The 124,792-nt window shown below is 39.3% G+C and overlaps 3 protein-coding genes across 5 annotated transcripts; all 3 read left to right on the top strand.

The window, feature by feature from the left end:
• The first annotated feature begins 7,112 nt into the window (after positions 1–7,112).
• Positions 7,113–21,806, top strand: LOC121635904 (T-cell surface antigen CD2-like). 3 transcript variants are annotated; one of them, XM_041979311.1, is made up of 9 exons: positions 7,113–7,288; positions 11,230–11,311; positions 15,511–15,786; positions 15,924–15,997; positions 16,306–16,495; positions 18,206–18,271; positions 18,366–18,443; positions 19,089–19,342; positions 19,518–21,806. In XM_041979311.1, the coding sequence occupies exons 2-9, from the start codon at positions 11,239–11,241 to the stop codon at positions 19,590–19,592; spliced, it is 1,086 nt and encodes a 361-aa protein (XP_041835245.1). In that variant the 5' UTR covers positions 7,113–7,288; positions 11,230–11,238; the 3' UTR covers positions 19,593–21,806. The 3 variants fall into 3 exon arrangements, with proteins under 3 accessions (XP_041835245.1, XP_041835244.1, XP_041835246.1); XM_041979310.1 differs by lacking the exon at positions 7,113–7,288 and adding an exon at positions 10,331–10,573; XM_041979312.1 differs by lacking the exon at positions 7,113–7,288 and adding an exon at positions 10,333–10,573 and having other exon boundaries at positions 16,306–16,486.
• A 14,091-nt stretch (positions 21,807–35,897) lies between these two features.
• On the top strand, positions 35,898–44,386 carry LOC121635873. The gene is made up of 8 exons (XM_041979240.1): positions 35,898–35,953; positions 39,448–39,738; positions 40,055–40,128; positions 41,567–41,750; positions 41,900–42,307; positions 42,611–42,667; positions 42,851–42,928; positions 43,265–44,386. The coding sequence occupies exons 2-8, from the start codon at positions 39,525–39,527 to the stop codon at positions 43,297–43,299; spliced, it is 1,050 nt and encodes a 349-aa protein (XP_041835174.1). The 5' UTR covers positions 35,898–35,953; positions 39,448–39,524; the 3' UTR covers positions 43,300–44,386.
• Positions 44,387–53,766: 9,380 nt separating this feature from the next.
• Positions 53,767–120,817, top strand: ptgfrnb (prostaglandin F2 receptor inhibitor b). Its single transcript, XM_041978921.1, has 15 exons — positions 53,767–54,129; positions 57,802–57,914; positions 58,234–58,492; positions 66,653–67,060; positions 70,919–71,344; positions 83,395–83,541; positions 83,642–83,802; positions 83,987–84,107; positions 84,876–85,095; positions 85,183–85,370; positions 92,059–92,166; positions 116,112–116,298; positions 116,401–116,519; positions 116,654–116,704; positions 117,396–120,817. Exons 1-15 carry the CDS (start codon positions 54,084–54,086, stop codon positions 117,506–117,508), a joined length of 2,667 nt encoding a protein of 888 aa, XP_041834855.1. The 5' UTR covers positions 53,767–54,083; the 3' UTR covers positions 117,509–120,817.
• Positions 120,818–124,792: the final 3,975 nt, after the last annotated feature.

Raw genomic sequence — 124,792 nt, 5'->3', positions numbered from 1 at the left:
ACCACGGCAGCACTCAGTATAGACCCCAATCTAAATCTCTAAAGCACAGCATCCATCATCTGTGCTTTTGATCTCATGTCAAAGATGTAACACATTCAACAGTATCCACATGTCAGAGCTCCTAAAATAACCACACCTCATCTGACCCACTAATATAAACCAAACACATCCAACCTATTAAAAATAAAACCACAAATCCAACAGTCATGTTAAGATAACTTGGATAGCTTCTAAACAAGGGCTATTTGCTGATGCACCACAATGCTGAAAGCAAACAAACTATTTTCCTTTTGTAACATGAATCTATTCCAAAATTACATAAAGCAAATGCTGCTGGGCATCCCAAAATAAAGCCACTCAAAGCTACAGCTCCTCATCAGTGTTTGTTCTCCGTGTGTAATAACCCTTTAAATCCAGCTCTGAAGGACAGCATTCCCTGGAGATACCAGCTATGATCACTTGAATTTGGAATGCCCTTGGAGAGTCATGCATCTAAAAATAACACAAAGACAGTCCAATGTTTGTTTTTTTTTTGTCATCCTTGTTATTCCTCTGAAATGGAAATCCAAATCAACTGGGAACTATTATCTGATATTTACATATGCTTGTTGTCTGTGTCAGTTTTCTATAAGAGTGTACGTGTGTTAGTGGACAGTATGTATGACAACAGATAAACAAGCACCAAAGATTAAAGTTTAAATATTTTTTTAAGGAATCTTAACAAATTTCTAACTTGAAAATAAAATTAAAAACAATGATAAAAGTTTGGATACAATGCAAGGCCATTACTTAGGAACACCCTCTTTAAAGATTGTGTGATGTTTGCCTCCATAGTTTTCTGTGATGTAAATGAACCTTCTTACCCTTCCCCTTTTATGATACCTTTATGATACCTTCTACCATCGTGCTTAAGAGTAGGACAGTAAAGTTGCATTGCTTTCCTCAGTGAGGCTTTCCCTAACATCTGATTCAGCCTCCATCTTGCATCCTGTTTCTTCTCTGAACTCTATCAAGTTGGTAAAAATCAGTCCAATGTTGACTCTTGTCTTAACTCATGCCCTGTCACTTTCTCTATTTCTTCTCTTCAATAATTCCCTCTTTCGTTTCTCTGATGAATCAGCCATGGTGCATGTTCAAAATGTGTTGATATCCAGTTGCTGACGTGTGACGAAGCACGAAAACGAAACTCAGCTGTAACGTGATTCTCTGCAATGATAACAGGTCAAAACGCATATTTTTGATGTCAGAAGGTTACACAGTGCTACTTTAAAGCCTTTGCACACTAAGCCATTATGTATTTTCTTAATCCAAAACAAAATCCACAACATCCCTGTATTCACTTTTTTATGCCATAAAGCACATTGTGCTGAAAAATAAATTAACCAGTTTGTCACTGTCATTTTGGAAAGCTATTTTTGCATGTAGGGTGGCTCTGAGAGTTTGGAGTTTGTGTGTGTTTGAGAGAGAGAAAGAGTAGCTGTGGATTTTTATTTGCTCTTTTCTATTTCTTTTTTCATTTGCAAACAGTATTTTTGTGTGCATTTTATTATGTAAAGGACTTTGAGATACTTGTGTATGAAAAGTGCTGTGATGGCCGCCTAGGCAGCCACACACATTAAACCCGGTCTTGCAACCTTTTTTCTTTATTTAAGTTAATTCAATACACACTTTATTTGTATTACTTACCATTTCTTTTATATTTCACATTTGTATTAGCAGGCTTGGCTGGGGTGGTAAACTAATTGGGTGCACACTTTTAGTTGACTCATTCTTGTCACCTTGTTAATTTGGTTTATTTTCAGTTAATATTCATTTTCTTTGATTTACCAGTTCCTGGGGAAGTTGCTGTGTGGGAGGCCCAAGCCTGCTAAGAGAGTCCCAGCTGAGTTGGATCTCCTTTGACCAGGCTGCAGCCTAATTGGACTCATCCATCTCACAACAAGATAGTGGGAGAGGGGTTTAGATATTATATTGTTTTGTATTACTTTGTTTATTCTTTATGCAGAATTATGATTATTTAGATTTCTGTTTCCCTAATGAGTTAAGAGTCTAAATTGTTTAAGTTCTGTCGGGAATTAGTTAAGTTTATTAAGTTAGTTGAAGATAGTTGTGTTTTTCCCTCCTGTATCAAAATGGTTTGATCAGCCAGTGTATATAGTTTCCCTTGTGTGTCACTTTGTTAGGTTAGTTAGTTTTCAGTTCTTTATGTTGTTTTTCTGTTTAGTTGACCTCTTTTATGGGCCCAGAACTTTTACTTTGGAATTTGTATTTTATTTTTTTATTGATAAGGACTCTGCGGATCGGATGGAGTTTGGTAGATCGTTCCACCACCGGGGCACAACAGAGGAAAAGAATCTATCTACTGTTGTGGCGCCACCTTGTGGTGGGAGCACTGGGCGTTTTTCACTGGCAGAGTGTAACTGTGGAGAGGGAGTGTAGCTCTGGATTAAGGTGTGGAGGTAAACCGGAGCTGTTTGGGTTATTGTTTTGTAAGCCAGAAGCAGAGCTTTGAATCTGATGCGCTGCAACTGGAAGCTAGTAAAGAGCGATTAGCAGCGGAGTGACATGAGCTCTTTTGGGCTGGTTGAAGACCAGACATGCTGCTGCGTTCTGGATCATCTGCAGAGGTTTAACTGAGCATGCAGGCAGGCCAGCCAGTAAGGAGTTGCAGTAGTCAATGCGTGAAATGACCAAAGCCTGGACAAGGAGCTGGGCCATGTGTTCAGCCAGGTAGGGTCTGATCCTCCTGATGTTGTAGAGATCAAATCAGCAAGATCGCGCAACCGAGGCAACATGGTCCTTAAAGGTCAGCTGATTTTATTCCTGGTAGAAGACGTAGGCACAAGCATGATAGAGTCAAGATGCACGCTTATCTGTGGCAGTGAGGAAGGATTGGCTGGAAAGACAATAAGCTCGGTCTTGGACAGATTTAGCTGAAGGTGGCGATCCTTCATTCATGCGGCGATATCAGCAAGGCATGCTGATATTCACATTGAGACTGTTGTGTCACCAGGTGTGAAAGGAAAGGCTGTCATCTACATAGCAGTGGTAGGAGAAGCCATGAGAGCTAATGATTGCACCGAGTGAGGAGGTGTATAATGAAAAATAAGAGGGCCAAGCACCGAGCCCTGAGGCACCCCTGTTGTCAGCCCATGTGATCTGTGATTTTCATGTGATGCTGCAATAGATCAGTGTCCAACCAGTCCATAGTCTGCTATAACTTTCTAAACATCTTTTGCTTCCTGTTGTGTATAGTAAAACTAGTTTTACAGAGCATTTTTTATAGTATATGGAAAAAAAACATTGAATTTGATAAACCAGTTTAGACATCCAAATGTTAAAGGAATAGGGCATTTTGTGTGAGTAGTTTGTCTTTTTATGAAAGATTGTCAACATCATGAACTAGATCTGTGTGCTCTTCTATTAGTTTTTAGTACTTGACTATAAGGAACAAGTAGAAAATGTTCAACTTGCACCCTGCTTGCAGCTGTGACTACCTCTCTTTGTTCAAAGTTCATTTGGTGAATGAATCAAAGTATAATTACACAGTGTCAGTGAATTAGTAACTCTGTTCCTGGTGTAAAGTCCAAAGAGGATTACATGAAGTATGTTGCAGATAGTCCAGGCTACTAAACGCATAGCTGAAGGCTCTTATCAGTGGCCTTCAGTAGAGCACAGTGGGCATTCTTTCCATTGATGCAGAACTGTCTTCACACTAAACCTATAAAAAGATTCCCTTTTCACAAAGGCAACTTTAAAAGTATAACAAGCTGGACTGAATTGTGACAAGACACTCATGTCACTGATATGTTGCAGTGTTTTTTTTCCATTATTTAATGTTAATGAAGTTGTGCATGGTGCATGGAATCCTGTTGAATTAGTGACTTCACTCTGTGGCAGACTATTAGAGAACATGTGGACTCAATTTCCGTCCCTCTCAATCACTCACTGAACTGTAAAGCCTCATACAGCCAGTGTGACGGGAATTTGGATTTACCATGATCTTGATTAGCTTTTGAGCTGAGCGAGAGAATCTTGGTGGTGGCTTTAGCTTTAATTCTTTGTAGTAGCTGTGTCTTGTGCTGCCATAAAGCTCTGGTGAAACAATTAAAAAATGATCTCTCCTCAAATCTCCGCTGCTTAAAAGAGAGCAGATGGGCTTTTGATCGGCCACACTAAAATCTGCTGTCAAGACAGCAAATAATCATCATGTTAGAACTGAACCATTGCAGTTTCAAAGTTGTCTAGGTCAAGGGCAGCCCCTCTACTCATCACATTCACCAGCTGATCCAGGAGCAAGAACCATCGGGTATGACGCAACCCTCATCACGCATCTGATTTGCTGTAGTTATTTAGAGCAGTCTGATATGATGATGAAGTAATCCAAAGGGCTCCGATTGGGCGCTAAAGGCAGTATAAAAGAAAATGATTGGATGCTGGGGTGTCCGAAGGGCTTCAACTGGTGTACATACAAGTTGGATCAGAGCAATGGAAACATATCTCATCTATTTATAAAGGCCCATTTAACAGAAAAGGGTCATGTGTGGCCCTCAGTGGAACACAGCAGGTCTGCCACAATCTACTCCATCTGGACTAAAAACCAAATGCCTTACTTCTGCACATAATCACAGAAAAGCCATTTTACTATCCTACTAGATTTACTATCATTTCATCTAAACAGCCATAGTTCTGCAGACAGTGTCAGATAATTTATTCTAAAAATAACAGTCATACATTTAACAACTTAAAATAACACTTTCCAGTTAATTTATTTATTCACTCAACTTAGGTTCTGTAAGGAAAAAGAAAAACTGGCACAAAGTCGCATCTCAAGCCAAAAGTCCAAGATTTCTGATTGAAATCAGAAACTATTAAAGGCTGATTTATGACATTACTTCCCCATAAACACTGCAGAACCTCTGCAGTGCTGTGACACTTCTGCATCACACTGAATGTGTTGTTGATAGGATAGAAAACCCTAATTACTCATTATGAAGGCCAATGTCAGAAATTATTTCAACATGTACACAGTAAAACACTGCCACCTTGTGGACAACTTATGTACTGCGCAGCCTGATTAAACATGACGCGATGCAGGTAATGAAGTGAGAAAATATTTAATTGGGCAGTATATTGGTTATAACTCTTTCACATATAACTTATTAATGCTTGAAGAATTAGAGGAAACAACCACAACTCTATTACAGAAATTCCCTTTGGCCAAAATTGTTGAAGGTGTTTTTTAACATGGTCTGGGCTAACTCCTGCGACAGACACCCACCTCAAACCACAAATGCTTAAAATAAACTAGTTCATTTCTGCAATCGCCTGCAATTTTTAGATATCTAGAGGCACCAGAACAAAACAAATATACAGTCCACTTGGGCAAAGAAAAGCTTTACATCACAATCGAAGACTTATTTTTGGCTAATCTCAACAGAACTTGAGCCACACATCTGTGAAGTTGAAATCTACCCTTCTATCATGACTGATCACAAAATGATGAAACTAAAACTTAACATTCTAGAGAACAGAAGGAATTTAAACAACTCTCATCTTAATGATAACGAGCTGATGTCAAATATGGACAGTCTTATTAAAAAGTTCTGGCAGAATGCTTTTGTAAGAAAAGAATATGGAAAGCACTCTGAACTTAGAAAACTATTTTTTTTAAAAAAAGGTTTTGGTGAAATAATCTAGAATCAACCAATTAATTAAAGACATATCTGAGCTTACCTCAGTTCAGAACCTAAACAATGAAGTCCAGAGAGGGCTAAGGGAGCTTTTATTTGCTCTTGGACAAATGGTTAGAGGAAGGAGAAAGAAATACTAAATACTTTTTTTAGTTTAGAAAAAAAGGAATGCTGATATAAGCAGTATAACCAAATAGAAAATAAATGACACATTTTGCAAAGACAATAACCTCATAACGAAATACTTTAAAGACTTTTATGCAAAACTTTATCAACTTTCTAACCCCTACCAAAAACTCTAACATTTTAGAAACAATTAAAGAACCAAAAGCAGCAAAAATGATTGCAGAAAATGTTTTTACAAACATCAAAGAGCAAAAAAAAAACTATAAATCATCCAGTAATGATGACTTAACCTCTGAATTTTATAAAAATGGTAAAATATTTAGGAATTACAATCTCCTAAGATGATAATCAATTAATGAATTACAATCTGAACATAACAATCTTTTTTCAAATCTTTTCAATGTGTTCATGTGTCTAATTTTTGGTCTAATTTTTTTTTTTTTAAACCCTGTCCTGTCCAGCATCCTAACATACAGAACGGTGGTCTGTGTGCCATATTTTGCTTGACAGATTTGCTCTATCAAGGGAGACATGATATATACATGGCTGCCTTTGATATTTTTATTATTTTTATTGTAATCTTATTTTCTTTGGTCTTTATATGTCAGTGCCAAACCTGACAGGGAGATAAAGGAAGAGGGGGGAAAAAGGAGAAAAGGACAGGATTAAAATGTGGAAATAACAGTTGTCTAGGCTGCCTAAAACACACCACAAAAAACAATTAAAACTACCACAGTACATAATGATGATATGAAAAAGTACAGTAGACATCAAACGTACCTGCAGAGAAACGTACACACAAACATCAGCAACATTTAGTCAGAAGCAGATGGAGAGACGAGCACGTTTGTGAGCATGCACGTGTGATTGTGCGTGTGAGGCCATGCAACAAGGAGGAAATGTGTGCTTGCAAAGGGGGCCGTGATCGCGCCGCACCCAGAAGCCTGAGGCCCCAAAGGCCCAGCAGGTCCACAGAGCACCAAGCCCAGGACAGCCAAAGCCGACAGAGCAGCGGCCCACTCAGACCAGAGCAGAGGGGCCCCCAGACTGGAGCACCCTGGCGCGACACAGGTCCAAGGGCCACCCATCACCCCCAGCAGAACCCCGCCCAGGAACCTGACAGAGCCTGACTGCCACAGGCAAAGCCACCGTGGGCCACGCCAACCCAGCACAAAGGCTAGTACACAAGTACAGACAAGCGTAGGTATCTATGCAGACAAGTATGTATTGAAAAACGGCTCTTGCATGTTCAAACATGATCGACCCATAGTGAAAGTTCGTCAGCTTCAAACAAAAGGAGCAGGTGAAGAACCAGGGCCGCAAACTTCGGAGTAAACGACCAATATCTGAGAGAGATCCTGGATGACGAAGAGTTTCCCATCAGGAGGAAATGCGGTTGAAAAGTAATTTCATTATCGTTCAGCTGGACCGCGACCTGGGCATCACTCCGTGGCTCTACTGACTTGTTGGTATGTGCTTTAATTTTCCTGTATTCTTACTAGATCATGTTCTATCCATAAAACTGCAATAAAAGATCATTTATTTTACAGTAAATTCACTACCAGTCTCTACTACACTGCTATCAACACAGATGTGTTTTTAGGACTTTTTCAGTTCACTTAGATAAATTTATTTAAAGCTCTAGTAGTAGAGATGTGACGTTCATGAACAAATCGATTCTTTTGAACGACTCTTTTAAATGAACGATGGGAACCGATTCACAGCTGTGAGTCGTTCATTTGTGAGCCATTCTTTTTATATACAATTTTTTTTTTTTTTGCTCAAATTATCTCGTATTCTATTGGCTGGAGGAGGATTGACAGACAGCTCTTTCAGCAACCCAAGAGAGAGGAAAAAATATCCAAGAGCAGAAGTTTTGAGAGCAGAGAATGTGTCTCAGTGTGAGGAAAACAGACAAAGTCTGAGAGCAGTTTGGAAAGGAAAAACAATATATTTGAAAGCAAGAGGGACTTTCTGAGTGTGATAGCAGAGTTTTAAGAGAGAGTAAGATGATATTTGAGCGTGAAAACCAGAAATCTTTCTCTCAAAGCAAACAATTAAAGATTAAAGATAGAAAAATACCTCCATATAGGTCTTGTTTAGTCTGAATTTTGAGAAAACTATAGCCAGGGCTTTCACAGTGGTTCTGGAAAGCAAGTTACAACACACATAATACATATCTGATTGAGGCCCCTATTTAGGTTTTGGTAAAGGTTTCAAGTAATTTAACAAAACACTTTCAAAGTGTTCCTGAATTTAAAGGGCCGCCTGATGACTAGGTTTGTTGGGCTTTCCTACAATTTGGCACATGTGATACAATCACTACATTTGACATCAGAACTTTCAATGGTTTGTTCATCATTCATTTAAACTCCAAGACTCCCATTTAAGCTAATATCATGTAGAAGGCTAAGTACCTGATGTGGGTACTCTGCCACCTGATCACATCACAAGTCATCTGAATCTGCGGACTTGTGCCTCATCAAAACTTTATTTTTAGTCAAGTACAACAGCTGCTTGCTTTCTTCAGTGGCTACTGCAGAGGAAAGACAAGTGGTAAAGGATAAATTTGATCAGTATTTTCCTGTCAACTCAGCTTGTTTTGGAACCAGTTCAGATCTCTATCACACATCTTTGCTTCTCAGAAATGATTAACCTTAAAATGGAAACATTTTCACCTAATGTAACCATAAATTAATCTGACAAATCAGTCATTTCACCCATCTTATGCGCCTACATGCTCGTAAATTTCACACAGGAAACACAGTAAGAAGCAGGGGGGCTTGGTGGTGAGAACATAAGAGGGAACGTCACTGATCTCAGGTGGAGGAAAAAACGATGTCAACCGATGAAATCATTACCAGGATGAAGGAAACGCAATCAACTTGCAACCTCAGGGACACAGTTACTTTCAAGTAGTGAATGCAAACACACTTTCAAAACTCTAAAAACACTCATTTTAATGTCTAACACCAACATATCAGCACCAAATTTAATTTGCTCTGAAAAAGGCAAAACAGACTCCAACAAGTGGAAAGTATTGCATACTTTAATAGTTTCTTCAGTGCTAAATCCGGTTTCTCCACAAGGTTGCTTTACAAACTCAGACTGAGTGTAGGTTGAAACTGCACCATGTCCTTGTTTTGACACCATGCCCGTCCAAAAGAATACAGTCACTCATCAAACTATAGCACCTCTTCATTGCTCCAGTCTAATCTTTATGCTTATTAGCAAACTGGAACCTGTTTTTCCTGATTCTGACAAGTAACAAGGCAACACAGCTGTTTAGTCCCAATCCTTTAGGTTCCCTTCAAAACATGCACATGAAAATGCTCTTCCTTTAATTAATAAACATAGCTGAGACGTTAATTTTCATTTACCATCTGATACATTTGAGGATCGCCGTTGAATAATAATAGTTGAATAAAACTACACCGCTGCTGTGTGGCTGGTTGAGCTGCCATGCAAGAGCCAATTCTCTTCAAGCCGCTGGTGGCTAAGTCCAAGTTAATCTAGCCATAGTAATCACAACACATTCTTATGCTGCAGGAGGGCACCTGCATGCGTGTCATTACCTGCACATCCTAACAAAACATTTTGTTGTTCTTTGTCTCTGAATGCTGTACTGTACCAAGAAAGAACACGTTTACAGAAGTAATACAAAAATAAAAGAAGATGTAAAAGAAAGTAACACGTTTAGAAAATAAATATTCTCTACGTTATCTGGTTTTTTTTGGTGGGTTTGTTTTTAGTTCCTCCATCTAATCATGCATTTGCAGTTACATGTTAGACCAGAAAGGAGAAGTGGTGCAATATCTCAGTGCCCTTGTCTTATTAAGAATTCTACGCAAAGTTTGTGTGTTTGTTTCCATTGAGCCAGCAGACTGTTGTATTATTACAATCGAGTTTGTATCTAACGGGTCATTTATAATGCACTCAAATTATCTGATCACCAAATTCAAAAAAGCACGGAGATCTTGTTAAAAAGAAGGTTGAAGAGGATTATTAGTTATGCAAAGTTCTAATCTTATTAAGGTTGGATTATCTAGTATACAAGATTCTCTAATTAAAAGTTGTATGTTCAATTTTGGCCAAGGGTCTTTATTTTATATTAAACTAAATGCATTTTTCTAGACTTTATATTAATTTCTATGTCTGTTATTCGATTCAGTTGTCCACTAAAATCTTTTAAATTAAAAAAAATATTGCTTTTGGGGGCAAATGTTATGTGATTAATCAAGATTTTTTTGTCATCCTGTATCTGGAAGTCCTTCAGGATTTTAGATTTCTCAATCTCCACCACTTGGGGAGGTGTTTCCGGCGCCTGGCCCAGATCTGCACACTATGCCGGCTACTTTGTTAGCTGTTAGATGCCGGATTGTTTTGAATATTTAGTGTTAGTTTTTAATGCACTTTAGCTTTAAGAACTAATCAGACTGAAATTGCTTAAAAGCTACTGCATGTTTTTGTAGGATGATTGCCACAGGATTGCTATAAATATAATATGCTGACTGTAGAATTTATTTCTACTTCTCTTTAAAATAATACTTCTACACAATGGAGCCACTTGGAGTTTCTGAGGAATTACAGGAAATGACACAGAAGCGAGCTGATCCTTTTTAGGCAATTCTGCATTCAGGCATAAACAAGGGCACACACCTGACATTTATACACAAGAAGTGACACACTTTGGCTCAGTAGTGGGAACGTAGTGATGGTGGTGTTTTGATGCTCGTCTCGTTGAACTGTCAGAGGTAAGATGTTAAATGGTCCGTTTGACCGGTTTAAACTTTCAGACAAGGCCATAAAAGTTTAGGTTGCTGCTCTTTTTTTTTTATTTATAAGGGTTTTCTTTGACTTTTACAATCAGGTCACTTTCTTTCCAAGCGAGAAAAAAGCTGCTGATGTGAGTTCAGGCTGAAATGGTTCTTTGTTTTTAAGCATTTGGCACAAACAAGTTAGTTACAAGAAAAATTTGTCTGAATGTTAGTTTTTGTATTGATCCTCCACTTATACAGTATATAGCCTGATCCAAACCTAAACAAATTAGATGTAAATTTATGTTTTAATGTCTCAAATGTAAGCTGGTGACCACTTTGCTTTATTTATTTATAGATTTTTGTAATTGGTTATATTTCTAAGGATTTTTAATTGAATATAACTGATTAAATGTATATTTAGAAACAAAGGCAACAACACGATAGCTATGTTCTAAATAGGACATTCACTCTGCTGGGCTTTGTTCTTCGACTTTGAAAGTAGATGGGGCCTCTTGGATCACTTCCTTTCAAAAGCATGAGCTCAAACACATGCACACACACAAGTGCACAGTGGCACACATGCACTCGCACATAAAAAAAAAGTGCTCTGACAGGAAATAACTTTGACAATGGAAAGTTCTTTTTTTCAGCTCAATGTGATGAGAACAGCGATGAAGATGGCTTCTCTCCTCATCATCACCATGTCTCTGCTCTGCTTCCACGTCATCAAAGGTACTGAAATGTTTATTAAAATTATTTTTTTGCTGTTTGGTTTGAACCTGTCACTGTTAGGATGTATTATGTTTTTTTTTTATACAAATAGATATGTATGAAATATGTGTTTGAGTGCTACATTATACCTAAACCCCACATGTAATAATGTTCGTTTACTCTAATTCAGTAATACTTTCATCAGCAAATGTTTGTCGTGTTACATTTGGGAAATATTACTTGTTAAATGTTAGTTGTAGGATTTTATATTTCCACAAATTTTCTGTTTTCGGTTGCAGTCAGAAAGGTGTCCAACAAAATAAGGGAATATGTATCCTAAATATATATCATGATGAGCAAAAAACACTGTAATAATCTTTTTTTTTCTTTCTAAATCTGACTTCAACAACAAAAAAATCTAATTTCTTAAGCAAGGAGATCCAGATTAGATTGAAGTTAAAAGTTAAATTTACAAAAAAAAGGGGAAGCAATAAAACAGCCATGTGGCTGGAGTTACTGTAAGGCTGGGCAGGAGCAAAGATGAGGATTCACTTCCCAGTGAGGTTTATTAACAAATTTTTTAAAAGTCTATGTTAATATTCACCTTCTCATATCTAGATTTTACTTGTTTTATTTGCATCCATTTACTGTAGCTGCTACTTTTACAGAAAGTGTGTGATTTCTGAGCCAAAAATATATCAGAATCAGATGAAAACAATCGTCCAGAAATGCTCACTGCCGACCAAAAGTCTTCCTGATGTGGTGGCGTTGGTCTGAAATGAGAGGCTGCAGAGGACAAACAGGAAGCAGTGCAACAGCAGTAAAGTGGAGGTGACCTGCAGATGCAGTAACTAGATTTCTACACAGGAAATAATGAAGAATTTTCAAAGACATACAGGGTTTTACTTTTAATAGCTTTTCAACTAGCCAAGATGAAAAGATTTTATAAAATATTTATGTACAAAGCTGCTTTCAAATGTAATTGTTTAATTTTTAACCTTAATTTTGTGCATTGTAATCATGCAGTTCAGCTACTTTTATTAACTAATAAAGGACTTTCTCTAAATTTTTAAATGTTATTGTTGAGAAGGCTATGTGAGGTTAGATTGTGGATAAATTGAACATTATAATTTAATTCTGTGTAATAATGGATTCCTTTGATAATAAAGAGTTTAAATTTAATGCATTGCAGTTAAAAAAGGCCATATTGTAAACTGACTAAAATGTTATATTTTTGAAATGTGCTATTATAGTTGTTTATCTCTGTTTTGAGTAAAGTAACGCTAATTGTTCTGGAACATTTATTTACTAACAAACCCTAAAAGAAATGATTCTGAGAAATAGATTTTTGTCTGTGAAGAGGCACGAAGGTCTGGGGTTACATTTCGGTACTTACCGCATAAAAGACTTACATCCTGAGAGGTAATATTATAGATGAAAGTAGACTCGACAGCCTCACTCAAAGCTTGTTATTATCTTAGAGAGATGAAGCTGTTGCTCGCCTTCGTCTTTTAGATGCTGTGAATTTCATCTTTCTGCTTTAAATTTTTTTAGATTGAGAATTAAGCTCTGCAGCAGGTTTTTAGATTAAAGCTTAAAGTAATATTTGACTGAGGTTTCTGTTTGCCTCCACTTTTTGTCTCATGCTTTTGGAGGTAGAGGAGCCCACTGACCAAAAATGAAGATATATTTACTGTTTTAAATAGAGAATAGTTATAACATACAGGAAATTCTTCATGCTGTACATAAAATTTATCAGGTTTATTTATCATCTATGAGAACAGACACAACAGGACGATATAATGGGCCAAATATTACAGAATTTTAACAATTATTAGAGTTATTCACATGATACACAACGTTATGTGTCTTTGTCAGGGGCGTCAGAATGGTGGGGGGTAAACTGTACTATCCAGGGCCCGCTGCAGGGTGGGGGCCTTGAAAATCCTGGAATCAATAGTAGTTTTGTGTTTCACTTTTAAAACTTCTAATTATTTAATATCAAAGCTGACATCAGTTTGCCTGAATGAAGATGCAGAGATCATGAATTCTGCATTAACAATAATGATGAATGTTCTTTCAGGATCCTTTCACCCCTCTAAAATTATGCAAAATGGTTTAGTCCACACTGGTTGGTTCAAGCTAGCTACATACAGATCACAGCCAGTAAGTTTAGTTTAGTTTATGGATCCCTATTACTCACCACCAAAGTGAAGACTAGTCCTCCTGCGGTCCAGATCTTTTTTTTTTTAAAGAAGATGAAGAGAAGGGCAGCAGCTTCTTTTTAATTTCTTAGAGAAGTGCGTTGAGTAGCAGCAGTGTAGGCAACACGTTAGGTTTCATTTTAAGGACAGCACAGATTAATTACGATCACAAATTCATCTGAGTTGTTTCCGACAATCTTTTGACTTTATGGACCTTACAATAAAAAACAGTTCCACTTCCTTTTTTAGTCATCGCTCAGCAATCAGTCATGTCATGTCGTATTTGGTATCAGCTTATTCCTTGTAATTTAAGGATTGTGAAGATGCCACTAGCATCACATTATCTGAACAACTGAATGCACCAGAGCCCAAAGTCTGTAATGGTGATAACAAATGGTCTACTATCATTTTTAAGAGGAGAATGTTCCAGGTTTGAGGCCATAATGACTGATGAATGAGTCAGTCTAATTCTTATAACTGTTGGTGCTCTTGAGTCCTTGAGTTAAACCTTGTAAAAATATCTGACCTGGAAAAAGGGCTGATTTAGTGTTTTTATTGTTCTTAGTATTATGTGTTTTAGGATGTGTTTATGTGTTGTATTCTAAGGCTTGTGGTTGTTTGTTTTGTCTGTTAAATGTGACAATGCACTTTGAGTTCCTTGCAACTGTTTTTTCTTCCTCCCAGTGTGGCTAAACTAAACTAAACTTATATTGCTGTATTACTTTCATTACTTATTCAGTGAAAGGGACACAAATCCGAAACTGTCCAGCCAGTTGTCCAGTTGTTATAAGATACAGAGTAGAAGAAGTTTACAGTCAGACAGAAGGTTCAGAACTAAACATGACTCATGTGTAGCCTAGAAAATGGTTACCTGCATAGCAATAATAAATATTTAACCTTTCAGCACCACTTTATCATTGTAACATCAGTATTAGCAAAGTTTACATCAGGTCCTCAGTTTCAGACACAGCAGCAGGTCCATCATCATCTTCAGTCTATCAAGTTATTTAGTTTACAAATAATCATCTGCAGCTGATTCAAATAAAAGAATCTTAGTAGAACAGGTTAGTGAATGTAGCAAGGAGGTTAAGGAGAAGAAAGCAGAGGAAGACAGTGAGAGGCGGAGTGATGCAGAGGAGTGTCTGCTAGATGAACCAGGAATATGACCAGAGTTAAAAAAATATATATATATTTATTATGTTTGCCTTATACCATGGGAAAAGTATGCATGAGAACTATTGGTCACATCTATGTAGGGGCTCACCAAAATGGTTTGTACATAGGGCTCCGAATTCCATGTTACACTTCTGGTCTTTGTCACTAGAGACTGCAGCCCAATAGACTTGCTGTGTTTGGAGCAAATGAGGAGAACCTGGAGTATGGTTAGACTCAGACCTGACTTTTAGCAGCCACATCTAAGCTGTCACTAAGAAGCTTTTTACCAGCTCAGAAACATCAGCAGAAGTAAAAGTTTAGTCTCCCAGAAAGACCAGGAGAAACTCCTCTATGCATCCATCTCCAGTAGGCTGGATTACTGTAATGGTCTTTTTAACAGGACTTCCTAAAAAGAGCATTAAACATCTGCAGCTCATCCAGATGCTGGTGCTGGAGTTTTAACCAAGAGATCTGAACACATCACACCAGTTTTGAAATCTTCACACTGGTTTCCAGTCAGTCACAGAATAGATTTTAAAACCCTTCTAATCGGAACGGTTTAGGCCCAGAATACATCTGTGATATGTTCAGAGAATATAAACGTTAAATTCCCTCCAAATGGCTCCAAACACACTGTTCAGCACATTTTCTTTCCTATGAGCCATTCTTATGTTCACCTGCCATTATCTCTTGTCCACATTTCCCATTTGTTGCATTCATCTTTTCCAGGTTTTTATATAAATGTTACCAAAAGACTGAGAAGTTATGATGAAGTACAAAAATGTTGGATTTTAAGACCAAATTCTAGATTTATCACCTTATTCTTTTTTATATTTTATTATCTTTCTTTCTGATCCAAAGGTTGTGACATAAACGCTGTGACTGGCGGAAGCATTATTGTGCCAGTGAAAGAAAAACTGGAGCCCACGGATACAGTGAAATGGATTTTCAACAAACATATCATCTTTCGTGAATCAGCAAGTGAAGTAATTGCTGGGAAAAAAAGTAGTGTTACTACAGATGGATACCTCAAACTAAAAGATGTGCAGAAGAAAGATGAGGGAGAATACAAATCAGAGATCAACGATGACAATGGAATATCAAAAGCTGTGAGCATCAAGCGTTTATGTGTGTTTGGTAAGTAAAGTTTTTATTTCTATTAGCTTACTGTGCTAAAGTTTGCTGTTTTGTTGAGTATTTGAATATTTAAAGTGTTTTTGAAAGATTTATTCAGCATGAGCTCATGTAATGTTGATCTAATCAAATATCCTCAGACCCTGTAAGAAAGCCTAAAGTAAACATGAACTGCAGGAACGAAACCGTCACATTAACCTGCATCTTTAATGAGGTGAGAGCATGTTTTAATTACTGCACCTTTCTGTATCATGTAATAAAAATACATCATTAGGTTGATTTGTGCTTTTTCTTAATTTTCTTTCTTTACTCATATTTTAGCAGAGATCTATGCAAACTCAACCCCATCATGAAAAGGCTGAGATGTCCTAAAAATGTCATTTCTTTTCTTAATAAAATGTTTTCTACTAAAAACTTGAATGTTTAGGCATTAATGAGGGGGTATCCCCAAAACCAAGATCCTCCTGACAAGCATTCCCATGGTTACCTTCTAATTAATCTGTATTTTCTTTTTTCTTGCAGAAAGAGGCTTCACATCAGTGGTATAAAAACGGCCTGCCCTTGAAAAATGAGAAAAAAACACTGACAGAAGAAGCCAAAAAGGTCCAGTCAGACAGTTTCTTCTGCAATGTGTCCAACAAAGTCAGCTCTGATGTCAGCGACAGCGTGAAAATTTCTTTAATAAAAGACTGCATCAAGCACAGTAAGTATGGTGGGTACCTCAATTATATATCTATGTTGTATTCGGCGTTGGAAGTAACGCGTTACTTTGTAATGTGTTACAGTAACAATATTACTTTTTTGGGTAAAGAAGTAAAGTAGTGCATTACACTTAAAATATCTGTAACAAAATGACTTTACTGGACTATAGTAACGTGTTTTCCTACGTTACTTGAGCCGTGTTTGCCTATGTGTAAAGTTCGGATCTGTTTATGCTGCTGCCTGTGTGTGCGCTCGCCTGGGCACGTTGCCATAGAGATCGATTTGCGTGACGTAGCTGATTGTGCGCCAACCAAGGAGAAAGAAAAAGTTGCTGGAGACGGAGTCAGGGGCTTTTGGTCAGTGGCGATATTCGCATTATTTTCAGTTTCAAGTGTTGCCAACTTGGCGATTTTATTATATTTAGTGACTTTTCAGACCCCTCAAGCAACTTTTCTTCAAAAAAAGTGACTAGCGTAGCGACAAATCTAGCGACTTTTTCTGGTGTTATTAGAGACTTCTGGAGACTGATGTAAATAAACGTAGATTACTTTTCTCAATGGCGAGTGGGAGCTGCGCAGACCAGTCCCTCACTCAGAAGAGACTTGGTCCTCAGACAATGACAGCAGTTCCCAGCTGCATTCAGAGCAGACGATCGATCACCTCTCCTCTATGACCAGGCTGAAAATAAAACGTGCAAAGCTGCAGCTGGAGTGTGGATGAAAACATTCAAAAATTTAAGTGTTACACTTAATAAAAAAACAAACAAACAAAAAAACAACTAAAAATCAAAGAAAATATTGACCTTTTTTTTTTTTTTTTTTGCATTTTTAAGTTGTCTTTCCATCAGTTTTTGCCTTTCCCATGACATTCCCCTCCATGGCAGCCTTCATTACAAACATAGCCTGCTTATTCACCTCTATTCGTGGTTTTTAGACGTAACAAGTAATGACCATATTAATCTTTTTTGCGGTTTTCAGACATAAAGACGTACAAACGTTGCCTGATTATGCAAATTAGACAATGACATCATTTAGCGACTTGTAGCGACTTTTAGGACAGCCAATAGCTACTTTTCTTACTGAAGAGTTGGCAACAGTGGTTCAGTCCAGTTTCAGTCCAAACTTGTGGCGAAAGATCCTGCCTGCCAGTCAGCGGAAGGAGTCGTTCAGCAGCCGACCCGCCTTAACAAGCAGCCGACCCGCCTAAACAAGCAGCCAACCCGCCTAAACAAACTAAGCATTTTTCAACATTTCCTGGAGAGCAGCAGCCGTTAACACAGACAGAAATGAACAAGCTAGTTGCAGGGTTCATTGTAGGAGACATGCGCCCCCTGTCGATTATTGAATCGCCCAGGTTTAGAAAAATACTAAATAAAATGATGATGAGACAAGTGTGGCCATTTCTTCCCACAGACAGGGACGTTGTTCTTATGGTTTTAAAGCCATTTTGTTTACAATGTCCACACGGTGAATTAAGAAATGGTAAAGCAATAAGTAGTGATGTTACTTTTCAAATGCAGTAACGAGTAAAGTAATTTCATTACAATTTACAGAAGTAATGAGTAACTAGTAACTAATTACTTTTTTAGAGTAACTACAGCAGAGGGGTTAAAAAGAGACACATTTATCAGGTGTCTATTTAAAAAAGAAAAAAATCTCAAAAGTGAATGACAGTGACAGATCTGAGAAATAATACAGATTTCTTATGTTTTCTTTTAAAGCTGGCTTCAGTTTTCCAGAAAAACTTTTTGGAATTAGCATCTGGATTTTCATTGGTGGTGGAGGAGGTATGCTTGGTCTGAATCAGGATGTTTATCTCATCACAAAATCAAAATAATTTTGTGATCTGTGTGTCTAATACCCCGTTATCATCCTCATCAGGTATTGTCCTTGTGCTGATTATTATTGTCATTTTTTGCTGCGTTCGAGCCAGACGGAAGAAACATATGCGTCTGATGGGTAAAGTATTTACTTTTTTCTTTATCTATGTTAACGCTTAAAAGCAGTTAGAGCTGGTTTCAACCATCCGAATACTGTAGCTCCTACTAGTCTCCAAGTTCCTGTTTAGGTCCACAAGCCCAAATCCAAAAAGTTGGAAGATTGCAATTTCATGATAATGTAAAACTGTCAAGACCTTACGTTATCTACAGCTCTTAATATCACCAAAACATTCGGAGAATTTGAAGACATCTATACATGTAAGCACACGGCTGAAAGTCTTGGTTACCAACTTCTTTGGGCCGGCTTCTTTGTCTTCGAAATCACTGGATGGGTTCAGGAGCGCTGCCAGAAACTACACAGACCACTGTGCCATGAAATACTCTGAAATACAGGAGCTGCTGTTGCTTTTCTCTGTTGATAATCATACTGTGTATTTAATTGTAAAGGAAAAGAGAGATTCATAGGTAATCCTCAATAACTAGTTGGAAAAGTTTAGAGGACCTAACAGCTTATTGTCTAACCGTGAATATTAACAGCAGTGTTAAATGAGCCACTTAAACCACCAGCACACAGCAACATTCTTTTCCTGTTACTAGATTTTATTTTCTTGGTCCAGATAAATGTGATTCGCCTAGTTTGACTCATTGTCATCGACTTTAACAGATGAACAGGAGCTTCGTTTGGAGTGGAGCAATCCAGATCAGAAACGCTTTCAACGCAGTCTTCCTACTCCACCGGAACAACACCCTCCCTACGAGCAGCGGCGGAGGCAGCAACAGCAGCAAGCCGACCACGCCTGCCATGCGGGCAAAGCTGGCCACACTGGCCCACGTCAAAGCCGTCCCAAACAGCAGCGCCCCACTGGCCCCGATCTCCCCACCAATCAGCCTCAGCCCAGCCCACGACGAGCTGCCCAGGTAAGATCATTTTGATTTCTCTTCATATACTAGCTCTTGATTTGTGCACATAAAGCAGTCATTCTGTTTTTAACATGACAGTGTTTGATGGAAAGAATCAAAAGATGGAAAAGTGTTGCAATGCAGACCAGATATGGATGCGGTTTGTGGTCTGATTGTTTTTACTTCCCTTTAGGTCCCCAAACCTGTTAATAACGCTGATGAAGAGCAGCCGCCCCCTCTTCCTCAACCCAGGAAGAAGCGTCCCTGAGCACTATGAGCGTGATACCGTTATGTTCAGACAGCATGAGCAGCTGTCACTTTTTTTTTTTTTCTCACATTTTTTTGTGTCAGTTCATTCAAACTCAGCCAGGAAACAAACTCGAACATTTAAAATCCTCAAAGCGAAATTAAAAATGCTCAAATCAAACTTTTCTGATTTATATCAAACTTTAACTTTGTAGTATTACATCATGTGTAAATTATGTTGTCTTCCTTTTACTTTGATGCCCTGATTTAACTTTTTTTAAGAATGACAAAACAATAATATCAACTTTTTATGTATATACATATAGCTAGTAGTCAGTTCTGTTTATACTTGACTAAGTTATGGATCAGCGAACACATGAAGGTTCTTTATAAAAATATATTTCTAAAAATAAGTAGACTTGGTATGATTGGGGGTTGCAACAATCGGCTGTTCTGAGTTTGCTTTCACACTGCTCTAAGTCAAACAAACTATTTTTAATTTCCCTCTTGGTTAAATAAAGTAAAGTTTCATTTCATGGTGTTGTCTTATTCCTGGATCTGGTTCACTTGAAGTCAACTGAAACCTTTTCACACCTTTACAAACAAACCAGACTTTTTGAGCATATACACTAGGATTCGGATCAGAAGGGCTGGTATATTGTCGCAACCCCCAACTGAACCAAGTCCACAATCAAGTCCACAATCATACTATCCAGTTGACTGTAAGGTGCAAAAATAACCTAGATGAGCTGTTTGTATTTAACCAAGTTAGATAGCAGAAATTGTTTTGTTGTCTGTAGCTGACTTTAGGTATTATGGCTTCTATACTTTTGGCACTGTCTTGTTTTTTTTTTTGTTTGTTTGTTTTTCTAAACCAAACCTGTAGACTTCCAAACAGTCAAACTTCTCTTTATTAAAAAAAAAAAAGAAAAAAAATATTTAAAAAATAAAATAAAATCTCCCCCTGTTGGCCATTTGAGAGATCTTATGTCCACATAGGCTTAATTTTCTCATCTAGCTTTTAAAACCAATGTCCATAAATAATCCTAAATCCATCCTAAATTTGCCCATTTAGGTTAAAGACTAAAGGAGGCAGCACAACAAACAGTGGCTTTCTGTGCGCCCTTTAAAACATGGCAGCTTCTTCTTCTTCATTGTTTCTTTTGCTAGTCGGATGTCGGCTATGCTGCTCAGCACTGTCCTTGTGGTTATCGGAGTTACTGCTTTGTTTGTTGCTTCTTTTGGGGACGCATCTGGAAGAACTCTGGAAACAGACCAAATTATAAAGGAAGCAGAAGACGGACTGATAGCTCTGTGTCCGGCTTTAGCGTAGAGCATGAATACACCTTAAAATAGCTTTTAAACATATAAAGTCTGACCCGAGGAAGAAGGGGTAGAAATTTCTATTTTCTTTTATTTGAAATTTTATTTTGAGCAGTTAGCAAAAAATACAAAAAACACTTTGCATATATGTGCTGTGTATTACTGTGTAAGAACTATTGTAGTGCAAATGGTTTCCACGTGGGGGCAAGTATCAGTTTGTATAGAACAGGGTTTTGAGCAAAGTTTTTGCCATAAAGTGATACAAAAGGTCTCAGAAATCTTAGGTATCAAATATGTTACCTGCGGCATTAAAAAGATAATATCCGATCTCTAGAGGTAGTGAAAGCACTTCAAGCAAATTGTAAAAATGACATCTATGTATCTAAGTTTAAGATAATTAATTGATGTATTACAAAATGACAATATTATGGTAATAAATTGCTGTTTATATGTAACCAAAGCAACCAGCTAAACCCCATCTGTGAGACTGACATGTTGTTTCAACAAACTAAGTTAAGACATCTTTCAGATGGAGAGTGCATATTTTATTAAATACGTATATATTACATACATATACTACATACATTAATATTTAACTGAGTTTTTATGGTAGCAGTGGCATATATGCCTTTCATGGTTGCACAGAAATACTTTTATTTAGCTTCAGATATCATTGTTTTCCAGATGATCATACTAAAACATGTCTTTATTTTCTATTCATTTACTTCTTTTTATGCAGACTGTAGACAATTTGTTTTGACACCATGCCAAAGAAAAAGCAGACATTAGAGTAGTTTAATAACAATGCAAAAACTTTTACTTGTTACTACTGTTACAAATGCATGTAATTTCAATGTGAAAATCTTGTGTAGTCTGTAAGCAGTGGAGTCTAAATAAATATAACTTAAAGCAACTTTTTGACTGCCTCATTTTCACTTCTGCAGCAATGCACAGCACAATACTGACAGATGATGTCTGTGTGTCGGTCACATATCCTGTGTATTTTTGCTGAAAATGTGTTTGTGGTTTTGTATGTGTGTGCGTTTGTTGTAGGAGCTCAGCACAAGATGACTATCTGATTGAGCGTGGGAGGTTTTCCTGCACTTGCAGCTTGACACCAACAGAAAATTAGATTTGCTGCTTTTTTTTTCTCATTTGACGCTCACATCTTAACAGTCAAACTTGGAGCATCAGGTATTAATATGTTGATCTTGATGTCCTGTGTGACTGCACACCCACACAATGGTACATTCACTTATTTTCATTCCTTTTTATCCATTATAAAATGCTTTTCCTTTGTTATACATAGTTATACTTGTAAAATTGAAAACAAAAGAAAATACTTCACATAATTTCATTTGTAGTTTGTTGTATTTCATTATGGTAACTGGCTTTTCGTGTGTTATGCTTTCAGTTTACCAACTTTTTTCTTTGAATAACTGACTTAAAAGCACAGTGTGTAAAAATGACTGACATCTAGTGGTAAAGCTGGGCATAGACTTCAAATACCAAATACAGGTGTGAATGGACGGTGGCCATCAGTGGCCAACATTCTTCCAAACATAAACATGTTTTATGTCTAGTAGTGGATCCAGTGGCCTTGGGTGCAGAGAAGACTGCACCACAGGTAACTACTTCTTCATTTTTGTGCCTTTTAAAGTGTACTTATCCCAAAAGGTGCTCTAACTCCAGTCCAACAAAGTACTGCAGTTTTAAAGCTCAAAGGATTCTCATTTCACACACCTAGTTTTTTGTCCATTCGGAGACACCATCATAAAAATGATGGCACAAATATGGTCACTGCCATGTATGTGGACCCACACAACAAGATACAAGTGGCTTATTCTAAGAGAAACATAACACTTATTTTAGTAAAGTGACTGGATACCAATAGAAACACAGTTGTTTTAATGATGGATGCTTTTTTTCTGTCTATGGCCTGTGACTTTGTTATGTGCTATCCTTCTAAGGGGCAGTTTTACATAACAGAAACCACATAAATTCAAGTTTATAAAATATTCTTTGTTTAAATTTGATGTGAGTTCCCAGCTTCCTATGAGTGGCAAATTAAACCTTTACAATAAGAGGATCTGAGGGGGTGGGTTGAGATTTTTTGGCATCTAGCACTCATGATTTGGGCCCACAACATTTTAATCCTGATGGAGGTGGTCTCTGGGGAGGTACAGGGATATCTGCAGTACCAGAGGTACATGCATTATGTACTGTGAGAGAAGGAAAACTTTGCCTGTATTTTTACTACTGCTAAAAATGAGGGTTCTCAGGCTGCAGTCCTTCAATATTGCAGAAACCCATAGTGTTCTGAGGATGAAAACTAGCCTCCCCTGGTGGCCTCTGCTTCAAACTGCAGGTACACAACCCAATGAAGCATCAATATTCTGCATATTCTCATTTTCATTTTAGTCTTGTACCTTATCTTAAAAGAGCAGAACATGATATGATCGCGTGGGTTCGGACTGTTCTCTGTCTGAATCTGAAACACTATTGTCAAGAAGTTTTTCTGCTTTTGATATATACCCATCCACCTCCTTCAGTGTGGTTGTTAACGTTCCTTTTAATCTTCTACAACATCATATCCAAACTGAACCGACAGGAAATTTACATAAAGCGTGAGAATGTTTTGAACTGAAAACAACCTAAATCGACTCATACTCATTTCCTTTGTATCCATTTGATGAAACCAACAAGCGGGTATGGTTGGGTTTAACTATGACTGCAGGGAATCTGGTGGTTATTCTCAGAAATACCGAAGCTTGACTAACAACACTGTGTTTGTTGACATAAAAAGTGCAAATATGGTTTTACACCATTAGTCTTGGAAAACATGATCAAATGGCCTTCCACTTAAACCATACACAGTGCTAAGAATACATGACCTAATAATGACTGAGTGAGAGGAGCAGCTAGATATGGCTGTGTTTCAGTGTTTGTGCTAGTTTGAACAGCTGCTGTGAGAACAGATGTTAAGATGTTGAGACCTTCATCCTGTACACAGAGATGGTTTTATTAAATAATAGTAACCCTGTAACGCAACTTAAAGGTACAGTGTATGACAATTACTGACATCTAGTTGTAAAGATGGGCATAGATATTACTTCGAATTCAAGTACAGTTGTGAATGAACAGTGGCTGTCAGTTGCCAAAATGCTTCCAGATATTAGGAATTAAAAGCGTTAATTTTTTTTATTGCAGGTTAACCCAGGTTTTTTTTTTTTTTTTTAACTTCTTGCTCACTGGCCACATGCAGAAATTCAAAAATGGGCAAAGAGGTGGAGCTGAGGGGGACTGTGAAGGTGGGGGTGGATGATTGACACCCATCAAACTCCAAGCTGCCAGTAGCTAACCGAGCTAATGAAATGAAATGAAATGAAAAGTACTTTATTAATCCCAAAGGGAAATTCAATATTGTAGTAGTAGTAATTTTTTTTTTTTTTTTTTTTTTTTTTTTTTTTTTTTAAACAATCACATTAATTAATTAAGGGCTTTGTTCTTCAGCCTGATAGCTGCTGGAAGGAAGGATCTTCTGTATCTCTCTGTCTTGCATCGGACTTGAACAAGCCTCCCACTGAACACACTCTGTTGTTTCGTCACGGCGTTGTGTAGAGGGTGTGAGGGATCTTCCATTATCTTCGTCAGCTTGTACAGAATTCTTTTTTTGATGATCAACTCCAGCGGCTCCAGAGTTACTCCAAGCACAGAACCAGCTTTCTTGATCAGTTTGTTAATTCTTTTCAAGTCTCTGGTTCTGATGCCGCTGCCCCAGCAGATTGCTGCAAAGCTGATTGCACTTTCAACAACAGACCTGTAGAACATTTGCAACATTTTGGTGCAGACGTTAAAAGATCTCAGCTTCCTTAAGAAGTAGAGTCTGCTCTGACCTTTCTTGTAAATGTACTCAGTGTTGCTTTTCCACTCAAGTCTGTTGTCCAGCTGAACTCCAAGGTACTTGTATTCCTCCACCACCTCCACCTCCTCTCCCATGATGGAAACACTTCTATGTGTGTTCTTGTTCCTCCTGAAGTCAACAATCATCTCCTTTGTTTTCTTGGTATTCAAGATGAGATGATTGTCACCGCACCATTTCACAAACTGACCGACCAGTTCTCTGTACTCTGCTTCTTGTCCATCACTAATACACCCAACAACTGCTGAGTCATCAGAGTATTTCTGCAGATGACAGAACTCAGAGTTGTACTGGAAGTCTGAGGTGTACAGCGTGAATAGAAATGGTGAAAGTACAGTCCCTTGTGGTGTTCCAGTGCTGCTGACCACCATCTCAGACACACAACCTTTCAGTCTCACAAACTGTGGTCTGTTTGTGAGGTATTCGTAAATCCAGGTGGTTGTGGAGGGATCCACCTGGAATTTCTGCAGCTTCTCACACAGCAGAGCAGGCTGAATCGTATTAAAAGCACTTGAGAAATCAAAGAACATGACCCTCAAAGTGCTGCCTGACTGGTCCAGATGAGAGTGGGCTCTCTGAAGCAGGTATATGATGGCATCTTCAACCCCAAGCCCATTACGGTATGCAAACTGTAATGGGTCCTGAAAGGTGTTCACCTGCTTGCTGAGGTGAGCCAGTAAGAGTCTCTCCAGGACTTTCATGACGTGAGATGTCAGGGCGACTGGTCTGTAGTCTTTTGGTTCAGCTGGTTGTGGTTTTTTAGGCACTGGAACAAGGCAGGATGTTTTCCACAGCACCGGGATTCTTCTCTGACTCAGGCTGGTGTTGAACAGGTGCTGGAGAATCGGACATAGCTGTTTTGAGCAGGTCTTGAGAACTCTGGGACTGACACCATCTGGACCTGCAGCCTTGTTCTGGTTCACTTTCACCAGTTGTTGCATGACTTGGTTACAGGAGACAGACAGAGTGGAGGTGGAGGCAGAGGAGGTTTCAGGAAGTCCTGATGTGGAGGGAGATGAGGTTGTGTCCAGGTCCTTGACTGAGCTGCAGGGTGACAGAGTGGAGGTGTGACAGGAAAGCTGTGGGCTCATGGAGGGTGTGTGGCTAGTTGGGGTTGAAGCAGGAGATGAGCTAAACCTATTGAAGAACATGTTCAGTTCATTCACTCTGTCCAGACCTCCATCAGTCTGATCCTCCTTTATCCCGAAGCCAGTGATCTTCTTCATTCCTGACCACACATCCCTCACATTGTTTTTCTGAAGCTTACTTTCCAACTTCTTCCTGTAGTCCTCCTTGCACTTCTTCATTTGTGTTTTAAGTTGTTTTTGTGTGGACTTCAATAACTCCCTGTCTCCATCCCTAAAAGCTTTCTTTTTGATGTTCAGCAGCTTTTTCAGGTCACTGGTGATCCAGGGTTTGTTATTGGGGAAGCACCTCACTGTTCTTGTTGGAACGGTGCTGTCCACACAGAAGTTAATATAATCTGTCACACACTCAGTCAAGGCGTTGATGTCATCTCCATGAGGTTCACATAGGACGTTCCAGTCTGTAGCCTCGAAGCATCCTCTCAGAGCATCTTCAGCTTCATTAGACCAGGTTCTAATAGCCTTTCTAATGACTGGTTGTTGCTGAACGATGGGCTTGTAGGAGGAGGAGAGAAGAACTAGGTTATGGTCTGATCTTCCTAAAGGTGGCAGGGCAAAGGAGCTGTATGCATTTTTAATATTTGCATAAAATAAGTCCAACGTTTTGTTTTCTCTGGTGGAGCAGCTGACAAACTGTTGGAAAGTTGGTAGAGTTGCAGAGAGGGAGATGTTGTTAAAATCTCCAGAGATCGCCACAAATGCGTTTGGATGTTGTGTTTGAAGCCTGGCCACTACAGAGTTAATGACATCACAGGCTGCGTCTGGAGCGGTACCAGGTACTATATATACCGCTACCAGAATAACGCATGTGAACTCTCTGGGTAAATAATACGGGCGGAGACTCACAGCTAGCAGTTCAATGTCTCTTGTGCAGATCTTCTCTTTAACAGTGACATGTTCAGGATGACACCAGCGCTGGTTTACCAGCACCGCAATTCCACCTCCCTTCAGCTTCCCGCTGAGTTGTTTATTGCGGTCTGCACGGACCGTCCTGAAGCCGTGTACAGACGCATTACAGTCTGGGATGTGTTCATGCAGCCATGTCTCGGTGAAGCACATAATGCTGCACTCTCTGTATTCTTTAAGAGACCTGGTTAGCACCTGAAGTTCATCAATTTTGTTAGCTAGCGATCTCACGTTTCCCATAACAACCGTTGGAAGAAACGGTTTGAATCGCCACCGTTTTTCTCTCTGCCTCGCTCCTGCCCTGCATCCTCTTCTCTTTCTTTTCAACTCCGTTGGGATTTGAAGTGTTGTTTCACTGATAATCTTGAGTTTGGAGAGTTTTATCAGTTGATCCCGATGGTAAACAAGTCTCGTTGCCATGGAGACTCACAATAACAAGTCTTGCAAAAACAGAAAAATATTCAGAAAAATCTCCCGTATAGCACAGCCTCTGACCAGCGTGAAAAATCAACCCGAACAGACACAGATTGACAGCTGATGTCTTAAAAAAGACGGCTATATTGCAAAAAATCACGAGTTAAAAACAGAGCTACTACAATTGCTGCTGCCACCTAGCGGCGCATTCTAGAACACTAATCCGGAGCTAACGGTAGCTAACCGGTAGCTCACCTGCTGATTTTTCTCTGCACTTTATTGTATGATCAGCAGAAATAATTCTCTCACACATACATTAAAGACATTACACAGACTGTAGAGAGTCATGTTGTATAACAAATATTTCTGTACAGTTCATATTGGCATTATTCCCCAGGGAATGAATGTAACACCTTCTAGTTGGGTCCTTAGGCAAGACCCTTAATGCCACTACCTAACCATTGTAAGTCGCTTTGGATAAAAGCGTCAGCTTAATGACTGTAATGTAATGTAATGTAATGTAATGTAATGTAATGTAATGTAATGTAGTGTAATGATATGCTGAGGAACAGAAACGAGTATGCATCATGCAACCCAGTTTTACTGGATCGTGCAGTCAGAGATGAGGCACAGCTCGCCACTGCCTCACCCAGGATTTTTGTGTATTTGAGTGGGAAATACTCAAATCTGGGAAATGAGGATCTGTGACAGCCCATTCAACCTCTGACACACAGCTAAGCAAAGCTTGAATGCTAGCCTGTCCCGAGCAGGCTAGTTCTGGTGCATAGGTTACCATAGTTACCTAAGCGGTTATTCAGATAAGCCACATTGATGGAATGCAACTGTCTCATAAATGAGCCGGACCTATCAAGATAAGCCAGGCTTTCCCTTAATCCAGCTGCGTGGAATACCCCTCTGATCTTTTGTTTGTTGGCTTAACTGTGTTAGGTGGTCATAGAAATGGTTTCTCTTAGCTGTTAGCTGAGATTCTAGACTTCTGTGGATACCACACATGTTTATAGTTACATTTACCTGACGTAACACCCTTAACTCCCGGTAGCGGAAGGTGTAGGTGCAAGAGGTGAAGCTAAACAGTCAAGCTAAGAATACAAAGTTAGAGAATTTATAGGCCAGAAATCTGGATAATGAAGCACTGAAGGTGCATGGATGGAGGTTATTGTGCATATTGTGAATATTTCTCTCTTCTCACCAGGGGCGGAGCTATGGGTGGGCCTGGATGGGCACTGGCAGATTCTGCAGGCCAGCTATTGCCTGCGCCACATCTCCATTAACTTCATCAGGAATGTAGATACAGCAGATGGTATTTCACCCTGAGGAAGGCGGCCTCTGCGGGCCACAAAGATTTAGAGGTGAGAGATGTTAAACTGTGTCTTGAGGCAGTCACATCCCCCAAACGGTACGGGTTGTACCCTCTGCTTGTGAGATAAGCAAAACATATGGCATCACAGTAGGTCATGGCTCGTGCATAAAGATCAGGTTGGCTGGATGACTTTGGTATGACTGAGCAAACATAGCAGTCGGTCTGGTTCTTCAAGGCGGCCAACATTTTGGCATACGCATACCAGAGGTTGACGTCCTGTAGCTCCAAGGGGTTATGGTCTTTCCACAGGTGTGCATGATGGTGCACATACCTCTTGATCATTGTTTCCGGTAGCGGTGCAGGGTAGAACCATCTGTAGATTGTTGGGCACAGCAAGAATAATGCAAAGGACAAGGTGGTGAGACATGCTACAGTCACAGCGCACGCGTAGGTCCAGCAGCAGTGACGCCTTCGTCTACGTCTCTGCTCCAGATCCTCCATTTGTGCTGGTTTCTGAGTTAAAGGTGCTGCTTAAGGTGAAATGGGATCCGTTGGTTTCTTCACTGGCGTTGATACGAATTATCACTAAAAGATAATCCCTATTTGTAGCCAGAGGCTGTGGGTTTTAATCACAGCCCTCCTTCCCCCACTCACAGCAGCCTTACTTTGCACTCAGAAGTTTGCAGTGACTGAGATGTATCCAGCTGGGTCTTTCCGCTATCTTGACTGCCGTAGGCGTTGTCAGCAGCACTTGGTAGGGCCCCTTCCACCGTGGGCTGGACCAGGTTTTGCGCTTGATGACTTTAATGAAGATCCAGTCTCCTGGTTTCACCAGCTCAGGAAGGTCCTGTAAGGGAATACAATCGGAGGGCAGTAAACTTGCACTGATTACATCTCTTTGCTGCAGAACTTTCCTCATGTAATCTGCGAAAGTGTTTTCATCATTAGCATGCTGTAGGTCTTTAGAAAACACTGGTAGTCTGTAAGGTCTGCCATGAATGATCTCAAAAGGAGTTAATCCTTTGTCAGAAGGGGTTATTCTCATGTATAGCTTTACTAAATCCAAACATTCTGGCCAAGGGCTTTTAGTTTCTTCCATACACTTTTTCAGTCTGGATTTAACTGTCCCGTTTGTCCGTTCTATTAATCCGGCACTTTGAGGATGGTATGCACAGTGGTTTTTCAAAGTCATTTTGAGGTGTTCTGCCATGTCTGAGATTAGTTTGTTCACAAAGTGTGGTCCATTGTCACTATAAATTATTTCTGGAATACCATGGTTAGGTATAATGTGTTTACAAATAGCTTTTGCCACAGTCAGTGCATCAGCATGTTTAGCTGGGACTATTTCAACCCATTTAGAATAAGCATCAATCATTACCAGACAGTATTTATGTGGTCCGCTCTGGTTTAGTTCAATAAAGTCCATGTGGAGTGTCTGAAAAGGATATTTTGGTTCAGGGAACCTGCCCCTGTGTGGTCTCATGTTGCCTTGTGGGTTATGTTTAATACAGATCACGCAGGATTTACAAAAGTTTTTTAAGTAAGATTTTAATCCAAAGGCTGTGAACTGCTTCTCTATAATGTCACTCATCCCTCCTGTTGACACATGACATACACCATGTGTCACCAATGCTGCTGCTTTAAATAAAGATTTTGGGAGAACAGGTTTACCATTAAGTTCATAAAGTCCTGTTATCTGACTTGTAGCTGCTCCTTTAGTAAGCCAGAGTTGTTTCTCTGTCTTAGACGCTGCTTCCTGCATGTCGCCCAACACCGTGTGGTCAATAAAGACCCCCTGCTGCTCCTTAGCAGAGTAGAGATCATTGACCCCAAATTGCCCTGCTGCTGCTTGCTTCGCAGTTGCATCTGCAAACCTGTTTCCTGTTGATACGTCATCTTGTCCAACAGGGCTGTTTTAAGCTGTTGCTGATACAGGCCTTTTTTGTCAGTATCATATCAAAAAACAAAAACCCACGGCGAGTCCTCCTTTTATTTCTACGGCCCTAGTATGTGGAACAGTCTGCCTGAGGACGTGAGGGGAGCACCTAGTGTGGATATTTTTAAAAACAGACTCAAGACCCACCTTTTTAGTTTAGCATTTTAATCATTACTTTTATTATTACTATTGTATTTATTCATTTCTTTATTCTTAACACACAGGCTGTATTCAGCTTCTATTTATATTATTAATTCTCTTATTTCACGGGTTCTCTTATTTTATGGGTCTTAGCAATATTACTATTACTTTTATACCCAGGTTGGTTTTTAGATTGTTTTAGATTTGGTTTTACAATGTTTTATCTCAGTGTGTCCCCACACCACTAGACCCCAGAATTTACGACAGCGTTTCCTTGGTCCTTTTAACTTGCTTTTATCCTCTGTGATGTGTGTGTGTGTTTGATGGGAAGGGGGGTTGGGGCTTGCTGCTATTGGGTTGGGGTTCTGGGGGATTTTACTATCTGTAAAGCACCTTGAGTTGCTATTTTTATGTATGAAAGGTGCTATATAAATAAAGTTTGATTTGATTTGATAGGGAATGCCTCTGTGTATTTTAAATTCTTTCTCAAACTGTATGCGGAAATCATCCACTTCTTCATTTGGCTTCTGTTTTACAGCTGCAAGGTGGCTGTAATTAGCCATTTTCTTAAAGGCAACACGCACATGGTCAAAAAGTGCATCTAGCTGAGTTTTATAGGCTCCAGTTATGTCACCATCTGCTGGGTAGGGGCTAACTGCTCCTACCGCATCTCTGCCTGTATAATCTCCTCTCACTCTGCCCCAGTCTTTCCCCAAAGAGGACATCATAGCTTCTCCTGCCTCGTGAGCATTCAGTCTGTAGGAATGTATAATGTCAGTTATGTCCTGGACCCAGTCATCAGGATTCTCACGAGGAGGAGTCACACCTGCTACTGCTTTGGCAGCTTCTTCAAGAGTCCATGGTCTGAACACATACATGTGTCTGTCAGCTGTCTCAGGATTAGGATTAGCAACCTGAATCATGGGGAAAGTCTCTGTGTATCTGGCTGGTGGGCGCACACTATCTGACGGTCTTAAGTCATATGCAGGTGGCAGCAACGGACATAACGGGGCTGTCGGGCCTGGTTTAGGTGAATCTGTTACTGGTGGAGCAGTAAGAGATGCAAGCGGGGACGAGGTCGGGGTCAGAGTAGGTGGTATTCTGCCTCTTCTGGGAGTACCCTGGGTGGCCGAAGCAGCTCCACCCGAGGGGCCTGGTGCGGGCTGAACAGGTTGGTCCCGTCTCCTTGGGTAGACGGGACCGGTCTCGTTATCACCAGGTCTTACAAAAGCTGCCATAGCAGCCTCTTCGCCCTTCTTTCTTTCTTTAGACTTTCTAATATTATCCCTGCGAATCTTAGACTCCTCTAACCACCTGTGCGCACACTCCAGCTCCTTCTTTTTCTTATCTGCCTTCTTACCAGTCTTACCACTTACACTTGCTTCCAGCTTATCTACTACTGTCTGCCACTCATCTACCTTCAACTTCCCTGTCACCCCATATTTGGGGACCCATTTTTCCAGAAACTTGACGTTATCCGGATTCCTCTGATTCATGTACTTCACATCGCCCTCTACGGCAACTGAAGATTCACTGTTTCCCATATTGGGTCTGCGTTGTGTTATGAAATTATGACCTTAATCTCGAGAGGTAAATTGACCTACTTCACCAGACCACTGGCTTGTGTTATCACCGTCAGGTTTCCACCAGTGCGATGCTTCAGTCAAATCTACTTCGAGCACTCACTCTCACAGTCACTCACTCACACACACTTCTGCCTAGGCTCTGTCCCTGTGACTTCTTTCAGACGCTTTACCTTTAACACTGCTCCCAAGGGTTCTCTGGCGTGCGTATTTACACTGCTCCCAGAAAATTTCTGGCGTGTTCTATAGTGCTGCTCCCAGACTTAGTCTGGCGCACTAAGTGACTGCTCCCAAGAAAAAACTTGGCGTCTATAGCACTGCTCCCAGGAACCACTTGGCGTGTTTTACCAACACTGCCCCAGATTTAATCTGGCGTGTTATAACAAAGACTGCTCCCAGGTTTAACCTGGCGTCTATTATTTCTTTCCCTAGCGTCACTCTCTTGCTTATACTCACTCCGAGTTCGGTGTCCTCCTCAGTCACGGATCCCGTCAATCCACCGCTGGCAGGATGAGCATGAAGTAAATCACCGGCCTGTTGGACAATTCAGTCGTCAGGTCTTTCCTCTCAGCCGTCCTGATGATGGCTGCCCGCGCGGGTTTCGGTGTTCAGGCCTCCTCCTGTCAACGAATGGGTATGTTGGGATCCGGGTCACGGCACCAAAAATGATGGGTATTTTTCCATCATAGAATAAGACACAAAGAACTCAGAGTGAAGTCAGCTTCATCGCGATGGGGAGAGACAGTGGTTCAGCACTCAGAGAGTGTCTGGTGTCAACTCCGAAGTCTCAACCCCAGTGCACCCTTTTTATTGAGCAGCTATCACACTTCAGAAGAGCAAGCAAAGTTCTCGCAAACTTCAAACAGGGAAACACATTAGCATACAACACTTTATGACCCTTATCACACAGAGCTGTGACCACCACATCCTGTCCTCTGCAGGGTGGGTGAGACCGAGAACCTTCAAACAGGGAAACACATTAGCATACAACACTTTATGACCCTTATCACACAGAGCTGTGACCACCACATCCTGTCCTCTGCAGGGTGGGTGAGACCGCAAATCATTACCCATCCTTAAGGGAGAAAGTTTAAACTGTTAACTTTAAACTGTCAACTTCGCTTACGCTAACACCGCAGGTTCAGACATTTGGTGTATGTGCTTGGCTGAGGAGCCAATGGTGCGACGCTACCATCTGTGGGATTATGACTGAACGCCTCTAAGTCAGAATCCCGCCTAGACGTAACAATACCGAAGTGCCACGGAGCTTCGGTTGGTCTCGGATAGCCGGCTCCGGCCGGTGCGGAGAGCCGTTCGTGACGGGGCTGGGGCGCGGCCGGAGGATGGTCGCCGCTCTCCCGATGCGCACAGCATGTTTGTGGAGAGCCTGGTGCTAAATCACTACTCCCCACAAATTAAGGCCCATCCTGATTTTTTCAGGCCCACCCATTAGTCATGTTCTGGCTCCGCCACTGCTTCTCACCATCTAGAAGCTGTGAGATTTTAGTTAGTAAATCCTGAACATTTCATCCTTCTTTCTCATAAATATTTGATTTTATAAATATATATGAAGAAATATTTTGACTGTTGCTGTTTAAAGAGAAAACTGCTGCTAAACCTGTTTATGTGTTTAGTGCAGGGGTCTGCAGCCTTTCCAATCCAAAGAGCCATTTTTCCCTCAGTCCAGCTAAATAAAATACTCCTTTAATGTTACAAGATTTTTGGAAAAAAGACAGTTTATTATTTTTGTTAAATATCTACTATAGGACTATTTGTTGTCATGTACGGAAGCATGGAGCTGCCACCCAAATAAAAAAAGGGACCATGTCACATTATAATGGGATAGTTTTTTGTAAAAACATTGAAACGTACGTGATAAGTTTATTGTAAGAACATAGCCTGTACTGTATGTAGATGTTGTTGCGAACCATAATGGAGCAAAATACATTTTATGGTAAAATATGCCCATCAAGCAGAAACATATCGGTTCTACTCTGGTTTATTGTTGTACACACAGAAACGCGGGATAGTTATGAGCAACACGGTACGCCACCTGCCTGCAAAGAAGACGGTGCGAGTGTGTGTCTGAATTACCACAGAGCAGGCATCACCAACTTGGGGACCTCTTGAGCCAGTGTCCTGCAGGTTTTCAATGTGTCCATACTGCAGCACACCTGACTCAAATAATGGGTTGTTAAGAGGCTAGGAACACTGCAGGGTAACAAGGGCTCTAGTAAGTTTCATATTGAATGTCGGAATACTATCAAAACAAGTCAGAAACAGATGCTTTCAAAGGTCAGAAAGTTACATAGTGCTACTAAGTGGACTTGTTATTTGGTCCATAATTTACACAGAAAAAAATACATGCTTGGAAATTGTTGTTCGTGTTTTACACCTGAAACACCATCTGCTTTAGCATCGTCATCAAATTTATACTCAAGTTACAAAAAGCCCTCCACATGGGTTATGCACAGTGGTGTAGCTGCAGAGGACAAACAGGAAGGAGTGCAAACGCAGTACAGTGGGGGTGACTTGCAGAAACTAGCAAGATTTCAACACAGGAAACATAATGCAAAACAAACAAACAAAAAAAGACTTCTTTTTTTTTTTAAATTAAATATTCTTGATTTTACTTTTTTATGATTACAATTTCAGCTGCAGGGTGATCTGAACAGTTATTTTCAAATTGGTGAAACCTTTTTTTTTAACATTAGTTTTATGCATTCAGGTTTTTAGAAAGAATAATTAGCAGATATACAGAAAACTCCTCCTTGTCAAGTTCCAGTTTTATTTTTTTAAATGTGAAACATGGCATATGAAGAGTATGTTGCAATGTAGAATCGGATATAATACAATAATAATAAAGTGCGTCCTGCAATAATAAAATACTACTGACTACAATGGTATGTAATAGCATGTATGTGTGAATTTATCATGTATATAATGTAATGTACTGTATATAATATATAATGTAATGTATGTGTGAATAAATTAGTTTATATGAAAGATGTGTAAAGACAATGTTTTTACTAAAATGCAGTGGTTTAACCTTATTGCGCCCCAGGACCAGACACTTTACATTAGTTTATTGTTAACCGACGTGGGTAAAAGAAAACTCTATGGGATTAGATTTGTGCCAAAAGGATCAAGAAAGACTCAGAATGTCAAACAAAAATTAAGAAATTGAGAGAAAATGTAAAAAAAGAAACATTTTAAAAGTAAAACTTACTGTCTGCAATCAAATTCTTAGAACAACTTTGTAAAGTCTTTGTCTTTTCTTTGTGGTGTAACAAGCTGTAAACTCTTAGTTAGAGAACTCTGCAATTTATTTATTTATTTTCTACTCTTTTAAATTTAAATTGCAATTCAATGCATTTTTCCAGACATTGCTAGAGCTTGAGTTTACAATATTAACGTCTGTGTCTAATATTTGATTCAGTAATCCACTAAAATACATTTAAATTAAAAAATGTTGCGTTTTGATGCAAATATTCTTTATGAATACTACAAACACGCATACAGTAACACACACAGAAGTGACCCACAGACTTACATGAAGCATGCACTCTGACAGGAAATGACTTTGATAAAAGAAGAAAATCTTCTTTCTGTTTTGAAAGCAGTGATGAAGATGGCTTCTCTCCTCACCATCACTGTGTTTCTGCTCTGCTGCTCCGTCATTGCCTCCCAAGGTACAGAAATGTTTAATAATATAATTTTTTAACTTTACACTTACCTGTCACTGTTAGGATGAATTATAGGCATTTTAATACAAGACCAATTTGTATATATCATGCTTTTTTTTTTTTTTTTTTACACCTGCATTAGAATCAGATTTCACAGTTGATAATATTAGTTTAAGCTTATTAATTTTTGCTTTCAGCTGCAGAATTTTGTCATGTTAGTGTAATATCACTTGTGTAGGGTTTTTCTGTTTCACGTTGCCGTCAGAAATCTGCCAGTTTAGATTAATGAAAATGTATCCAACGTATACATTATAAAAGTTTGAGTTAATGAACAAAAACATGCAAAAACACCGTAATTTGTTTTTCTGAGACAGCTTTTTTAACAAATATCTTATCTAAAGCAAGTAGCTCCAAATTAGATGAATGAAAATTAAAATCTACAAGAAAGGGGAAACAAAAACAAAAAACACCAATCTAGCTGGAGGTACTGTGAAGCTGGGCAGTACAGAGATGAGGATTAGGTTCTCAGTGAGGCTGAATGTAAAAGAGCCTATCTATATTGTTATCTGTATTATATATATATGGTCTTTATTCATATTCATTTTCTTATACCAAGGTCTTGCTTACTTCCATTTACTTTAGCTGCTTTTAAAGAAAAAGTGTGTTTGTGATTTCCGAGCCAACAAGACATCAGAGTAACACAAAAGAAATTCATCCAGGAAATGATCAGTGCTGATGTGGTGGCATTGCAGAGGACAAACAGGAAGCAGTGCTAAATCAGTAAACCTACAGACTACTAGCAAGATTTCAACACAAGAAATAACAAGGAATTAACACAAAAGTTCACATAGTGAAAAGACTCCTGTGGTGGAGGAGTTTGCGTGCCCTGATGATCCTATTAGCTATGTTGTCGGGGGCTTTATGTCCCTGGTAGGGTCACCCCTGGCAAACAGGTCTCTGAGGGAGGGACCAGACAAAGCACAGCTCAATTGACCCCTATAATTACTAAAAACGATGGATCCAGGTTTCCCTTGCCTGGACATGGATGACCGGTACGCCCTCTGGAGCCATGCCTGGAGGTGGGGCGACTGCCTGGTGGCCAGGCTTTGCCCATGGGACCCGGTCAGGCTCAGCTCGAAAGGGTGATATGGGACCTCCTCCAGTGGGCTCACCACCTGCGGGAAGGGGCATAGGAGTGGGGTGCAGTGTGAGCTGGGCAGTGGCTGAAGGCGGGGACCCTGGCGGTCTGATCCTTAGCTGCAGAAGCTAGCTCTAGGGACGCGGTATGTCACCTGTCTGGCAGTGAAGGAGCCTAAGCTGGTGCGCGAGGTTGAGCGGTTCCTGCTAGATATAGTTGGACTCACCTCAACGCACAGCTTGGGCTCTGGAACCACTGTCTTTGAGAAGGGCTGGACCCTCTTCCATCCTAGTGTGAGGCGCCAAGCAGATGTGGGCATACTCATTGCCCCCCAACTTGGCGCCTGTACGTTGGGGTTTACCCCAGTGCATGAGAGGGTAGCCTCCCTCCTCCTTCAGGTAGGGGGACGGGTCCTAACTGTTGTTTGTGCTTGTGTTTGTGTGAGGGACTCCCTAGTTCTGCTGGAGGACTTCAATGCTTCAATGGACAATGACAGGGAGACCTGGAGGGGTGTGATTGGGAGGAATGGCCCCCCAGATCTGAATCTGAGTGGTGTTTTGTTATTGGACGTCTGCACTCATCATGAATTGTCCATAATGAACACCTTGTTCAAGCAGAAGAGTGTCCACATGTGCACTTGGCACCAGGACACCGTAGACCACAGTTCGATGATCAACTTTATAGTCCTATCATCGGACTGCATGTCTTGGACAACGTGTTGTGAGGTTCTGCTGGGAACGTCTGTCAGAAATAGTTTCAACTCCCATCTCCAGCAGAGCTTCAACCATGTTCCAGGCGAGAATATGGTTGAAGACATGGAGTCTGAGTGGGCTGTGTTCCATGCCTCTATTACTGAGGCTGTGACCGTAAGGTCATCGGTGCCTGTCGTGGCGGTAATCTCACTTGATCGCATCCCTCACTGGTGGTGTCCACCAATACTTTCTCCAATACTTACATGATGATCAAGCCAACTGAAAGGGAAAAATTTATATTTTCATACTATTGTATTGATTTAAACATTTTTTATTTATTTACTTTTACTTATGTATTTGTTTCTATATTATTAACTTCTTGTTTTCTATTTAATAGTTTATTTCTTTTTCTTTTTGTGTTTTCTTTTCTCATTAAGCTTTTATATAATTATAAATAAATTTAGATGTTAAGGGGTTGAAGGAACTGATATGTGTTGGTAAAAAACCACAAAAGACTGTGTCACGTTAAAGTATTTACCACTTAAAAGAGCATTTGAGAACAGTTTACCAACTTAAAAAAGTGAATCTGAATCTCATCTCTATCTTTTAAGTCTTTAGAATTGCAGGTTAATGTGTGCAGTCTCTATATTTTGAAAAACAATTTTTTTTATGTTTTATAAGTTTATAAGTTTTTTTTTTTTTTTTCTTTTCTTCTTAACTTTGTCTCCACTAATACAGGAAAATATTCATGTTGACTCATTTAGTAACCAGTTCACAAAAATAACATTTCAAAAACAAATATATGAGATGTTGATTTTTCCTTCCTACACCGCAACACCACTAAAACTTTCCATTCACCAAGGTGAAATTACGTATTGAAAAAAAATGTATTGCTTCACAGTTGCTGGCTTTTGTGGTAAAAATAGAAACCAATGACAGGGTTTCATTTTGCAGAAATTTCAATTTAGGCACAATACTGCATGTTAATGATCAGATTTAGTAGCATGATTCAGCTTCTCCTAAAATTGACTTTTCTCTATTTTGATCTTTTCCACCAGGTTTGACCACTTTTATTCAAACAAAACAAAAGCTAGCCTGGGTATAATGTTAAGTTCAGAGTTAATGGCAAAGCATTCCTTACAAGAAGTCCTTTGAACAGCAACTTAGCATGATGCTATCGTCCCATTGATCTAAGATATAACTGCACACAAGCACAGTCTGTTATTTCACTGTAGCAACGTTCATTATTTGAATGGTTAAAAATATTCAGAAATCTGGAACTGAGTCATGTTGATGCTTTTCTTGACCATTGACTCTTACTTCTGGTAGCCAGTTGCCCACAACAATTTAAACAGAATGTTGTCAATAGCTTTTTCTTGTGTTGTGAAAGAGAATCGCTTCCTGATCCAGCAAAACTAAATAAAGGTAATCCTTCTACCAGCGCTGATAACGGAGCAACATTATGACAGTTTTTATGGATCTTCTCTATGTAGGCTGACTCGTCACTTAATTTTATTTAACCCACCACAGCATCATTAATCTTTTCCATGATTTTGTGTAATAAAACATGTCTTAATCTTTTGAGAAAAGTTGATTGCTTAGGGCCTACTTCAACAATCATATCATTATGTTCCTCTTAATGTCTCTTCATTTTTCTTTCTGATCCAAAGGTTCTCTGGATAATTGTGACATATACGCTAAAATTGGTGACAATGTTATTGTGCCTCTGGACCAAACAAGTGGATCCATGGAAAAACTGAAATGGAAGTTAGAGAACGAGGTAATCTTTTATAGAATCAGCGGTAAGATAGCCATTAACAAATCTTGTGACATTACTGCGAATGGATCCCTCATCCTGAAAAATCTGAAGAAGAGTGATGCAGGACAATACATTCCTGAGGTTTATGATCAAAATGGACGATACAACAGACATACAACACAGAAGCTTTTATGTATCTTGGGTAAGTAACAGCAGTTTTCATTTCTTTTAGTTTACTCTGTATGCTTTTATAATCCTCAAGTGAGTAATAAGCGTCAGCCTTCTCTGTTACTTGATTTGTTCAATGAAGATGTCAAAATCTTGCTGATTACATTCAAATATATTTATGAAAGCTGAATGTGCATATTTTTTAAGTGTATTGATGCAGCAGAAACGGTTAAACCAACAGAAAACTGCATTTAAAAGTTTCTGTATTGTTTATTGAGTGAGTTTATTCACAGTATTTTTTTAAGTTAAATTCAGCATGAGCTCATGTAATGCTAATCAAATATCTGCAGACCCTGTAATGAAGCCTACAGTGACGATTGAGTGCTTTGAAGAAAATGTCAACTTTACCTGCACTGTTGATCAGGTGAGAACATCACTTTAATGAAAGGACATTCTAAGATTGTACATGGCCATACGGTGCTGTGACCCATCATGATGAGTCTGAGATTATTTGGTTTTATATCTTTAAATAGTTTTGGCACTGATTAGGGAGTCTCCACAAAACCACCTCACAGAAAAACTGCTTTAAATGCTAAATGTGCAAAAGTATTGTATTTTCCAACATCATCTGTTGCACACTAAGGACATATATCAAAACAGAGACAAAACAATTTTGTTTTTAAAAAATAGCTTCTCATACAGGCAGAAGCTTTTCTAGAAAGTTGTGTGTCCAAACAATTCCAGTCCTGTAGGTGGCGCTGCAACACTGCCACAGAAATACACCCAAAACAGAGAAAGTGGAGCATGTGCAGGTGCAAACCACCAGCAATAAAGAAGCAGAAAAAGAAGAAGAGGGAGGTCTCTTCAGATTCAGTTCTGGTTGTGGTTTTGGCGCTGACTCCATTCTCAAGTCTCAGAACCTTGGTGCTTTCTGGTGAACTGGCCCACATTCACACCAGTTTAACCAGAACCAAACCAGACCGACTTTAACCAAACATCTTGGGAATTTGGTCTTGAAAGTCGTCAACCTCCATTAAATTGCAAGGCAGGGTTATTTGTATATTAAATTTCATGTACAAGACAACTCAAAGCACTTTACATAAAAAATTAAAAGCATTACATCAAAGTGAAAAAGAAACATTGAAAAGAGCATAATAAAAAACTAAAACTAAAAAAGAAAAGAATTGAAGTATAGTTTCCAAAAAATAAACAATATGCTACATTCAGATGTTAGGATGTGAACAAGCACCTCACATAAACTGGCTAGAGAAATTTTAAGTGGTTGCCTGGCAATGTAATGATGCAGCTGGAAGGATGGACGTGTAACACCACATCCACTTTTGCACAAGTCTTTTTTCTGTTGCGCTATATCTTTTTTTGCTTTCTGAAACTCATCGATTAACTGGTCTGGTTTTTTTTTTTTGTTTGTTTTGTTTTGTTTTTTTTTACCTTTATTGAAACACAGCATGAACACAACACTTGTTTGAACATTGACAGGCAGTGTGCCAAAAAAAAGGCTCTGGGACAATTGTATCATCGAGTTGTACAAAAAATGTGTCTACGTTGTACACACGGATTAGAAAAGGATGGCATTTGCAGAACTTTTGACCTTTGGAACCGTTTTAGAAACGCTGTGGTTTCTGACTCCTAAAACAGCAGTTCTATGAGGATGAGTAAGGATGATAATAAACAACGGTGGCAGAATCACCAAAACTCCTCCCTGTGTGTGTATCATCAAAATCTGAGAAAATGCCATTATCTGAATGAGTTTGAAGTCTGCCTATTGTTGTTTTGTAAGTTTGTCCTGATAAGTATTGCTGTGGTGACTGTTTAATCACTCTGTCTTTTCTCTTTTCTTCTAGCAAGGTGTATCATATCAGTGGTATCAAAATGATGAACCATTGACAAAAGAGAAAGATTTCAGTCTGATAAAAACAGCCAAAGAGGTCAAATCAGACAGCTTCTTTTGCAAAGTTTCCAACCAAGTCAGCTTTGAGAACAGCGAATCCGTGCTAATTCCCTCTACAGAAACATGCCTTAAGTCCAGTGAGTAATTATGGTGATTTCCACAATGTCATATCTTTCACATTAATATAAAAACAGGATGTGGTGCTGCTTCTAGTCAGAAAATTATGTCTTTCAGACTGTTGAGTATGACTAATGCATTTATTAAAGTCCGTCTGTTTTCCAACCAGTCATCCCAAACACCCTCAAGGTCTTACCCGAGGCCCTGCCTCCTGTGGTCCTAGAAGGAAGTGACATCACTCTGTCTTGCAATGTCACCCGAGAACTCACTCACCCCACCAACCTGTCTATCACCTGGTTGGTGAAAAAGGAAGGAGGAAAGGAGGAAATTTTGACATTTAGTCCACAGGGAGGTGTGATTACTGGCACAAAGTTTGCCCATCATTATAAAAATGGAAGCATTCGATTGGCTCCCAGCAGCAATGAAGTGTTCAAACTAGTGATTTCCAAAGTGACGAAGTCTGATGAAGGGATTTATGAATGCAACGGAAACGAATGGCTGTATGACAGTAGATGGAAGAAAATAAAAATTTGGGAGAGTACAAAAGAGTTTGGAAATGTTACTATCACTCCTGCAGGTGAGATGAACCACGCAGCAGAAACATTATTTTATCAAAGCTTTTATCACAGATAAGCTGGAAAAGACTGTTGCTTTTATTGGAAACTTAAATCTGATTTTTCTTCTTCCCAAAAAAATACATCAGTCAAATTATTCTGTCAAAGCTTCTTTAAGCCACATGAAAACTGTTTTCAGTGTGTGTAATTTTTAAAAGTTATATATATATAAAAATACTGCCCTGGGGTTCAAGGGAGACACAGTTAATGACACTTGGCACCTCCTTTTAATGATACTAATTTCTTATGTTTACTTTCCTTTTCAGGTTTCCCAAAAGAACTGTTTGGAATTAGTATCTGGGTTTTCATTGGTGGCGGAGGAGGTATGTTTGCTCTGAATCAACTTTTTGAAGTAATGCACCTTTATAACTTTCTCTGTACATCTCTTCACAAAATTTTGGATGAGGTGATACTGAAAAGCACTGAAATAGATGTTTAAGTAATCATATGAATGAAAAGTATAATTTTGGTTTGTGTGTGTAATTCCACGTTTTCATCCTCATCAGGTATTGTTCTTTTGATTATTATCATCATCACTGTTTGCTGCATTAGAGCCAGACGACAAAAGCACAGACGTCCGTCAGGTAATTTATTATAACATTAGTTTAATAAATGCAGCATGCTCATAATAATAAGGTGTAACTGCCACTACATGGGTCTGACATTTAAATAAAGTCTTTAAAACTCCTATTCAAATAAATATCAGGTGCGTGTACCACATTGCAAGGTTAACCTTGAGTTATACTCCCAGACTCAGATAGGAATGGGTATCACACCGTTCCTCCTCCAGCTAACACGTGCTCTCTCTCCAGATTCCCTAGAAGAGAAGACTCGCTAACTTCAGGTTGCTCAACTAAACTTCCAGAATCTGCTTACCAGAAGTCACTGATTTCTCTCTCTTTCTGTCCTTCCTTTTGCAGCAGCAATAAAGAACCTGCATGACATCCCCTTGTAAACAAGAGAAACAATTAGATGGTTAGCCTGGCTACTAGTCCTGAGCAAAAACTGGTATCCTTCTTCTAAAGAGTGCACAAAATTTGGCACGAGGGACACAACTAGATATGATTGATTTTAGCTGGACCCAGGACCATTTCCAGCCCTTGTCTTCAAAGACCAAGCTGCCAACACAGATGATCAACACAGCTGCAGCTTCAGCATTAGCACCAGTGCTAGCATTAGCCAAACACAGCTTAGCTTGTCAATACATTTTAATGATTTTTCTCTTGTGTAGTTTTGTTTAATTAGTAAGGTTAACTAACAAGTTTATATTTAAGATTTACTCTTGGATGCCAAACATTTTTGTTGAACCTGGCACCTTTGGTGTGGTGTGGCTTGCACACATGTGTAAGCACATGTGACTACACAGACAAGGAACCACAGGTCCCGATAGGCAGTGGTTCTCAAACCACTGCCTATAAATATATATGTACATATCCCGCCCCCCAGTTTGAGAACCACTGCTATTGGCTTCACATGTTCACCGGTCACAGTAATAGCAGCCATCTTGGAATGTCACAGTTCTCATCTTGTGAACCTTTTTTTTTTTTGTCTAATTATCTTCTTCAGTTTATATCCATTAACACAATCTCACAAATCCCCCTTCATACCTACAAGGGTGATTATTGTATCAATAGTATTTCTTTTAATGTATCATGGATTAATAATCACTGTATTTACCTTGAATAAATTCTATGTATAAAAAGTTATTTGTGGTTATTTTGCAGATGTATTGTGATAGGTCAGTCCTCAGATTCATAATCTTCATAGCCTGATCTGTGTGTCATATTTGTCCCACAATGACACACACAGAGACCAACAGACTCCTGAGGCTCATACCAATGTTTACTTATTAGATTCCAGGTTTCCATGGTGATGCACCATGATTAATAACTAAATTAGCTCCTACCAATCCCCCAACTGTGTGGGTGTCTGCTGCTGTTGTTACAGATGTGTCCCGCTGTAGAATCTCATCAACACGGCATCTCAAACTGACAGATGTTGATTCCTTTTGGTCTTCATGACAAGAAAAGGTGATTATGGATAAATGTTCAATTAGCCAATGTTTATAAAGCTTGAAAATTAAATTGGTATGTTTTGGTGTCTTACAAATCACTCGATTCAATTTTTGTTGGAGGAAATTGTGAAATCAAATCAAATTTTATTCATGCCAAAAAACAACACAAAATGCTTTACATAATAACAATATATGCATAATAAAATAAAACAAGCCTTTACGCAACAAAGTATGACAAAGCAATTTAAAAATATGTGTGCCTGTATCCCTCTCTATTCTGCCCAAACTACAACTCTAACCGTTTTTTTTCTATTAATCAAGACATGCTAATAAAATAAGCATGTGGCTTGAGACTGCTGCAAGAAAACAATATTTTGAGGATCCATCCACACCCAGAGCCCACCCATCACAAGAACCACCCCATTCACATTTGGCCAGGGTCCCCACCACAGCCATAGGGCTGCAGTGCAGGACCTCCAGCCATCCAGACAGATGGAACACTGCAACAGCAACCCTGCAGACCGAGCAGAGCTTCCAGTGTGGTGGATCTCCATGAAGAAAACACTGGAGTTAAAAATGTTAAGAAGTTAAAAGAAAAATAAAATAAAATAATAATAATAAAAACAATAACAGACAAAAGCAGAAGTTTAAAAAATACATAAAATTAATAAACTGAAGTAGAGCAAAATTAAAAGAAACTAAAACAGAAATGAATTGATAAAATAACTACATAAATAAAAAAAATAATAAAGCACAAATAAATAACTACAATAAAGTTTCAATTAAAAGCTAAGCCAAAAACATACAATTTCAAACCTGGTGTGAAGCGTTCCCGCCCTCTGGTCCTCGTCTGAACGCGTGCCACTGAATTCTGAAGCAGTTTTAGATTGTAAATACTCTTTTTGGGAAGACCTATTTTGATGTAATATTTACTTATTAATTCTAAGATTGTAGTAACCATTCTTAAATTAGTTTGCCCAAAAAACAAAATTCTAAATTTGAGTAAATGTGTATTTTCTGGGTTGTCATTTCTTGCAATACCAGTGCTTAAGTGTAAGATTTTCTGCCTGATTCTGAACATTTAAAAAACTTTATTCTCATCTTAAGAATTCTTGTCACATTTATTTTTTCTTCATACAAGATTCCTTAAATTTTACCTTTGGTCAGTTTTTATTCTTTGTGTAATGCTAAAACGTCTACAAACTCCATTTTAGTCCATCTACAAAGAAATTGGAACACTGTGTAAGATTTGCATATGTCAAACCAAGATTTTATTCACTTTAAAACAGAAAATGTGTCCAATGTTTTTAGACATTTTACTATTTCATGAAAAATACTGGCTCATTTTGAATGTTTGGCAGAAGCAACAACAGGGTGGAAAACTAAGCGGTAATAATGACAGCCAGGCATAAATCAGTCTGCACAATCTGTGACAGACTGTGGGACAATTTCAGGATAATTTACCTAATTATAAAATCCTAATTTTTCACAGCAGCTAGATTTGTTTATTTTGTACTTTTACAAAGTATTACTCATAAAAATATTGTTTATTGTGAGAGAAGATAACTTTGTCATGTGTTTTAACACTAACCATAATTATTGCTTAACAGAGACTGCAGCTCTTCAGTCATGCAGAAACCTTGTTTTGCTCTGAGGATGACAATCCAGCAGCACCTACCGGTGGTTCCTGATCAAAACTGCAGGGAAATAACCCAACGCAGAGTCAGGCAATCTGGGTCTCACAACAGGACAGAAAACCAGACATATTTAAACTTTAGGTTGCTTTATTATTTGCAATTTATTGTCACTACAATGACAAAATTATGGGATTAGATTTTCTCACACTAGCACAGGCTCACAGTCCAGCCAGTAAGCTACAGACAGTCTCTTATGTTTTCTCAGAAAAAAAAATCTGGATTATTGTCACTGCTTACTGATTTTCAAAAGGTACAAGTGTAAATACAACTGTTCATATTTAATGTTTGGGTTTTGGTTGTTTTTTTTCTTCTATTAATGCAACTCATATCTGATTTCTTTAGGACTGTGTGACAATTACACAATTTGTTAGTTTAAATTTTCAACCCTATTTTATTCCATTTCAGTAAGTGGGTCTAAGCACAGGGTCTTGTGGTATACCAGTACTAAGGGCGAGGCTTTGAGAGTTGTAATGTCCAAGGCTCTCTGTCTTTGGACAATTGAAGAGAAAGTTATTTATCTATAAGCTCTGATAGTTGCTGAAGCCATGAAGCTGCATTCTGACACATGTGCCCCCTGCTCCAGATGTGTTAGAGCAGAATGAAGCGCTACATTGATAGCATCCTCAGTGGATCTGTTTACTATGTATACATACTAAACATGTGCTGAATCATTTAAAGAGTTCATTTGTCCCCAGTTTTGTCAACATTTTCAATTATTTAATTGCATGTTTTCCTGATATTGTGCAATCTTAGTGTGGTGTGTTAATGTTGTCAAGGAAACTAACATAACAGCACTTGAGTCCAAGTCACATTTCCCGATGAGGACAATAAAGTACATAATATCATTAATTAGTAATTCTAGATTCAAGTAAATGTTTAAGTTGGCTTTCATTGCTTGTAATGACTGCTTCAGATTAAGATTTTCAGTAGAGGCTCATTTTAATCTTTCAGTGGCAAGAACTAAAAAACTATTCTAATTTTAAAATTAATTAAAGTTTAAAAAATTGGTGGTTCCTGCTCCAAACTACAGACTCAATCAATGTGGGGCTCACAAGAGGACAGAAAGGTAGACATGTTTGGACATGACATCCCTTAACCCTCAAAGGCCCGACCCATAAAAAAACGGTAAGAAAAGGCTTTTAAAAATATTATAATGTGGTTTTCTGCTTCTGGGTATCTATTAGGGGACAGAAGACAAGTACCAGATTGTGTTCAACAGGATTTTGACCAAAGTTTGTACCATAAATTGAAGCAAAATGTATCAGAAACTGTATGTAACAAATATGTCACGTTGAGCTCTTATGGGTTAAACTTTTCTTACTTTATTATTTCATGGTTCACTGACCAAATGACCCAACTAATACAATCTGGACTATTGAGTAAGTTTTGTTTTTTACATTCCTGATTTCAGTCCATCACATGAATCTGAGTTTAACCATTTAGCATATTTCTAATATTGATTTCAGTTGCCAAAAGAAGCAGGAGAAAATTATGTGATCGCATTTGTACACACTCCTCTGTATACAAATCTCTCTCCAGGATCTCTAATCTAAATCAAACAGACATGAAGTGTAAAAGAGTCAGAATGTTGTGAACCAAAGACAACCAACATTCACTCACACCTATATTAGTCATATCATCTCACCATGTGATGAAACCAACGGACTGGTTTTGGTTCATTTTAATCAAGAGTGTACTTGTTTGACGCACAGAAAGTTTTCTGTTGACATAAATACAAAATACAAAAAAGTCAAACATATTAATTTTGCACAATTAATCTTAGAAAATTCAATAGAATGATTTTCCAAAATGATTCATTTCTACATGATTGACACTGATGTGCAAATTCTCCCCTTATTGTAAACAAACATGTTTTTGTTTAGTTTTTTGTCATCTACACTGTTAGATATTTCAGACTGGGTCATTGTCACTGCTCCCTGGTTTTTACAAGATGCAAGTGTGCATTTATGTTTTCTATCAGGATTTATTGTTTAATTTTCTTTTCTTTTTTTTTTTTTTTTTGGTCCGACATTATCTTTCCCTCCTACTTCTGACCCACGTAGGCTGTGTGCTCTTTAACTGTCTAAAATGACTCAAATCCTGTTCTTTTTTTTTCTTATTAATATGAAAAATATCTGATCTCTTTAGGGCTCTGCAAAAGTCTATGTCTTCAATCTTTAAGCCTACATACACTCACTAGTCACTCTATTAGATGCACCTGTTAAACTGTTACCGCAAACCAAGCCACAAGCCAGTCACATGGCAGCACCTGCATTTAGGCATGTAGGTCAACACTAACTTGCTAAAGTTCAAACTTCAAAGCATCCGAATGGGGAAGGAAGGGGACTGGTCTGAGTATCTTAGAAAGTGCTGATCTACTGGGATTTTCACACACAACCATCTGCTGCTGAAAACATAACCAGTTAGCATCTGTTTTCAGGATGGAAAAGCTTTCTTGATGTCAGAGGTTGGAGGAGAATAGGCAGAGCAGTAGAAAGGCAACGGTAACTCAAATAACACCTGGTTAAAACCAAAGTATATAGAATACCGTCTCCGCTGCTGAACATGTCCATCTGTTTATAACCACAGTGTAGCACCTTCTGATGGCTACTTCCAGTATGCATGATAATGCACCATGTCACAAAAGCTCACATCATATCCAACTGGTTATTTAAACATGACAAATGGCCTCAGTAGTCACCAGGTCCCAATGGTGGAACAGGAGATTCGTGGATGTGCAGCCAAATACATCTGCAGCAACTGTGTGATGCTGTCATGTCAATATGGAGGAAAATCTCCGAGGAATGTTTCCAACACCTTGTTAAATCTATGCCACAAAGAATTAAGGTAGATTTGAAGACAGAAGGGGGTCCAACCTGACACTAGCAAGGTGCACCTAAAAAGTGACCAATGTATGTTGTGATGCTGCTGCTGTGGTGCAACTATCATTGATCTGTATCTGGAATTATGTGTGAACAACATTATGAAAGCATTACACATGTTGTATCATTATGGACTTTTTTGTCAGGAAAGTTCTTCCTCTCAATCTGACCATAATTTTATATACTTTAGTGTGTTTTGCACAAAAAAAAAAAAAAAAAAGTTTCTTATCACAAATTTTCATTTTGTTAATTTTGCTTATGCATAGGATGATATTGGGGCTGTTTTTGGGGGCTGTGAACAATAGAAATGACATTTTTGACTATTTATCTAAAACAATTAAACCCAGGCTTATTAAAAGCTATTAAACACAAAATATTACAATTAGATATTGTTATAGCAATTAGACTTTTAAAAATGTGGGAATAATGTGACTTAATGTTTTTTTTTTTTTTTGTCCTAAAAAATTAGGATAACAACAACAGTGCATTCTGGCAAAGGATTTTAGACAACTTATTTTCCACTTTGAATCACCACCCACACTGCCCCTGCCTCCAGCCCCTACACCTACACACTACTGAGGGTAGGGAATCCAATGAAAGCTTCAGGACCAGTTGGCATCCTATTAGGTGGCAAAAAGCCAACCAGCAGGGATCCTCACTCAACCTGTGCCTGTCATGTGCCGCCAGTCCACCTTGCCTGAAGTCTGCCACCATCATTTCCATCCACAAAAATAACATCCACAATCATGAACTGATCTGAGAGATTGGTGTCTCACCAGGGACAGGTGGATGTCCTTTTTTCTTTACCTCCCCCCTAAAAAATAAAAAATAAAATAAATCTTTGTAAAGCAAATCGATCTAGAGAGGATGCGGAAGCCATCACGCTTCACCCAGCAGTGAACCACTTGGAGTACCAGAGGAGCTATTCTCCAAGTGGACTTCAGCTGAGCGTTTCATCTCAGACATACTCATCAGGAAACTGTTTAACCTCCAGATCCTTCTCCCCACTTCCAGCTGGATCAAGGACTTTCTTTCAAACTGGTCACAGTGTGTTAAACTTGCCTCCCATCTATCCTCCATCCTCACTCTCTCAGCACTGGCTCCCCATAGGGCTGTGTGTTGAGCCCCTTTCCATATGTACTATACACACATGGCTGCTCTAAATCCCAGCCACATGATGGCATCATAAAGTTTGCAGATGGCTCATCATTAATAGAGACAGGTCTGCATACAGAAACGATGTGAGGAATCCCAGCATGGTGTTCAGTAAACAACCTATATTAAATAAAACATTTGAATTTTCCATTATGTCTTGGGTCAGGCATCAAAGGGTTCATTTTCTGAGCACCTACATCTCCCCTGACTTCTCACAAAATATAAATATCAGATCAGTGTTACACTTCCTCCAAGTCCTGAGTGGGTGCAACTTAGAGGAAAGGAACTGCTGCTGGCCTACCATCGCTCCACTGTGGAGAGAGTTCCCACTTCCTGTGTGGTATGCTGACTCCACAGTGGAGAACAGAAAGACTCTCCAGTGAATGATATCCACAGCAAAAAAGATCATCAGCTGTCTGTCCTCCTTAGATGAGATTACCATGTCCTGCTGCCTAAACAGGATCTAAACCATCACAGCAGATCCCTGCCATCCAGCCAGCCACCTGTTTGATCTGTTGCCCTCTAGACCACAGGTCAATCAAATCTCACACTATAAGATTTAGTGTTTTCCCTTGAGGCATAGGGACTGCAAACAAACATGGATGCTAACAAACCCCCCCACCCTCTATCCACCATCCCTCCTGAACACACACACAAACATACACACTGAGAATCCCAATACTGTGCAATAATACATTTAAAGTCCTACAAGCTCAGTTCAATGCACTTTGTTGATGTTATTTGCAGCATGTCTAGTTTAATGTTCTTAAACATATATACTTAGAACAGGGGTGTCAAACATATGGCCTGGGAGCAACAAAAAAAAAAAACAACAACCTGCCAGAGGGTCCAGTCTGGCCCTCAGGATGAATTTCTTAAGTGTGAAAATGGCATAGAAGAAATTAACTGCATTTTTTTTAATGCAAGTTACAGCAATTCCTAATTAATTAGTTCAGGTGGTCAGGATAGCTACGCAGACATGGAAATGTGCACTTGGGTACATTTAGCGTTTGAAAAGTTATGCATGTAAAATAAATAAAATATATAAACTCATTAATCAAAATAAAATAATAGGTTATTATACTGTTATTTTATTGGTCCGGCCCACTAAAGATCAAATTGCGATGTATGTGGCCCCTGAACTAAGATGAGTTCGACACCCCTGATTTAGAATATACTTAGATTACATTTTTAATTCATGTAATGGTATTTATTTTTGTTTGTCCTTTGCATATTTTATTGTTCTGATCACCTTAAACTTTGTTGTACATGAGTATTTAACGACAATAAAGTCTTATCAGTGAGAGACAAAATCAGAAAAAAAGACTATTATCACAGAAATGCATAAACTTACCAAAAAGAGATTCAAGCTAGCAAAAGACAAACAAAATCTTTATTTTTTTTTTATAACCAAAGATTTACAAAATGTCCAAAAATAGAGATACTGCAGAGACAAATAAAATTCTTCCACTGGAAGAGCAAATGCACCATGAAGAAAAATATGAGCTTAACTTAAAAATTTGCTCTCCAAAAAATGATAAATGACATGAGAGATTCACAGAATATTACAAAGAGACACAACATGGCCATGAAGCCACACAGAGACCAACAATGAGCACAAAACAATCCTAAATTGACACAAATCACCACAAAAAAAGATGGAAAAAAGACTCCCAAAGAGACACAAGACAACAATGAGACACACATTTATGTCAGAGATGAAAAATGATGGCGCAGAGATGCAGAACGGCCACACAGAGGTGACCCCCAATAAGATTAGATGCTAAAAGAACACAAATAGCAATAAAACCACGACACGCACACACACACAGAACAACCGCAAAGAGACTGAAAACAAATCTGTATTGTTTGTAGTTGTGTTGAAAAGTGCATCCGTGCCTCTAATGGGGTAAAACCTTCAGCTTGATGGAAGCAGATTAAAGTCGCTTCACCTTCAGCAGAGACCTGCAGCCTTGCTTTGCCTTGATGGCAGAAATCAGTCAATGCTGAGCAAATCTTTATAATTAAGCTAAGTGTGTTCATGTTTGTGCAGGACCTAACTCCAAAAATGTGCAAGCTGTGACTGGAATGGTGATTATTGCAGCCAGAAGGTGGCGACCTATCTCCATATTTTCCTGTTTTTATAAAGCGACTACTTGTGCAGACAATCCTGACTCTGGGGTTTAGCTGTCAACTGTTAGCCAGGTGTGTCAGGTGAATTCGTTTAGCATATTTGACTGTTAAGTAGTTTTTTATATCTACTTTCTTACTGTAAATAGAAGAGTTTCAAGCAGGAAAGAGACTCCAAGTTTACTCTGATTTATTGAGTAATATCCATCATTGCTGGGAATAAAAAGTCCATTAAAACCATATATGGTACTAAGAATGCATGACCTAGTTAATAACTGATAGGGGAGTGAAGCAGTAAGATAAGGCTGTTTGGTGTGTGTGCTAGTTTGAACAGATGCTGTGTGACAACAGATGCTAAGGTGTTGAGACCGCATACAGTCTGCACGCACACCCCTCAATCCTCTCACACACACACACATCTTATAAATAGGAAAGCAGCCTTTGACCCTGAGGTTGCAAACCCAAACTTCTTCCCTCCTCTCCAGCTCCTGCTCCTCTTTCTCCGCCTACAGAGAGGCTGACTGGGCTGTGAACTTTGGCCTGTGTGGCGGCTTTGTGTAAACTCACAGCATGGGCTGGACCACAGAGCTGTAACTGACAACACGACTGCGTCAGCGTTGAGAAGAAGGAAGCCTGCAGGGAAAATGAAGACAACGAAGATCTGAGCTTGAAAATGTGACAATGTGACACTCAAAGCAGTACATATGCAACGTTGTTGTTTTATTTTTTCTTCCTTTTTCTCTCTTTTTTTTAATAATTCCATACATATATATATATATATATGTGTGTGTGTGTGTGTGTGTGTGTGTGTGTGTGTGTGTGTGTGTGTGTGTGTATTGTTGGGATGGGCTTCAGTTACCCTGCAACCCTGAATTGGACTAAGCAGCACAGAAAATGGATGGATGGATGGATGGATTACCCTAACCAAATTAGAAAAATAAAGAGCAATACTCAGGTGGCAAGAAGAGCTTCATATGCACAACGCTTCATTCTCTTTATATCCTTCCATATACTTTATAAATGAAGTTTGATTTGATTTGATTTCCATTTAGCTCCCGCTTGGTAAAGCTCATTTGTTTAGGACAACATGGCAGCCAGATCATTGATGTGCTTGCAGTGATGCTGGACATGACTTTTTTTTAAAGAAGAATAAATAACTACATAAAAAGGTTACTGTCTACTGCAGTACACATACTTTTTCTAGTTGTGACATGCTGCAATAGTTTTGGCTCTAAACAAGTTTGTAAGCTTTTGTTGCTCTTGTTTGATTCTTAACCTCCAAGAAATGTATCCTAAAGCTGAGGAATGCTTATTCAGACCTTGTGAAGGAGGAATCCATCACATCATCATTGGATAATATGGCACATGTAATGAAGACTAATGTCTGCAGCAGACAACTTGTGGCACAGCAGGGGGATGACATGGGAATCTCTCCCTCTGCCTCCACCTGGGACCTCCCTGTTTCCTCCACTCCTCCTCCAGACCGTCACCTAATTTCCGGCCTCTCTCTCTCTCTCACTCTCTCTCTCTCGTGCTCGTCAATCAGCCTCTCCCCCAGTCATTAAACGTCTTCAAGTCGTTCCCGCACACACGGTCCTCATTGAAAGCGGTTCCGTCATGCGGACCATGTAAACGCTCCCACCGGGACCTCGTTTCGTTGGATTAGGAATTGCGGTGTGCATCCGTTTGGCTTTGCGGCTCCGCCCGGTGTGTGGTGCGGGCTGACTGCTCACATCGGAGAGTTTTATTGGATTGTCCCGCAGCAGCGGCGGGAGAGGACTGGTCTTACCCCCAATGCTGGACAAAAGGACCAAGGGAAATTAACGAAAAGGGATACGTGTGGAGCAAGAGAAGAGTAAACATGGATATCAATCTTTTCACCTTCGCCTTTGGTCTTTTAATACTCGGTAAGAGACGCGCATTTTTGCTTGTCGCCTGATTGCTAATTAACTCAAATAGATGGCATTCTCGTGGATCAAGATTTCAATGTGGAACCCTGTTAGGAAAGCTTATAATTTAAGGTTTCTTTGATAATAAACACACGGACATGCTGTGTTCGTGTTCGGTTAAAACATTTTCGGTATCGTTAACATCTACTTGCCATTTCGGCATATTTTAATTCACAAAGCCGGGTTTTGTTTTAATGCATTTTAAACTTTTCCCACCCTGTACAGATTTGAAAGGAAGAAGTTCGCGATAGCAGGAGCGGGCAGATAAAACAAGTTAGTTTAGTTTTAAGTGTATCACAGGTTTTTGAAGCTGCACGACACTAAGCCGACTTGAAGATTAAATCCAAAACACTGTAAATAAGTTGACAAATAATGTGCTAGTCGGTTATATGTAATGACGAAGTAAAAAAATACGAATACATAGCTTTTTAATGGAACTTTGTACGTTAACCAGTCCCAGTGAGGGCGAAAGGTTCCCAGTTCCCCGTTAAATGGACTGTCTGTGTAGAAACTGATGAAGGAACAGACTCATGTGAAACTATTTTTCCTTCACTGTCATTGTCATTTACCATCTTTATGAATAAATTCAGGTTCATTCATTAAATGCTAGAAAAGTGTGATTTTTGCTTGATTTAACCTTAAGTCAAATGATTAAACCAGTTAAATTACTCTGTTACATTGGCTGAACGTTACTGCCTGTTTCTGCCTGGTAAAACGGCTAATTTAAAAGGAAAATTGTCACAGTTTTATTCTTCCAGTTTAAAGTTACATTTCCAAACTCCCTTTTAACAAAACAACATATTTGTATTCTTTCTTCCTTGTCTCATGCAGTCAACTATGAGTCATAAATCATTGTTATAGCTCAGTGTTTTTGGACTTTCTTTTCATTCTCAGTCCTGTTAAACCTCTTATTAGCCTGGAGGACAGCCCTTCCCTTAAGACCAATTCAGCCAATATGGGGTGACAAGGCCCAATTAGCTGCCTGTAAGTCAAACTAGCCTGACCATCAATGATTTACAGTCTCATTTGCTTATATTCACCCAGACTTTTACCATCAGACTGGTTTGAGGCCAGTCGTTAAACCAGTTTTCCCCACAGGGACAAACCAGAGCTTGTTCACTGCCCTACCTGAGCACCGAACTTGCCATATGTTTATGATCACAGCAGTGAGTGCCATAGGAGTTCTCACATGAGTCCGAGAGGGACTTGGCTTAAATTAGTGCTGTGCAAGATGATCAAATATCACCAGCACTCATGCGGTGTGTATTTCCGCAGACGTGTGTGTATGTAATGCTGCGAAAGGGAAAGTAGCCGTCCTTTCACTGTGTTTAATAGTCCTGCTCCATATTAAACTAAGGTCACATAACATGCACTGTTCAGGTCAGACTGAATATAATTTTAATCTGCTCTGAGGCCTGAGATGGTCTTTAACCTGTGATTGCCTATTTATTGCACACACACATTCAGACTCGCAAGAGGTAGAACCCTGATTAGACTTTTCATTTGATTTCACTTCCATGTTTTTAGTTCTCTTTTCATTAACAACGAAACTATATATTAGTGGAACCAAAAAGTCATGCATTTTTTGCATCCAACAAATAAAAAAAAAATAAACAAATATTTTCTGCTGGTACCACCATCATACCGACTGTTGTTCTGCCATCTATCAGTTCAGATGACAAGGTGTTTGCTCTCCTTGTTTGGACTAATATGAGCTAATTTTTAACCTGTAAACCTGCACAGTCCTTGTGTTAGAACAGCTGAGGGACTAAAAGCTAGATTTAGTTTTTGTGCTTCATTATGTGGATGGTTAAATATTATGTCCCAACTTATGTTTATTTTATGACCTTCGACTCAGACCAATGGGGCTGCTTACGGTGAGGTTCACTGAATAGCAGCACAGTTCTTTAAGGAAAAGTTGTTTAAAAAAAAAAAAAAAAGTGGATTGACTTGGCAGAACTTGGTGATTGAAATTTAAGAAAGAAACTGAATATCAGTAATTGTAGACATGGTTTAGTTAAAAATAATCAAACCTAATGTGTAGTATGTGCTTAAAGCCAAATGAAAACCACTTTAATTAATGATTTAATTGATCAAGATAACTGTTAATCCAGGCCAACATGGCAAAAATGTTCTTCAAAACATCTAGAAAACAAATCTCACTATTTCTCAAGTTGAAGGCCAACGAAATTTACTTGAATGTGTCTCACAAAAGCAAAGAGGAAGATGCGATTCAAGTCACAGCCCTTATTTTTCCCAGACATATCCAATCGTGCAGCTGTTTTGACAAAGATGCCCCATTTCCCCAGATATGTTTTCAGATTTCGCAGTTGAACATCACACCTTGTTGCTGGCTGTAAACTAAACAAACAGTCAGCCTGGAAACTGAGACTGAAGAACATAGATCTCAGCAGTGCTTAATTTTAGTAGGAAGAGGCCCCATCACCCCTTATCCTACATATGCATACAGATAGAGGTAGTCTACATCAGTATTACTTTGTTTTAAAATGCTAAGGATAGGTTTTATAAATGTGAAGTTGTGATAATTTGACTATTTTTTCATAATTTCTTATAATGTCTTAATGAATAACTTGATCAAAATACCACTGAGAGACAGCACAACACTTCTAATTTAAACCATAAATTTGCATCTCTTTTCATAGTGAGCAACTTTACTCTTCTTCTTTCTTCCATAGGCTTGAAATCTTTTCTACAGCTATTGGCCATGCAAATGTAAATGTGATCACAAATGATACTAGATGAAGCTTGAAACCTGTCATACCCTATGATATATTCTTAGTGTGAGAGCTCACGCAAGCACACACAGTAAACTGAGCTCAGACTACCACACACCAAACTGAAAGAAAAGCAGAAAACCTTGCGCAAGTTGTTTGGTTGCTGAGCTGCTTCAAAGTGGATTTGCTTTATTTGATTTCCTTTGTTTTATCATTTTGATGTATTGAATCAGTTTAACCAGTTTTGCCATACCCACCAAATGTTTCATGATTCAGTTTACTCACTGTGTGAACAAACCGTAGCCAGTCTGTTTCCTTACACACCAGCATGACCAACATTCAGTATCTTTGGATTTAATTGTATGGAGCCTGAAAGAGATGGTAAACTGGAGTGTATAGCAGATTTGTGTCTTGTTAGAAGGCAGAAAAAGAACCCATACTCGGTATGCTCACACACATGAAACCAAACAAGCTGCCAAACACAAAAGTAAACTACAGTTCATGGGTTTTGCACATCATCCTCATTATTAGTATCATCAAACTTCCCCTCAAGTTGCAACAAGCCCTCCACCTGTATCTTACTTTCTGTTATGCTTGTTAGAACATGGCCGACAGTGTTGGTCTCCGTTTAAAAAAGAAAAAAATCATCTGTCAGCCTCTAATTTGCAAAACTTCATGAGTCATGTAGCAGGCTGCTAAAGTGCTCGCTTTGTTTACTTGTCACCATGCTTGCAGTTCATCCTTAGTAAATATGTCTAAATATGGCAAATAGTTTTTGTAAATTGTATTTTATGGTTCTTAAGCTACTGCTGAGCATGCACATTGATTTGTGTGCGTTGTCAGGATCAGAGGGGCTTTTGTTTTGTTTTTAATCCCTTTTTCTCTGTTCATTTAGGTGAGTGTTCGGCCCGGGTGGTGAGAGTGTCTCCTGGTCCGTTGATCAGAGTAGAGAGTCAACCAGTCTCCATAAAATGTGATGTTCGAGACTACGGAGGACCTCGTGAGCAGGTACATGACCTGTGATTTTCTGTTTTTGTTCGTTAGGGTGGATGTTTTTCTCAACAGTAGATTACTCACACAGGATTAGTTGCTGCTTTTCTTGGAGATTATTTTCATGAAAAAGCCTGTTTAGCCAAAAATGGTACATCCATTGAAGAGGTTGAATATAAAACTTTGCCATTAGTATATAGCTGTAGAATATTATAGTAATTTACATTTGGTGGTTGTAAAAGAACAAAGACCAGATTCATCCTCTGAAGACCATGAATGCAACACAAAGTGAATAGAAAACTGGTTGGAGCAGTCATCCTCCCACTCTGTCCTGCAGGATTTTGAGTGGGAGATGTCCAGGGAGATGAATGGGCCAAAGATAAAAATAATCTCCACCTTCGATGCCAGTTATTCAGACTCTACGCTCAGCAAGCGCATCGCGTCTGGCGACATCTCGGTGGTGCGGCTCAAAGACAACGAGGCGGAGCTGAAAATCGCGGAGGTGAAGTCTCAGGACGCTGGTTTCTACTGGTGTCACACGCCGAGCACCGACTTGGTCATCAGCGGCAACTATGTGGCTCAGGTCCAACTCACTGGTATGAAATAATGTTTATGTGACATTTTTTAGGTTTTAGGTCCAGTCACTGAAACACTATGACCTACTGTAGCTTTGTTTTACTGTGTGTGAGCATGGCAGCCTTTGTTGGTTCATTTAACAGCTATCCTCATGACTTACTAATGCTCTGCTGATCATGTATATATCCTCCTACACACACACACACACACACATCCCTGCTGGTTTTAGACAATTACTGGCTCATCATTTGGCTTTCACACAGACATACAACACACCTCAACACATTCGTGGATGGGAGCAGATGTCAGGTGGGAGTACTTGGCCTGATTCAAATGAGGGCTAGGGATATGGAGATTTGGATATAATATAACTCCTCTTGTATGGGAGACATGTTGAATCACAGACATTGAAGCATTTGAAGCAGCAGAATGATTTATCTTACAGAAAGTTGGTTATGCTTTGCCTGAAAAGCTGTGATTTATGCACAATGTCCAAATGTTGGATGTCAAACTTTCAGATAATGAGGGAAGCATGTCTAAAATTATCTCCATGAATTAAATTGGTGTTTCCAGGCTGCAAATATCTTCCACTTCTGCAAGCGTTATGTTATATTTTCTACATATACGACCATTGACAGAGCAAATACAGAAAAAAAATATTACTCACAAAGTTTAGTTTGCTTTGAGAAGTTTCTAAGTAAGCCTGCCAATTAGAAGAAAGTGTGCTTTCAAGGCAAGGGGGAGTGTCTATGTTATTTAAACTGTAATCATGTGAAGCATTTTAATAGAGCCTGAAAATAAAAGAAATATCCATCTATTTCCTACCACTTATCCAAGGTTGGGTTGCAGGGGCAACAGCTTGAGCAGGGAAGCCCAGACTTCCCTCTCCTTGGCACTTTTTCCTGCTAGTCCAGTGGGATCCAGAGGCTATTCCAGGCCAGCTGAGAAATGTAGTTCTGAGTCTTCTTTGGGGCTCATGGGACCTGCCTGGAGTACATCACCAGGGAGGCAGCCTAAGCAGATCCCAGAGCCACCTCATCTCGCTCCTCTTGATGCAGCAGCTCTACTCTGAGCCCCTCCCGAATGACTGAGCTTCCTACTTTCTCTGAGGGAGAGTCCAGACACTTAATTTTGCCCACCTGTATCCATGATCTTGATCTTTTAGTCACTTACCACAGCTGATAACCTGACCATGGGTGAGGGTAGGAACATAGATCAACCCGTAAACCTTTTTCAGCACGACAGACCGATGCAGAGCCCACATCACTGATCCACCTGCTGCTCCATCCTTCACTCATGAACAAGACTCCGAGATACTTGAACCCCTCCACCTGGGGCAGGATCTCATTCCTGACCCGGAGAGGACACTCCACCCTTTTCCAGTTGATAGGAGAAACACAAAAAGAGGAATTGACATAAAGAAGTTGCTTTTTGAGATGGTTTATTTATTTTTTATACATATTTTCTGATACTATAGGAAGTAGAAGTCAAAAACAGTTGAAATTATAGACATCATAGCCTGCTCGAGCTTGATGGAGAAAATAATCTTTTAACATATTACACAAGATTAACCTTACATTGTTTAAATCTCAGAACACTTGAGCACAGTAGCAGGGAGGAAGTATTAAAATAAAGAACTACTTTCCAAAAATGCTTCTGATTTTAAAGTATTCTAACTGACTGGACAAGTTTTGCAAGTCAAACATAAATCTGAATGGAGATATGATTGTACCCTGTGTGGTCCGTCAGATCAGATATACTTCTTCCTCTTCTGCTCTTACAGTATGTTGAAGTGCTTTGTGTCCACACAACCGCATTTCCTCCTTATAACAAAATGTTTCTAATATAGTAAATCTAATGTAGTTTAGTTATCATGACTGGGCATTATCTTACAGAAAACTTAAAATATGAGGTACTTGTAGTATAAATTCATTAAAAGTCTTTTTCTTGTGATGTTGAAATGCAAACACACTTGCAAATGAGTGTATGAATGCGTCTTTCAGCAGAAAGATTGACGTCCGATAGGAAAACCAGCAGGCTACACAAGTTTCCCAAATTTCCCTGAGGACTCTCCAAAGGGATTAATAAAGTATTTCTATTCTATTCTAAGTAGTAACTTACAAATGGATTTCAGTGATGTCACATTCAAAGATAATTGAGATAAGATTGTTAAATGTACAGTCAATAAACATCCCATAAAATGGATAACTGTCTTTCAACATATTTAAACATATTCTGTGACAACAAAGCACAGCTGGTTCTGATTGGTTGGCTCCATTGGCCTGAGCTATGTACACCGGCTTCCTCCCACAGTCCAAAATCATGCTTGTTTGGTTTCCCTAAGGGCACATTCACACCAGGATAGTGTTGGGGGCTCTTCGATTGGGTGGGAAATTCAGAAAAATTTCACACTTTGGTTTGGTTTCACCCTGCACTTGACTCTAGTGGACCAAACCACCTAAACAGGGTCACACAGTTACATCAACGGATCGCTGGGGTAATGTCCCTCAACACAACCAATAACACAAGAAAGAAGAAGAAAATCGGGTTCATGGATTGGCCAGGACCAAAAATGGCTTGTTCAGTGCAAGTAAATAATGAAGTAATCTCTCTTTTTACTTTGGTGTTTAAACCTATTATGGTTTTCACCAGAATCTGTCCAGTATGAGCAGCAGGAGAGTCGGTGACACGTCCTACGCAACCTCCTCTTGTTGATTCACGGCACCAGGGTTCGTTTGCAAGTGATCTGAACTGAGACCTCCGAATTTCAAACGGACCAGAGTTCACTTCTTTGGTTCGCGCCAGGGTGTGAATGCATGTTCACTCTGCTTTAAACGAACCGTCTGTGGAAGTGGACCAGGGTTTGTTTAAGGGAGATCAGTCTCCCCTCAATTCTCCTCTGGAGGGAGTGAGAGCGTTTGTAGTTATTTTTTGTGTTGGCCCTGCGATGGAGTGCTACCTGTCCAGGGTATACCCTGCTTCTGGCCTAGAAGTAGCAGGGTCCTTGCATTGGAATAAGTGGGTGTTGATAATGGATGGAAAGATACAAATACTCTGGAAAGCACCTTATTGGCCATAAGAGGGCAAAAAAAAAATTATTGGAGTTTTCAAGGCAAATGATATACAGTCTGGTTAAAATGTTTGTATTTAACTTTATTTGCTGGTTGCTGCTGTGTTAACTCATCCACTTTCCAAAAACACATGAACCACCTTCCTCATATGTCTGGCAGTTCTAATAGGTTTTTTCTAGAGTATTAAACTATACCTCCTAACATAAAGTCTGTATACATGTTTCTAGTTACTCAGATCGTTTTCAAAGTTTCCCGTGTTCACTTTGTTTTTGCTATTTTCTGACCAGGAAATATATATTCAGCATTTTCCTTTGATTTTTAATTGGATTTTCTTTTATACAGTTTTGTAGTTGTTAAACAAACATTTTGCTTTGAACTTGGATTTTAACCTATGACCTCTAAAACCATTTAGCCCATTATCAGGGGGCAGGGTTTCAGCTGAGGCTGAGGAAGATTTAAAGCTGAGAAACTCACAAATTTAAGAGAAGAAGTGACAGTGATGTCAGACAGCAGGTTAGTTGGCTCCATAATGCATCATCATGTTCAGCTGCTCTCTGCTTCCCAGCCTGGCTCCCCAGACACCTTGTTAAATTTAGACCTGAATTAACTAGGCAGTACTGTTTATATGCGAGAGAGATTGTGGTGTACTTGTAGAGCATATGTATTAGCAAGTGCAGCATTTTTCAGGATATGTATGAGAAAATGTCTGCAGCGGAGACGTCATTAAGGGTGGATGAGTTAGATTTTTAACAGTCGAGGCTTGTACACCACATTTATTAGACTGATGTTACGCATACACGCTTCCTCCACTGAGGTTGTTTTTGTTATGTAAGAAACAAGTAAAGGATAGGTTGCTGAGGGGTGGGAAACTACAGACTAATTGATATAAGAAGAGTGGGTTATTTGTACTGCCTTTGTGGATCAGTGTAAAAAAAACTGTGGTCATACCCATGTTCAGAATTAATTTTCAATGTAGAAATACCTTAAGGATTCAAATTAAGCCCCTTTCTCTTGTGTATTTAATGCTTTAATAAAATTCTTTGAGAGTTGGTTGCAAAGACTTGCCGAGGTTATGTTTTACATTTTAAAGCAAGATGGGAACTGTAGAACTGATTCCTCTTACTCTGAAAAGACACATGACAATGTCAGGGCATCTCTACACACTGACTTGGCGTAAGAAGCCTTTACTTTCCCCAATTTTGTCCTACTTATGAGCCTCAGCCAGAAATTTGATATTTTTTCATCCTCCTCCTCCAGCTCCTCCAGGGCCTTCTTCAGTTTTAGGCTCCTGACCTCAAAGTGAGGTTCCAAGGATTTGGTTAGTGGTTGGATTCCCTTAAGCTTTTTCCCTGCCAAATTTAACACAACTGCTCACACATTTTGCTGAAGCTGTAGGCTCACATTGGTCAAATGTTATTACACAGCACAAGAGTTGATGTTTTGGATTCCATGGCAGTCCATGCGAATACTGTCAAGACAGTAAAACCTGCTAAAATAGTGTTTATTCTCTTGTATTATCATTAGCAGTTATCATTATTTATTTATTGGAAAGTTGTACTTTTAATAATTAAAGAATCTTGACCCCATGACCATTTTACAACAAGATTCTTTAGGTAACCAGGCCAGAAGAGGGATGCTAGCTACATTTCTCCTTTGAAATAGTCTACATGAAGACATGTTTGTCATTATCAAGTGCATTTACAATATAAAGATGAGCTGAGCTGTTTTCTCATCTCTTTAAACGCATACAAAGCAGTCTGTCTGCAGGGATGTAAATGTGGCGTCATTGTAACTCCCATAATTCATGGCTACGTACTTTTTATTCCGAGCCATCTGCCACTTCTTGGATTCATTAGAAACATGACTAGAATTGGCTCCCACAATGGACAAATGAATCTCCAATGAAAAGCTGCTTTTGACTTTAAATGCTAGGATCAATACACTATAATATGATTTAATGTTTCAGACTTGCCTTTAAACAGATTAATTTTTTTATTAAAGGTTCCATATTATACCTTGTTTTTTTTAACAATTTTATATGGGTGTCAGAGGTCCAACAACATTGTTTTCAAAGTGTATTACCCCAAATTCAACCTTGGTCCTTAATGTCAGTCATTCCAAAAGTAGCTCTTGTGAACTGTAATGAGAACAGGCTGTTTCTGTGTCTGAACCTTTAAATGTTCATGAGTGGTGCCTGTCTCGCCCCTCTCTGGGAGAGGATCCGGCTTTCACTGGTGCCCGCTCTGTGATTTTACAGGGTAGGCTCAACTAGCCGGGGGCTGGGTCAATGGCAGTATCCACTACCGGGGGAGTAGTTATTTCCCTTTTGTGAGGTCACAAAGGGCAAGATCTCAGATTTACCTGTTTGAGCACATATTTGCCACATGCACAGGCTAAGTCAATTCTTCACTAGTGGGCAGTGGTGAGTTCGATCTGAAATCAGTCTCAGACACCGGTTAGCGGCTGTAATGCATCGCTATAAAGTTGTGTCCAACTGCCCAACACGTCCTAAACGTGGATCGCTAAGCTCTGTGAAAACGGACTAGACCACACGCGCAACTGACGGACGAAACTGTCTTATGTTTATCCGTCTTATGTGTCGAGTCTAAACGGACCTTTAGGATCCTGCAGTGGGATTTTCTGGAACATCTGACTTGAGAAGAATGGGAGAAACATTCTTGAGAAGCCCAAAAAGACAAAGATCTTTTAACCAAACTGTAGAGAGTAGGTAGGGATGTACATGACTACGCAGTTATTTAGAACGACACACATAGTTGACTACCGCTTTTAAGATGCAACGGATTTTTTTTTGGGGCAAGAGGAGAGTTATGTTTCTCTATTCAGAGAGGTGGAGCTAATGTTTACAGTGTTATGAGAATTGCATGTCTGAAAGTAAGCGAGCATAAATTAATGGCGTCATTACTAATCAGATAACTGATTTTATTGACTTGGTTAGTCAACTTCAAAAGTCACTTAAAACTCCTATCCCTAACCACTAGTGGCGATAGTCACTCAGTCAGACTTTATTTATAAAGAACTTTTCATATATGCTTCTTTAGAAGAACCCTCCAGTTTGCGAAAATGGGCTTGTTTCTAATGCCATCCCTCCAGTCAATCATGGTAATGACAGCATCATGCTGAGGCAGGGACTGGGAGAGTAATCGGAACAGATTAAAAGATAAAAGAATGAAAATGAAGAGCAATCCTGAATAAAAATGAAGAGCAATCCCGAGTAAAAACAAGATCCAGAGAAAAGATTTACATTTTACCAAGACTGCTTTAGGTTTTGGAAAATGCTGTCCAGTAGATGATCGTTTTAGAGTCCTGAAATGGGCTTTTCTGGAACACCTAATCCATAAAGAACAGGATAAACATTCATGAGTAGCCATGAAAAAGGAAATGATGCTTTAAACAAACACTAGGTGAAGTTTCTGAGTGCTTTTACTGATTTCTTAGAAATAAAACTAAAATATCTCATCATTATCAGAAAAACAATTTCTCTCTGGCAATTTGGGAGAGTAGTGTGAAAACTGATAAGAAAGAAATCCCTTTGAGTTTATTAGGGCACATCCAAGCTCCCACTCCTGTTTTTATGACATTTTGAGCATAAGATCAGAATCAAGCAGAGCCTGTGTTGCAGACATTCAAACCCCACTCTTAGATTGCTGCTGAACATTGTTATTAACCCCCTGTGGCTTCACTGCTTCCATGCAACTCCTCAAAGCATCTGTCTTTTTTTCCACTTTGCATGAAGTAAAAACATATTTATTGCTTTTTGTTTACATTTCTTTTTCCATGGCTGCATTTGAAAGCAGTCCCATTCCCAACAGGACATCCAAAAGTCATGAGTTCCTAGATTTCTAAAAAAAAAAAAAGAGCAACCAGCGGTCTTTTTTTAATATATATAAAGAGAAGAAAGAAAGCAGTCTGTGGTCGCTTTGTTTGGAAAAAAACAAAAAAACAAAACCTGCTTGTACACTTGAATGCGACGTTAAGATGCATTTTTAGAACAAAAGCAGCTCGGGATGAAAGAGCAGAGGTAAAGCTGTTGTCTGAGAGTGAATAAGAGTTTGCTGGGTTACCTAACCACTCCCCTGGGTGTGTTTCGTGCTCACACACTACACATGCAATCACAAATTTACACCTTTATATGGAGCTGTTTGCTCATTCACTTCTGGTTTCACCCGTGGCCTTGACAAGAGTTCTGGCTTACGTCAGAACCTCAAAAGTTACCCCCACCTTACCCAAACTGTGAGCTCAGCCTTAATATGACAGGTTAATCACCTGGAGGCAACTTAAGTGTGAAGTGATCCTCATTCATTGATTGTGTCAACCCACCCAGTTAATACGTATGTCCTAACGGCTGACTGTTGAGTCATTAACCTTTCAGTTTTAACTTGGTGCTGCCTTTTGAAGTATTTACTTAACAAATGAGCCAGAGAGGAATGTTTGATAACGGCTAGTAGCCTAGCATGAAAAAACAGAAGGCAGGTGTTGAATCCAGGCTGCACAGGGAAAAGTCCTTACCTAGAACTTGTTGGGGGATTTATTTAATTTCTTCTGTGCATTTTTCTCACTAAAAGGAAGAAAACAGGGCAGCATATATTTGGGAAAATGTTTAAAACCTGAAGGAGATGGTGCCAAAATGGCTATTTTGGAGTCTTCTGAACTATCTGTACTAAAACCTTTTAATTTAGTCCTGTTTAACTTTATCAGTTTGCTTCTGCAGAGATAATGTCCACATATACGGTGATATTATAGAGGTTTAGAATTACAGGTGCATCATTCCAAAGGGATATGAAAGCCTGAAACTTTTCTCATTTTTGTTCGGGTTATCGGCGGAAAGCTGCGCTTCTCAGCTTTCAGAATTCGTTGGAATTACGTCAATATTGTAAATAGTCTGTGTTATGGTATTTAAAGAAATGTGTATTTGACACAAGGGTTGTAAAGGGTTAAAAGGATTATAGTTCTACATTTAAAAAGAGCTCAGCGCTCTGTAGGGGTGTGAAACTCAAAAGATGGCTGCACAAGTATTCAGTGTGTCTTTTCTCTGTTTATATTTTTAAGATTGTTACAGTATGACTAATGTAGTGTCTGTTTTCTTGCCAGTTATCCCAAACACGCTCAAGGTCTCGCCCAAGGCGCTGCCTCCTGTGGTCCCGGAGGGAAGTGATATCACGCTGTCCTGCAACGTCACCCGGGAACTCACCCACCCCACCTACCTGTCTGTCACCTGGTCGGTGAAGAAGGGCGCAACATCGGAGCAAATTTTGACATTTGGTCCTCAGGGAGAGGTGGTTACTGGCACAAAGTTCGCCCGTCGTTATGCAGACGGCGGCATCCGATTGGTACCCGGCACGAATGGACTCTTTGAACTTGTGATTTCTAGAGTGATGACGTCAGATGAAGGGATTTATGAATGCAACGGAACAGAATGGACGCATGAAACTGGAGGGAAGTGGGTAAAAATCGTGGAGAGTACAAAAGAGTTGGGAACTGTTGCTGTCACACCTACAGGTAAGATGAGCCGCCCACCAGAAGCATAACTATGTCAGCTTAGAGTAAGCACCACTTCTTTTGTCCAAATTAATAAACCAGTGGCAGTGTCTTGCTTCAACAAACATTAAATAGATTGCCATGAAATTCATCAGACATTTATGATCCTCTTAGGATGAATCGTTTTAAATTTGCTGATCCTCGTTTGTTTACATCATAGCCATCCATTCCTATTAGTCTCCATTGTACTTTATGCAGTGTGCTAATTGGTAGCATGCTAGCACATCAAACTAAAATGATGGCCAGGGGAAACATTGTATTTAGGGAACATCTGTTTGGATTGTAGCTGTGTGCCTGTTGGCATTCTCATATTATCATTTAGATTAAGGCAGCTCTAACAGAGCTGTTAGCATGGCTGCAGATTTCTTTTTAAACAAGCTGCCTTCAGCTCTTTAGCTCATGTTCTTGGATTTTTCTTAGGCTGAATACAATAATGCACAATTAAAGGCACAAAAAACGTTCAGGGACTTGAATTTGGAAAAGACATCAAGGCAGTTAAAACTGTACACGTCTTCATCTTCAAACTGCCCACTTACATCAGCCTTCAGCCTTAAGATTTAGGACTTTCACCCCACTAATGCTCATTGATCCACATTTCTACTAAACCATATAATTATACATTTAGTGACTTAATTTGCTGAACACTTGAGCACATGGCGGTTAATTAAAACCATGTTTACACTGTGGCTTCAGCACAAATAGTAGCATGTGAGATTTGGTGGTTTTTATTAGAAGTCACCAGTTTGGTTTGAATAACAAGAAAATGGTTAGAAAGGTGAGCTCAGCAGCCATCTGTAGCCTCTTCCTCATCTCTGCTTGGCGCCCAAGGTGCTTATTCTAAATGTTGGCAGTGGAGCTGCGTTGTGCTAATTGTAGGCAACAGATTATGAAAATGAGTTAGGATATTTGGTGCATGATGCATCTGTTAAGTGCATGACCATAAGCTTGCCTTTTTAAGACCCAAACCATTCAGACCTAAGGGTATGCTTTTAATGAAGCCCTTTGAAAATTTCTGTAAAACTTCAAGCTAATTGACTGCAATGAAGATTTGAACCGTTGGTTTCCTGAGCTAGACTTCTTTTTATTAATTAGCATTATATACAGTATAATTATTGTAGCCTGGTGATAAATGGATCAATTTCTAAATGTCTGGGCCTTGATGCTTAATGCTTTGTTGCATTGCCTAAGCTCCATGTGTCATTTACTTAAACGTAGAATATCTTTTAGCTCTGTTACCCAAAAAAGATCAAAGCTGGTTGGTATCCAGCCTTCAAAAGAGCCTTTTAAATAACCTACAGAATGTGTCACATGCGCTATCGTGATCCTATCTTCAAATCTGATCTTACTGTTGATTTGTGGTGAGAGGTAACCATGTGTTTGTGTGGGTTTCTATGCTAATGTGTTGGATTTGCAGTGACATTGAAAGAAAATGAAGAGTGGGAAAAGATAAGGACGTGGGAGAGTTCTTATTCTGTTGTGTGGTTGCCTTTGTTTTAAAGGCATCCTCTCCTCTTAAGTCTTTTTTTCTTCTCTTCAGCCTTGCGCTCTCCCAGGGGGTTCATGACCCTCACTGCCTGTCTTTCTGTCTTATTTTATCCATAGAGAGGCCTCTGTACGCACACACACATACTCTCTCCCTCATTCATTGTGGTTGCTCTGGTCACCATATCTTATATCTTTCTGGGCTACCATACCCTCTTAAGTGCTTCAGAGCACCCAGTGGTTTGTAATGAAACCAAAGATGAGCAACGCACACAGACACCGGTCTCAATCTCACATCCATTGTGTCTCAGTCACTTCATATTGACTTACTGACTTGAGTAAAGAGGATGAAAAAAGTCAAACAGAGTTGGCTTTGTCTCTTTTGTCCTTGTCCAGACACCATACAGACTCTTCTCTGTATTACTGCTGTTTATGTTGTTACTGGAGACCATATTAAAACCCCTGATTCAAATGCTAGTTTGAAGATGTAAAGGAAAGATTGACATTTTTAATTTGCTGGTCTTTTCTGTTTTGGGGAGCGGGGAGTGGTTGAGGATCTTTGCTAGTAGACTGCCTTGGGAAAGTAAAGACCCACCTGTCATTCCTCAGTTTTTGTTCAGTATGTCGGCATGTGTTAAATCAGAATCTGTAAGTGTTGGCATTGTGCTAGCCAGTCAACTAGCGTAACACTGCTGCTTAGAAACTTAGAACAGGATCTAATGTTTACTTCTGTTGTCTATTTTGTTGTTTTAATTATCCTTCATCTATCTTATATAATTTTCCATAATGATAGCCATCCTGGCCCAGATGCAGCTTAGCAATCTCAAACCATGATACTACCACCACCTCATTATACAGCCTGGATAAGGCATTGGTCCTTAACATTTTGAGCCAGTGCCCTCCTATCCATGTCCACCACCACCTCCCCACTAGTACAATGTTGGCTCATTGTCTTCATTGTTTTAAACCGCTTTTTCAAAAGAGCCCGTAAACGGGGCTGCATGAGATGCACTACAGATGATCTATTCACACCCTAAGAGACACTAATCCTACCGTGTAGTCTGCCAAAATGACTTGGATAACCTTTGCTAAAAGCCTATACCGAGTACTGTCATGCAAACAAGACTAAATTAAACCCACAAAAACTTCAAAGAATCATTAAGTGTGTCTAACTGTTTTGTGGTCAGAAGTTACAGCTGGACAAAATCACTGCTTAAGCCTACTCCTTTTTCACTGGATTGGTTTGAAATGAATTACAAAGATCCTGGTTGTTTACATAAAGACGAAAGGGTATTTAGGAGCGAGTGTGGCCTCTTATAATATACTACCTTTGGGTCCAGTACTTTCTGGATTGTCATTGGGTGCATTCACACAAGGATAGTCAGGGAAATTCTGTTCAGTTAGGTGGTAATTTTCAGAAAATTTCTGCACCTCGATTTGTTTAGTTTGCTGTCACACTGCACTTTACTCAAGCAGACCAACTAGGGGGAGGTATTTCTTGTAATGACCGTTGACTATGAAGAAAGAAGAAGAAAATATGGCTCACTGATTGGCCAGGGCTGAAAAAGGCTTGATCACGTCAACAAGAAATTTCTTTAATTCTTGGGGTTTCTGTTTTCATTTTGGCAATTAAACCTAATGCAGTTTGCACCTCCCAGTATGTCCTGTATGAACAGCAGGAGAGGCGGTGAGATATCTGACATGTTGCAAGACACCTAGGTTTCAAGCAGACCAGAGTTTGCTTCTTGGTCTGCACCAGAGTCCGAATGCCCGTTCACACTGCTCCAAATGCACCGGAGTATCCATGGAAGCGAACCAGGGTTTGCTTAAAGCAAACCAAACAGTGCCAGTGTGAATGCATCCTGGTGAAAGTCATTTCTCTTGACTGAATTGTTGATAGAGATGTTGTTCCTAAAATCAACCAACGGATTTGTGGTGCCCTCCAAGAACGCCTCAACGTCTTTGAAAAACATTGCTCCCAGCGGCAATCAGTGATGCCGTGGAGGAAGGCTAGGATAAGGTTATGCTGAAATGCAAAGCTTTCACTCATCCAAACATGACACATTTTTCATGTAGTGCATTAAACTCCAACTCAACAGGCTTCTGGTTTGTATGAGCCTCTCTCTTCTTGCAGTCCTTCCATGTCGTCCTATTGTTTTTCTAAAAGCACAATGTGACTTAAGTATTTCTAATGTTTTAGAAGGTTTCTTAATTGTTCACTGAGTGTTAATAAGCTTCTTAATCGGTCATATTTGTGTGTTAAAGCATTCAGTTTGTTTACCTTTTATCTGTTGAAATGGCTTATTTTCTGACTGATACCATCTCTGTCCTCTCAAGGCCATTCTCTCAGTGTGAAGGCCTCATCCTCCTCTCCCTTCTCCACCTCTCTGCTCCACTCCCCTGGCGACACTCTGGCCCTGCTCTGCTTCGTTGCCGCTGACAACCTGCCTGCTCTGACCCTGGAAGTGGCCTGGCTGGCCGACGGCCGTGAAATCATCACTATGGATCGCAGCGGGGTGGTGATCTCAAATGCATCCTCAACCGGAGCACAGGAAAAGCGAGGTGAGGCGAGCTTGGAGAGAACTGGCGCCGGGGAGTACAGGCTGGGAGTGCGAGGGGTGAGCGGCCAAGACGGAGGGCTTTACACCTGCCGAATTCGAGCCTTCATTGAGAAAGGCGGGCGCAGCACGGGAGGAGGAGGGAGGTGGCACATGGCAGCTGAAAAGACGTCCAGCCCGGTGACCGTGAAGATCTCTGAGATCAGTGAGTGTAACTAGAGCTTGTTACAGTTCCTGTTTATCTCCATATTTGTTAAATCACACTGTTGGCATGGGGTGCTTGCTGGGCTTTTGCAGAAATGATCATTTTTCCTACTTTTAAAAAGAAAAGCACCATTAGTCATCCTCACACTATCACAAATCATTGTAAAGGTGAGAAGTCTAATAATCTTACATTAGTGGTTTCTGTTTTGAGAAAGCATAGCAGGGGGCATTTTAAAGCAAAGAGTAAAGTAACTAAAGGAATATTTACATGTGGTAAATGTGTGACTTCTTAATATGTGGATGTGTAATAATGCTGCAGTGCTACAAGTGACTCTGGAGTCTCAAGGGGAAACTAATCCTCCAGTCAGCCTGTCGACTCCCGCTGCGAGTACGATTGATTAGTCATGCCTGTCCTGCTCTCTGCTACCTCTGGGTATGTTGTCGATGTGTACGGGTGTGTGCGTGCCTGATGCTCTGATCCTGCCTTGAAGAGCAGCGATGTCAAACACAGTCGACGCAGCAATCAATTACTGGCATAGTGGGTGGTCCCTCTGTCTGTGGAGGCTCCTTTCACTGTTTTTACCCCCATTTTTCTAGACCATGTTGTATTTTTCTGATTGAGGTGAATCTGCAGTAGCTTATTGGAAGGCTGTATGTTAATGCTATTTGTGGTGGAATTTCTTTATACCCTCATTATTGCTAATGAACAGAATGGGATGTGCAGTCAAGCAATAATTTTCAGTGTTAGTTTTTAATAGACTCTTTTAGCCTGTAATTTAGGTTGATACTTTGTTTTTTGTTTTTTTTGCTGGCAAATTAAAAAACATATGAAAACCAACAGTAATGCCCACTAACGGTATTATCAAGCCAAATGATCATTTACCTAACTTATCCGTGCTGTAGCCTTCCTATCAGAGTATTTTTACAAATGCCTCCCAACGACCTAATTGAAGGGTTAGATGGGTTAGTAAGTTTCAATAAATAGGCGTTTTACCAATGTGTAGCTTTATCTGTGAGGGCTATGCACTGTTGACTCTTTGGAAGGCTGAACACAAGTCTGTCTTTGTTTATTAAAGGGGAAGATGAATACTGGGAGCACATTCTTTGGTCGGATTACACAAAGATGGAACAGTTTGGCTCAGATTGTGGTTTGTTGAGTTGCATGTTGGGCTGACCAAGTGCAGAACTACCACATCAGATTTATGGTTCTGGCAGGGATGCGTGGAGGTGGAAGCGTGTTATGAAGCTGCGTGGAAGGATCTAGATTGATCTGCAAACCTGCCAAATGTGGGTTAAAATAAGTTTATACTGTGTACAATTAAAACAAAAAATATTGATTCCACTTTTAGAAACTACAGATCACTGTCTCATAGCAATTTATCTGTTATATTGGCTCTTGAGGGTCAAATTACAGATTTAGCTCCACTATTTAAAACAGTAATACCAAGAAAGGTCTTTAGGTGGCTAAAGTACTCCATCTGTATGCAATAATCCTAAACAGTAAGTGTAGTTAATGTACGACAATAGTAATTCTTTTATCTCAAAACAATGAATGCAAATACAACGTTAAAATGTCTGTTTCCTAATAGCCTGTCATGTGTCAGTGAGGTACTTTGTTCCTAACCCGAAAAGAGTACATTAAGAGAATGTTATTGTTGTTGAATGTCAAAAAACTAATTTAAAGAAACATATATGATTAAATTAATTCAGTTGCATTCGTAATCTGACGTATTTTCCCCCAACATGAATTTGTTTAGTGGAAATTCTGAGTGGCTGGTAACTTAAAGAATCTACCAGCCACATTAGCTGGTGATTTAAAAATAAAAATCTATTGTAGAGCCCTGCTGCATGAATGGTAAAGGAGTTGGTGATGATGCAAAAACAAGCAAGCAAAATGACTCTGTATTCAAAAGCTTGATGGATGTTTCTTTTTTTTTTTTCCTTTTTAATTAAACAGATTTCTTCAGCATTGTCCTCCCTCCCTCATTTGAGTGATTATAGAAAGAAACCCTATATTTGAAATACGTATTGAAATTGATCAAACGACTTCAGCTGGATTCATGACAAACTCCCAAATTTACTTATCTTAATGAATTTATGAATTAATAAATGCTTGTTACATAATCTGTTGTTTTAGTTCAGCTACTGTGCTACATTCAATGTTGGGGGAATTCTCGACTGGCTAAGAATTTGCTTTGACATCAAGAGCTCAAGCATTCGTTTTATTTCAAGAAAGTGGCATTTAGTCCTTTTGTCCCCATTTTTTTCTTCTTTCAGGGGTAGGCCCATGGTATGGAGAGAATAAAAGACCTTTTTAATGATATTTCTGGAGTCCATTTTGCTTTGAAGCTTCTTGGCTGCAGTATTGTCGGCACTGATCAAAACACCTCATGTATCCCCTCCATGGATTTAGAGGAAGTGGGTGCCAGATAATACTCCCATCAAAAAAAATCTAATACATTATATTTAATGGATGTTCAGCTAACATGTCATCAACCCACAAAGCTTTGCACATTTTAATAGATTTGGCACACAAGGTTCATGCTGTTGCTTTTGCTGGTAAAACCCTGCTGAGCTCCCCCCCTCTTTCTTTGTCTTTCTTTTTTTTTGTTAATTTGTGTTGCTCTGTACTTGTTATACTGGGTCTGTATATTATAGTCGGGGCTCAAATTACACAGGAGCTTTTGGTGGAGCCTTGTTTTCAGGCCTGCATTGCAACTTTGCAAGTCACAGGTACAGTCATATGTATTAATAGCAATTACATCCACTCCAAGTGCACTTCTTGTGTGCAGTTTGTTGCAGAAAAAATGGAATTTGATAAAGGTGATTTTAGGTACTTTTTAATTCCCAACATGGGAGTTCTTGAGGTCGTAACCACTGAAAACACTTGCTTTTTTATAGTCTTTCTGTAAATGTAATTTATTTATTTATTCTTACTTATTTGTGTTTCTAAATGTGTTATTGTATAACTGTTGTACTTTGTTGTATTGTAGCAGTTGCTTAACCCTCCTGTTAACCTTGGGGTCAATTTGACCCCGTTCAGTGTTTATCATTCAAAACCTAATAGTTTTGTTTTTTGCTTCATATTTCATGACTTTTTTTTAATTTAATGGGCACAATTGATTAAGCGTCAAATTATCATGATTATATTTCTTTAGTCTGCTGAACACATTGCATGCATTGGTGTTTCTCTGAGGGTCAGTTTGACCCCAAGCTGTTTAAGGTGTGTATGACCTGACATCCCCACACCTGCAGCTGCAGAGATGATACTTAAAATGGGGGAGTGGACACAGTATACTCATGAGAATGTTTCCACACCATGGACGCAAATGTGTGTGTGTGTGTGTGTGTGTGTGTGTGTGTGTGACATACTACTCACACCTGCTGAAGTAGAAATGACATTTTCTATGCTGTGGATGGTGGGGTACTCTGCAAGGACATGGGTAGTTCATGCATATAAGGGGGGAGCAAACATATTAATTTGCACAGCAGCCCTCTATGGAACCTTTTTGTTGATGGTTATTTATTTATTTTATGAAATTGTGTTTTATTGCACATATTTAATGTACAGCACTTTGTGATTTTTATCTGTGACAAGTGCTTTGTAAATAAGATCTCTTTACTTACTTAAACAAACATTAGAAACCTTATAGAAAATAAATATAACCTGAAAGTGGACTATTTTTAGAGCTCCCCCTTAGCGTCTCAGGTGAGTGTTTTCCAGGGGAGCCAAGCTCCCCTTACCCTGTAATTTAAACCCTGATTGTAGTTAATTTTGCCTTCATCTGTCAAACTACAGATCCTACTTTGACAAATGACTCTGACTTCATATCTTTTTTTTTTTTTTTTTACTAACAGAAAATCTCCTATTTGACAGACGTGTTGCATTTCCTGTAGAAGCTACATAAAATAAGATTTATACAGTATATCAAACAACAAGAGCACTTAAAACATCTCTAAACCATAGAAACCTAGTTAGACGCTACAAAAGAATGAAGTTTAGCAGCTTAGTTGTAGGTAGGTAGGAGATTGTAGCATGTTGCCCTCAGGGAGACTGTACTTCCCACCAGTCAGATTGCAAAAACAGCCAAAGGCTTCTCTCAGACTCACTGCCCAGATCTAATGTCTGTAGTACAAATAAAGAAAATGTTTCATTTTGAGGTGTGGTCACACTGGGTGGTTCCAGGCACTGACAAAGAGCAGTTTTTGCATGTTTGCATCACCTGAAATCTTTACAGTTTGTTATATTTTGCAGTATTATTATTTTCTTCCATTTAACCCAAACAGACCCATAATACATTGCTTTACATGAGAAATGTCAGTAGCTGACTGATCCAGCCATTAAACATAAGCATTTAACTTTTATCAGAAGCAGTCGGTCTCTGCGGAGAGTGCAGTGTATGTGCTGGCTTTACCGCAGCCCTGCGTTAGTATGTCAGCAAGAGCCTTCAGTTAAAATAACAGCCATCTCTTATCTATACCAAGAAGACTCCTCGAGCCTCAAGGATCCGTGCTCTACTTAGAAATATCAACCAGGCTTTCAGGGTGCAATCACCATCCAAGTCAGTTAACGTAAGGGCACAGCTGAAATATCAAAAGGCGTCTTTTTTGCTGCGTTTGCATGGTTACATGCGTGTACAACATGCACATGCTATGTGCATACATGCATTTTTCTTCTGGGTGTGTGAGTATGAAACTAGGTTTTTCTTTTGAGTAAATGCCACATGCACATCCAGGCTTGCAAAACCGCCTTGTGTCCCTGATACTGAGGTATGAGGATATTCTTTGGTAGAACTCCATTTTGGCCTGAGGGTGCACATTCCTTCACACTGCGACTGCTGGAACACACAAGTGAGAGCGCAGTTTCTAATTGCCCATACAGTAGCTCATATATTTTGTCCCTATTGCTCTGAAACATGAGCATTAACTGTGTTTGTGTCTCTGCGTGTTGACCAGTCACTTCCTGTTCTACTGATCTGCAGCCTTGAGTAATCCTCTTCTTTCCACAGTGCTTTGCTAAAGGCATAGCCTTCCAGAAAACACAGAGTTGGATAACTTGTTTTGGAGGTCCTCATGGCTGGAACACACACATGCACTCAAAGAGGGAATGATTCCTCTCAGCCATGGCTACCATTCTCCTCCTTATGTGCATGTTGTGTCAGCTGTGGTTATTGTCAGGAAACACTTCACTCAAAAAGGCCTTCTTGTTTTTCATGCAGACTATTGAATCTAATACGTGTGTCAATATACACAGCTTGTCTTTGCAAGTGTTTATTTTTCTGAGGATGATTTAACATCTGAAGAGCAGCACAAGTGTGCACACACAGCTGCAGCATGTGCAGCAAGTCAAAGGTCAACCAGGAAGTAAACCTATTTAGGACACTGTTTTAAATCAGCATGGGGAGTAATGTTAGTCACTTTCAGTTAAATAAATTCAAAGATCTTATATATTTGATAGTAAAAGGGTTGCATTGGATATATTGGATAATAAAAGGATTTCTTCTCCTTGCACTGACTATAAAAGTCAGACTTTTGACTAAAACTGTGGCAAACCACTGTTTTTTCTCCAGCTGTCTGTGTTGGTGTCGCGGTGTTCAAAAGAGACAGGTGGCTGCTTGTTTCCAGTTTGCTTTCAGTCAGCTGGTTGGGAAAAGGTATTTGATCACAGGCTCTGTTAGAGGAGCAGTCCACTGCACTTTGGGTTGTTTTTTATCTCCATCTGCTGCTATTGCTGAAGGAGGTCTCAGAAAATAAGAAAATTTGATCTTTGTGACTAAAGCCACCACACAATGAGCACTTCAGTGTTGTGGGGGGGAGCCTCTGGGGTGTTCAGCTGCTCCTTCACACTAAGAGGAGTCAGTAGAGGTGATTTGCCCTCTGCGTGAGGTCACAGCCCCTCTCCATCGATGTGTTAGCATGCATAACTGACAAGACATGCAGACAGCCTAAGGGAGTGGTCCCCCCCCCAAGTTGACATGCAAGAGGCAGATGGTGCCAGTAGCCCTGTTTGCATGTAACTGTCAAGTGAATTTAAAGCAAACTTTCCTTATGTCACACAAGAAAGAATAATGCAAAGTAGGGATGATTCAAGCAGTTTGGAGTAAATAAGCTAGGCTGCAGAGTGCCAGTAAAGGCCGTATTATGTATGGTTTTATTAGCATTCAAAGAAATTCAAAGAAATGGGCAAATGTCATCTTGGTCAATGAAAATTATTTTACATTTGGCATGTGATTATTCTTGTCAGCTAGTGTTAGCCATGTTTTTTTTCCTCCAGAAGGAGAAGCTGTTTGTCATGTGTTTTTTCCACCTCACCTCACTCTACATAGTCATTCCTTCAAAACCATAAAAGTTTTTCTTTTTCATTATTTCTAAACTGTTAAAAGAAAGACATAGTAAGAAGTAATAAAGTACGAAGTAAAAGAAATATTGACAGAAAAATGACAGTATGCTACCTTTTGCTAAGCTACAGTTAGCAGCTAGCTAATTTGGGGCATTTTCCACTGACTAGCTAGAAATCTGTTCTCCAAGAGTATGAGAACAAAGTTGGAGCTTCAACAGAAACATCTTTTTAAAGTTTTTCAACATTACACCTGTAGAGTTTGGGATCATTGTTGGGTTTTGAGAGCTTATGCTACGGCTAAGGAGGCAATAGAAGCCGCGATATAGAGAAAAGCGGATAAAATTAACTTGAACTTCTTGGGAGGGCAGGGGTTGCCCCATAATACAATGGAAACTGACCAAATTTGTACTTGAAGATGCAAAAGATGGAGAGAGGGCTCCACCATATGCGTATTAAGTGTAGAGAATAAACGAGCTTTGCCAGAACAGACTTTGTTTTTCCTGAGGAAGCCATTTAAGATGCTTCCTGCAACTTTTAAGCAGTTTCCCCAACTCTGTGAAATTTAATGCCATTGAATAAAGGCAGTTTTTCATGGCCACAGGCTTTAAGAAGCTGCTATAAGAAGCTAAAGTTAGACAATTTAGTATCTTTGAGTTCAGCCAGAGAGCTCAGTTCAGTCATCTGCTGCAGTTTGTGGATAAAATGTTTAAATGATTTTCATTCTCATCTCTCATTTATTATTAGCTGTATTGTAAAATGTAATTTTCCTAATTAGATTTATGCAAGTTTCCTTATATAAGGAAATGTATAACCTCACATATCTCAGTGCGACTAAATGGCCTTGTTGTTTTAGGTGTGAACTGTGATTTTGAAAGTGCATGTGCTCAGTGAGTGTCTGCCCCTTACTGCCCCTATGTCCTTGGAGACACGCTGTGTGTTGACAGAAATGGGAACAGCTCGACCCGTTCATTCATATCTGCTGTTACTATCACACGCTCGCATAATGTGCACACACACGCCTGCACACTGCAATGAAACCAGTGCATAGCGCGCTCCTTTGGTAGTTTTGGCCAAGCTCACGTCTTATGATCCATGTAGCTGTTAATTCTGCTGTGGTTGAGTTTTAAACTCCCTGCACGGCGTTGGCAGCGTCACTGGTGAGCTTATAGGTTCCCACGGCCCTCGTCTTCATGCTGATAAGCGTCATGGCATGCAGCCCATCTGTAAATGAGCCGAAGCAGAAAATACAAAGTTAACATATTCCACGAAACTCTTAACACTAAAACAAAACTGTTGAGAGCTGCACTTCGTCTGTTAACCTAGCTAAACTGTATAGATAGAATATGAACACTGGGCACATATCAGGTTAAGTCATTATGACCTGAAGGGTAAAAAAGACACCACACAGCAACACCCAAATATCACAACCTCAGGGGACATAAGGATTTAAGTTTCTGTTTTACCATTAAAAAAAAAATTATGAAATGTACTCTGTAGTGGACGAGGGAGCCGGTACAGCTGAGCTAGCAACGAGGTGACATGAGAATATGTTGAAGATTTAGTTAGAAACCTTGCAGCAACATTCTGTACAACCTGAAGATTCTTTAGGCACAACGTTTCTGAACCGAGACCTGACAAACTGCAGCAACCCTGATCGTAGCATTGCAAGCTTGTACAGTAGCACTGGGCATGATGGCTGCATCTCTTTATCTGCCTCTCTTCTTGCCCCGATGCTCCATCACTCTGGAACAAATCTGGGCTGCTCCGACCACATGGCCTTACATTGCTCCAGAGTCCAATCTTTACACTCTTTTCCTGGCAAACATTAACATTTTAGGTCCTGTTTACACAATGATTCTACAATAGTGAAACAAAAAGTTTTTTTTTTTTTTTTTTTTTAAATTATAGATTTATGTTTACATGGTAACAGCGCTTTGGGTGGACATGTTGTGTAAACAGGGCCTCAGAGTAATTAGATGACCTGTGGGAGCCAGAAAAACATTATATGACTTTTATTTATTAATTTATGACTTTTAACAGAAAAATAAAAATGAAATCTGAAACCCACCACACATTGCAAAGTGAAGGTATCATCGTTAGACTGTAAACTACAGAGTGGATTCTCAACATGAACACAGGCAGTGTGATGAAAGCAGTTTGTTGTTTTATTGACACTGACCTATTTTTCCTCCCTCTGCCTCCCCGACAACATACTAATAGAGCTTTTTTGTCTTTGTTAAGCTGGTTTTTACACAGTTTTGTCTCTGCTAAAGTCCTCAGAGTGCAGAGTATCTGCGAGAGGTTGTTCAGTCTGCCGGTCAGACTCGCTGGGAGGATGTCACTAGAGGTCATCATGAACTCTTTCCTTCATGCTTACCAAAACATGCTAACAAATTAGTAGCTACTTTGTCTTTACTCTGTGTTTGTGAATTGAAATCATTTTGTGGCAAAATTTTATATGAAATTGTCATTTTGATTAAATCCATAACAATGTATAGTGATCAAACTCAGCATTTACATCCTTTTGTGTTGAGATAATACATAATGGGGCTTACCGCCTATTTATCAAACAGTTTTAGGAATCCTTATTTTAAAAAAAAAGGAAAAGAAGAATCGTATCTGTGTAAAATTTAGATGAAAACAATTTTGGAACCTGTGAGATCCAGTTTAATGTACATCATCGGAGCTCCTGGAGCAGTGATTGGTTGTGTTGCTCAGCTAAATAAGGCAGCCTCTTAAGACTGTGTGTGTGTGTGTGTGTGTGTTAGAGAGAGGGGCGCGTGGCTAATTGGCAGAGAAGCTTCACACATTCTCATTGATCAAAGTGTGTGTGTGTGCATGTGCTTCACAGCAGATGGTGACAGTGCATGAGTCAGTATGTGTGTGTGACGTCCAACTGACATCACTCAGGCCTTTGCCAAACACACACACTTGTATGTGCGTGTATTTATAGCATTTTGCTGTGTGTTTAGCGGCATGTACTGATGTGACAAAGCTGGTTTGTGTCAGGGATGGCTTGTGTGTGTGTGTGTGTTGTGTATTTCTCAGTGTGCATGTGTGTGTCCTGCTCATCGGCGTGTAAGGTTGCAATCTGGATGTCTGGCTGAGAGGACCTGCCTCATCACCTACACACACACACTATTAACACTGTGAAACACACCTCATCTCACACAATTAAGTGTCATTTCAGGCCTATTTCTGTCCTCTGGCTCAGTCATCAAACTGTTTCAGACTGAAACCATCATAAAATTTGCTTGGCGTTTGTCTGGATGTTGGTTAACAGAAACCTGGTACGAGTGATGAAAGTGAAACTACTCTGAGAAGGGAATCATTCCTCTGGAGGGGGAGTTGACCTTGGAGTACTGACGCCCTGCTTAAGCTAGTTTTAAATTTATCCAAGTTGACCATAGGGTTAATTAAGTACAGTCTATATGGTAAGCTTGGAAAGGAGGAAACACAAATTTAATGCATCAGTAAATAGGGTTAACATGTTAAATTAACCAGTTTAATCCCAAATTTCCCCTGCAAAGTAAGTAAATGCATTTCTGTCCTCAGCCTTTTCAAATAGGTTGTTAGTGGAAACGTTGGTTTTATACCCAGCAACAATTACATATAGCAACTTCATAGTCTAAAGTCTTCAGTTAGGCCTTTACACTCATATAAAAATGAGAATTACACTAACATAACTAGACATGGTTACCAGTGAGTTCAAAACTTTTTTAGAAACGCATAGCATGGCAGTGCACAGTGAAGGGAACCAACAATAACAGTGTGATTACTGTATTCTGCCCAGGTTTGACTTAATCTGCTTGAGTATAACTGGGTCTATTAAAATATGCATAGAGGCCCAAAACCTTGCTTGGTCATTTCACCAGTAAGGCTAAGTGAGAAGAAAAGGTCATCGTCCATGATAACTACCATCCAGATGTGAGCAGAACCCCATAAAAAGTCAGCATCTGATCCATGCTCAGATTGAGTGACGTCTCTTTGGTTTGCAGTGAATAAGCATTTGACTCCTGCAGATCAGGGCTGCAGTTATTAGGTTGTAATCTTCTTCATCCTCATCCTCCAGAGGTCATCTCTGCTTTACCATTCAACTGTATGTATTTTGCCTTAGTACTTTGAGTAGTTGCTTTCAATTGCACCTTGTGCAACCTATTTAATTTAACTCACTGCTTTTATTTCACATGTTAAGATATCAAGTTGTTTGGGTGTACTGAGATGGAAGAGGATGCAGTATGTAGAGAAAGAAAACTACAATGTTGTCTGGTTACAGTTGTATTATTACTGTGAAGTGCAAAAAAACCATCAACCTTTATTTCTTTTCCAAAAGTTAAATTATCATGTAATCTTTTAATGTGGTCTTGAGCTACGAAAGGTTTTTCAACGTTTTTCTTGTGGACATTGACTTTGCTTTCATGCATTTTTAGTCCACTTTATCATTTTCAGGGGAATGTTTTTTCTTTTTTAAAGCCACTTAACACTAACCTATGAATCATACAAGCGTAAGAAGCTTCCCGACTCCAGGGATGCACCAGTGTTGTCTACACCCGTCAGACAACTTGGCAAAGAACCAATTTTAAATTGTATCTTGAGGCATTTTGTTACCAGCGGCCACTTGCAAAGATGCAGAATTTGTTCCAGTTTCTTGAGTTACAGCTAAGAAAAATGCCAAAGATAACAGTTTGATATAAAATGGTGTTTTCCCAAAGAGGAATGAGCCAGAAACTTGACATATTTCAGCACAGTTCAGTCTGTCCTCGAATAATCTGTAGAAACTGGACAAGAGAAGGACAAAACTATCTACAGCAGTATCTGCAAATTGATGGACTAAAAGACCTGACACAGTACCTGAGAGATACACCTGGAAATTTATTTGATCTACTGTTCACTGAAGCCTCATCAGAGATGGCGTCTGTGGAAGGGCTGTCAAGAAGTCGTTCTTAAAGAAGGGGGAAAAAAGCATGAGGTGCCCCACAGGATACAAAAGCTGAACTGGACAACAGGTCTTATGGAGAGATGAATCCTCAGAATCAAGACCTCAGCCTTATTAAAGCAATGTTGAGTCATCTTGACAGAGAACAGAACAAAAAGCATCCAACATCCAAAGAAAAGCTCGGAAACATCCTGGACAATGATTGGTGAAGGCAAATTGATGACATGATACGAAGGCTTGTCTAAGAGGGTTCAAGCTGGGTTAAGAATTAAGCCGCTTAGACAAAGTCTTGACTGGAAACTATTTTTTTTTTTGTTTGTTTGTTTATTTTATAAACTGTATTATAATTTATGCTTGCACATGTTTTAATCTTTGCCTATTTCCTGTTTGGGGGGGGGTGATTTGACTTTTTTGCAGAGCATAAAATTGTGTGTCTGAGTGCACAGATCTGGAAAAAAGAGTAACTCAAACCTGACCACTATTATTGTGTTTTGGTCACAGATGCAGAAAATCTGTGACCTCGGATGAAAACAAAAGACTGTGGATAAGACTCAAATCCCTGTTTCTAATCAAGTTGTTTATATTGTATGAAAATATTGAGCTAAAATAAGACTGTGTGTCCTTTCTGTGCCTTCTTATCAAAACCTTAAAAAGCCATAATTCCTAAAGACAAAAACTTTGCAGAGATTTTACAGAAGCTACAGCCAAGCATAAACAACATTTAAAGCTTCATCTACATGATGCATTTGAGCTCATTTTTATAACTTGTCCACAGAGCCGAACTTCACGCTGAACCTCGAAGCCACCGTGATCCCCCAGATGACAGCTGAACCCACAGAGCTGTCGTGTCATGTGACCAACATCACCCAGTTGCCTCCAGGAGGCCGACTGGGTGTCAGCTGGGAGCACATCACACTTCCTGGTACTTCAGAATTCTTTTAAAAGCCTTTTTTTGACTACAAAACACAGCAAAACCAAACCTGTTGTACTCAGATTTTACTGTTTTCCCCAAATATCTGCAGGTATAGGAGACAATCCCCAGACCTCACATCCCATTGGCTCCTTGGACGGCAACGGCAACCTGCTGCCGGAGTCGATGTACGGAGACAGGCTGAAGAGCGGAGTGTTGTCTCTGAGCAGAGTCCAGCCCAACACATTCAAACTGCGATTCCTTCGCTCCCAGGTTCGATAACGGACACAAACACAGTGAAAGATGGAAATGTTTGGTTATTTTTGTGCTAGATATCAAAGATGTTAGGCCGAATTTGGGCTAAATGTGTAAAAACTGATGCAGGTAACAAACAGGAAATGAAATCGTGCTTTGATGGATGAAACAGGCGGGTAACTGAGTCTTTTTCTTGCTGCAGGAGGTTGACATGGGCCAGTATGTTTGCATTGTCTCTTCTTGGAGTGTTAACGGTCAGGGAGACATGGTGAAGACCTCTGAGCAAAAAAGCGCAGCACTGACTGTACGATGGGACACCAAACGTAAGGAAACTCCTTTTTATCTGCCTTCCAACTATCAGTGCTTCTTCTTTTCTTTGGGTTACTGCTTGACTGACAGTAATTGCTATTCCATTAAACGCAAACACATCTGTGTTTTCTACTTGTCTTTGCCTGTTACCGGTGGTTGTGAAGACAAGGAATGAATAATAACCAACACCAGCAAAAACAAATCTAGACTTTGCATCAACTTTTGGAAAAAAAAGCTAAAAAAAAAATCTGGAACCACAAACTATGGCCAACTATATATGTTTGGTGACTTTATTATACAGATTAAATATTGGGTGCATGCATGTGAAAGACCAACAAGTGAGTTTTCTTTCTGCACCGTTATAAAACCGCACTATTCCCGACTCTATGCATGGGATTTATGAAGACACTTAAGGTTATTGAGGTTCTTAATGAGGTATTTTTAGAAGAAATGGAGAAAATCCAAACAATAAAGTCCCATTAATGATTAATACACTGCCAGCCAGCCACAGTCGCCCTGCTGTTGAGTTGTAGAAACTGGCTCTGATGTGTAGATTTCATTTCCAGACAAAAGAGCACTTGTTGTCTTTGCTTTTTACCCACAATGCACTCACACATTTACTTCCTTTCTGTGTTAAACTTGATGACCTCATTTTACATTTTTGTGTGGGTGTGTGTGTGTTCTCGCCTTGACTCAAAAACGTGTCACTTCCTGTGGACGTCTCATGGGGGATTTCCTCCCTCAGGTGACCTGACTCATATTACAGCTGGTTGTATTTTCAGGTCCAGCTCTGAACGTTGTGGCAAAGCGTACCCGAGAAGCCTCTGTGGGCGGAGCTACATTTGAAATGACCTGCACCGTGGTCCCCGAGAACCTCGGCGAGGCCGGCTACTCCGTGCTCATCCAAACACAAGAGAGCATGGATAGCACCGTGAGAACCATCATGACTCTCAGCCCCGACTACGTGGTGCAGCACGGCGGAGCCACAGACCCCAACAGAAGGTACACGCCCAGTTTCACATACACATCAACACACATAACCCAACTCTACATCTTCACTTTAAATCTTTTCTCCACCTTTTCCTTCAGAGATGGTCTGGTTCTGACCAAGTCTGGTCCAGCTGAGTTCCGGTTTCGTCTGGCGGGCGTCCAGGTGTCCGACAGAGGTTACTACTGGTGTGACATCACTGCTTGGACAAAACAACAACCGGGACAGACGTGGACCAAAGCCACCAGCTCCAAGTCGAACAAAATCAGGATCGATTTTGAGGAAAACGGTGAGTCCACATGACAGATTTCAGTTCAGCGTTGTTGAGCGGAGTCTTCATCAGACACTAAATCTGAACATGCAACATGGAGGACAAATTCTGGCCATTTTAGCTTAAAAAAGGGATACTGCGTCTATTTCGTAAGATACTAGTCTAAATTTTCCTCCCAACAATCAGAATCTGAGTAAAAGGACTTAATACACTAAAAAAAAAACTAGATTATTTTTTTTTTTTATGTTTAACTATGTTTTTTTCTTTTAATTATTTGCCTTTTAACATGACTGTAACTTGGAGCTGCGGACTTGAAAGCATAATGGGACCATAGCTGGAAGCCTTACCCAGTCCCACTTCAAATCTGACTAAAACACAACAGAAAATAAGTATTGGACATGGTTTTTTTTTTCCACTGTAGGACCAGGTGTGCCATTAATGTGCCATTTAAAAATACTTGTCAAAACCAATGTAACCCCCCTCTTCAAACATTGTTTACCTCAGTTGTAATCATAGTTCAGGGTTTCCCTGATGGTGCATTTTGTCTAAAGTCTAATTTACAATATTTTTACAGTGTAAAGAGAAAGGAGACAAAGAATCTTAGAGCTATAAACTACTTTGTTCAGAAGCTGTTTACACACGAGCTTGGTTGTCCAACAATAAACCCGCACATTGTTGTTTTTAGAATTTCATTGGCTATTTAATACGATATTATCCAGCCAAGTTCGCTGCAGTATAGTTCGAGGTGCATCAGCTGTTTGTTGGCTAGTGTCCCACTACAGACAGGGTGAAGAGTCATCTGTTGGGGCAACTCGTGTCAATAAAAAGTTCAGCGGTCAGAGCTGTTTTGTTGTCAGTGTGTGGCTAAAAAATGCAGGCAAGCTAAAGTTAAATCAGGGCTTTTATAAAAAATATATGTTTCTGATGTACATTTTCAACATCTGCAGCAGTGAACAATGTGTTTTTACGCACATAAGACTTGTGGAATAACTATTAACTGGACCCTTGCTGATGTAGCAGGGTAATTTGTGGGTTTTGTCTCTTCTTGGATAAAGTGAGGTTTAATGGGTAAGTTGCATATTTTTGTGTTTGCTGCTGGTGTTTACTCAGTCTGCAGTTATGATAATACTGATTATACTGAGGCATGTAGATAGGGGGTGTTAAGAAAACCTCAGCTTAGTCGCGACTTAATAGAGGCTTTAAACCCTTAATGTCCTGAGTGGAGCTGCTCATGAAAGAAGTGGCAACTTCCAGCTATGCTCCTCGTAGTTTTCAGACTTCAAGTTCTGCTTCTTTCATGTTTCTTTTTTAAAGTCTCCTTTACCCTCTAATGTAACTTTTGTGGCGTTCCAGTATTTGTTTTGTAAAAAAAAACTCGTCTCTTTTAATAAAATGAAACGGAATCCTTAATGTTGAGGAAATATTTTCTAACATTGTGGTGATGTTAATCAATATTTTAAAGACATTTTCCAGCCTTTTATTTTCATATTCACTTTCATAACACTGATCAAATACTAGTAAATGAATAAATGTTAAGAGTCTGCAATTATCCTGGAAATCTTGAAGTAACTGCCTATTAATAGAAACATGTTTTGTACATTTCCAGACTCATAATAACAACACATCCTCCACCCACTCAGTGTTAATAATAAGCAATGTGATGTCCCTTTGTGCAAAAATAAGGATGCACACACATACACACCTTAAGCCAGTAGACGCCAACTACAGCCACTGGCCTAGATAACTTTCTTTGATCTGACTGGGAAGTGGGAGACAGGAGAGGAGGAAGAGGATGGAGGCTGTGAGGAGGAAGAGGGAGAAAGGGACATGGTGGAGTGGACTGAAGAGGAACATGGGAAGGAGAGGGAGGAATGGTAATGATGCTGGGGGGGATAAATGCATGAAGGAGTTATCAAAGATGGAATAATTGAGAGCAGCAAAATGAGAAAAGGTGGAGGGTAATAAGAAGTGATGCACAGAGGAAATATTAAGAGGTAAGGAAAAAGAATTAGATAACCTGTATTAAAGGTAAAATGTATTAGAGGTATTATTTGCAAATACATTTTTAATTTGAGCTCAGCTTGTTGATATAAATGAGAAGTCATTACAGAAGACAGACACTCAGAATGTTTTTTTTTTTTTTTCCCATGTACTCCTCTTTAGACTTTCCTTTGTGTAGCTGTATGCGAGAATGCACACGTCTGAATTAGTCACACTGGATAGTAAATGGATTTTACTCTGTCAGCTCAGAATGTCTATCAGTAAGAGCCTGAACAGAAATCTTTCAGTTTATACAAGGAAGCTGAGGACACAAGGTTGTTTATGACCATAGGTTCACTTTTCCGTCCACACATGCTTTCTTGCTAAAGAAGAATGAAACATTTAGTTCAGTTAGCCTAGCTTAGCATAAAGAATACAACAGGGCTTGACATTCAGGCCTAATATTCCAGTGCCAAGTTGTCCTTAGTAGCTCTTTTTTGTTTGTTTGTCTGTTTGTGAAAAAATCCAGAGTTTCTCACAAGTGTTTGATGTTTGGTTTCTAGATGCTGGTGAAATATTGAAGGCTTTAGGGAATGATAGTGTTAGCTAACACGCCACGACGTGGGCTCTCAGCTCTGTTTACAAAACCCTTCTTACAGGATTTTTCCCGTTTGTGCTTTGGACCACTTCAATCTTAATTTTTTAGTTTTAAATACTTCCTCCTTAACTTTTGCTACAGTCTAGTGACTAATTGAACATCTTCTTCTGCCTATTGGAGATTGTTGAACAACAAACTGACGCATTTAAGCCATGGATAATTTTTGAGGTCCTGTAGCCTACAGGTAGAAAAGCGAAGGTTTCTTGCGACCCTCTATTTGGTGCTCGAGGCCCCAGCATGGACTGCAGCACCATGATTAAGAATCGCTGTTCTACGTGTAAGAAAACAGCTGATCTAGCTCTAAAAACATGAAAATGATCACTTGCTCTTAACTAAAGTATGGCTAGAAGGGCACTCATTAATTTAGCGATTTTAAAGGAAATAATCTGTCAATAATGTAATTCATTAGAAGAAGTAGTTGACAAAACTTCAAGTCTTGGGGGGGGAATAAACTGAGGTGAAAATCCCCAATCGAAATTAGAGAGGAAACTTTAGGAATTACTTTAATATCTAGGACACATATGTCAAACTGGTCCAGCAAAGGGCCGTGTGGCTGCAGGTTTTTGTTCCAACCAAGCAGCAGCACACCAGATTTGACTGATTCAATCAACTGATCTCAGTCTTCAGACAGCTGATTGGTCAAACTGTGTGCTCTTGGCTGGCTGGAACAAAAACCTGCAGCCACACGGCCCTTTGCTGGACCAGTTTGACATGCCTGATCTAGGAAAATCTGACATTTTCAGTCAGTCGCCAAGACCATGGATATTTGTGTCGCAGATTTCTTGCTTTCAGCGCTTTTGCACCTCTATTGGTTGCACATCTTTGTTAGAAGACAGAATGCCATATTTTGAATTATCTAAGAGGTATAAAGGAGGCGAAATGCTTTAAGACTGTAATGGAAAAGTGATGGTGCATAAAGAAGGAAAGATGACAACAAAGGAGGGAAAAACCTAGATAAATTGAGTACTATCTTATGCTTTTCTCTGGGGAAGGCAAGAGCCCTTGAGCATCGCATTGCCTCTTTCTATTACTCACCGTTTTGTCCTCCTCCGTCTTCTCTGCCATCCTTTCACTCTCACACCCCACTGTCTCCATCCTCCTCCCTCCATTTCTCTCTGGGACATCTTCAAAATGAAGCCCCTCGGCCAATCAGCCAGCTGTAAAGATCTGCACTGCTGCTTTTCCTTTTCTTTTTCTCCGCTAGCTTAAATGTGTGTGGAATCTTTCAAGTGTTCAAGTGTGTGTGCCTAAGTCGAATATTTTTGAGTTGACCCCACGAAGAGCAGCCTCCCCGCTTACACACAAACACACCCACACAAATGGCGTGAAAGCTTCAAGCTGAGCAGTTTTCAAGAGCCCCTTATACTTGCCTTAGGGGACGGAAGCTCTGAGCACTCAGTCGACTGTGTGTGTGTGTGTGTGTGTGTGTGTGGACAGCATCTTCACTCTGGCAAGTATCCCAATCTTCCAGCTGTATCTTGAATGTTTCAGACGTGTTGTGGTACCTCTACTTGTGTAAGGATCTTCTGTGAGGACATATGTGGAAATGCAAAGTCTCACCAGCACATTTCCTATAAATAATTCAGTGTTTAAGTGATTTTGCAGCAGGCTAACGATATAAATATGAAGTGGTCACAGGAAAAACATGTCAACTTCAGACGAGATCAAAACCAATACGGATGTGTACAAGATGTTGTCTTTATGGACATTTCCCTGGACTTTTTCCAGAGTTGTTCCCTGGATTTTTTTAAGGTGACTTTACGATGTGGCTCTAACTTTTTAATTTTAGTGGCATCCCTGAAGGTTATTCTAATTCTGATCTCCAACTTTAAAGACACTTTTACCCCTACAAGTCTTCGATTAATCAGAAGATCTTATCAAGACCCTCTAAGTGGGGAGAAAAACTGTCAGAACTTCTTACATGTGATGATGGATGGCTTGAGTCTCCACACACTTGATGCCAAGACTGCTGCCACTCTTGAGCAGTTTTATCACACTTTTTGAATCGACGCAATCTCATGAATTATACATTAGAGTCCTTTCAGTCACAAATGAACGACTTGGACTTGACCAGTTTGCTGGTCCACGGAGAGCAGTTGGTTCATCTGCTCATCCTTCTGTCCGCCAATCCATCTGGCTGCAGCGCCTGAGTCCGGGGCAAATTATTATGAGACTGCTTGACATGTTAAAGGGTCCCAGTGACTCCTAACCCAACATTTGCTCTGATGCCACATTTCTGTTTTTTCAAAATCTGGAACACAAGAAGTCTGAAGGACTATGGAAACATGGAAAAAAAAAAATTTAGAAAAGGTGTAAATAATAAAAAAGACTGCAATGCACTAAACAGAAATCTGCTGCAGCAGAGTTTTTAAATTTCATTGTTGAAGACAGATGATTATCTATCCATTCATTTGCAGAAAGGTCTGGACCTGGCCCCAGCTGCTATCAGGCAAAAGACAATGTACATCCTGGACAGGTCCATAGGAGTTACCAGTTTCCTATTTAAATTATCTTCTTACATTTGGAATTCATCCAAAATACTGAAGTTTAAGCATCTTTGTGCAAGACTATGAAGGGTCTGTCTGAAATGCTGAACCCGCCTGCAGGATATTTATTTGAGTCTATTTTTTCTCTATCTGATCAGATCACTCATATTTTTGGAATGATATCTTTGCTTTTGTAAGATTTATTATTTATAGTTGTATTTTTGCAATGTTACTTCTCCCCATGTCTAAAACAAATAAAAAAAAAAACTACATTCTGTTTTTTTTTTTTTTTTTTTTTAACATGGTAAAAGGGTATTTAAAAGTATTTTCTTTAAAAACGGGTCATTCGTGCCCCTTAAGTGTAGATGAATTAATGGGATTTCTAAAAACTTCCACGAGGTGTTTATGTGTAACACATGGAGAACAAATCACACTGCAGTTTTCCATTTTTCTCTCTGCATCAAAGGAGAGCAGCAAGCAATACCAATGTACACAGCTCCAAAAATAGAAAGCCAATTTGTATTTGAAGTTTTATTATTGGGTGGTGGGGGGGCTGCAAATATATTAATAGATGAAAAAGACTGGATTTCATTTTTGTCTGTAAACGCTTGTTTCTCCTTGTACCTATTTTATTTCAACTGTTGCCTTTCTCATCTTATGTGGCTCTTATTGTTTCCAGATTGTGTTTTCTTTTAATTAGAAATGTAAAAAATAAACTGGGGGGGTACAGTTAGAAAGAAGGTTTAGGTTGCATTGTTACAGCTGCTTTAATCTTTGGCTGTTAACGAATAGTGCCAGATGAGATGTGAACCCCCATTTGCTGAGTTAAAGTCCGTCAGGTGGGAGATCAAATCCTGCCTTCGTAGGTGGGATGTGAGGGATCTTCACTCAGGAGAAAGAGGTTTGTGTCTTAAGAGAAAGAAACTTGACAGAAGTACAGAAAAATATGATTCACAAGCTTACTGCCAATGTTATTTTTCCTGTGGCTCTCTCCAGTTTTTACATGTCTTGAAGTGAGTCTTGCCTGCAATTTTCTTTCATTTCTCCCATTAGAACTGAATATTTAATATGAGCACAAGGCGTGTAAATGAAGTCTTTTTTTTTTCTGAGATTACTTTTGAACACCAGTATAAAAAGAAAAGAGCCTGACCGGGGTTTTAAAGCTTTACTCAACAATAAAAAGTGTGTAGCTTCCTCCTAAATCCATCATAAACTGAGTGTTTAAGATTTAACATTTATACCATTTATTAGTCAACTGATAAATCTTTATAAGTGCAGCCGTGGCTACAAATCAATAAGGGGAGAGTAACATCGATTTCAGCTTCCATCTTTTTATCAAGAGTACTGCTGCTCCCCATGTGTTGATTTCTAAATATCTAATCCCCTGCAACTTAAAGCAGTGTTTACTCTGAAATCTACTGTGTGTCCTCGGGGACGTGAATGCTGAATTACAGTATATGTTGGTTTAAAAGTATTCTCTGATTAAATGAATCTCTTTGATCTCAGTTTAGTTCCTCTGAAGCATGTTGTCTGATGATTTTGACTAAAGCTCATTCCAGTTGGTGTGCTGGTTTTTTTTCAGGCCCATCCTTCAACATCGCCATCCACTCTGACATCAGCAGTGTTTATCCGTGGGAAACGGCCAAAATGGAGTGTTCGCTCAGCGTGTCTGGATCCTCACCAAAGACGGGTACAGCACACACACCTCACAAGTTTCTTCAAGTGCACTCATAAGTCACTGTCTCGGTTTCAGCCTTTTTTTTTTTTAGTCAAGAAATGCTGCTCTCATGCTCATTTGTATCAAACACACACACACAATAAAAATCTCCATTGTGCTGTAGATGATCAAAACAAAAATGTCCTACAAGGCCAATCTGGCTAACCATGACTTAAAAAACAAAACAAAACAAACAAAAAAAAAACAAAGATTCAGTCACAAAATCAAGTAAAACGCAAGTAAATGTTTGAGGCTTAAACTGAAAGAGCCCACCAAACAATTAGCAGAAGGGGTGTGGGAGTACCTGGAAAAACATGGATCATTTATAAGGGGAATTTAACAGTAACCGTCAGCATTCTGAGGGTAAAGTCACTTAAAAATTTCCATAAACGAAGCTACGACGTTCAGCTCATTTGCAAAGATGAGAAAGATTTGACACGGTTATCGCCAGGAAAACTATTTTAGTGACTAATAATTTGGTTATTATGTAATATCTTAGCAAGGACAGCTTTCTGTCCATTTTCTTGTCTATACAATGTCCATAACATCAGGCTGTCACCACATGTCACATCTTGTTATATTCTAGTCTGAGCTGCCAGGACTAAGGGCATGTAGTTTATGGGGCCTTCTTAACTCCAGTGTATTAAAGCATGACAAAATCACCTTCATATTGAAACATATTTAGTCACTGTCAGTCTCTATGCGGGATATAACGGTTAGTGCTTTGTTGTTAACATAGAGCTGGAAGAAAAAAATTAGCAAGCACTCATTATGTTTATCAGCTGGCTCCATTAAGCATGGATGTACACCCATGGGTCACCTTCGCTGGTACCTGGTTGGACCCCCTTTTACTTTCAGAACTGACAAACAACCAACTGCCATGCTACATTCAAAGTCTTAAATCTCCTTTCTTCCTCATTGTGAAGCAAAGTTTGAAAGTCTACACGTCTTCATACCTAAATGCACGAGTTGCTGCCATGTGATTGGCCAATTAGCTATTTGTGTTAATTGGACAGGTGAACCTAATAAAGGCCCGGTAAGCATATATCAAATCTTTTAACTCCATGGCTGCTTGCAGGAGTCGTGCAACCTTGAGGAGGTCGTACTAGTTATATTAAGAGTGGCTCAAAGGACGAGAGTGATGTAAAATGTGTCACTCTATTTAGAGAGCGCAAATTAACTTTAATTCAGTTACAAAAAGCAAACCCACAGAACAGGACAAGCCTGCACCACTTCTTCCTCCTTTGGTAACTACACGACATGTCATCCATCTGTTTGTCTCCTTGCCTCACCCTCCCTCTTCTGCCTCCCTGCAAACATCAATTCATCTCCCCCTCCTCTTCCTCCTGACTCCATACTCTGACTTAAACACATCACATGACGTCATGCATAACTCACCGCCACCCCCTGCCCATCTGTCACTACTGCTCTCTGTCTGCTGTTCTCTGCGTCCCATTGATCATGTGTTTTCTGTATTGTATCTTTATAAAATCGCACCCAGACGTGCATTAGGTTATTTGGGAATATAGCAAACAGAGCAGAAAGCCACTTCTCTCTTATGTTTGTACATGTGCACCTGTGCCCTCCTGGAGTAAATGAATAGATGGTACTTTTCACTCACATATAAACACATTTGCTCCCTTGCAGCAGGGGTAGCTGCAGGGAGTGGTCGGTGGGTGGTTGTACTGTAGGCTGACAGCTGCACCATCAAAAAGAAAGGGAAAAAATGCATGTTAGGCTGTCCAGTTGCAAGTTTACGTTGACCTTAATCTGTGTGAAACATGCAGCATTGACTTGACTTTTTTGGGAGAGTAAATACTTTTTTACACCTCTAATGTCGCATCCCTCAGGCTTTAGGTTTGAGGTCTACACCTGTGAGTTAAATGAACGTATAGTTATAATACACCCAATGCAACAAGACATTGTTCTTCACACTTCCTTTGGTTAAATAAGGAAGTAGATTCCAAGAAAGTGGCTGGCGGTGTAGCACGTGTCAGCAGTACACGTTCAGCTGTGGCAAGGGGCCACTTTAGGAAACTGGTATCACGTATCACGCATCAGCAAAGGTGTGGTGTTTATGTTCGTTAAGCTTGGACAGCAGCCCAATTTGTGTTTCCTCAGGCGTTCTTACATTCACGCAAACAGCCACAATTCTTTTTGCTGGGTAAAGGAAGCACATTACAGGCTGATAGTTAATTTCCGTTGAGTAATAGCAACTGTCTCACTGTGCTTCAGCATTGTGTAAGTGGGATCAAAGATCTTTTGATGAGTTACTGTCTTGCTTTGGTAACGTATTGTCATGAAAAGGTTGAGCAACACTAAATGTGTGTGTGTGTGTGTGTGTGAGACCGAGTTCACAACATTCCTCAAAGATGGCTGGAAACAGCTCTCCTGTCAGAGCTTGCCTTTACCATGAGCCATGCTGAAACAAACTCAAAGTATCCCTCATTATTCCTCACTGCTCAGACAGTGATCATAATTATTCTGGTGCTGATTCAGCCCTTTGTTATAAAAGCTAAAAGCAAGTTGCAGGCAAATAACTCCCCAGCCACTTCATTAGGTACGCCCTTTCATTTGCTTGTTAACACAAACGGCGAGTCAGCCAATCACAGGGCAGCAGCTCTGCATTTTGGCCTCTAGAAATGGTCAAGGTGACTTTCTGAAGATCAAACTGAGCTTCATAATAAGGAAGAAAGGGGATTTAAATGACTTTGCTGGTGCTGGATGACTGATATTTCAGAAAATGCTGATCTACTGGGATGTTCTTGAACAGCCATCTTTAGACTTTACAGAGAATGGGTTGAAAATAAAATAATATTCATTAATAAAAGTGCCTTGTTGATGTCAGAATTCTGAACACACAACACGTAAACCGTGAAGAAGGTGAGCTACAGCAGCAGAAGACCACACCGGGTGCCTCCTATCAGCTAAGAACAGGAAACAGAGGCCACAATTCACACACACTCACCAACACTGGAGAAACGTTGCTGGTCTGAGTCTTGATTTCAGCTTCAACATTCAGATGTTGGGGTCAGAATTTGATGGCAACGTGAAAGCATGGATCCATCCTGCCTGGATCAAGAGTTTAGACTTCTGGTGGTGTGATGATCATCCCTGTATGACCTTAGTGGCTACTGCCAGCAGGATAAAGCACCATGTCACAAAGCTCAGATCATTTCCATTTGCTTTCTTGAACATGCCTCCACAGTCACCAGATCTCACCCCAACAGAGCAGCTTTGGGATTCAAATCTGTGATGCTATCATGTCAATATAAAACAAAGTCTCTGAGGAATGTGTTCAAGACTTTGTTGAATCTACCACCAAGAATTAAGATTGTTCTAAAGGAAAAAAGCTTTCCAACCTGGTACCAGCGAGGTGTACCTAATAAAGTGGCTGGTGATTGTCTGTTACTCAGTCTTTTTAGTTTTTACAATGATTATAAATAAGAGAACTGTGGTGCAGTGATGTTATCTGTAAAAATGACAGAAACTTTGTGTCTGTGACTTCATAAGTTATTCCAATCCTGCATGTGGAAAATATTCCAAAGTGTGTTGATTTCACAATATTGCGCTCCACCTGTAAAGTGTTCTGCACATGCTCAGTACACACAGCCAGAACCATCCACAACAGAATTGGCTTTTTGGAGAAAAGGAGCTTTGTGCACATCCTTTAGTGATGCCGTTTACGTCACAAGGAACCCACTTGGCTCTAATGCAAGTGATAACACCCCTGTAAGGCTTTATAGTCTTTAACTTGTTAATTTGTGCTTAGCAATTCCTCACACTGATACCCCCCACACAGCAGCTGTACTTCTCTTAAATCTTCTATTGTGTGGGTGCCTGAAAGAAGCTCAGGAATTGGCTTTAAACCATGTTCAGATTTAACTTGTAGTCATCGCTTTCATGGCCTTCCATCTGGAGAAAGTGTCCACAAGACACTCGTGACAGCAGAATTAAATATGGAAGGTTGTGTCAAAACGAATTTACTTTCATTTCGAGCAACTTCTGTGGTATGCAATAAGTATTTTTGGTCAGTTAAGCCATTTATAAGGAGAATATCTTGTAGATTATTGGTGGTGCTAATAGAAAAGCATGTATCTGAGTTGCTGCGTTGACCTCGAGTAGTTTTGCTTTATACATGCTGCTGCACGCGGGCTTGCAGCATTCATTACCAAGAGGAATGAAGGCATGTTATTGCAGCCATGGAAGCCTGTCAGGCTCTGCACAACTGAAATCTGTTGTGGGAAGATGACATCACCATTAGATATTTTTCTCTCTGTTTTGTTGCACTGCCACCGACACTGTGACAGTCTCACAAAATATCACCTTTTTTCTTTTTTTTTTCTTTTTTTTTTCTCCACTCTGAAATTCCTTTGTTATAGTATCTCCCTCCTGGGAAAATTACAGCTTTGCTCCTGACGGATTCTTAAACACAAACTCATACCGTCTCCTCTTAGTCTCCTTTCAAAGATGGCAGCAGATGTAGAGAAGAAGAGAAAAATAGATTGTTAGCTACAATTTATGAAGCATTGACCAGGATTTTTGTCTTGATTTGGTGAAAATGTTCTTGGGGCTTAAAGTTTTATTGGTAATGTCAATAACAAGTAGTGGAATAAAAGCCCTCATTTTGGCACAGATTTCTTGGCTATTAAAGGTACAGCGTGTAAGAATTACTGACATCTAGTAGTAAAGATTGGCACAGAAATGACTTCAAATGCTAAGCACAGTTGTGAATGGATGGTGGCCATCAGTGGTCAAAATTCTTCCAGACTAAACATGTTTTCATGTGAGTGGCTTCAGCGTCTTCAGGTGCAGTGATGATGTCACTACAGGTAGCCATTTCAAAGTTATGTACATGTGTACTGTCTTCTTCTGTGGTTTTTTTAAGGTGTTTCTTATCCCAAACGGTGTTCAGAGACATTGTAGATAATTATGGTGGCAGAAATAAGGCACCTTCCATATATGTGGACGCCCCAATGGCTCATTCTAAGAATAAAAACAAGTTATTTTAGTAAAGTAATTACATACCAATAGAGTTTTTATATTGTATTAAATTTTTGACCAAGCCATTGACCTTTTTAATTTTGTTAAAAGCTGCACCTTTAAATACGGCTGTAAACTGCACATTTGTTTCATTTGAGCAATACAAAAAAAGAGATGCCAACAAGGATTCAGTACAGATAATTACAGCCAGAAATATATAGGCATCACTCAGGTTTTAGAGGTTTTATTCTTATCTCTGAGGAAATAAAATAAATGTAAGGAAACATGTTTCCTTTGTGAGGAAATAAATATTTGGATCTCATTTCCAGAGGTATGCCGATAAATTAGCATTTATAGATGGATGCTTATTTCTGTATTAAAACTGTTGTTTTGAGTGTGCAGAGTAAAAAAAGATGTTTTGTTTGACTTGTCTTACTTTAACGTACCTGTCAAAGAAATTTGTGCTTTGTACATATTTTTTTGTTTATTCTTTTTCTTAATGAGTTAAAAAAAAGACGTTCGACTTCATTTAGTTTTGTTCCTGACATGAATTCTGTAAGTAACTGACTGGGTGATGTTGCTGTATTTTTCTTTAAATAATGTGATTCAGTTGAATGTGGTGATGATTTATTCAGCATTAATTCACAACAAATGTAATCTCAAGGGAAAGTAAACAAGTTTAGTAGAAGTTCAATTAATTCAGCCATATTTATTATAATCCACTTGAGTCTGGTTGAAGATTTATATTAATGACTGGAATCTTTATTTACCTGAACTGCAGAAGGTAGCCGGTTCTTTCAGAGACATGCGTTTTTATTTCTAATGCCCTGTTTTTTATATATTAGCAGTCGGATTTTAATCCAGCTCTTTTTGGTGTGTTTCAGATTTAAACCTTGAGCTTCTTTAATAACTAATTACAGCGTAGTGGCCAATGGTGGATTATGATTGTTGTAATAAACGTTTAATTCTTGATTCATACATGATCACCTTTATTTCATTTTTTGAAATACAGATTATCCCCTCCTTTCCTAGTATATATATTTTCCCCAAGCAAGCTATTTGGTCACAGTGAACTCTCGCTATTCTGCTTTTTTCTGCTTTTATTAAAAATATAACAAAGTAAAAAATCTTGCTTACTTGGAGTTGCATCTCATTCCAAAAGTACTTCTTTCTAAAGACTGTTTTGTTTGAGATGAGAAACCCCAGGATGGTTAATAAATGACAGTTGCTATGGGAGGTAACACACTGAATATTTTTAGATTTTGAAAAGAAGGGGGCTTTTTATCACAAGCACAGATGAAACAGGTGAACTTGAATCATCTGCAAAATATTGCAATGTGATAGTTAAACCGATACATCCTCCTCTCGTCTTTTGGCTCCTCTACTTCTCTTTTTGTCTTCCGTCTCTCCCCATCCTCACCAAATTACCCAGCTGTCTTTGCAGGGCCGGCAGGCAGTCGTTAATTAGCCAATCTCACGCTCCGTTAGCCGGCCGGGGAGACAGAACGAGGTAGAGAAAGAATAGACAGCGAGCTGGAGAGAGAGCAGAGAAGGTCGGAGTGAATGGTTTGGGGGGGGAGGAAGGGAGCTAAACAGAGTGTAAAAGCGAGTGAAAAGAGGAGGCAGTAAAGTGGGGGAGCAAGAGTGGCTCGAAAACCGCGCAGTTCCCTAACGAGAGATGACGAAAGGACAGAAGTGAATTCAAAGTGGTGAGGGAATGGGAAGAGTTGTTGAGCAGAGAGGGAGGAAGATGGGGGTGAAGTGGTGAGAACGGGTGACAGAAAATGACTCTCACTATATTAACTGTTTGTGCTGGGCCAATAAGAGCTGGACATGCAAAACCCTACCTGATAAAACCCAAGAGCTGCAAGTTCATGTTATGTTTTATGGCTTTAATGTTGGACTTATTGTTTCCTTTGGCGAACTCTTGGAAGTCAGTTTAGAAGAACTGATGCTTAGTTTGGAGTCTTGGAATTTTCTGTTTAAATAGATGATTCGGATATAAACGGCCACTCGTACTCCACATCTTTCTGAAAATCAAATATTCAACATCTTCTGTGTCCAGTGTACACAATTACAGATTTTCTTGGTACGATTATTGTTCAAGAAATCATGATACATCAATTATCACGATTATAATGTCTCAACTAACTTGTATAACAACAAAGTAACTAAGTATTTTAATTCCAGCTAATTCTCCTCTTGTGTAAAGAATAAATCCTACATATTAACTCTGGGTTTCTGTCATATGAAAAAGGCTACAGGACCTCTACCTGGATGTAGGACGCTTCTTTCTGTAAACCATGTTATAAAAATTCTTTTGAATATTTCTTTACAACCTGAGTAGAGAACTTAGAAACACATGAAAAACATCCAGTTAGCTTTCGCTTCCAGCTGCTGTTTGTTTGGGACATAAGTAAAACTACATTTGTAAAATAAATAAGACCATATATCTGAAATTAAATGCTGTTTCTTCTACGGACTAGGACTATTGCACACTGACGACTGAAAGCTACAGACCTCATGCCAGGTCGATTATGTTTGAACAGTGAAACTAGTATCCGTCACAAAAGAGGTATTTAGTTTTTTTCTTCTGTGTATGATGTAACATCCATGTCACGTTACGCTTTAAGACCAAGATGAGTTGTGCACAGTTACAAAATAGCATATATGCAATAACATTTCATGAAGTTAGATAACCATTAGCATCATTTAACCAAACAAGTTTTTTTATCTGTATGTTAGACGTGGACAAAAATGTCGGTACCCTTCGGTTAATGAAAGAAAAACCCACAATGGTCACAGAAATAACTTGAATCTGGCAAAAGTAATAAATAAAAATTCAAAAATGATGGTACCCCTAGAAAAGACTGAAAATAATGTGACCAAAATGAGACAAAAATGAAACTTTTTGCCAAGGCACATCAGCTCTACGTTTACAGACGGAAAAATGAAGCATATCAAGAAAAGAACACCGTCCCTACTGTAAAACATGGAGGAGGCTCAGTTATGTTCTGGGGCTGCTTTGCTGCATCTGGCACAGGGTGTCTTGAATCTGTGCAGGTACAATGAAATCTCAAGACTATCGAGGGATTCTAGAGAGAAATGTGCTGGCCAGTGTCAGAAAGCTTGGTCTCAGTCGCAGGTCATGGGTCTTGCAACAGGACAATGACCCAAAACACACAACTAAAAACACCCAAGAATGGCTAAGAGGAAAACATTGGACTATTCTAAAGTGGTCTTCTATGAGCCCTGACCTAAATCCTATTGAGCATCTTTGGAAGGAGCTGAAACATGCTGCCTGGAAAAGGCTCCCCTCAAACCTGAGACAACTAGAGCAGTTTGCTTATGAGGAGTGGGCCAAAATACCTGCTGAGACGTGCAGAAGACAGTCACAGGAATCGTTTGATTGCAGTGATTGCCTCAAAAGGTTGTGCAACAAAATATTAGGTTTTGTCCAAGCCTGTTTCATGAGTTTATTTTTTTTTTTTAAATAATTCTGTTGAGTCATGGTTGAAAAGCAATGTCTGACTTTGGTTAAATTGGTGGTGATAACCACTAAACTATATGCCAATTTGATGCCAAACTAATAAGAAATCACCAGATGAGACATCCTTATCACTAACTGTGGACCACTGTCTAACGTTGTCAGTTCAGCGATCCGTCTGGTGCAACACACTGAATGTCTGCTGGCCTTCATCTTTAGGTCACGTACAACCCGAGAAAGGAACAAAGAAAAAAAGAATAGGCTGCGATTAATAGCCGCACAGACCACTGCTATGTAATGTGCTGCCTCCTTTGTACGTCTCTTTCTAAGGCCTGGTACACATAACGATTTTTTTAATCTTATGAGAATTTTTATCGGTTCGATAATCTAATTACAGAACAACACACACGTAATGATGGTGTCCCGCAACTCATCTACAATCTAGTCCTCCGATCCAGACAAACGTCGGAACGTAAAAGAAGAATTATAGCAACAACCGGCAAAAAACGAAGAAGAAGAAACATGGCAACAGCCAGACAACACAACACACAGCATGGAAGAGGATATACAGGACGAGGGAATGATGGTGGTCTTGGGACTAATGTTACCAGAAAAAGCCAGAAATTAAAAAAATTACAGACTGGAGATGGCATGAACACAGACTTTATTTACTTCCTTGTTCCCCAGCCAGCTCGCTGTCTGATTGGCTACATTGCATATCACGTCACCATCCACGCAGTCAGAAAGCATGAGTCATCACAGAAATTGGCTCTGAAATATTGAACATGTTCAGTATTCCTGATTGTCGGCTACGACCAGTTTCGGAGTGGATTATTGGAACAAATCGGCTCGTAACCACAGACCAAATGATGATTGGACAGGAAATCTCACGATGATCTGCGTTTGCCATCCGAGGTCAGGAAGAAACAAAATCGGAACCAAAAAAAGCCCAAATATCTTTGTGTGTACCAGGCTTAAGGCTGCCCTATCATGATCTCCCCCACTGTTGCCATGTTTGCTTTTGTCTGAACTGACATGGGAACTTGGAAGTGAACTCTACTCTGCCCTCTAGTGGATGCATTGCCATGTCAATATAAAGGACACATGGCATACAAGAACTGAATTCTGCTGATCAATTTGGTTCTGCTGCTCCTAAAACTTGTATTTTACAAATTCTGTGCTCGATTCAACAACATATATATAATATAGTTTCTTATAAACAATACATTTCCGATTATCAAGCTGAGATCACCATGTGATCTCACATCTTTTTTTCATCTGGAATTTGGGACTCCAGCCACACAGTTGCATATCCACACACACATCCAGCACAATCCAGTTCTGGTTCCCTAATGATCTTTTATAAAAAAGAAACATTTAGGCATACAGTTTAAAAAAAAAAAAAAGTTTTAAAAATACAACAAAATGATTGCAGTCTGGAGGCTGTGCTAGCAGCATACTTTAATACAGCTGGAACCAAAGCAGCAAAAGACTAAAAGTTGTGATGCTGAAGCAAACGGACCATCATCGTATGTTATCTTGACTCAAAAGTTTTGCTATACATGATTCCTTTCCAGGTGTTCTTGTAGAAATGAGTCTTGACTGTAAATGCCAAACATCATCTTGATGAGGATGTTTAAGCTGTGAAGCAAATTGCTCCAGCCAAACTCAGGATAGAGAGAGCGAGATGGGTAGATGAAGGGTATAAAAGCAGGAAACAGAGTGCAAAGAGAGGATTGGACAGTGTGACAATAAAAATTGGAGGTGCAGAGCAGTTAGCAGTTGAAGTGCCATCATTTTCACTCCATTAGCTCATCCAGTTAAACAGAAGTGGGAGCAGAGATGCAGCTTTGAGGGAGTCCTTGTAAATGGTAGGTTTCAGTTGCATCAGAGTAGAAAGACTAGTTATCAAGAGAAGTGAAGACAAACTGTCATGGCAGCAGGCAGAGGTTTCAGTCCTCTCTTGTTCAGGCTTTCTATGGTGATCAGTGGGGGCTGTCTACAATAGAAAGTGGCTAAATCTAGATTAGATTAAAGTCAGAATCTTGAGCTGGCTGGATCAGGCATTATTCATATTCGTTCCAGGTCTGTGTGTGACTGTGTGTAATCCCGATGTCTCACCACAGCAAAATGAAAAAGATCTTAAAATAAGAATAAATTTACTTCCATCAGAGTATCATGAACATCAGTTCCAAGCTAGAGAGGCAAAAGAGCAAAAGTCAAATCTGTGTGTTTACCAGCTCAATGGTAAACACAGATTTGTAGAAACTTTCCAACATAAATGGTATTGGGGGGGGGGCATGGCTCAGCAAGGTAGAGCGGTCATGTCGAGGTGTCCCAGAGTAAACCCCAAATTGCTCCTGATGGGTCGTGGTTGAGCGCCTTGCATGGCAGCTTCCACCATCAGTGTGTGAATGTGTGTGTGAATGTGATGTATGATGTAAAGTGCTTTGGGTATCATTCCAGGTACAGTAAAGCGCTATATAAATATAAATTGTCTTACATACCATTTGTATGTAAGACAAAAGGAGTTAAGCTTGTTGGAATTTAATGCTATTAAGTCAGTATTTGGTACGTGCAGCTTTACTCTTCAACATAGTCTGAACCCTCCTAGATGAGCTTTTCTGTACTTCCTGCTTCTTAGAGAACATTTTTAGCCTTCTCCTGTGTTGAGATGATCCCACACTGCTTCAGTAATGTTGAGGTCTCTGCTCTTTGGAGGTTTCATCTATCAGACCTGTTGGCACTGATTTTCAATTCCATTTTTGTGTATTTCTCAACCTTTTCTTCATGTTTCCTTCATGAGAATAGCTTATTGACAGCCACCTTCCATGAAGGTCATTTCTGAAGAGGCTTCAGTGAAAGAGTAGATGGATAAACTGAAGATCCAGATTAATCTCTCAGGTCCTTTATCAAGTTTTAACTGGATTTTTTCTTTTCTATTTTACTGTTCATCCACTGTAGATGGTTTTCAGGTCTTCTAGAGAGATTCCTGTTTTTGTAGCAGTAACTAAAGAAATGTCAACATTATGTTTCTGCAACAAGCTGCTACTAGCAAAGCGTCTATTATGTCACCACAACACTGGTTTATCTCAAGAGTTGAGAAAGTTTTTTTTTATACCTGAATGATTCATCGGTGTTAAGTGGCTTGAGAAACAAAAGCAGATTCCTCTAAAAATGGAGTTAAAAGAACTGGACTGAAAATGAGTGAGAAAGGAGCTAATGTCCAAAGAAAAACTTGGATCTATTGCTTAAGACCACTTTAAAAGAGTATGAGCTGCTTGGAAAATGTAAAGAAATGAGGGCTTTAGCACATCTGCAGGGCAGGAGGTGTGTTTTCTCCTTAAGATATAATTGAACTTTGGCTAGAGTATGTATTTACAGAACTTTAGTATTTATAGAAAAATTAAATTCTCTTGGGTAGTTTTTACATCCTACTAATAATATTTGTGTGGAAGTGATTTGAAAGTGAACAAATTGGGAAATCTTTAAAATGTGGGTCTTAGCCTTTGAAACCTATATCAGCATAGTGATTTGTAGTAAAAACTACTGCATACGGAACATCCCAAATATGAAGTGAAGTTCACTTTCATTTACTTGAGCTCTCATTAAGCATGCAGAGAGGAACGAGGGAAACTCTGCTTCCCAATGGCTTTGTTTCTGTGAAGCTAAATGGTGTTTTTATAGTGTTTAGTATTCCACTCTACCAGCGCTGTCCTGCTTTATGGAGCAGAGAACACACACAGTTTCATTAGAAGCTCTTGTCAGTCTTTTGTGTATCTGTGTGTAATTGTGTGTGGGTTTCAGGCTGTTTTTTTTTTTTTTTTTTTTTACACCTTGGACTCTCCTCAAGGGATTAATCCAGAGAAATCCAATCAGACTGTCTTCATTTCCACTGACAGCCATTTTAGTTTTATTAGCGCAGACAGAAGCCTCATATTCTATTAGCGATGCATCGTAGTTCCTCTTCTGCCATCCAGTGAAGGCCTCCTTCTGCGTGGCACGAGCTCAGTGTCGTTTTATCACATTTAAATCCAACATTTTGGAACGATTGAAGTTCTAACTCTGGAAATTCAGACCTCATGGCTCCACTGCCCAATTTCCAGGTCAGGCGGGTAAATTCAGAAGTGTTTGTGTATATGGCACAAGAGGCCTGCTGTCTTGGCGGTTAGTTTCTTTTTTTTGTAGAAACATGCTCCGATAACAGCTCTCACTTCTGGACTAGCTCTCCCTCAAAGGCTTTTTTTTTTCCCTCTCTCTCTCTCTCTCTCAGTTGCTCACTTGAAAAGTATGGAAGTGGCTGTGTGAAGACTGAGAAATGAGGACTTCAGGGAGATGTTAAAATGTTGTTTGACGATCCAGAAAGCACTTGTTTCTGTGAAGCATTCTGCACCCTTTTATGTCGAGTAGTTATTACTTGTCATGGCTGTATTGTCCCACATTCGTGTACCATCTTCCTTTATTGCACACATTTAAAAATCGTCCTTTGTTGAGTAAAAACATAGCAGGCCTGCAATCATGCTTTTTTCCATTCTGTTACATTAAGCCTAAAACATGGAAATGGTGGTTTGCATGTGTTTTGTGTGGCAGCATGTGCACACTTCTCTGTTTGCTCTGGCTGCTCTGTGTGCAGTTTAAAGGAAGGGAGTGTAAATAAATAGTTTGTAGCTTAAATGACTGCTGGGATGGAAGTTCATAAGTTCACAGAGGGGGGTGGAAAGGTCTGCATGGGGCAGACGGCGAATGTCTTGTCTGAGGAGGGGAACAGCTGGTGGGGGATCAGATGTTGCGCCTCCCGTGAGGAAGGAGGGTGGGGGTGTTTCTGGTGATACATCCTCTCTAAAGACACAGCTTGAGATGTGGCTCTTGCTGTTGATTTATGAGTGCGTATTAAACAAAATAATCTCCTCAGTCACTAATCATTTCAAATCCCCTTACCTCCTCTCATTCCCCGTCCACTCCGAAATTCTGAACAAAGAAAGTAGAGGCTGGACTCTAACCGTGAAAGAAGCTGAGGCTTTCCAATTATAGCTCCGTGCCTTGAATATTGGTGTCGTCTCTGAAACAAGCGACTAAGTTCACGCGTCAGTCGCGTGGAATTATGCAAAATGTGTCTTTGATCATTTACGGCAGTGTCAGAAACTAACCTCGACTTATTGAAGTGTCAGACAAATACACATCTTTTGGCTGTCAGCTGGGTACTTCAATGATGCGAGTATAGTAAGTAAAGACACTGTAAGGAGTTAAGATGGTTTTCACACGTTCAGTTTGGAGAAAACTTCATTAAGATGAGCTGAGTGGCCAGCAAGAAGTACCAAACTGAATTTATGCAGTTTGAAGAAGAGTGTAAGGATGTTTTTTATCATCTTAGAAAAATGTGCAGAAATGGTTCTTCAGATAAATACTGTGGACCTTTTTGTTTAATTTTAAAGGTACAAAATCATCACATTGTACCTTGAGCAAGCTCAAAGTAAACTCACATGGATAATTTAACCCCTCATGCTTAGATCTTACCTGCACGCTATTTTTTTGTTTGTTTGTTTCTTGGGAAAGGAAGAATCCCAGTCTGAATCTGGAGTATGGTCTTTTTATGTGGCGATTCCAGGTTTTTCCTGCATTAATGTGGATTTATTTTTTTTTTTTTTCCAGTGGGTGCTTCAGGTTCATCCTACAGTTCAAAACACACGTTAAATTGGCTGCAGGTGTTTCCAATGGTTGCTCGTTTTTACTGGAGCATGAAGATAAAATGTCACTAGGATTGCAGAATAGTCTTTTTCAAAGATAAAAACAGGAAGATGCAAAAATATTTGTTTTCCAGGTACAGTAGTGGTACTTTGCAAGTAATGTACCTTTGTGGGACCATTAAAGAAATAATCTCAGTCTTGTAAATGCCCATGCTTAGGTATACACATGTTCTCACCGTTATATGTTGTGTATCGCTGTTTTCTGCAGGTCAAATGTTCCCCTTATGAATATTAACAATAACTTGAGCTATAGACGTAACTGAATTTATTTATTTGCATGGGCGGAGGAAGAACCCATAAAGTTTCAGTGAGCTGCACAATATATCAGAAAACTTACCACAATAAAATTATCGCAAAGAAAATCATGGCATTACACAGAAACCTGAAGGACGTTTTTTTTTTCTTTGCATGTTCTACAACTGGGATGCACAGTCCTTGTTAAAATAATCATTTATTAAAGTTTTATTTATATAGAGAGATAAAGATATATACATATACGTAGATAAGGAGACAAATTTAGAGAGATGGATGTTGAAACGGATAGAGAGATATATGTAGATAGAGATGGAGACATACATAGAGGTACAGATTATTGTAACATCCAGCAATATTATAGCAACACCTCCTTACTTATGCAACTGGTCCATTTACAGCAGTGATTCTTAAGGTACATGCTTTATGAGAAATTGTATTACCATTTTTAAAATTTCATAGATTTAAAAAAAGAAAAGGGATCATTAAGATTTTTTGTTCATTCACAGTGCAGTTTGAGGTCTTCTTTTGAGCATTTGTGATGTTTGTGATCCCTCAGGATGGGAGTGTTGCATCAGGCCACAACCCAGGAGACCAGTATTTCGACCATACATCATTAATCTTGTAAGAACTGGGTTTTTGTTTCACTGGAGCCTACACTGGTGGGAGCCGTGACTAATAAATGCTTCAGGTTTGAAGGGAGGGGTCATCCCATTGTTTCATCATGCCTATTTGTGAGTGCCTCAGTGGAGTATAAGCTTACCATGAGGCTAAACTCTTAGTTTTTATATTAAATGTGGTCTTTAAGTTTAAAAATTTGGTTAAATTAAGATGCCATCAGTGCACAGTATCATAGGTCTGAATGGTATCAAAATCAATATTTTGCCTTAAAGACACTATAAAGTGAGATTTTATGGTCCTTAATGCAATGACTTGCAGTTGATTTTTATCACTTGGATTATGAGTTTAAATTTCTGCATAGATCATTAAATTTAGAAATGTCTGACTCTCGAAAAATGTAAGTCACATTGCAACTTGTAGACCTGTTTGGTCTCTACTATCACCCAACACCAGTGGATGTACAGCTGTTAGGGTTGTCAAAAAAGTCATTTCAGACACTAACTGATTCTAAAATTTATAATCTAGTTAGATATTAATTAGGTATCAATACTTAAATGCCACTTGGCGTCTCCTGGTTCATGGAAAGGATTAGCCACTTGTCCATTTTAAACAGGCACTGCAGTGGGCAGCCCCACCTCTACAGCATCTCCCTGGAGGACTCATTGTTTACTGTTTTGCCAACTTATTAGTTTGTCGCTATAATTAGTGAGTTTTTAGACCTCTCCAGCAACTTTTTTTTTTTTTTTTTTTTTTTTTTTTTTTAAGAAATGACTAGCGACAAATTTACCAACTTTTTCTGGTGTTATTGAAGACATGAAAACACAAATGGCCCTTTCCAGCTAGTATCCGCTTAGTGCCCACTACCTTAATTCAGCCAACACCAGACCACCCCGGTTTCGATGTTCCTATTACAACATAGGGCAACTGAGGCTCATGTTTTTGTTTTGTTATTTTTGTGATGGTCTGACTTTGATCATAAAAAAGTAAAATAAAAAATTCCCCCTCTAGGTTTTATAAAATAGTATCGAGCACCGTCCTTGGTATCGAGTTTGAAGTTTTAGTGTCGTGACAACCCTAACAGCTATTGATTTACAATGTGCAAAAAACAACAAATGCTCCAACTTTAGAAGTAGAAACCAGTTTGTGTTTGCATCTCTACATGAAATGTGTTTTTAGATGATATTCTAAAAGTTAGAATTGTTGCTGCTCTACACTAATGTGCTGTAGTACTTTACAAAGTGGGTTAGTGTAGTTTTATGTAACTGCCTTTGCTTTGCTGTGAGGAAACATGTTGGCTTTGTAGATGAGGCCTCTCTCATCATGTCAGAACTCTGCTCTTCAGTTGATTCTGGTCAGCGATTCTGCAGGGGTGTGTGTGAGTGTGTGTGGTCATTTGACCCTGTTCACCCCATCCCTTTATGTCACCTCCTGTTTCCTCCTCTTTAGTTGGATGGAGCGCTCGGCTACTTGCCTTGTAGAATAAAACAGCCCCCCTTGCCCTCTCCGTGCTGTCCTGCTAGATCTTCATCACTGGCATTATCATCATCTCCATCAAATTAGCCAGATTTCCTAATGTAATTTTTTTTTATCATGATTACTAATGCAGATGAGGGGCAGAGGTATTTAAGTTCTTTGTTTGACCATTGACATGAAAATAATTGCATCTTGTTCGTTCCGGCCTAAATCTGAAACGACCAACTTCTCTCTGCTGAATGAGAAGCGGAAGATCTGATTTGCCAAAATTACTTCCTGGTGTCCAGTGTGTCCACTCGTCCACTAACAGGAAGTGATGGATTTAGACTTCTTAACTTGAACTAGAACATGGGATCTCCTACTCTTCAAACTAACTTGTCCTACAAAGAATCTTTTGAAAGAAACCCGCATTCACTGTGCTTGAAAACACACTTGGAAGCAGCCAATACAATCGGAAAAAAATGGCAAATTTATTATATTTACAGGCAGCACCATCATGTTTGAATCTTTGTGCTCCAAAGATGCTTTATTCTATTGGTGGCTAGAGGCTACTTGAGTCCAGGGAACTCATTACAATGCTGAAGAAAGCAGCCTGAGATGGTAGGAGCTTTATGACATGATGCAATTTCCAGCTTGAAAATAGCTGTTAGAGGATACACTGTGGTCATAAATGGCAGCACAAGCTCAGCAGCAATATACAGGTAGGCTCTAGCTTTTATGTGGCTTTTTCCTCAAGTCCTCATAGAGTGACATAGACCCTGCTGCTGCCTACCATGGAATCTGGTGAGATGTTCTGTTGCTCTGACCTTTCCATTGCCTTTTTTTCTGGCCATTCTTCTATGACCTCCATCAACAAGAGATTTTCATGCAGCTCACTTAAATGTTGTTTTTCTGTTCCTTTTATTTCAAGGGGCAGCAACAATCATGTCATGATCTTTTATCGTTCTGGTGCTTGATTCAAACTTCAGCAGATCCAAATGAAAACTTGTGTTTTTTTTCTTCCTTTTTTTCTTTTTCTTTTTAAAGAATTTTCTGACCATCATAAGAAAGTATTTAGTAACATTCAGCCCAATGGCTGAAGTAGGTGCTGGTATTTGTCAGCTATGATTCAAGGTAGAATTGACAGGATCACAACCGCCACATGCAAACCTGTTTACAATGACAGCACTGCGCTCAGGGCTGTAAGGGTGGATACACATAGATGTAATGCACCGTGATTTATTTTATTTTTCCACAAGCAGACCAGTCCGGCCACTTTCAGGTCTAGGCCACTGGGAATTGTTCCACTTTCTTGTGGGCCAGTCCGGGCCTGCCTCCAAGTGATGTTACCCTTTGGTACAGGTTAATTTCTGATAAACTTCATCAGTGTGTTTATCTGGCTGTAAATTATGTGATTGCAGCATTTATGCTTGTTGGCTTATTTTACTGCATGAAGTGTTTGGTGGACCCTGCTGGACCAAACAAAACCTCCACAGGTGGGCTGCTGCGTGGAAAAGTTTGGGAACCCCTCTTAAGGTTGGAGTGGACTTTTTCATTTTCTAATGTTAGTTGAATCACATCAGGTGAAGTTGCTGTTGACCACTTGTTTTTACTGTTGCAGAGATATAACTTAACTCTCAACTATTTACTGATAATATGACAGAATCCTGTTGTTTTAGATTAACATGGATGAGGGTAGGAGAGAAAAAAGCTGATAGTTGTGTGTGAATGTCAGTCTATATAGAATATTGAACTTTGGTGCTTTAATTAGCATCCATGTGTGTGTCTGTACTTGCATGTGAGCATATGTGTGCAGTATATGAATTAGGGCGGCCTGGCTGAGTGTATGACTCCTGGCCTGATTTTCTTTATTTCTTTTTCTTTTTTTTTGGTCCCATTCCAGCCCTGCTTGGAGTCTCTAATAATGAGGGTACATTCATCCCAGCCCTTCTTAATCGAACCCTAGTTTATTTGCTCACAAAATCTGGTGTGCTTGGGGAGGTGTGAATGTGCAAAAGAACTCTGATGTGCATCAGATAATCAAAATCTGGTCCACCTAAAATTGTAGGTTTTGTTTCACTTTAAATGAAGCAGATGCAGGAAGCAGAATGCAAATTATGTGGCAGAAACAGAAGTTATGCTCATTAATCAGTAGATGAGCAAGTTTTCTTGTTCGTGTTTGTCTCTTCTCCTCCTTCAGTACTTCTAAATGCAGCACCGCCTCAGGCGAGGAAGGGAATACGTTATTCAAAAAGTTCAATTCGTGTGAAAACAAACTTGGACCTGCTGAATGTCGGGGGGCTAATGAGCAAAAACGATAACCTCACTGAATTTCCACAGAGTGGTACTTAGAAGACATTGTGGTCTGAGACAGCCTGCAGGAAACAATGTATTATCAATCCTTCATGTTGTCTTAACTTAAAGGTTTGTCCTCATCTAAGTAATAATAATTACTAGACCAGCTGTGAATGAACTGTAGCTGCCAGAACACTGAGGGTAAAAACACAACTGCTGAAAATATAGCATTTAATCGGCTTATTTTAGCTGGCATACATGAGTTTGTAAAACTATGTCACTGTAATTGAGATCTGGGGTTCCATTACCTTATTCTGTAGCTCGTTGTATTAATTATGAGTGATTGGCGCAGATCAAGTTATAATTTAATGAGCACACAAATGCACTAATTTATAACTCTTGGAGGCATGAAGACATGTTGAAGTGTAGAAAGAAAGCATTTTAATTGTGACATTTCACAGATTTTAATTAATATTTAATGGTTTTGGTGATTTTCACTACTTCCTGGTTGTCTATATAGCAGGGCAGGTAAGGTAAGAGTGAAGCAGGTAATTTCCTGTTACCCATTTAAGTGCTACCACCTTACTATGCCCCAGTTGGTACATTCTCGACTTAAAGGAACATGTTTCAGTCATCTGATTTGGTATTGTCAGCAAAACCTGAGGAAATTTTTACAGACTGGAATATATCTTTGTCTTAGGTCTAGTATCACATGAGCAAGACAAATGGACCGAGGCCAGTGTTATTACTGCCGCTTGTACTGCTGCTGATTTTTAATGATGTAGTACTTGAATATTAAAACCATCATGGAAGAGGGGGAGAGATATTGAGATGTGATTCATTATTCTGCTCTGGGTGAATTCACTCCTCTCCTCTCCTCGCTCGCTTTCTTTATTGTATTCAGTCCATCCATTCTCTTCTACTCTTTCTTCCTCATTTCTTCATCTCTCAATCTTTTTTGTCATAATTGTTTTTCATTATTATCTTTTTTTGTATTTTCTTGATTGTTGTTGGAAAATGTTCCTTTCATTTTTTTCCCCTTTCATCTGGAACCTCTGTTTGTCTCCTAAATGACAGCTGATGACTCAGGCTCTGTGGGGTTTTTAGTGTGTGTGTGTGTGTGTAGGAGGTACAGTGTTAATAGTACCTCTCCCTGACAGACTAATGACTAGCTTGTGCTTCTGTCTGTCTCTCGCTCCCTGTCTCCTTCCCCGTTTCTTGCTCTTGGAAATGATTAGCCTGCTTTCACCTCCTCTTATATCTAAACTCTTAAGATTAAACTGTTTTGCTTTTTTTGTCATATCATCCTTCTTATGACACATGCTCACCCTACCTGTATTTTTATTTATCTCTCTTTTAACTGTGGTAAAAGGAACAACAGCTGTTTTAATGTGCTGATAACAGCCAGTGTTAACGTTTCTTGGTTTCTTCTTTGGTCTGTTTAGTCAAATTAGGACATCTGTTGGACCTCCAAACACACTCTGCCTCCATCTCCACAACATTAGACCTCGTGTATGCATGGTAATAACAGTAAAAATGGCAGAAAGTCAAATAAAGCAGCCCATTGTTGTACACGTTTGATTTCCTGCTGGCTTAAAATACATTGCACCAGCACAGCACTTTGGAAGAGGAATTGCATCTTCTCAGGCACATCTTTTGGCAGACTTTAAACAGCTTTTATAGTTTGTGGGATTTAATTTACATAAAGGTATTCAAAAGCTGAAAATTTTGAGTAATTTTCAAATAATTATAAAGTTTGAAAAACAAAAGACAACCAAAAATGTTTCAATGACTCTTTCCATACTTTCTCACGTAGTAAAATTCTGCTTGAAATTGGTGACGTCTATATATCAAATGTCAGATAAGGGTTCTGATCAAGACAAATATAAATGATTTGTATCTAGGTCACTGAATACACCTCAACTCCCGATCTCTGCTTTACTTCAGCTGTGACAGCAACATGTTAGCATGTCTAATTAGCATATCAACACAAAGCAATTGATGGCTAATTCTGCATCTGTCTTGCATCCTGTTTCTTCTCTAAGGTCTCTCCATTCAGTAAAAGTCAGTCTGATGTTAATCTTTTGTCTTGCTCTGTTCTTTCTTTTTCTTTTCCTCCCTTCCTGCAATAATGTCCCCTTGTGTTTCTTTGCTGAATCCACCGTGGTGTGCATTCAAAACAGCCAATGTCTTGATATCCAGTTGCTGGCGCATGACGCAGTGCAGTAAATAAAAGTGCTGCTGGGCAACAATGGTTCCAGGAATGTACAAAAAAAGGGACTGTGCCATCAAAATGAGTCAGAAATACATATTTTAAGGTCATAAAGTTACATAGTGCTACTACCGTATAAATATTTATTAGGTATCTAGTTGATGACACTAAACACATTTAGATTTTTCATTAAGTAACCATTATAATCTGGTAGTGTGTTCTTGCTTCAAGGTTGTTGTTTTTTTTTTTTTTTAGCCTTTTTCCACCCAATGCTTGTATCAGTGCAAAAAAAGTTGCCCTTATTAATACCAAACTTTTCCCATTTTAAAACTGATGCATTGCAAGTAGAGGAGCCTTAGCCTTTCAACAATGTGCGCTCACCCAAAGCAGCTGGTCTTGATGACAGCGCTGTTGGTGACAGTGACGGGTGAGGCCATGCCATCTCCCAGTAATACAAGCTGATTTTTTTTTTTTTTTTTTTTTTTTTTTTTAAAAGGTCTAAAACACACAAAGTAAAACACAAAAAATTGCTGGATTGCAACACAGTGTTCACTCGAGTTTTTGCAACAAAAATGAACAATTCCTGACAAGTTGGGGTTTTGCAGATATGCTTTTAAATCCTTGCTTTTCACATGTAAATCATAAATTTTATGGTCAATATAAAGTAGAACAGCAATGCTTTGGTCTGAATTCCTGGTTATTCTAGCTCCACACACCCTTTGCTAATCCCTGTTCTGAGGTGCGTCTTTAGAGCGACTCGTTTTGGTGCGGTCTCTTTAAATGTGAATGACGCATTTCATGCCCCGCCTCCCTCCAGGTCGTGGAGAATTCCACTCCACCCCATTCGGCCATATTTGTAGTTTGATAGCAGCGATACGATTATCTACTGGCAGGGAAACATTTTATTGGCTAGTTTACTAGAGATGTAAGCAACAGAAAACCTGTCCGTCCAGCCTTACATATTCAAGTCCTCCTCTCTCCCTTTCTGTTCGTCCCTCACTGATAAGTTCCCCATACACTTCCATGTATTTTTCATCATCCCATGCAGTCTCTACCAGCTGTTGTCCTCCCACCCCCAACACTACTTTTTCCACACTACCACAATATGAATAAGATAAACAAGGCCTTGACATTGTTAAAGAGTTAGCTAACATGAGCGTCAAGAACGTCATCGAATTCATTTGGATCACATGTTCCCCTACACAAATCAACAAAAAATGAAGCCAAATCATTTTGTTTTAAAGCACACAGTGCAGTTATATCCTCAGGTTGGAAGCTAAAAGTTAGCACACAGTACAGTTATATCCTCAGATAGGAAGCTAAAAGTTAGCACACTGCACAGTTATATCCTCATGTAGGAAGCTAAAAGTTAGCACACAGCACAGTTATATTCTCATGTAGGAAGCAAAAAGTTAGCACACAGTGCAGTTATATCCTCAGGTTGGAAGCTAAAAGTTAGCACACAGTACAGTTATATCCTCAGGTTGGAAGCTAAAAGTTAGCACACAGCACAGTTATATTGTCATGTAGGAAGCTAAAAGTTAGCACACAGCACAGTTATATTCTCATGTAGGAAGCTAAAAGTTAGCACACAGCACAGTTATATTCTCATGTAGGAAGCTAAAAGTTAGCACACAGCACAGTTATATTCTCATGTAGGAAGCTAAAAGTTAGCACACAGCACAGTTATATTCTCATGTAGGAAGCTAAAAGTTAGCACACAGTACAGTTATATTCTCATGTAGGAAGCTAAAAGTTAGCACACAGCACAGTTATATTCTCATGTAGGAAGCTAAAAGTTAGCACACAGTACAGTTATATTCTCATGTAGGAAGCTAAAAGTTAGCACACAGCACAGTTATATTCTCATGTAGGAAGCTAAAAGTTAGCACACAGCACAGTTATATTCTCATGTAGGAAGCTAAAAGTTAGCACACAGCACAGTTATATTCTCATGTAGGAAGCTAAAAGTTAGCACACAGCACAGTTATATTCTCATGTAGGAAGCTAAAAGTTAGCACACAGCACAGTTATATTCTCATGTAGGAAGCTAAAAGTTAGCACACAGTACAGTTATATTCTCATGTAGGAAGCTAAAAGTTAGCACACAGTACAGTTATATTCTCATGTAGGAAGCTAAAAGTTAGCACATAGCACAGTTATATTGTCATGTAGGAAGCTAAAAGTTAGCACACAGTACATTTATATCCTCATGTAGGAAGCTAAAAGTTAATACTATAGACAATGGCCGGTACATCATATCAACATACAAAATGCATGTCTAAAATAAAGCTTGACGTAAATTTAGCATTATTTGGAGCTTTCCACTTTGCTGTGTCCGTAGTTGGATTGGATACCCGGAAGTCCATGACCTTATTTAGCAGACCCACAGCAAATACTGTGACGTAATGGATAAGAAAACGTAATACAGAATAGAGAAAACTAAACAGACTGAAAAATATGACTCAAAAAGAATACAAGGATACACAGCACCAGGAGAGAATGTATTTAAATTTTCTGCATTGATAAACACTAATAGTGCACAAAACCATGTATTTAAGGGCTAAAAAAGAGGATTTTTTATATATATCCCCTTTAAAGAAAATTGGCAAGAACTGGGAGGGCCAGGGGAGTGGAAGGACTGATTTAAAAGACACTATTCATTTGGGGATTATTTTCAGTCACCTGTTTTCAGAGTGAAGATAGTGTGCATTTCTGGAGGATTTAGTATAACAAAAAGACTAAAAAGAAAAAAGAAACTGCTACCTGGTTCCTCTTTGTTTACACATTGTTTTAACTAGTTTATATGAGTACTGAAAATGAGTTAAGACCCAAGTTTTTCTAAATAAGTTTCTATGTCTTTTACCTTCAGATGACCTGGTATACGAGGTGAGATGGTTTTTCACCAGGCTGCGCGGTGGACACGCAGCGGTCCCAGTGGCAGGAATCGACCGCTTTGGAATTGTGGAAAAAGCCAACCGAAACTCATCCAGCGACGTTTCAATAGAGCGCAAAAACACGCACACCTATGTGTTACACATTTTTGGGACTCAGGACAGGTGAGCGGGTCAAGCCTTTTTCTTCTACTCCACTGTCATTTAATATCCTTTACACCTAAATCTCCAGCAGCAGTGTTTAACTGTTGGTTGTGTGGTTCCCAGTGACAGTGGCGAATATCACTGCATCGCCACTCCTTGGTATCTGTCGGCCTCAACAGGAGCCTGGACTGAAGCTGGAGAGCTGACTTCAGGCAGGGTCTTCCTCACTGTTAAGTTTGCTGGTGGGTTTCTTTACAGTTCATACATGACTGCAACTGTGTTCACAACAAAACTTAATATGTGTAGAAAAAACCTTCTGAGAGCAGATTTTATCACGTGTTACATCCAGTTGTCCTTTTTTCTTTCCTTTTTTTAGTGTGGGACTCCCTGAAAATGCCTCTCTTATATGGTGTATCGGCCTCACTGGGTAATATAATCATTAATTTATTCTTCTTTTTTTTTTAAGCTTTTCACTTTTGCTTAATTAGCTAGATGTGATTGATAATTTGTGCACTTAAAAAATACTTCTACAATATTTTTTTCTTTTCTTGCAGGTAAACAATGAAACATTTATATGCAGTTTTTTAGATATGTACATATACATGTATAGGAATTAATATTAGAAATGGACAGACTTTTAAATATCTATCTTTATAGTTCCCCATTTTTTTTTTTCTTTTATAGATTTATTTTTTAAGACACTTCTTTTACTCCACGGTTTCTGCCAGGTTCTTAAATATTGATTCTGACAACTGCCAGCATGTCGAGTTCAACACTTATTCAAGTTTTGACAGCTTAGTAGCTTTGAACTAAACAAGGCATCAAATCTTATCTATATTTCTGTGTTTCTATGCTGAGGATTTGCGCGTAGATATTTTATGCACATCTTGACCATTGCTTTTGATGTGGAGATCTGATTGTGCTCATTTAAACTGCAAGATGATTGAATCTTTGCAAAACTCTGCACTTCACTATTCACTTTAAGAGTGGGTGTCCGTAAAGGTTGCTAAGTTAACTATGTGCTATTTGAAAGATGCTAATGCAGCTGCTACCAGAGGTAATTGGTTGCTAATAGTAGTAATGGTGGTTAAAGGTTGAACCTTGCTGTGTGTTTTCAGGTGTGGGCCTCTTCTCTCTGATCCTGGGTTTGGTTTGCGCCCAGTGCTGCTGCCGAAACATGGCACACACCCCTCGCTCAGGCAATAAACTCATGGACCTGGAGATGGACTGACAAACACTTTCCCCCGCACCTACGCACTGCAGCGCTCACAGGAAGCACCAGACACACAACAGGCACACGCCCATCGACGATTACTGGGACACCCAGTTGTTCGCAGCTGATGGGCGATGGGAGTAAAGTGGCTTTTAAAAGCCTGATCAACCCATCACCGTGCTGTAAAAGGTGCTCAGGACTTCTTAGCTCTGCAGTGGAGGAGCAGGGGGACTTTTATACTCACCAATGGATAAATAGCCTTTTAGACTTCTGTTTCTGTAAGGAAATCTGAAGCGCTTCTAGTGAATTTTAAGCAGACATATTTGTTCCTCATTATGATTGCAGCCCTACAATTAACTCTGAGGAATCCAGAGCTTCTGAAATGTCACTGCCATCTGGGAATAAAGGACTTTTAAACAGACTGCTGCCTCTCTAACCACTAGAAATGACACAAGAAGCTCTCCAAGCTGGGTTATGTTTTTCTTTCTTCTGACGCCAAGGCTCACTGCAAAGTACAACCTCTCTTCAAATCTGATAGTTATCGGGCCTTTCAGTGACCCAGGGAACCCCTTAAAACGCCAAGGGTTGGAGATGACTCCATGAAACATCCCTGTTAGCATCTGCTAAGGGTGTTCTGTCTGAGATGTTTTTGACAACCTGAGCCATCCGTGTGACATGGAGATCTTGGAGCAATCTTAAGGATTATGTGGGAATAAAATTACGTGTTCCACATGATTTCTGTGTGAGAGGTATTGCACTCCCACCCCAGAGTATTCCTACCTTAACAAGAGGACAATAATGACCTTTATTGTCAACTGTAGTTTTTTGAAAATTCAGAGATTTTAAAATGAGACATTTTTAAGCTTTACTATGAGATATGCAGTTGGTGTGTTTGTGTGTGAGATATACTGTACATGGTGCCAATATTTGATCTAATTGAGTGTGCTTGGTTCATATTGCCAGTCCAACACTTGAACAACCACTCAGTGGTGACAGCAAGCACTCGTCTTTTATAAATAGTCAGAAATGTATCCAGATGTTATTTTTTGCCTGAGTCTCGTGTGTGTTTCGTACGCCGTGTGAGTGCTGTGAGACAAAGGGGATTGCATGTACTGTTTTGTAACAGTATGATGTCATTTATAAGCAACATGTCTTCTTTGTTGACATCAAAGCCTGCTCAATCCAGTTTGAAACCTAGCTGTCACTTGGCTAACAAACACTTGTGTGTTCACACTGAGCACATGATGTTTTATCAGGGTGGTGCATAAAAGAAAAAACAAAAAGAAAAAAATCTCTGTTACTTCCATGGTTTGCAGATGCAAGATTTTGTCAACAATTATGCATGTTTGTTGAGGTAAAGCTTAACAGTTTTGGGAGTTATGCATAGCCTAGCTTAGCTTAGCACAAAGATTAACATCAGGGGGAAGGCTAATTTCCCATGCTCATTTTAAACTTTCTGTTAATTCAACAGTCCACTGTAAAGAAATTACTTTTATAAGAATTCCTCTTCTACATTTCCACCTTTTTTTTCTTTTTAAGAACCAACATAAGTGTGGGAAAGTAGTTTGCCAAAATGATCACTTTTTGTTTAGCTAGGTTAGTGGAGCTAGTCTTTGTGCTAAGCTAGGCTACATCCCACTCTAATATCTGGTAAACTTATATTAAACTTTTCCATTTAATATTGCTAACTATATGAATAAGAATCAGAAAACTTTGTGGCTTTACATTTTTTTACTTTCCTAATTAATTTAAGACATTTTATCTCTGTTTTGGGTATTTCCATGCTGGCTGACCTGATAGTCCAGGTCATTTCATAAGGCATCTGAAATCTTTAGTTAAGTTCATTCCACCTTTAAAGATTTTATAACTTAGTATATTTTATTAAATTATGAAAACTTTTGAAATTTCGCCCTCTAAGCTTTACCTTATTAATTACTGTTGAGCCTCACCAATTGCTCACTTTCCACTAGATTAAGTTTAAATTTTAGCCAACATCCTCCTCCTAGCTGTAATTGGTTTGAAATTATTTTCGGTGTCAATGAAGATAGAAAATTGACCCAATTCCATGAAACAGGAGAACAGTCAAAAAATACAAACAATATCTATTTTAAAATAGTCAATTTGATTAATATAATCCTCCTTTGGGGAAAAAGCCATTCAGATTACTTTTTTTTTTGGTTTGTTTTTTACGTCTACCAGGATATTCAGTAGGGTTATTTTTGGAGGACTAAAATTTCCTGCATAATATGCATAATGTGTGGTATTATTTAGTGGAAAAAAGTGGAACTTCGTAAAGATATCAATACATTACTGTAAAACTTTCATTTTTAAATTATACTCAGTTTTATTAATCTTTAGGACAAATTTTGGCTCAAATTTTGGCTACTGGTGAGACTGATAGTCGCCAAAAACTGAATTAAAGAGGCCAATTGTTGCATTTTAAGCTTTTTAAAGGGTAAGGTGTACTTAATATGAGATTTTACATGAACCTCCAGGGAATGAATAAGAAAAGATTTGCGTGTTGGCATGGAATGAGTCTATCTTGCACTTAATCTTTCAATCTAAAGAAACAAATAAGGAAAATCTATAACCAATTGATTCTGTGGTTTTTCTACAGCAAATGAGTGAATTTGTGGTGAATCATGTTGACTGGTGTGTGGGTGCTCACTTTCAATTCAAGCAAAACACAAAGTTATGGGATTTTCTTTTTTCCTTAACTATGTGGGCTTGAACAAGGCTTTTATTGAGTTTCTGAATCATTTTTAAGGAATTATAAACAACGATTTAAGAGCAATAATGAGGCTATAATCAGGTCACTGCTCGGAGTGCTGTACTTCTTTTAATTATTCTTTTTTTTTTTACCCTAAATCAGAGGTAAAACCCTACGCTAAGTTGTGTTGATAGATTTACCCCAGATTGGATGCTGAATGTTATTTCATTTGATTTGCATTTGTTGCATTGATTTGAAAGCTGATGCTGGATCAAGGCGTCAATACAACAGAAGAAACTATAAAACAAAAAACAGAGAAACAATTAAGGTGTTTTATCCTGATGACAATGCCTTTAACCCACCCCACATGTGTGCGCCTCAGTGTCCTGTCACATTATTCAGAATCTGACTTATAGCCATCATCCACAGCTTAAGCATACAGACGAATTATTACATTTGGTGCCAAATACTGTCAACAGCAAACCAAACTAAGTAGCATTGATGCGCACCACTGAACAAGTCACTGCAAGGCTTCCCCAATTTTTTATTTTGTGTTTTTACTGCAGTTAATGATGAAATCTGATGTTTCTTTTTAATAAATAGATTTGTAAGATGTACTCATTATGAAGCATTTGATTCTTTTTTCATCTGCTATGAGTTATTAAGAAATTTTGGTAAGTTTTTTTTTTTAATCAGTATTGCTCACCCAGCTCCCAAAAAATTTTAGACTATGTGGAAAATATAAATAAAATGATAATGCAATGATTTGCAAACCCAATTAACCCATCTGTCTCTCATGCGGGAGACCCGAGTTCGGATCTCACAGGGGTCCAGTATTGCTAAATGACTGTAGAGTAGAATTTGTCATTTTGAGGGATAAATTTTAACTAATTTTGAATTTGATGGCAGTAACATCTCAAAAACGTTAGAACAGGGTGATGTTTACCACTGTGTAGCATCCTCTATTCTTTCACCAACTGTCTAAACTTCTGGGAAGTGAGAAGACAAGTTGCTAGGGTTTTAGGACAGGAATCTTGCCCCAATCTGGTCTGATGCAGGGTTCAACTGCTCAGCAGGACTTTTAATGCTGGATTTTTAATTTCTTGATGCTTAAAATGGTTTCTATTGGACTGCAGGCAGGTCAGTTCAGCAAGGAGACTCTTCCTCAGTGCGTCAATCTGCAAAGCCTTCTATGTAAGAGACGTTGTCTGGATGGGAGCAGATGATGCTCTAAAACCTCCATGGCACCTTCACAGATGTGAAAGCTCCCCACACCATGGGTATTAATGTGTACAATCAGAGATGCAGGCTTTTGAACTGTCTGCTGATAACAAGTTAGTCCCTCTCCTCTTCAGTTTGCAGGACACTGTGTCCATAGTTTTCTAAACTAATTTCAAATTTTGATCGATCTGACCACAGAGCAGTTTTCCACTTTGTCTCAGACCATTTTAAATGCTCTTTGGTCAGAGAAGACTTCTGTGTTTCTGGATCCTGTACACATATGGCTGCTTTTTTCCATGATAGAGCTTTAACTTTCTGCCTTGTCCCATGCACACAGAGATTCCTCTTTGATTCTCTGAATCTGTTGCTGGTGTTATGAGATCTTCATAGTCTTTGCAATTTTATGTTGACCATTTTTCTGAAATTGTTCTGCAATTTTTAGACAGCTTGTCAGAGATGATGTTTAACCTCTGCCCATCTTTACATCTGAGAGGCTCTGTCTCTCTGAAATGCTCCTTTTATATCCAGTTATGTTATTGACCTGTTGCCAGTTTACTTCATGAGTTATCAAACGCTCCTCCAGTTGCTTTTGATGTGTACCAATTACTTTTCCAACCTTTTGATGCCCTGTCTCAACCTTTTTGATATGCATAGCTGCCATCGAGTTCACAATAAACTAATAAAGCTAATATTTTCCATTATATGATTTAAAAAAACATTTTTTTCAACATTTCATGTTTATTTTGGTAATTAAATTTGTTTTGCATTGCATTCTGTTTTTATTTACATCTTACGGTGTCCCAACTTTTTTTGGAATTGGGGTTGTATAAAATATTGCGCTCTTTCACATTTATAATCGTATCAATGTAAGGTAAGGTAAGGTAATGAAAGCAGTGTTAGTGTTGTGCTGAATAATGTGTTTGGTAGTTCTGAGTGTGAAAAATGGCTCCCCAACCACCACCACCAACACTGAGATGGAATATCCACCCATGGGTTTGATACTTCATTAATCCTGCAGGCTACCTTCTTCTTTTTCTCATTGTGTTTTATAAAGCCTCGAGTTGCTTTAGTAGTCATTGCTGGCTCATTTTGAAAGTAGTCCCACATTTGTCCTCTTCACACTCAAATGTGGTTGCAGAATTTTTCCACAGGATCCGATGTGGCTGTGATCATAGCTCCTGCTTGGAAACTTGGGACAAATGTGGGCCAGTTTGGTTTTCTTTGTCGATACTGGTCAAGGCATCCATCAGATTTTCCCCGCGCTCCCAAACGCATCAAAAAATAAATAAATGTTTTATGTTTCAACATTGGACTGCGGCTCTTCCCTCACTTTTAAATGTGCCCTCCATCCTTTTGTTAGTTTCATGGGGATTGTATTTTTTGTTCTATTTGTCACATTTCTCATTTACTCAATATGCTCATCTTTTGTTTCAGTCTTTACTTCCACTCACTACACCAGTTTTCATTGTCTTTGATTAAAAATGCAGATGAGTTGAAACCCCCCTGAGTTGGGATTTTTACACCTCTTTAACAGCCGCTTCTACATCCATCTCTGTTGCGTTCCACCACCCTTTCTCATTCTCTCATCTGCATCTCGTAAAGAGATGAGAGGGAAAAAGATCCACTGTTGATTGGCTCTGGAGTTGTCTGTGGCTTTATTCTAACGCACTCGTTCTCTCTCAGGGTCCATTTGACCCATTTTCATGTCCCTGCATGTGTGTGTTCATGCCTTTCATGGCTCGTTTGCTAATGGGTCCTTGTCACAACTGAAACCATTGTCTTGTTTAATTGAATCAGGAATGTGTGTGATTAGGGAGGGAAAAGGGTCTTGACAGGATCATTTTCACATCTTTCATTGCTGTCCGCTCCTGCTGTTTTTGGAGAAGCTCCATGGTGTTACCTCTTGCTCCAACCTCCTTGTGCCACAGTTTGAGAGATGCTCCACATAACAAAAATTTCAGATGGAAAAATTTAACAGCACATGGAAGCGAGTAAGCAGGCCCTTCTCCCCTGAGCCCACTAGAGGCGACACGTTTTCTCATCTTTGTTGTAATCAGAGCTGATGTGTACAGCAGCTCCAGTTCCATCGCAGCAGTCTGCTGCCTGTTAACATCCAGTTTCTCCTGCACACTTAATGATAAACATGATGTTTTTTCTCCCTTCAAAATGCTAAGGAACAGATCAGAGAGGTATCTGTGCTCAGGAGTTCCGATGGAATAGTATAGCGTTAAGTAGAGTTGGTGTTGAGATGCTGATTGTTTTCTGTAATTTCTGTTAATATCATTAGGTTTAAATTAGTCATTTTGTTGTTGCATTTTTTTCTGATAGTCATGCTCAGAGTTTGCCAGTTCAATCCTTATCGTGAGATGTTTTGACGTTACGTCCTCTAATTAACAAAAGTTTCCAGGTTCCTTTACAAGCTGATAGACCAGAACAGTTTGAACCTGCCACCCCACTAACAGAAAGTCTACATCAACCATAACACCACACAGGCTTTTGCATGGTGCGCAAACCAGATTCTTCAGGTCTACTTAACTTCTTAATGTCTGAATTTATTTCGTTTTAATTATATTAAAACTACATAAATATAGGGGGGCAAAAAGACTGGACTAAAATAAAACCTAATTAAATATTAAATAAATTGATAATAAAAAAAAATATTAAAACAAAATATATAAGAGTGAATACAAAAAATAATTAGAAAAAAAATGGTTTGACACACAATAGCAATAATAAGTGTTGAGGGGTTAATTATTTTTGGAATTTTTAAGTGGCACTACCCAGCTTTACAACTTTAAAACTCCTTGCTTCGTACTAATTTTGTTGGCATAGTGACATTTATTATCTACATTCCTGGAGCCGTCGTTGCCCAGCAACGGCTTGATGCTGAGAAACTGCACTTCACAACTTCATTGTCCCATTTTTTTTTTACAGCCATGTGTCACACACTGGCAACAAGATTTCAACACACTGGCTTAGCATGGCTGATTCATCAGAGAAGTTCAAGGGGATAGAGGAAAAGACGGAGAGGAAGTGAGGGAGTAAGAGATATATAAGAGAAGAGTCATCATCTGACTAATTTTTACTTGCTCAACGAAGAGGTGTGGATGGATGGATTAGCTGCCTCATTGAGAAAATTTGCCAAAGTTTTCTTTAACAGCTTTTTTTTTTTTTTAAAACACTCTTAAATGCAACGTATTGTTGCATCTGCATGCCAAAACAAGCTACTTTTTAAATATTTTAGTGCTTCTAAATTGAGTCTTCTGTTAGATTAAAAATATGGGATTAATACAATGAGAAGAGAATGAGAGAAATAGGAATTTGCTGCAAATTTGCTGCTTTCAGCTGGCTTTTCATGCTGCATCAGTCTT

This window comes from Melanotaenia boesemani, chromosome 24, assembly GCF_017639745.1.
Source record: "Melanotaenia boesemani isolate fMelBoe1 chromosome 24, fMelBoe1.pri, whole genome shotgun sequence".
NCBI lineage: Eukaryota > Metazoa > Chordata > Actinopteri > Atheriniformes > Melanotaeniidae > Melanotaenia > Melanotaenia boesemani.
The sequence above is the reverse complement of the archived record's forward strand: the minus strand, read 5'-3'. Positions and strand labels throughout refer to the sequence as shown.

Coding starts and splice junctions, on each gene's coding strand:
- ptgfrnb (XM_041978921.1), top strand. CDS start 54,084: ATGGATATCAATCTTTTCACCTTCGCCTTTGGTCTTTTAATACTCG. Junction 57,915..58,233: donor ACGGAGGACCTCGTGAGCAG/GTACATGACCTG, acceptor TCTGTCCTGCAG/GATTTTGAGTGGGAGATGTC. Junction 85,371..92,058: donor GATCGATTTTGAGGAAAACG/GTGAGTCCACAT, acceptor GTTTTTTTTCAG/GCCCATCCTTCAACATCGCC.
- LOC121635904 (XM_041979311.1), top strand. CDS start 11,239: ATGAGAACAGCGATGAAGATGGCTTCTCTCCTCATCATCACCATGTCT. Junction 18,272..18,365: donor TTTCATTGGTGGTGGAGGAG/GTATGCTTGGTC, acceptor CATCCTCATCAG/GTATTGTCCTTGTGCTGATT. Junction 18,444..19,088: donor GAAACATATGCGTCTGATGG/GTAAAGTATTTA, acceptor CGACTTTAACAG/ATGAACAGGAGCTTCGTTTG.
- LOC121635873 (XM_041979240.1), top strand. CDS start 39,525: ATGGAAAAACTGAAATGGAAGTTAGAGAACGAGGTAATCTTTTATAGA. Junction 40,129..41,566: donor TTACCTGCACTGTTGATCAG/GTGAGAACATCA, acceptor CTTTTCTTCTAG/CAAGGTGTATCATATCAGTG. Junction 42,929..43,264: donor AAAGCACAGACGTCCGTCAG/GTAATTTATTAT, acceptor TTCCTTTTGCAG/CAGCAATAAAGAACCTGCAT.